The sequence below is a fragment of the Eumetopias jubatus genome, unplaced genomic scaffold, assembly GCF_037043125.1.
Source record: "Eumetopias jubatus isolate StellerSeaLion01/CBP00866 unplaced genomic scaffold, mEumJub1_p1.0 scaffold_17, whole genome shotgun sequence".
Classification (NCBI taxonomy): domain Eukaryota; kingdom Metazoa; phylum Chordata; class Mammalia; order Carnivora; family Otariidae; genus Eumetopias; species Eumetopias jubatus.
The window spans coordinates 11,043,524-11,187,702 of NW_028274823.1; positions in this window are offsets into that span (position 1 = coordinate 11,043,524).

Here is a 144,179-nt window from a genome sequence, read left to right on the forward strand (position 1 = left end):
TCCATTTTGAAGGCTGTCTCTTCCAGGAGGAACCCTTGTGTCATAATGGCTTGCTTCTCGAGCTACTTTAAGATAGTACCATTCCTCCAGTCGAACGCCATTCTTCCAGTTGAACATTTTTGGCAAAGTGCTTCAAGAAAGACACCAGCAAATTCAAATCTGTGACCTGCAGAGTTGAATGTTGCACATCAGTCATCAGTTGTGAAAACCTCTTACCCTCGGTTCAGATGGAGAACTGGAAAGGTCTTTAAAACATTCACTACCTCTTCTTTTTTCCTGGAATATAGTAGGATTCGTACTTCCCTACCACCTCTGAGGCCGAGCATGACCTTGTGACTTGATGTGGCCGATGAAATGTTCGGGGCAGAGCAAGGAGCCAGAGGGTAATTTGCCACGTTCTCTTTCCCTCTGCCGTAGCAACAAGCAATGTTGCGTCAGTTGGAGATGCCTGATCATCTGTGATGGGCACATCCTGCGTAGTATAAGTACTCTACGGGGGGGGGGGGGGGGGGGGCGGGTGGAGAGGTGTCCATCTGTGGGGAATTCCTTGGCTGGATGAGAGTTGCTTTCTGAGGTTCCTTTCTATTCTAAATTCCCAAGTGCTGTGAAATTTTAAGTTGGAAGTTAACTTTGGTGTTTCACTGCATGGTGTCCCTGTAGACTGTTTTCTGACTCATTTTCAAAGCAGATGCGGAGTTGGTTACTGCCTCTCATGAGCTATTATTAGCCAAATATTAAACTTTGTTAGCCACGTAGTAACCTTTCCAAACCTTAGCCAAATCATTTAATCTTCCTGAACCCCAGTTCTGAAAATCCAAAAGTGCAGTAGCCACCAACCCTGCCTATTGTACAACATCTTTGAGGAATCTTAAAGCCAAAGCAAGATGGTGTCTCAGAAGTGCAGTCCAGCCCTGTACAGGTGGAAAGCAGTATCATCATTCCATGCTACAAAGGTGCATCATGCCCACCAACTCCTGTTTGCTGGGATGGGTGGCCCCAGGGCTGGTGTTGGTGGTACATGTATCCTGATTGGGTCAGGGGCTCTGCTCCCTCACTGTATGGAATAGACTCTTTCTGAACTCAAGAACTGGAGCCCCCCCCCCCCCATCTCCTCAGACTGGTGCTACCTGCTGCGCTCTGTTTTACAAACACAAGTTAGGCATCTTGGCTCATGCATTTGCAAAGCACCCAAAATAGCTATCTCATTTGGTTGATGCTCTATAAAATGACATCTAAAGAAACGTAAGGCCAGAAGGGATGCACAAAAGGTCCTACGAGAGCCCTAGTCCTTTTTCCATCTCAGAGTGCTCAACATCCCCTTCAGTCATTGGTCCCAGTGTGTCCTGTGTGTGAAGATTCCAATCCCCAGAATCCATCCTTTTGGCCATTTCCTGATCAGTGGGAGGCAATGCATTTACCAACTTCTGAATACCTGTCTCTCCCAGCAGATAGATTCCTTTTCTTGGACATATGCCCACTAATTTTTATGAAATCAGTCTCTTGCTGTGGAGTAAGTCCTGAGCTTTGACTAATTTTTTAACCCTAAGTAAATGTTTGGACATTTTAAGACCACCCCACCCCCCCACCCCCCCACCCCGCCGACAATGGCCTTTTAATTTTGACATGTCTTTTCAGTGTAACATTGTTTCTATTTTCATGCACTTGGCATCTCGCAAAGACTCAGAATAACTCAATTCTTTCCTTCTTCCCTTTTTTCTCCCTGCCTCCCTCGCTTCCTGTCTTGTAGCTTTCTGACCAGCTCTCTGCTGATCCTGGCTTCTTTGGGGAAGCCATTCACTGGACATCTTCCAAAGCAGCCCCTAAGAAAGTGATGGTGGTAACCCCCATAGACTCATCCTTGGAACAAGCACCCTTAGGACAGGTTGCCTCCCCATTTGGGAGTGTGGTTACAGAGCTTGGCAGGGATGTCAGGCTGAAACTGATTCATTCATAAGTCCGGCCACAGTGCACAGAGAAAAGCCCTTTCCCTGCCCTGGACCCCCCGACCCCAGCCAAACAGCTTCAGCTTATCTCTAAGAAGATTAGAGGACCTCTGGCTCATCACTGGCTTTCTTTCGATGCCAAAAGGCCTGGCCGATCAAAGTTGACATTACTTCACATAGCTAGTGGCTTATCTCCTGCCTGTCCTGAGACTGCTGACCTCTCAATTAAGGTTTTAACAACAGTTTCTCTTTGGGGAGGAAATGCTCATAGCATGGAAGACAGTTTACACTACCGGACTGCCGGTCCTGACCCCACTGGCTGGGCGGCCTGTCGTGATTGCTTACCATGCAATTAGGGGCTATTTTGCAGTTCCCTTATAAAGAAAAAAAATGTTATTTCTACCAAAAATATCTCCAAGTGTCCTAGAGCATTCTATTTTTCATATCTAATGAGGTGACAGTGGAATTTGTTAGATGAAGATGACTTTATCAAGCTTTAATGCTAACATGCCTCTCAAATCCAGAGCCTTGTGGGCGCGTAGAAGGAGACATGGGTAATCCAAAGCATTGTGTGATGGATGCATTTTAGTGCATTCCTTTGCTTTCCCATGGAGAACAGCCCCTCACCCCCTGTATTGTTTCAGCCTCCTTGGAGTTTTGTCGGAAATATGGCCTGCTAGCTTGAAAGTTTTAAGTTGATCAAATTGAAATTGAAAGCCAAAGAAAAATATTTTGTACCTTGGCACTGAAAATTTTCCCAAAAGATGTGAGCTTGTCAGGTGAATGTTGTAAACTGGTGAATTATGGGGGAAATATAGATTTTTTTTTTACTAGAAGATAAATTCCTTTTATTTAGATGTTTGTGCCAGTTACCTTGGAAGATACCGTAGACTTGTATAACGAGTCTCTCCACTTGAGAAGCTTACACTTGTCACACAAAACATTTTAGGGAGATAGACTATTGCAACAGACCGGAGTTCAGGCTCTAGGGCAGACAGACCTGGGTTTGAATTTCAGCTTTGCTCTTTACAATCCCCCCCGCCAAAACCCCAGCCTCTCAGAAAGATTACTTACATCGCGAGGCTCTGTTCCTTGGTCTTTAAAATTGGACGAAGCCTCCTCCATGCTTCTAAGGGTTGTCGTAGAGATCAAATGTCGCCCAGTACATGGCATATGGTAAGCACTGGATGAATGGCAACGGCTAGTTGTTTCATTATGATTGTGTAAATTCTGAAAAGTTTGTTGTAAAAGAGGGAGTAGAATTTACCGGAAGGCAGGGAAACAGGAAGCCCTTCTGGGAACAGAAGCAGACAGGAGCACAAGCTGAGCATTACGGGGCCAGCTGGTAAACCCCCAGGAGCCACTTGCTGGCCAGTTGATTTTACGCCTGCCTTCCCAGTCTTTCATACCTTGTAGGCCTGCCCGGCTTGCCGAGAATTCCTAAAGAAGCCACAAAGTTAGTTTTCTGTATCTGTTACAGATGAGGGTCAGTTGTCATTTCCATCATAAAATCCATGCTTCATGGATCTAAAGCTTGGAATTTAAAATGACATGGGGCTTAAACTCTACTTAACACTTTTGATTTAAAACCTTCTCAGAGAACAAGAGTTCTTAGTCCACACGACCAATAATACCGCTGCAGGCTCTTTGAAAGTGAGTTCTATATCTGGCTTTGTGCAGCCTTTTCAGTGACAAATAGCTTTAAACAGAAAGTCATAAAAACCCAACACTCTTAAAAGGCAAATGACCGGCCACATTTGCATTCTCTGTGGAAGAACGACTGGTGACTTAATTGCTTTCATTTTCCTGCATTTTAAGGATGACTTTCCAAAGTGGTTGCTTTAGAAAAGGACAGTTTAAGCAGAGGAAGGAGAGACCTTTTAGAGGCCACTCTCTTAGCCCCTAGAGATATCTATTTAGTCCATCTATATTTTTATACAGAATTTTATTTTAAAGATAGAAATGTGTTATATACAATATCAGTAAATGTTTTGTCTTCTGGCTTATGCATCAAAGCCTTCCTACAGCTAATGATGCATCTGTTAGCAGATGGATCCAAAAACATTTTATTTAAAAATAACAAGATCAATATCCCACAGGAAGTATCTGAGGGCTAGGATCAGCGAGGAATTTTAATTTTTTGTTTAAAAAAAAATGATTGCTCTGATTTCAAATTTGGAGAGAAATGGAGATGTGAAAACACTCAGAGAAGTTTCCAAGAGAAGGTTGAGAGTTCGAAACACCTGCAGGAAGTGCTCATGACCTTGTTGAAAATTTAAAAGCTCCCTAGTGTTGAGTAGCACGAATAAACCCTTCTGTGTGGTGTCCAGGTGAAGGTGATGAAGGTGGGGAAGACGATGGGGCTGCATCTTCAGTTACCTGCAGTGTTGATTATGAGCAGGAGGACAGGCTATGGAAGGACTGGCCTGGGGAAGATTCCTCTTCCCCTTCTGGGAGACACAGCCATCTCCCAGAGCCTTTTCCTTTTCATTTTCCCGGGTCCAATGAAGATATCTTCTGACCTTGGGCTACCTTCATAATTGGACTAAGATTCTAAGAAAAGCTATCAAAAAATATATAGACAGGGTTGGAAAGGGAGTTTAGTTTCATGACTTGTGAATTGGCTTCCGTGGACTCGTGCTGGTAACAAGGGGCCCAAACTGCTCACAGACCTCAGCAGATTTCTATCTACTGGCAGAGATGTAAAAACTAAGGTATCCTTGCTATTTCTGGGACAGGCTGAAAAATAATGACGATATTGAGCAGCTCCCTCTAGACTCCAGAGGCAGAGTCTACTTCCCCACCCTTACAACCCAGCCCAGGCTGTGGCTTGCTTTGACCAATAAAATGTGGTAGAAGTTGTATAAGTTCTGGGGTCTAAGCCTCAAGAGGCCTTGCAGCTTCTGTCTTTTCCTTCTTGGAATCCAGCCACTGCAGAAGAAAACCCAGACGAGATTTTTGAATGTTGAGAGACCGTGCCGAAAGAAAGGCCAAGCTGAAGCCAGCACCAAGGCTCCGGGGCATGTGAGTGGGCTCTCCTTTGTCTCTCCAGGCCCAGCTAAGCCACTGGTTGACTGAAGTTGCCCACAGTGAAATGTGAGCCCAGGCAAGACTAGCAGAACTTCTCAGTCAACCCACAGAGTCATGAGAAACAATAAATTATGGTTCTAAGTTGGGGTCTGCAGGCCAAATCTGAGCAGGTACATGTAAAGTTTTATCGGAACACCACCACACTCATGCATTACATATTGTCTATGGCTGCTCTTGTGCTCAACAGCAGAGTGGAGCGGTTGCAACAGAGATCATAAGGCCCACAAAGCCTAAAGTAGGTACTGTCTTGCTCTTTGCAAAAGTCTGCCTACCTGTATTTTAAACCACTAAGTTCTGGGGGGATTTTGAAATGCAACAATAAAAAACATATAGATTTAGTGTATTAGTCAGTGTTGTCGAGAGAAACAGGACCAGTAGGAGTTGGCTTACATGATTACAGAGCCCGAGAAATACTAAGATGTACAGTCAGCAAGCTGGAGACCCAGGATTGCTGATGATGTAGTTCTAATCTGAGCCTGGTGGCTCAAGAACCAGCAGAGCCAATAGTGTAAGTTCTGGTCCCAAAATCAGCAGTCTCAAAATCCAAGAAGAGTGAGCCTATGTTTCAGTTCAAGTCTAAGGGCTGGAAAAGACTCATGTCCCAGCTCGCTGCCAGGCAGAAGGAATCCCCCTACTCTTGGGAGGGCCAGCCTTTTTGTTCTATCCAGGCCTTCAGTGATTGTATGAGGTCTACTTGAATAGAGAGGGCAACTTTTCCTCAGTCTATCAACCCAAATGTTAATCTCATCTAAAACACTCTCACAGACACCCCAGAATATGGTTGGCCAAAATATCTGGGCACCCCATGGCTCAGTCAAGTTTACCCATAAAATTAACCATCACAGTTGGTATCTAAAAGTGAGGTGCTATAGTAACAAAAACCTAAATTAATGACATTGGCTGTGGACGAGGAGGTGAGCAGAAGATGAGAAGGATGCCATCAGCTGGCACTGGAAAAAAGGGGTGGAAAGTTCTATTGGTAGCTGGAGAAAAGAGAAACCCAGGTTATATAATGGTGGAACAATAGTCCCAAATAGTCCTTACTGTCACCCAAGGTAACTTGGAAGATAGAAAAATACCTGTTGAATTCATAGATCTGGCCAAGGAAATCTCTAGACAGAATATTGAGAGTGACAACTGCCTTCTCCCAGCTGCATATGATAGTATACATGAAGGGAGAGATGAGCTAAAGAACCGCTAAGTTTAGCAGCAGAATATAGAGGAAATGTACAAGGCCCGGGACACGCTTGATTAGGAAACAAGACGGTCTCTCATTTCCAGCACACACTCCCCACCCCAGCCAATAAAACATTCTCCAAGTGAAACAAGGCACAGCGTCCAAATCCATCAAGGTTGTGGCCGTGAAGTCCCTTATTAGGACCTCAGAAAGTTTTAAGCTTATGCCTAAAGGAATCTCTCAGCCGGACAAAGGGCTCCTAAGAATCTTACGAGAGCATCCCACAACAGGTACACAGCCCAGAGGAGAGAGATATCTGTCTCAGAAAAGAATAATAGACATGGGGCACGTGGATGGCTCAGTTGGTTAAGCATCCGACTCCTGATTTTTGGCTCAAGTCATGATCTTAGGGTCATGAAATTGAGCCCTGAGTCAGGCTCTGCTCTGAGTGTGGAGCCTCCTTAAGATTTTCTCTCTTCCTCTCACTCTGCCCCCGCCCCCAACCTCTGATCATGCTCTCTCTCAAAAAAAAGAAGAAGAGGAGGAGGAAGAAGAAGAAGAGGAAAAAGAAAAAGAAGAAGAAGAAGAATAGATGTGCTTATGTGATTTCGAGGCCATAGATTCAACCCCAATCAGAATTAAGGGAAATTGACAAAGTTTTAAAGACTTGACATTGTATTGGTGAAAACACCCCCAACTTGCACCTAAGTGGGCAAACACAGTTGAAAATGAAAACAGCCTCTGGGTCCCCAACTTTCTAAAGGGAGGAAGCAGGCAGAGGAAAAGCTATTCAACTGCAAGCATGTGCCATTTCCTAAGGAGAAGGAAGGACAGCTCAGAAGGCAGAGCCAAGACCCAGGGAGAGGAGCCAAGAGCCCAAGAAGAAGAATAGCTTATGGAGCAGCTTTACTATGGACTGGATGTCTGGGTCCCTCCAAAATCCCTATCTGGAAGCCAGATTTCTGTCTCCCCAACTGACACTATTGGGGATTAATTACCCCAATGAGGCAGTGTTTGACTTTGGGAGGTAATTGGGTTTGTGTGAGGTCATGGTGATAGAGCCTCCACAATGAGACTGGGGACCTCGTAAGGGGATGAAAGACTAGAGCTCGCTCTCCTTCTCTCTCTGTCATGTGAGAATGTCATATACCAGAAGATAGACATCTGCAATCAGGAGCATGTTCTCACCAGACACAAAATCTGCGGGTGACTTGACCTTGGATTTCGAGCCTCCAGAACTGTGAGGCTATGAATCAATGTTTGCTGTTTAAGCACACCCCACCACCCCACCTACCGCAGTCTATGGTATTCTGTTACAGCCGCCCTCACTGACTGAGACCCACTCCAAGTGAGAAGTGGGCCCTAACGGAATACTGTTTGATTGCAAGTTGGAAGTGGGTGCCTGGCTGGATGTCAGAATGCCATCGATTCGCAACTGCCATGTGCCTCCCATTCTTCCACTTTTGAACGGAAATATCTACTATGGTGACACACTTTACCAAGTATGTTGCCAAGTTGGGGCAGATAGTAAGTCCCCTTAGTTGACAATTTTCTGATTCCAGAGGAGCTGCATCTGAAGAATGGCACCTGAGGAACTGCATCTGGGGCATCTCAGCTGTATTTGCATTGAGACAGTCAAGACCCTGGACTTTGACACAGAAACTGACACTATCATGAGGTAAGACCCCCAGGCAGGGGGTGAATGCATTTTTTGTGTGGGGCCAATGAAAATAGTTTTCTAATCATTCCTATATGGATTCTATCCCATCACCCCTTATACTTAGGCTGGCCTTGTGACTGCCTTTGGCCAATAGGTTATGCCAGAGGTGACATTAAGGGGTCTCTCAGGGACCTTACAGCATCCACCTTGGCCCTCTTGGCGCACTGCTGCTCCATGGTGGAAAGCCCCAGCTCAATACCAAGCGACAAGGGATCTCAAGAAGAGAGAGACACAGCCAACCACCAGCACCAAGGCCCCAGACACATGAGTCAGGCCATCCTAGTTAGGCTGACTACACAGTCAACCTACAGAGCCATGAGAAGCAATAAATTGTGGTTTTAAGCAACCATATTTGGGGTGGCTTGTTATGTGGCAAGGAATAACTGATACACTTTCCAACTAATTACTTTTGTGTTCACATTCAACTGAATGAAATTCAGGAAGGAGAGCTTGCCATTTATGGGGAAGTAATTACATACAAATTCCAACATAACGCCTTTCTTTCTGTTCAGACCTATCAGAATCATAGGCACTATACCAATGAAATAGAAATCCAAGACTGTGAAAACATATTTGGATCCAATAGCTAAACAGAACAGTTCTAAACCCACAGACCAAGTCACTTTATTTTCATTAAGAAATATCTACTTGGATATTTATTCTTTTAAAATTCTTTTAACATGACCCCAGGGACCTTACTTCCAAATCAGGAGCAAGAGTTTTCAGAGTGTCCCGGAACCTACCTGGGACAACCTAGAGAGACATATTTAGCTCAGAAAATCCTGGTTAGCTACCCAAAATGAGAAAGCATCTTAGTCAGCTGTAACAACATTGTCACCACAGTGACGGCGGGGAAAGAATTTGGGGTCATTGTTTTAAGTGTGGCTGCAGTACTTACTACCAGAGAATTAAAATAGAGCTTGACATTTGAACAAGTCTCCATGAGCGAATAGAGCTTTCTTCTTATTATTGGGGGGAAAAATGTATAAGCAGTGATGAATTTCCTTGTCACTACATTTTAGCAGAATGAGGGCACATTGAAGCCATAGGAATGTTCAGCCAGCAGCTGGGGGTTTTGCATGTTTACTGGCATCCTGCCCACCTCTGGAACTTCTGTGAGTCATTTTGGTTTGTGTCTCCATTTCTTTTTGTAAGGAGGGAGCTTCTGTCCCCACCCAGGGCTTGGCCCATTTCAGCCCCAGGCTGTTCTTAGCGTGCAGGAGCTGATAACTCTAGGATTAAATACCGTTTCAGAGATTCTCCTTGGGTTACTCATTCTTCCTTAGTAGGGTTGAAAATGCAGTTCTGCTATTGACTGTGGGACCTTGGGCAAGTTATAAAACCTCTCTGAGTCCCAGCGTCTCATCTATGGAGAAAAAGAATCCCTGCCCCTTATAGGATAGGTGTGAATATTACAGACGATATGGGTACAACACCTTGATGGTGCCTGGCATGTAAGGATACTTCTCTTACAGGGTTTTTATGTGAACCTAATAAGTCAATACTTGTAAAGCTCTCAAAACATTGACTCGCACATGGTAAGAGTTTGTTAAATAAGATGAAAATCTTCTAGATGCTGTTGTAATCAGTAGATGCTGGACCTCTAGGAGTTTGCCTTCAACTGTGTCCATGAAGCCCAGAGTCAGAAACCCGATCGTTTATGACCGAGAGACCAGGGTCGAAATGCAACTGTGGCCTGGTTTCTGTACAATCCCCGAGCAGTGGATGCCTGCTGTTTGCGCCTCGCTAAGCATCCTGGGAAGCGCAAGGGAGGGCATAAGCATCTTAGGAGGAGAGCTTAGTCAACCATTACCTGGGTGTTCCAAGACAGTCTAGGCCCACTCAGCATTAGTTTGTTTGGGCTGCTCTAACAAAATACCACAGACTGGGTGGCTTATAAACAACAGGCATGTATTTCTCACAGTTCTGGAGTCTGGGAAGTCCCAGACCAAGGCGCCGGCAGCTTCAGAGTCTGGTGAGGGCCCGCCTTCTGGTTCATAGATGGCCATCCTCTTGCTGTGCCCTCACTTGGTGGAAGGGACAAGGGAGTGCTCTGGGGTCTCTTTCAAAGGACACCAATCCCATTCATGAGGACTCCACCCTCATGACCTAATCACCTCCCAAAGGCCCCACCTCCAGATACCATCCCATAGTGGGGCGGTTAGAATTTCAACATATGAATTCCAGTGAGACACACACAGTCCATAACAACATCCATCCTCTTTTCTTCTACCTGTCCCAAGGGATATGGTGTTGGTAGGACTGTCCATCAAAGCGTCTTCCCTTCTCTGACCAAGAGGTGGCCTCCGATCCATCTAGAGCAACCAGAAGCTCTCTTTCCCTGGGATCAGAATCTTTGTCCCAGTGATACTGAGTCCCCACCCAACACTCTGGTTCTGACCACTCTCTGAAATCATATCAAACCTCTGGTGAAACCCCTGGAAATATGTACATTGATCATCTATCACGGGCCTTGACTATTCTTCAGCTAGGAGTTGGAAGACTGGTTTCTGGGGACCACTGGTCCACGGCCAGACTGAAAGGTTCCCATGACAATTAGACCATAAACCACTGTTTTTCAAATTGGCAGCTGGTTAATGAAATAGATGACTGGTGGTAACCAGCACTTTTAAAGATGAACTAGAGTATAAGAGGGGAACGGGAGTGGAGTGAAATGGAAAGGAAACAGTATAGTGCAGATAAGGTAAGTGTAGTGTTTCAGGAACATTTCAGTTGTTTATACGAGTGTGGGCTGACTTGCAACGTAAAATGTAAAAAATTAATGTATTTTGGACCGTGGGCCTTGGCAAAAAAAACAAAGTGTGAACCCATGCCCTGAGGTATATTTCTCAAGCCCCTGGAACCCCTGGTCATGCTCATCATCACCGAGCGTGGGGGTAGGGGTGGAGGCGGGGCAGGGGGGCTGCCCCAAACACACCTAGCTCTGCCTCTGACACATAAGAAGCTGACAGAGAAGGCTAAATCCTCAAGGAAAACTGGTCGTCAGAGTGGGAAGGCTGTACAATGTGGACCTAGTAGAAACGACAGGGCAGAGGACTGAGGAATGGGGAGGTCATGAACCAGGACGATGACCTGGCAGGTGCATGCTTCTGCCCCTTCTTAAGACCAGTGCTCATTCCCTCTTTCAACTCACATCTCTGAGACGACCAAAGGACCCTCGCAGGCTGGCTCCTTTCATTCCTGCAAGTTCTGTGAGTACAAGCACGTGAGCCCAACCTCTGACATCACAGTGGAGGAGGCAGAGGTGGACCTCGAACCCCATCTATTTGATCTTTCACTCGGCCCTGGGGTTCTCCCTGTCCCCTGAGATGCTGGCACTTTCCAGCAGACTTCCACTGCTCTGTCTCCTCAGCTGGCTGGCTGTGTCCTTTTGACCTTTCCAGGCCGCTCTCATTCTCTAGGGTGACAGGAGATCCCCTATGATGGCAGAGACAGCGGAGGCCCCGTCCTGGTGTCTCTTACCTGGGAGGAGATTAGCTCTGGCCTGGTGTGCAAAGCTGCTGGGAAGAAACTTGATTCTTCGTCTCGTCCACATTCCCCAAACCCACAGTGGCACGTATCAAAAAGGAGACTCAATGCCTCCCCTTTGGGACACGGCTGTTCCTCATCATGAGATAAAAATGGCACAGCCCAGAAACCTCTGCCTGGTCTTCTCTCCTGCAGGAGAAACCTTTGTCTGCGTTGACTGAGGCTTGAGTGGTGAGCAGCTGGGTCTGATCCTTGCTCTGCATCCCGTCCAGAGGATCCAGCTGCCCTTTTAGGGGGATCTTAGGAGGAGAGAGAGAACTGTGGGAGAGTGCCCTGGCTCAGGGTTTGTTCCCTGGGACCTGAAAGAAAGGTGTGCGCTTCACTGTGGAAAGAGCCACAGACCAGAGCCATCAGCGAGACGCCCTTTGGACCCAGCAGCAAAGGCTCAGGGCCGAGCTCACCCTCTCTAGAAAATGACCCTTGTTCCCTCTTTCCATCTGTCTGTCTATCTGAAGCCTTTACATGGGAATTTGTATGTGCTAGCTGAGTGGAAAAATGAAGAGTATGTTTGCGGGAGATGTTCATTTAATTTTAAAAAATTTAATTTAATGTTAAAAAATGTTAAACCACTAATATGCACAGAGTGGGTACGAGAGAGAGAGAGAGATTGTTCTAGAGAAGTGGCATGAAGAGGCAGAAAGAGCTGTGATCTGAGATTCATATTCATAAGATACAGGCGTGACTCCTGGCTATACCACTTCAATCTACTTCTGACTTCTACCTCTGAACCTCAGTTTTATTCTTCTCTGACATGGAGGAAATGACAAAAGCCATCTTGGGTTTGGGAATGCTTCACATGTGGGAGCTTCTCACGCACAGGAACGAACGTACACCACGCGATCCAGTTGGGTGGAGGTCATGTCCATGGTGCAAGCGCAGGTATGCAGAGTTAGTTTCAGGGATTTTTGTGGGGCAGCCCACTGGACCTTCTGAATGTACATCTCTGCTGTACCATGGTTGCCCCAGGCTTATAGTAACTGTGAAGACAAGGCTGTACACCATTCATTCATTCATTCATTCATTCAATATTGGTTGAGTGCCTACAATATGCCAACCCCTATTCCAAGGTGGGTATCTGTGGGTAAATAAGACAGATAAGGACCCTGCTCTTGTCAAACTCCTTCCTCTTCTAGAGAAAAGAGGTTATAAACAAGCAATAGGCGTAAGGTAAGAATACGTGCTGAGAATAATATAAACAGGCAATAGGATGGAGTGAGTTCAAGGACCATTACTTAGAAGGGACCTGGCCTTCTTCAGAACAATAGTGTGTGAAAACACAGGCTGGATCCCACTGACTTTAAGGAACAAATGTGCTCTTCCAAGTGCCCCAAGGCCTTGGATGCCAAGTGCCCTGTGACTCTGGAAACTTATCTTTATACCATTCCAAGCTGTTTGCTGCTAATCCTAGGTATTTTTGTTCGCTGTGATAGAGGTATGTCTTAATCTTCAAAAGAAGATCAGATAATGAGATTAAGAGAGGCCAAGAGAAAGAACAAAATACATGGTTTTATGCCAATTTGAATCCAATTTAGAAAGAAACATAAAGCATCATCTCAATAAACCGTGATTTTTTTCTAAAATGAATAGCCCGTGTGTGTGTGTGTGTGTGTGTGTGTGCGTGCGCGTGCGCGTGTGTGTGCAAATACATAATGTTTCTTCCCATTAACAGAAGTTATTCTGTGGCCACAACTCATCGATGAGCTTTGGCTGTCACCCCTTCCCCATCACACCATGCCTGTTGTCCCTGGGACTCAGAATCACTCGGGAACTGAGGACCAAGGACACCAGGGTCTGGGTGTGTGGGGGGGGACTCAGCTGCAGAGCAGATTCACCCCCTTCCCAGCTCCACACCAAGGCCATGAGGCCCCATCTCTGCCATTACACAGGAGTAGAGGAGAGCTCGTGGGTACGTGCCCAGCTCAGGTCCTGTCTTGCATCATCTTCGGCTCTTATGAACCATTTTCCGGCTGTCTTGGTGTCCCTGGCAAATCCCAAAGAGGAGTGCAGGCCGCACAGTCCTTCCCCTCACTCAGCAGTTCCCATTGTTCTGTCCCCTGCCGATGGTGCAGAGAGGGTTTCCAAGCTGCACGGGACCTGAGAAACCACGTTGCTCAGCAGTTTGATTTAACGGATTTATGCATTTAACTATTTAATTACTTAATGGGTTTTTGACCACCAAGCCCTCTGTGGAAACAAAATTTCATGCAGAGTTCTAAAAATGAGAAACAGGTACACATCGGGTTGGTCAGAGACCCAGGATCCCTGCTGCTCCACCTCCCGTCTCCCTTTGGCAGCCTCTAGGGAGGCCCTCAAAAGGCCAGAGCTCTTCTCAGAAGCCCAGTTTGGAAAACCCCCATCTCGTCCAAACCCCTTTCTGTTCTAGAAAGGCCGCGAGGAGCAAAGGGTGCTGTTTGTGTGGGGAATTGGTAGAAAATAGGTGAATGAGTCAGTGCAAGACACCAGAAAGCAGCCCAGTGGTGGCACTAGGAAGGCTGCTCTGGGGGTAGGAGGGGTCACGGTGGGAGCCAGGGATTGGCCTGGGCAGCGGGGTCCCCACTGCCAAAGAGCTCCACGTGCATCGCCCACAAGCCCCGAGACTCGTGAGCAGTGGTACCCCTGGGTAATACATTTCTCCCCGGGTGTTCTTACGCATGTTATGAGTTTTGATATTTTTCTTTAACTGGAAGCAGTCGATCTGGTGTTTGTGAGGCACGGAGGATGGGTCCCCTTCCCACCACTAATGCTCCTGGCCTCGGAGTATTGCAGGCAGGGTGTGGATGTCACGCTCAGGCTCATTCCGAGACGCTTTGGGCTTCATCTGACCTCAACAGCCACCTGGAAAGGGTTTGGTCCCAAGTATCACTGCGAGTGAGACAAACTGGGGGAAAGTGCCCTGGGTTGGGAGGCTGTGTGGCCCCGGGTAAGTTTCCCAACCTCTCTGGGCCTTAGTTTTCTCCTTTGTAAAATGAGGTCGACAATAGCAGGGTCTACCTTGCAGGGTCAGTGTGATGAATACATGAGGCAAACCCTAGGCGGTGCTTCGAACAGTGGCCAGCATACACTCAGGATGTCCCCAGGATACGCTGGCCCTTGTCACTGCTGCTACCTCGGACCTGGTAAGGCCTCTCGTCCTACTTCCCACCGAAGGAGGCCAAACTGTGTCGCACACAACTCCCCAGAAGGCTGTCTTCTAAAGACCCTTAGGAAGAATTTATAGGAGAAACTTCTACTGCTTGCTAATAAGAAAGGTGCTCTTGGCTGAGCACTTAATCATTTATTTTTAAGATTTATTTATTTATTTGAGAGAGAGAGAGAGAGGGAAGCGGGGCAGGGGCAGAGGGAGAGAGGGTCTCAAGCGGAATCCCCAATGAGCACAGAGCCCAACTCGAGGCTCGATCTCGTGACCCTGAGATCATGACCTGCGCCAAAACCAAGAGTTAGATGCTTAAACGACTGCGCCACCCAGGTGTCCCTGCATTTTGTCATTTAAATCTCATGCCATACCATTGAGACGGGACTGTTGAAGCTCGGTTTGGGGGATGAGAAAGCCAACTCTTGGGGGCATTCCAGGAACTGGCCCAAAGCCACACCGTAAACAGGGGAGCCAGGATGAAAACCTGGGGATTTGATTCCTCTGAGTCTGTTTGCTTGTTGTTTTGTAGATTTTATTTTGATTTTGTAGATTCAGGAGACACGGGCACCTGGGAAAACAAAATAATGACGGTGCTCAAGGATGAGATGCCAAAACTCCGGTGGGGGCAACAGGGCCCTACAGACAGGTGTGCGGCTCAGGCGGGCAGAGCAGCCTGACTCCCCCTTCGGGGGGGGTCCCAGGAACCCCACCAGTGGGTGGGCGTCCTGGTGGCAGCTGGGGGAGGAGAGGCACCGTGACCACGAGCGGAGCTGAGGCGCGTCTTTCTTCCATCCAGTTTAGCACATTCCGCCCTCCTGCCAGTGCTGGAACGGAGACCCTGCTCCATTGCGAACCTGCCCTGTGGCCTTCGGCAGACCTCATTCCCTCGCTGCAATTTCCTCACCTCCTTCACAAAACGGGAGCATAACTGCTGGCGTCGAGTACTATGCCATGCAGTTTTATGTAATTACATGCTGGAGGCACGCCCTGTGTTCTTGTAAGGCAGATGGATCCTAGGTCCCGTGTGCCATGCAGGACTAGGGGACCACAAGCTCAGACCTAGGAAAATGCCAGATCTCTGCACTGTTCCAACCAGAGGAATTCTTGCCCTGTGGGCTAGACAGACTACAATGTCACCATAGAAACTCCTGACATGTAAAACTCTCATTTTCTTTTTAGTAGAAATCCTCTGATTGTGCTGCACGCTGATCCACAACCACTCTGTGGACAGAAGAGAAAGGAAGCTTGCTTGGAAGGGCAGAGGGCAGATTCGAACCTGGGTCTGTCTGAGGAGCCCCTGATGGTTCTCCTACACCATGTGATCCCCTGGGGGCATGGGACATGGGCACAGAGGAATAGTGAAGGGGACGGGATGGCTTGCTGCTTGCCCATCTTCCTCCTCCTTGCATCCTGCCTTAACACTCTGATTGGCACATGTAGTCTCTTGGGATCCTTGTGGAACTGTAGTGTAGAAAGAAACGGCCAGCATTGTTCCTGGCTTCTCCCATCTCTGCCGGGTGAGTGGTTGCTGGTCTCCCCAAGGGGGCAGTTGCCAGGCTCTCTCTGCCTACCTGAACTGCACACCCATCTAGAGCTGCCAAGATGACAGTTCCCCGGGAATCCTCATGCTTAGAGCAGCCCAGTCTTTGTAAAGTATAGAAAAGCATCTCTCCCCAGCTCAGCCTGTGCAGATGGGCTCATTTTTCAGTGCTCTCTGCCAACAGGCCAACTCTATGGTTGATTAGGGTAATGAGGCTTAATGCAGGCTTCCTCTGTCCCTCCCCATCTCCTTGGCTCAGAAAGTTAGCCCACTGTCTATCAATACTGTCTGGCACCAGAAGAAAGCCCCTCTCCCTTCCTGTACCCAGCATCTGGTTGCCTGGAAACCAGGACAGAAGCCTAGAGCATCTTGGGTTTCTTTTTAATTTCCCTGCCAGGTCCTGAAAGCAAGGAGTGTTTGTTTTAAACAGAACCTTTGCACTGTGGAGACTTGCCTTAACCTTGGCCAGAATGATTTCATCAACCTGCATAAACGTCATGTGGAGAGACAGGGACAGCCACTCTAGGCTCTGTGTCATTTGGTTATTGGGGCACAGAGTCATAATTAACAGTGAAGGCTGGAGATGAATTGTTTCAGAGGGAGCCAGGACTAGAATCCGCTTGTGTGTGTGTGTGTGTGTGTGTGTGTGTGTGCGCGCGCGCGCGCGCACGCGCGCACACGTGCGCGCCCATGCACATGTGTTGAAATTGGCAGATTTGTGACTTGCAGCTTTGCTGTAGCCACATGCAAGAGGAAGAGAGATTTTTCTTCTCGCAAAAGAACAAAAGCCCATCTTGAAAATGAATGTCCTGCAAAAGCCACACAATTCCACACAAAGGATCCAAGACTTTGCTTGGCTCACCCCCACCCCACTGTTGCCCCCCCCCCCGCCCCCACCCTGCTCTACCTCAACTGGAATGTGAATCATCTTCAGATAGAGTCAGAGGAGAGGCGAGGATTTAGAAAAGTCACAAATGGGAAGAGAATCTCCCCACCCCCAATCCTTTGGCTGAACACTGAGAGGGCCTGCCAGAGTTTGAGACTAAACCTGGCACCCATCCCCTCGAGTGCGTTCTGGCTCGTGCCACCTGGACGCTGTGTGTTCCCAGGGCTGGGAGGCATTTCATTTGTGGTGGGGTATGATTGGATTTTATATCTCGTCCAGGCTGTCCTGTATACCCCAAATGCAAAATCTTCCAGGAACTGGCAAACCAGGCTCCACTGACGAGGACACTTCCTGGGGATTCTGAGCCAAACATCTTGCCTTTCAGTGCACCTTGCCACCATAAGTGTTCTTTCGTTTTACAGATAAAAATGGAGAGGCCCAGAGTGGCCAAGCATCTTGCCTGAGGTTACACAGCTAGTGAGCAATAGCGTCAGAACTACATAGCTTACTCAGAAATCATTATAAGGGCTACTTTATCTGACTTCCTCAATCTAAAGATCTTAAAAAAAAAAAAAAGATCTTTCAAGGAGATACTGGTCTTTGAGCCCACGGTCTTTTAGAAAATTCTTAATCACTCAGTGAATAAATTGAAATTGAGCGAATAATAGACAGGTACCTAAGGTATCTAAAAAGATCCATTTGCTGTGTCTTCTTGCTAGAGTTTTTAAGGAAGTGCTTTGATGCACTTTTTATGGAGAGGTGGAAGTATAGAATATGTTTACTATATAACTAAATCCATGTTTCCTCAATCCATGACTTTCCTAGACTTCCTTTGTCTGTGTTTTGGTGGGTCTATGTGGTTAGTGGTATTTTCTTAACAGCAGTCTTTCTCTTTGCTCGAAGAGTATTTTAAAGACAAAACAATGTTGAGGACAGGGCCTCATATGTTTTCTTATAAACAGGCAAAGGGGTTGAGCAGCAAATCACCAGGATGCTCTGGGTTCATATCCTGGGTCTGCCAGTTTCTTGCCCCGTGGGATGTGGGGTACATCGATAACCCATCCAAGCCTCAGTCTGTAATCTGTAAAATTGATGGTAATGGTTCTGAGTTATTGTAAAGTATAGGAGAATTAACATGGGAAGTGATCAGAATGGTGCGTGACAAACAAGGACTCAGTAAGAGGTAGCCACTATTAATTTATCAAAATACTAAGGGATTAGAGACTGCAGGGCAGACTAAGGCTGTGGTATAACTCAGGACTAGAAATCAGAAATTCTTAAACCTCAGAGAGGTGCTCACAAGAGGCTTTTCCTGATACGAAGACGGTTTTGTCACTGAATGCTGTTTCATGACTCCTATATTTTTTTAATTTTTAAAATCTTTAAAATAGGATGGGCTTATAGGCAAATGTCTCCACAGCACAGGGATCTTTTATACACATAAGATAATTCCTGCTTGAAAGCACAGCACTCTAAATTTCGGTAAAAGAATTTGAAATTATGGCCTTAAAGAACAAAAAGAATTCAACCCCAGGCCTCTTGAAGAGAAATGTCCCTTCTGCTCTTTCCTACTCGTGCAAAGACAGTAAGAGTGATTTTGTTGAGAGCAGGATGCTGTAAATGCCAAGGAATGAATTCTTCTCATTTCCGTACACAAAACACATCATTTTCATCTTTGTAGCTTTTGTCCCCTGTGCAAACGTTACCTGGACCCCAACGTGTAGATGGCAGGACGTTGAGTGTTAAGGGACAGAACACACATAAGAAACAGACCTTCCTTTCTGAGGGTTAGTTTCTGGGTGCAACTGCCTTCGTGTGCATCCCCCAGGACTCCACTAAGCCTTGCCACTCAGCCCAGCTCGCCTCGATCCCTGAGTCTCACACGGCAGGGACAGGGACAGCCCCCACTCCACCTGTTACACACATAGCCCATGCTGACTGCGAGGCTCCATAGAAAGAGAACTAGCTTCCTATGGAAAGATAATGCTTCCTCTCTCTGTCCTTTCAAATTTTCCCTTGTCTGCCTCACCCCAACCTCCCCCAAATAAACCCAGCTCAGCAATTTGCTAAAGAGGATAACTTAATATGTTTCCCTTTGAAGGGAACTGATTTGCATTTTAATGCAGGTTTCCTGGAGCCTCCAAGACCATTAGAGACACCTAAAAGATTGCGTCTAATGGTGTGAACCTTAGGCGCCAAGGCCTAACATCTGGGTTCATAATTTCAAACATATGGTTTATTTCAAATCATGCCATCCACCAGCCGGCTGCTCTGTTCCCACAAGCCTTTACCTCAGCCAAATACTTAGCTCCTTTCCTGCATCAACTTAACCATTCTTCAGTCTAAAAGTAGTTGTCCTCACTGCCGAGTCGGGGGGAGCTTTGGGGTGGCTAGGAACGGCTGTGGGGTATGGCCACGAGGGCTCCGCCCTCCCCTTGCAGCTGATCTTCACAGCAAGCCTGGGAACGGTGGTGTCCCTGCTCCCACTTTATAGACAAGAACAACGAGAGCTCAGAAAGGGTAAGTACCTCGTCCGAAGTCACAAAACTAGAAGCCAGAATTCGGACTCTGGTTCACATGGTTGTATCCATCACACGATACCCCTGTCCTGGGCAGAGGAGACCCCTGAGATCTATTTCCAGCTACCAGCAACCATGAGAAGAATGGAAACCGACAACATCCCCGACAGTTACTAGGAACCAGGCAGTGGGCTTTGCCTGCATTTGCCTTTGTCCTGAGAACCTACCGTGGAAGGCACTAACCTCACACTCGTGGTTTGATGGGGAAACTGAGAACTTTAGTGACTTGCCAAAGCCAAGGGCAACGCAGACATGCGGTGTCCTTAGCCACCACCTTCTCTCACTTCACAGTTGACTCCCCATGTGACTTTTGGCAAGTCCCTTCACCTCTGGAGGGGAGGGGCCGTTTCTCATCTGACAAATGAAGTCATTGGCCTGGAAAATGGTTGGGGTGCCTCCCAGGGCGTCCACACGGACTCCCCCGTGATGAGATCAGGAAGCGGGGCCAGCCTGGCCAGCCTCCCATCTGTGCTCCCCGGGTTTATTTATGCTCTGTGCCTCTGGCGACAACTGCTAGACCATATGGGCCAGGCTGGCAGAGGCCGGCCTCAGTGACAGCCCTGGGAGCCGAGGTGCTGGTGGCCCCGAAGGAGGGAATTGGGTCCTCTGTGTTGCTGGTCTGTCGGAGGGCCTCGATCCCTGCTTGCACCCCAAGCGGGGGCCCTCAGGCCACCGTCCTCACACCGACAGCCCCGCGGGGCAGAATCCTTGCTCTGTTGCTCTTCCTGCTTCATTATCTCTGCAATCTGTTATTTCTTCATTGCCTCCTTAGTGCGCGTACCCAGAGCTCACGAATCATAGACGCCCTTCTCTTCTTTGTCCCCAGTTTCACCGACAGCACTGCTCTCTTGCACCGAGGTGGAGTGTTGGGAAGATTTTGTAAATTCTAATGCATGGTGCTCACATCCATTGCCTCGTTCCCTTTGGTCCTTGTTGCGGATTTTGGGAGAACATGCCCCCCTGGCCACCCAGAAACTGAAGGCTCACAGCATTAATCGTCAAGCCCCTGTTGTGGGACTTGACAGATTGTTTGTAGACCATGGGGTGGCTCTCCCGGATCTGCATCTGGGGGGAAGAGGCCGTCCCCACCGTACCGCACAGAGATGGAGCTCACTTTGGTGCCTGCAGCAGGTGCTGAGAGCAAGTGTGACATCCGTACGGAGTGAGCAAGCCTGGTTGTTTTCCTGAACTAGACGAAAGGGCTATTTCTTCTGGTCCAAATCCCCTGGCCATCCCTGGAAAAACTACTGGAAATTTGTTTCAAAGACGTGGGATTACACCAATACCTCTGTTTTTAGAAGGCTGAAAAGAGCAGGAGGGTTGCTTTTCTTTCGCAACGCAGGGGCGGAGTTCCACCCGGGAATAACAGTATCAAAAAGAAAGACAAGAAAGGAAGAAAAGGGAAAAGAAAGAAAACCCTTTGAAGGGCATCTGGTCTGCAGAGGTGTGCTCAAACAGGACATTGCATGGGCCCTGTCTTTCTTTCGGGCTGCGGGTGGCTTTTCTTCTCTCCCAGGGTTTGTGGCTCATCTCGAGAGGCGTGGAGCAGGGCACCTGGGGCTCCTTCTGGACTGTGTCAAGTACAAGGGGCAAAGTATGTAAACAGCACCTGTAACTGCAACTGCCCGTTCTTATCCCTAGTGAACCTGATCTTGTGGCAACCTGATCGCTGGGACCTCCCTCACACAAGCCAGAAACTCGGCCTCCCACCCTCCGAGTTGCCTCCGTAATGGGCTAGGTTTGATGACGATGATGGGATTAGTGCTGTTTGCTTAGTTTAATTTCGGATTTGTGCTAGCTCACATAAGATCATTACTGCTGGATGGTTGCAAGGCTTTTTCCAACAATGGTTCTTGGAAATCACTTGAAATGGCTGCCTCTAAAGTTGTGTGTGGCTGGGCTCCGGAGGGCAGCCGGGAGGAGGAGAGGGAGGAGGAGGAAGGGAGGAAAAGGGGGGAGCGGATCAGGCAGCATCAGCCCAGCAGCCGAGCCCGCACCGGTGGAAGACTCACACCTGGATTCAAGTGGATGAATGAGCTGGCTGCCCCCCATCCCCAGGAAGACTGCCGGGGCTGGAGCAGGGCCACGGAGCGGGATAAAACTTATTGGGAGGCCGAGGTGTACATGAGGACTAGCAGGTGAGACAGATCAGGTCTTCGAGTCTGGAATGATGATGGCCCAGGGAATGTAGATATCAGCCCATAAATGTGTGAAGGGGTAGGTGTGGCCATGTTCACACGCCAGGAATCTGTATCAGGAAGAAGGGACAGCCCCTGAAACTGGAAAGAGGTAAACTGTGAGAGTTAACTGGCGCAGCTAGCTGCCTTTGGAGGTCCTCAGTGGCAGGAGGTCCTGGGCGCACGATGACACGGTAAGGTCCTCCATGAGTGGAGAAGCCCATGAGCAACATTCTTCCTTCTTCTGGCGTTATGGAGGTTCCCTCTCGGCCAGGCTCTGTGGTCTGCACTGGGAGCAAAGGGCTACATACAGCGCCTACCATCAAGGAGCTAACACACAATCAAAACCCGTGACAGTCATTGCTACAGTGGGGTTTTGTGTAAGACCCAGTGTCAGGAGGATGAGGGCCAGGAGATCAGAGAGAGCAGCGTGGGGAAGGTTTGCCAGACGCACAAGTGAGGTGGGCTTCGTACATAAAGGCAGTAACTACCCTTGTTCTGTGCACAGGGTCAGGCACCGCGCTAGCCAGAGAGTATGACAGCACAGTGTGCTATGTGGAATGCGGGCTCGGGCAGAGTGCGGCACGCCGTATAGTGTAGTGCGGTTCCGCGCGGTGCAGTGTAACATAATACTTGGTGGGAGCCGACATATGACCCAGGACTGATCTGTCCCCAGAGCCGGCCCTTTGACCACAGTATTATATGCCTTCCCTCTATATAGCATTAGTCCCCAGGAGGGTAACAGGAATTGAGCAAGAGACAGGCATTAACAATAGTTTGGGGACATCTGAGCATTCTCCTCAGCCTCTGAGGTTGGCATCTTAAACAGCAAGTGGGGCCGCCAGCCAGTTACCCTCTCTGCCACTGGGTGAGACAGCCTATGTCTGGGTAAGACAGCCAGCCCGGCCACGCAGGCGGACCCAGGCACAAGCCACCCAGGCGGACCTCACACTGCAAGTGTTAAGAAACCTCCACAGGCAGCTAGGCTCCTGCAAAGCCCTTTCTCACCCATGATCAGCTTTGCTGAAAGCCGCCATCTGGGGCTCTGGTAGCTTAAACTCCATCCTCTTTGGAGAGAGGGTCAACTGTCTGCATTGTCATCCTTACCCCCCAAGTAGTAGGTGGTGGGGAGGGGTCTGCCCCCAGGCCTTGTCCTCCTCCAACACTGAAACTCTGGACACTGGAACGTTCTTGCTACTGGATCGTCCTGGGATTGAGAAACCGGAGAAGACAGGGCTGCTAGAAAATGAAAAATGATGCGCGGAAGCAATTTCGCTCATGGGCTCTGGCCCCAGAAGGACTGTCAGTCCTTGCTGTGGTTGCAGATCCTTGTCTGTTCTGTTCTTAATTTATCCTCGCTGATCTGCCCAACTGCTGTAGTTAAAGTTAATGGAAAAGAGGAGAGCGGAGAGGCAGATAGAGCAGGAGGTGTTCACAGTGGGCTCCTGAACTGCCCATGCTGGAGGTAATGGTGCTACATAGAGCATTCTATTAGAGAGAAGCTTGCCTGTGCTACGGGGCCCTTCACAGGGATCTCCAGGGTATTGAGCCTGACCCTCCTGCCCAGGCCCCTGGGAGAGTCCTGTCTGTGACCTCCCTCTCACTGGCTTTATCATTATTCAAAATGTGCAGGGGACTTTTGGAAATGGTGCCTGCAGTGGAAAGGGGAGAGTGGCCGTGTTGATCTGTGTTGATCGTCTCTCAGGTTATATCCATATTGGAACAGATTTGGGTTTTCCCTAACAGCCCAGTTTCTTATGGCTTGAGAGTCAGATGAATAACAAGAGTGATTAGAGAGGATAGAGCATGAACTCTGGGAGGCCTACCCCAGTACCTTTGCATCTCTCACATGAACTCTTTAGTGCATCCTGGCCCCCACTTGCCTCTGTTTGCGCTCCCCCAGATCCACTTTCTGTAGGAGGTCACCAGTGAGAGTGCTCAAAGTGCTCGTGTGGCCATGTGGCTCAAAACCCTTCCATGCTCCCCAGCTACCGGACTGAGTCCAAGATCTTAAATGTGGTGCGTTAGGCCCCTCAAGAGCTGGCCTCACCTGGCATCCAGTCAAGCCTCTCTGGCACCTCCGGGCCCCCGTGTGCTCCCTCTGACGAAGCACAACTACTGGAACGTCCTGCCTCTGCCGCCAACTTTGCCTCTGGCTTCAGCCATGCTGCCCCCGCCCTCCCCGGAGACCTTCTCCTGGCCAAGCCTTATTCCTCCTTCAGCACTTGGCTTCAGATGACTTGTTCCCTAGGAAGCCATCTCCCTCCTCCACTCTCCACTGAGTGGGTGCTCCTTTCTCTGTGCTCCAGCAACGTCCTCCATACACCTTAATTCCCACTCAGCGCAGGGCACTGACCTCTCTTGATTTCCTGCCCAAACTGGTGCTCAGCAAATATTTACAGGAGGAATGAGGGAGGAGGGGAAGGAGGTAGAGAAGTAAGGAGAAAGGAAGAAGAGAAGGGAGGGAAGGAAGAGGGAGAAGGAGAGGTCCTTCCGCCCTCTACTATGACCTTTATTAAGACATGGTTGTTGTCATTCATTCCCATATATTTTCCCACAATGGCCAGAGCAGTCGTAATAGAATGTAAGTCAGACCGTGTCACTCATCAGTTAAAACCCACCGATGACTCGCTGGCTCCCCTTGGAATAAAAGGTGCAGATGATGACCGACAAGGCCCTGCCTGAGCTGGGCCTGCCCCTCACCTCCCGGACATTCTCCCTCCCTCTTCTCCAGACCCACTGGACTTGCTGAGCCTACATCCTGCGTTCTCTACAGGGATGATGCCACCCTCCCCACCACCAAGGCCACAAAAATTAGTTCTTGCTAGCAAAAAGATTTACTGTTTTTATTTATAAAGTGTACATATACATGCAGTACTTAAACAGATATATATATGTATATATATTTTATATAATTTAAAAACCACGGGTATGTATATACCTGTGGTTTTAAAATTTCACTAGGGGAGCAATTTTTTTTAAAGTCTAAAAAGGCTCCTTAGGAAGGTGATAATTAAAAAAAAAAAAGTCGAGAAACACTGCCTAAATCATACCAGCAACAAACCACCCCAGGGCCTTTGCACTTGCTGTTTCCATACTTGGAATTCTGTTTCTCCAGATTCTTTCCGGGCTCACTCCCTCATCTCTTGCACTTCTCTACACAAATACCGTCTTGGTGGGGACTTCCCCCACTGCCTATCTAAATCGTAATATCTCATGTTTCCTGTTCCTATTGGCTACTTCTTTTTTCTTAGCCCTAGCCTACCTGGCACACTATATTTTACTTATTTTTCTTGATTATTACCTGGAAGGTAAGCTCTGCTTTGTTCACAGCTCTATCTTCGATGCCTAGAATAAGCTCAGGTGCAGAGGGGTCACTCAACGTGTGCTCGCTCCACGAACACCAGGATGGAGCAGGCGTGTGATGGGTACTTAGAGTGCCAGTGACCAGAAAGGCCCGTTCCTACAGTTGTTTCAAATTTCTTCCCAGCCGTGACATGGGGAAATGCTTGTAGGCAGCCCAGGCGACCCAAGGTCAGAGAGAGGAAGACAGTCGGAGATTTTGGAAACACAAGCAGCCCTGGACAATTGAGAATTAACCAAGTGTGTCCCATCCCCTAAGGTGTGTGATGGATGTGGAGCACCATGTTCTCCATGCCTGCAGGCCCTCTGTGCCGTGGCGGGGCTCGGAGTGGACAGTAATGTCTGCTGGACAGGGTGTGGAAGACTCTCCCTGCCCTGGCAGGTCCCTCCACCCGTGTCCCCACCCCGAGAGCCCCAGCAACAGTGCAGACCTGGGGGACAACAGGGGGGACGTCGCCACTGCCCCTGCTGACAGACCACACTGGCCAACTTTCCCCCAAGAAACGCGTGCCTTTAAGGTTCCCCCCTCACTGGCCAGTACCTGTCATCAGGAACTGCATGTCTTTCTCTGTAAGTGGACCCCAGAGCGCGAGCTCTGACTGGAGTGAAAACTTCCCGCTTCTCAACTTTGTCATCACTTTTGTCATGAGCAGGAGGCCCCGAGCAGGGCCCTTGTGAGCTAATCAGCTCATGGGAAACTTGAGGCCGGGCTCTGATGGATTAATGAGCATTCAGTAAAATTACACAAATTTCTTTTTACAGTATGATGAATTATTTATAATCCCTCACACAACCTACAAAGTCAAGGTTGGTTATGAAGTGCGTCTTAGAGAGAAAGGGAGCCACACTCTCCCCAAAGACATTTGGGGCCTGAAGTAGTCAATGTGTGTTGGCCAACAGCTTCTTAGATAATTACTCAGACCTTCTAAATCTTCGTTTTGTTTCCTTTTCTTCTCTTGTACAAGAATTGTTTTTAACCCTTCAGGAAACTTGCTCTTCTTTCTCTTCCTTTCTTGTAGTTTCTTCTGGGAGACTCGAGCCTCCTCCTTCTTCCCACCCCATGCCGTTCTTCTCCCTCTGCCCTGCCCGTCTGTTATAGTTACTATTATTAGTATAAAATTTTAAAACTGTAAACGGGTGGAAGCTCGTTGTAAGAAATTTGGGGAAAAAGGCAAAAATCCAATCCCTTGGTGACAAAACGATAAATGCGTGTATTCTGAAAAACATTTCAATGGATAGACTTCTCATTCCCTCCCTCCCTTTCTTTTTCTTTTCATTTTTTAAACATGAGATTGACATCCTACCTTTTTTTTCCCCCCACTTAATGTTTTGTGGCCTTTCCTTTTTCCCCACTTAATGTTTTGTGGCCATCTGTAAAGTTCCCACATGGTTGGCTATTTTTCCGCAACATGTTTGGAATGGATGTTTCGTGTTGCCTTGCAGGGCTGAGCTATAATTTACTAAACCAATCCTGTATTGTTGAACCTGAAGGTAATCCTCCTCACTCTTTTTATGGCTATAAATAATGCTGCAAGGGACGTCCTCAAACAAAATAAATCTTTGTGCAAACTTTGGCATTTTCTTAGAAGAAATTTCTAGAGGAGGGGTTGCAGGTCATAAAGTATGAGTGCTTTGCACTCTTTTTCTTAGATCTGTGAGTTCTAGGGAGTGAGATGCCTCCCACACCTGCCATGGCTGGGGGAAGCCTATTGAGTAGAGTGAGCTGTCAATGGTCCCTGTACCTTTCCTTCACACTTGTTACTGACTTTGGCCTTGGAGATCCCCTTCCCTTCTTCTCTGGGGAAGCCAAGCCAGGAGGCAGCTGTATACCTGTAAATCCACATTCCCGTTCACGCTGACCTAGGGTTAGCAGTCTTCAAAATCTGCTGGAAAAATCCTAGCAATGCCAAGTCCAGGCTAGAGTTGCCATGGTGACAGACAATGACAACAACCCTTTCTCTACCTTCCACCTTAAATCTTTAGAAGCTCTCCAGAGTCAGTAGACACTAGGGAAATGTCTGCTTTCTTGGTGGGGCAGTTTCATCCTCTCCCTTCCAGCTGGGGGTCCTGTAAGGGCAAAACTTAATGGCCAACAAGATTTCTCATGGATCCTATAAAAATACCACAAGTTTTTTTTTTTTCTTTTTTCTTGCCTCGCCCCTGCTTTCAGTATATCCTAAATAATCCTAGATTTCCAAAAGTCAATCCACACATATGCCTTAGGGTCCTGATGAAGAAGGGGCATTAAAACATGAGAACACAGACCAAATGAAAAAGTCCCTCTGGAGACCATCAGGGTGTATGTTAAATCAGTTTCATATCAAAGAAACTTAATAAGAACAAGGTAATGTGCTTTATAGTCCTTATTTCTAACAAAGCATTGAAATGACCATGAGAAAGAAGCATCAGAGCTTTTATATTTATTCTGTGACTTAGCATTTTCTTTTGAATTTTGTGTGGAATTGTATTGTACCACCATCGTGTAAGGGCCCTGGTCCCAATGTCCCAGTCCCCAGACGACTGGGGAGACCTCCCCCCACCCACCCCGGCCAAGGTGACCCCTGACCTCTCCTCCAAGGTGGGGCCTACACACATCAACTCTTGGGGGTTGTTGGCCTCAGTGTCCTGTATACCTTCTGTAATTTAACACTCAAAAGTGCATTATTCACACAGAAAAGACTTTCTACTGCAGTTTGCACACAAGGACCTGAGAAAGTCAACCCTCTTCCTTCAGCTCGACTTTGTTCTTGGTTGCCAGGCATTCTATTGCTTGGGAGTATAATATTTACTTTTATTTATTGTATTTGCCCTTGTATTTGAAGAGTCTGGGCAGCACCCAGGATGCCGGGGCGGGGGATTTTCTGGGGGATAAAATGTTCATGAAGCAATGTGTCCGTGCCTGCGTCTCAGTGCACAGTTCTTCCCACACAAGGTCCAGGCCCTGGATGGGTGCTCGGGTCTTTGCTTGAAGCACCAAGTGAGGGGTTCCCACAGAAGACCTGGGGTCGAGGGGATTACAAAAGCTGTGCAGAAGTGTTGGCCAATACACCACCCCTCCTCAATTATTCCCACTGAGGGTTCTTTTTGCAAAATAAATGTTTTAAAATAAATAGTTATTATTAAAGACTCAAATAATGATACAGAAATAAAATGCAGAAGTCCTGCTTACCACCCTTCCCCCATTCCTTCCCATCGTAACCATCAGGTACAAGATGGTGTGATTCCTGATTTTGTAAAGGCCACAGCTCCTCAGAACTAATTCTAAGGATCTATTGGGGGTGGGGGTGGGGGTGGGGTACAGATCCAAGACAGACAAGCCCTGGTTCCTACACTTAAAGAAAGTCATGAGGCTTGGGGTGGAGAAGACCTCTAAGAGGTCTCTAAGGACCCCTTTGAAGGATGGGTTCGATTCCCCAACCATTGGGAGAAGTGAAGGGAAACCTCACCACACTTCTGACATCAAACGTGTTGGGCTCTTTCCCACATGAGCCAATTCTCCAGCTCTGCAGATACCAGCTGGCTGTCCTACAGTTCAGTTCTGACACTACCTGCCCAGAGTCAGTACAGACCCCGCACGTTAAGGACTCAGTCCCACGAGACTGCCCCCACTTCGGATGCCAGCCCCAACCCCCAAGCTGTCACCTGGGCTTTTGATTGGCTATAAAGCAGGGTTCCCACGACCTCTTCCTCAGGTTCGGTAATTTACTGTAACAACTCAGAACTTAGGGAACACACATTTACCAGTTCATTAGAAAGGATATAATAAAGGAAATAGATGAACAGCCAGATAAAGCGATATATAGAGCAAGGTCTGGAAGTTTCCAAGCATGGGAGCTTCTGTCCCCCTGGAGTTGGTGTGCGCCATCTTCCCAGCATGTGGATGTGTTCCCCAATGTGGAAACTCTATGAAGCCCATAGCTCAGGGATTTTTATGGAGGCATGATCAATTATTAACTCAATCTCCAGCCCCTGTCCTCTCCCTGGAGGCCCACTGGTGAGTGGGCTGAGAATTTCAAGCATCTAAATATGACTTAGTCATTCCGGTGATCAACTCCCATCCTGAAGATACCTAGAGCCCACCAAGAATCATCACATTAGAGCAAAAGATGCTCCTATCAGGAAATCCTAAGGGATTTAGGACCTCTGTGTCAGGAACTAGCATCAAAGACCAAATATTAGAACAACAGATGCTCCTAACACTCTTATCCCTCAGGAGGTTACAAAGGTTTAAAGAGCTCTATGTTGGGAACTGGGAGCAGAGGCCAAATATGTATTTCTTATTATGTCACAAGAAGGAGACAGTTTGTAAGGACAGGAGAAATCAGATGGTACTGCAGGTGACATTTGAGCAATACTCCAAAGGATGGGGAAAATTTAGATCATGGAGAAGGAAGACTGGTCTGGTACAGGGAGGAGGAGGGGAGCAGAACCTGAGCCTTACATATGTCCATAGGCATGGGGATTACATCCTATAGGAATCTTTTGGATGCAAATGGTGGAAAATCTAACCCAAATTGGCTTAAGCCAAAAGAATTTATCTATTCATGTAATTTAAAAGTTCGGGGGATAAATTGAGTTTAGGCATGGCTTCATCCAGGAACTTATAAAATGTCAAACAATATCTTTATCCCTCAGCTCTATTCTCCTTTCTTCATATGGACTTTATTCTTGGACTACATGTGGTGGATCAAGATGGCAGCCAGCAACTCCAGGGCCCAAAGTTCTTCCAGGTAAAGGCTGTGGAGAAAAAGAATACATCTCATCCTGTTAGCTTCTAAATAAGTAGCTGATTTATTTTGATAGGACAAACTCAGGATATGAGCCAGTCCCTGAAGCAATCACTGTCGCCAGAGACTGAAATTATGCTAACTGACTAGTCTGAGTCACATGCTCAGAGAGAAGGAGATTAGTTGTTATTCAAAGGAGATTTGAGGTTCTGATCAGAAGAGGGGTATATTGGTGCTCAGAGAAAACTGAAAAAAAAATGGCCTCCATGGAGACTCTATAAACACAAGGAGATCTTTGCTTGTCCTACTTGCAGGAGCCTGTTCAGGAACAAGTCTACAATAAAGAGATTAAGCTGAGCAAAGAATCATCACTTGACTTCAGGGAGTCCCTTGTGCTCTGAGAGCTCTGGGCGGGGCGGGGGGGGGGTGATTTAGGGCGGACACACCTACTTCAGTCAGGGGTTCCCAGAGGCTTCTGAGGAGAAGCTGGTTGCTTCATGCACAAATCCAAGCCTGGGGGCTTAAGGTGACTGAATTGTTCAGGCTTCAGGAGACAATTAGTCATCCAAAGAATCAGGATACAGGAAACCCAGGGACGTGTATTCAGAGGTTCTTGCTGGATGGCTGGGTGGGCTGAGTAGTGAATTGGGCGTTCCTGCCATTGGCCATGGCTGAGACAGCCACACTCTGAGCACAAAGGACACAGAGAAAGAGTGACATGGCCCAGAAGCCCCAGAGGCCGAGTAAAGAGGCAGCCCCTCCGGGTGCCACTCTGGAGCATACCCTCAGGAGTGGCCTGAGGACAGGGTCCTACTTACATGTAGTCGAGCAGGCTCCCAGCCACCCCCATGGGGACTTCTTTAGTCCAACAGGAACACAGAGGGGGTTCATCCCTGCAGCTTCAAACAAATGCCCTGCAACCCTGTGAAGACCTTTTGATCCTTTTTCTGCTCTTCTGTAAGGACCAGGTGATGTCTTCCACTGGAACTGAAAAATATGGGAATAAGACGATAGTGTAGGGAGACCCATAGAAATGAGGAAAGGAAGATGAACTAGAGTTTAGAAGGAAACCAGGAGTAGGCTTGAGATGTAAGCTTTTGCTTAGAAAGATTATAGAATGAAGATGTTGCTTTCAACTGACAACTGAGAGTAAGCAGGGAGAGGCACCTTGAAGCTCAGGTGGGATGCGAGTCAGGCAGAGGAATTGGGGCTTGTGGGGGAATGGGTCAGGCAGAGGAATTAGCCTTATGAGCAATTATACTTTGCACTTTACCTAAACCATTTTGGACAGAAACATTTCAGAGTATTCTATATAGTGCTGTGCCTCCTAAAACATGGGATATAACAGAATGATTTTCTTTTTGTCTTTGAGTTGTCGTTATGAGCATCAAATACAACCACACCTTTTGGAGTGTACAGGATGTTTGACAATATTAGAAGTTCACACAACTCTGAGGTGAGTATGATGATTTTGTTTTTTTAAGGAAATAAACTGAAGAACACTCAAAAGCTAGGAATAAAGGGAACTTCCTAAGCCTGATAAAGGGCATCTATAAAAAAGCCCACATCTATCATAATGGTGAAGACTGAATGTTTTCCTCCTAAGATCAGGTACGAGACAAAGATATTTGTTCTTGCCACTTATATTCAACTTTGCACTGGAGTGCAAAGTTTATCCAGGAAAATTAGCCAGGAACAATAAATAAAAGGCACCCTGATTGCAAAGAAAGACATAAAACTACCTTTATTTGCAGATGATATGATTTTATGTATAGAAAATTCCAAGAAATCCATGTTTTAAAAACTATTAAAACTAATAAATAAGTTCAGCAAAGTTGCAGAATATAAGAGCAATATACAAAATGAATTGTATTTCTATACACTAGCAATGAACAATCCAAAAATGAATTAAGAAAACAGTTCCATTTATAGGGGTGCCTGGGTGGCTCAGTTGGTTAACTGTCTGCCTTCAGCTCAGGTCATGATCCCAGGATCCTGGGATCGAGCCCCATGTGGGGCTCCCTGCTCAGTGGGAAGCCTCCTTCTCCCTCTCCCTCTATACCTCCCCTCCCTGCTCATGCTCTCTCTCTCAAATAAATAAATAAAATATTTTTTAAAAGAAAACCATTCTGATAAGAGTATGAAAAAGAAAAAAAAATGCTTAGAAATAAATTTAACCAAAGTAGTAGAAGATTTACATGACAGCTATAAAACATGGTTAAAAGAATTAAAGAAAATTTAAATGAACAAAAAGTCATCTTTGTTCATGGATTGGAAGACAATATTGTTAAAATGACAATATTGCCTACAGTGATCTTTGGATTACATGCAGTCTTTATCAAAGCTCCAACTGCCTTTCTCTCCCCAAAGTGACAAGCTGATTCCAAAATTTATATGGAAATGCAAGGGACCCAGAGTAATCAAAACAATCTTGAAAACGGAGAATAAAGTTGGAGGACTCAAACTTCCTGATTTTAAAACTTACTACAAATTTATAGTAATGAAGACAGTGTGGTACCAGCATAGAGAGAGACAGATCAATGGAACAAAATTGAGAGTTCAAACATAGAAGCATGCCAAGACCACTCAACGGGGAAAGAACAGTCTTTTCAACAAATGGTGCTGAAAGAACTATATATCAAGTGCAAGCAAATGAAGTTAGACCCCTACCTCACACCATACATAAAAATTAACTTAAAATGGATCACAGGCCAAAATAGAAGAGCTAAAACTATAAAACTCTTAGAAGGAAACATGACTAAATCGTCATGACCTTAGGTTAAGCAATGACTTGTTAATTATGACACCTAAAGCACAAGCAAAAACAACAGCAAAATAGACAAATTGGACTTCATCAAAATGAAAAATGTTGTGCTTCTAAGGACACTAAGAAAGCGAAAAATAAAAAAGCAAAACCCATACAATGGGAGTAAATGTTTGCAAATTATAAATCTGATAAGGAATTTACATCCAGAACATATAAGGAACTCATACAACTCAACAACAAACAACCCAATTTAAAAATGAGCAAAAGATTTGAGTAGATATTTCTCCAAAGAAGATACACAAATAAGCACATGAAAGGATGTTCAGGATCATGCCTCATTAGGGAAATGCAAGTCAAAACCACAATGAGATACCACAATACACCCATTAGGATGGCTCTAATCAAAAAGACAACCAAAGAACAAATGATCCAATCAAGAAATGGGCAGAAGACATGAACAGACATTTTTCCAAAGAAGATATCCAAATGGCCAACACACACATGAAAAAGTGCTCAACATCACTCGGCATCAGGGAAATCCAAATCAAAACCTCAATGAGATACCACCTCACACCAGTCAGAATGGCTAAAATTAATAAGTCAGGAAACGACAGATGTTGGCGGGGATGTGGAGAAAGGGGAACCCTCCTACACTGTTGGTGGGAATGCGAGCTGGTGCAGCCACTCTGGAAAACAGTATGGAGGTTCCTCAAAAAGTTGAAAACAGAGCTACCATATGATCCAGCAATTGCACTACTGGGTATTTACCCCAAAGATACAAATGTAGGGATCTGAAGGGGTACGTGCACCCCGATGTTTATGGCAGCAATGTCCACAATAGCCAAACTGTGGAAAGAGCCAAGATGTCCATTGACAGATGAATGGCTAAAGAAGATGTGTTATATATACACAATGGAATATTATGCAGCCATCAAAAGGAATGAAATCTTGCCATTTGCAACGACGTGGATGGAACTGGAGGGTATTATGCTGAGCGAAATAAGTCAATCAGAAAAAGACATGTATCATATGATCTCACTGATATGAGGAATTCTTAATCTCAGGAAACAAACTGAGGGTTGCTGGAGTGGTGGGGGTGGGAGGGATGGAGTGGCTGGGTGATAGACACTGGGGAAGGTAGGTGCTATGGTGAGCGCTGTGAATTGTGTAAGACTGTCGAATCACAGACCTGTACCTCTGAAACAAATAATACATTATATGTTAAAAAAAAAAAAAAGATAGCAGGAAGGGAAAAACGAAGGGGGGGATTTGGAGGGGGAGACGAACCATGAGAGACTCTGGACTCTAAGAAACAAACTGACGGTTCTAGAGGGGAGGGGGGTGGGGGGATGGCTTAGCCTCGTGATGAGTATTAAAGAGGGCACGTTCTGCATGGAGAACTGGGTGTTATACGCAAGCAATGAATCATGGAACACTACATCAAAAACTAATGATGTAATGTATGGTGATTAACATAACATAAGAAAAAAAAGAGTAATAAAAAAAGACAATAACAAGTACCGATGAGGATGTGGAGGAACTGGAACCCTCGTCCACTGCTGGTGAGAAGATAAGATGGTGTGACAACTTTGTAAAACAGCTTGACAGTTCCTCAAAAAGCTAAACATGAAATTACCATGTGACCCAGCAATTCCATCCCTAGATATGGACCCAAGAGAATGGAAAACATAAGTCCATACAAAAACTTGTATGTGACTGTTCATATCAGCATTATTGATAATAGCCAAAAAGTAGAAACAACACAAATGTCTGTCAATTGATGAAGGAATAAATAAAACAAGGTGTATTCATAGAATGGAATATTATTTGGCCATGAAAAGGAAACGAGCTCCTGAGACTGGTAAATGCGGAGGCACATTGAAAGCATCATGTTAAGTGAAGGAAGACAGATGCAAAGGCCACATGTTAGGATTCCATTTAGATGAAATGCCTAGTACAGGGAAATCTATAGGAATGGAAAGTAGCTTAGAGGGTGCCTAGGGCTGGAGGTTGAGGAAGGGGGTTAGGGATGGGGAGTGACTGCTAATGGATACAAGCTTTCTTTTTAAGGTGACGAAAATGTTCTAGAATTAGATAGGGAGGACGGTCGCACAATTTTGTCAATATACTACAAACTGCTACAGCCCACGTTAATAAAGTGAATGATACGGTATGTGAATTATATCTCAATCAACCTGTTAAAGAAAAAGGCAGGAAAAAAGTAACCAAGGAAGTAGAAAATTTGGGCCACTGAGAGATCTGGAAGCCAAAGAGCTTTTCTGTTGCCCCTTTATTCTCTGTACCAAGTGATTATATTTTAAAAACTGATTTATACATCTTCTAGATCATGCCATACTGGTTTCAGCCCTCTGTTTTTTGTAGAGGATCCGTCTCTGCGTGTGCCATGAATTACTTTTTCACATATCTGCCCAGCACTGGGCTCCCCTGGCCCCTCCCAACATTTTTGGAAGCAGACACGGAACCTGGTTTACGAATGGCTGTCTGAGTCGAAGGGGAGATGTTTTCACGCCTCCCATGAGCTTTCTCAGGGAAGAAGTTGTAGGTGGTGGTATTTGTGTCCTGCTGATGCTATAACAAATTACCACACACTTTAGTACCACGGCTCAACACAGGCCATCTTGCCGCTCTGGAGTCAGAAATCCAATGTCAGTCTCACTGGGCTCAAGGCCAGGTGTTGGCAGAGTTGGGTCCTTCAGGGGGTTCTAGGAGACCATGTCCTCTTTGCCTTTTTCAGCCTCTAGTGGTCACGTGTATACCTTGGCTCTTGGCTCCTGGCTCCGTATCTTCAAAGCCAGCAGCCCAGTGTGTCCTGACCCCCCTCTGTCCCTCTCCCTGCTCCTGTTAGCGTATCATCCTTTCCTACTCTAGAGATGAACCTCTCTCTAAGATTTATGTGTCCCTTATAAGTGTCTTATAAGGACCTCTGTGATTACATTGAGGGTCCACCCAGGTAATCCACGATAATCTCCCCGTCTCAAAATCCTTAACCCAATCACATCAGCAAAGCCCCTTTTGCCATAAAAATAACCGGCACAGGTTTCAGGGATTAGAGCCCAGGTATCTTTGGGGGCCATTATTCAGGCTACCAGAGTGGTGATGACATCCGATTGTAAGTCCCTGCTGGAGGCACAGAGAATGGGCAGGCCTCTGTCTTTGGCCTTTAGCTGTAATGTTAATCAGGCAGCTGGCATTGCTTCTGGACAAAAATTTCTCCCAGGAGCTTTGTACACATTTTTGTTCTGCTTGTTGCAAGCATGTGAAATTTATCTTTGTGAGGCAGGTGCATGCAGACCTTGCTAGATCTGTTTGAAAAGGCTGGTGGTGGACAGCCAGAATCCATTTGCATTTGTTTCCCAAGAGAAAGGCCTGAGTTGTCAGCTGTACAGTGAATATTTCAGGGCTCTCGGCCTAGAAAGGGTCTCCTAGAACCCAGGCTTCCTGGATCAGGGACAGGCCTGCTGCTTCCCCACGGAATGGCTCCAGGCTTCTGTCCTTTGATTTCTGATGTCTGCTCTGGGCTGATTCTCTCTTGCTGTCCACACCCCTTGCTGAGACTGCTGCACTTACATCTCTAAGGTCTCTGGGCTGTCGGGATGGGGAAGCAGATGAGGTAGCTTTGGGTAAAGCACAGACAGGTAAGCTTGGCCAGGGGGTTAGAGAAAAGCCTATACCCTACTGCGTCTTGTAAGTTAACTCTGATATTACTCTTTTCACTGCTGAGCTAGCTCTTTTGGGAACTTCTAAATTTTCTAAAACATTCCAGATACAAGGAGTTGCTACAAAGCTGGGTTCTGCATAATTGAAGCATTAGAGAATCAATCATCCCCCAAATTAACCCAATTCCCCTGAGGCCGACACATATTTTTAGACTGTTCTGACTCTTGAGTTAACTATTCTATTCTTTCTTCTTCATTATGAAGATCACTTTGAGCAAGTGAAATAGATGCAAGAAAGGACAGGAAGACTTCTGTAGAATTTGATCTCAACTTTCCTTGAGCTCTGCTCTGAACAAAACGAAAGCAGACTTTCAGCCATCTTTGACATTGGTTGTGGGATGACACTTCCCAGAAGTCCATGTGACATTTTATGTGTTTCCTCTTGAGTTCCCTCTCCCACTTTTCATGAAGGTCTCTCTATGGTACCACCAGTACTGTGTAACAGCACTGGCTTCAGCAACCACCACCCAAACTGGTGGGTCCATTGGGCCCTCTGAGATGGTATTGTCAGAACCCACTGTGGAACCTTGCAACCCTCCTCATAGAAACAATGGTCACAGAGATGACCGTGTATCGAGTGCCCAGCGCTGTGCTCAGGACTTAACATTTACTGTTGCTTTGAACTCTAGAAACAACTCCGTGAGGAAGTTAGTAGTGTTTCCTTTTTACAGATCAAGACGTGGAAACTCAGAGGAGTTCACTCACCAAGAATCCCTGTGATGAGGTGGCCAAATTGGGATTTGAGTACAACCCACTTTGGTTTCGATGCTTGTGATTTTAACCACTATCTCAATGCCCGAAGCTGTGACCCTGCTTCTCTCTGCACCTGGTGAGCCTTGCCATCCTGAATCTAGAGTCTGTGGTTGCCTTTGCTGAATTTTTCCTGGGGCACACAGTCAGAGAGGTACCTGCCTTCTCCTGTGATCTCTTTGCCAACCACTCTATGAATCAAGTCCTGGCTAGAGTAAGGGCAGCAGGTTGCTTCATTCCTTGTGAGTGTTGGAGACTCATTCGGAGAGGGTGCTTCCCTTTGGGAAGTCTCCCAGTACAAGCCTTGAGGTTTCTATCCAAACAGCTTCCTGGATCATCCCCTTAAAAAGGTGTTATCTGTGGGGGTAGGAAGGGTACAAAGGTGTTAAAATGTTCCTCTTAAGTTCCCCAAAACATGGAGCTCCTGCACTGACTTTTTGGCTTTGTTTCTTCTTTTTTAATGAAGCATTTACATCCAGCAAAATCCCAAGCCTGAAGTGTGCCGTGTGATGACTATTGACAGATGCCTATACCAATGTAATCCACACCCCCGGTCAAAGTACAGAGTATTTCCGTCACCCCAGAGGGTTTCATCTGGTCTCTTTTCCCGTAATCCGCTTCTCTCCCCCTTCTCCACCCCCAGTGTTTCTTATGACACCATGTAATCAGATCTGATGTGGTTGATCCCTGAATCTTTACTGGGTTTATCCCCCACCCTCAGGAGTTCATGTGTCTGACCAGAGCCTCCAAAATCCACTTCTTGCTTATCTGGTTTGACTAACATGATGTCATTGATGTACCCGACGAATATGATGTTCTGTGCAACGGCTAGACAGCCCAGATCCCTTCAGAGCACCTTCTGACCAAGGATGGCAGGGCTAAGATAACATTAGGTCAAGATCATAAACATATATGATGGTTTATCTCATGGGAATACTGGCTGCGTCTGGTTCTCCTTCCCGATAGGATGGAAGAGAGCACATTCTCCTGATCCATGGCTCCATTCCCTGTGCGTGAGGCCACATGATCTGCTCCATGAAAACACCACATCTAGCATCACAGCCAGATCGGGGCTACTGCTTGTTGGGTTCACATTAATCCTCCAGGATCTGTCTGGGTTTTGCAGGGGCCAGCGTGGTGAGTTACATGAAAATAGGATGGGACCACCATCGCCTGAATTCTTTTTTCTGGTTCTCCACAATTTCCCCTGAGAGGAACCATTTGTTTGGGTTTACTGTCTTGGCCGGTTGGGATGGGGGCCATGGGGAGGTGAGATTCCAGAGGCTTCCACTTGGCCTTCCTTACTATGATAACCTGAACCCCAGAGGCCAAGGAACCAATGTGTGTATGTGGTGGATATAGGGGGTAGTTGCCAATTGCCAATTCCAATGATATATTCAGAGACTGGGCAAATAACTACAAGGTAGATCTAGAGACCCAGTGAACCCAGTGTGAATTGGGCCTTAGCTGGGACCTAAGTTATTATCTGGGCCTTCTAATGGGAAGCACAATAATGTTTCAGGTCCTCAGATAGCAATGTCAGCAACAACCTATGTCCAGCAATCCTCAGAATATTTGAGCGGAATCTGGAAAGCCAAGTAGATGGCTGTAGGTCCCTCGGGGGAAGGACTGGAGAACCAGCCTCATCTCCAGTGAGTCTGTTCCAAGTGTGAGAAAGCGGACAAAGACTGGTACCTATATTGGAACAGCTGCCCTCAGCTTCCTGAGTATCCATCCTTGATTTATTTCGGCTGTACAGATTGTACAAATACCCTTGTTGGCTGCCTGTCTATCTTTACTGTCAGGCTGCAAACTTAACCATTTCCATGGCTCTCTGTGGGTCACATCCCCCCACCTCGGTGCTCATCACGATAATTACACTTTCCTTGCACCTCATGCCAAGTGCTCCTTCCTGGCCTCTATCACCGTCATTGCTGCCAGGGAGCCCTGTTCTGTGTCAGGGTGTCCCCCAGCAACCTTGACCTTCAGGAGAGAGCTTACAACTGAGCTTCTTCATGCCCTCTCACCAGCGCATTCTTTTGCTTTGGCAAACACAGTGTTATTCTAGGCCTTCCTGTGGAACATAACAGCTGGTGGGTTCTCTGGCTTTACATCGTACATCCACTCTAGCTTGCCCACTGTTCCAAGCCTTTGGATCCCTTCCTCCACCATCTGCCTCGAGAGATCAGGAAATCTTGACTTCATTTAGCCAACCTCGTGGGGCACCAGCTCCATCTCCTGGGTCCCTTGCCAGGATGTTAAATGCTGTATCAAAGAAGAGTGCTTCCCTAGTGATACACTTCCCCTATCCAATTTCACATTTCATCTCCTTATGCCCTGCACCATCACTGTCCCCTCCCACACACAACCCATGGCTCCTGTGGGGACACGTTGGCTGGGTCCCACAGCTCCTTAGGGCCATATTCCCCTTCCTCCACCAGCAGAATCACACTTTCCCTGGCCCGATTATGTTGTGACTGGACCATAGTTATTGATCTGGTGGCAGGAGGGGAGCTGGGAGATTTGTAGGGGCCCGAGGGAGGTAGGGGAGAGAGTGGCCAAGGAGTGTCTTGCAAAGCAGACCTCATCTTCATCTTCAGGCAAAGGCTGACAACCTGTAAAGAGAAGAGCAGGATAGTCTTTCAGGCCTGGAGAATTCCAGGCGATCTGGGCTTTACAGTGTTTTCATATGTCAGCCCAGTTTTCCTCTTTCCGCTCTTTCCCCACAAGGGCCTGACCTCGGCGGCACCGACCTGCCAGCACTGAGACTTCCCTGCTCCTCTGGGTGCCTCTACCCCCCAAACTCAGTCTGGCAGCTGCTTCTGAGCCGTCTCTGCCCTCCAGTTGCAAAAGATGAAGTTCTCCTCTTACGCTGCCAAAGAGGCTCTCTGCTTTTCATACTCTGCTTTATATTGATGTTTAATCACCACTGGCCCATTATTGCCCTTCTCCAATGCACTGAAAATTTCCAGCAGTGACCTCCGATTCTATAGTGTTTCTAATGACTGTTTTCCTGAAATTCTAAACACCTAAGCATTCCATCAGGACCCTCTCCTCCCAGGTACGGAGTCCCAGCTCACCACCAGTGAAAGTTTCTGCAAGCATGCCACTATGGCAAGCACCTCCCCCAGGGGACGAGGTCCTCACTGCAGCCTCTGGCAGGTGACCCAGCTTCGGCATCCTCCCGGGCCCAATTCCATAGGTCAGTTTCCCCAGCACACAGACTATGTGCCACGCTTTCCTGGGAGTGGTCTCTGGACTGACACCTGCAAGAGGTAGGGGAGGCCAGGAGCAGGCCGAGAGAGAAGCAAAACTGTGGTCCGGTTGCAACAAAAGCCTTAGCCAGTCCAACCAGGAGCTCTGGAGCTGGACTGTCTCCAACTGAGGCACGGGGGCTAGACCTCTAGGATGGAGCTTGCCCCCAGGAAAGGGACTTAATCTTGAGTGAGGCTGCTTTCCAGGGCCAAGGGCAATTCTACAAAGAAATTCAGCAAGAAGCTGGTAGCCAGCTCTTGCAGAAATGGGGGAATGAGTGTCTGCGTGTGGAAGGCACATCTGGGCAGCACATCTCCTTGCTTTTCAAAGACATGGAGAGAGAGATTAGCCTATTTGTTCTTTAAAAAAAAAAAAAATGATTGGACAAAGACTATAATTTGCATCCTTAATATAATATACAATGAATTAATGTCACACCACTTCAAGTGTGAGGTTTTAAGAGTAGGTTCACATTTATGTCCCCCATCTTTTGTGCTGTGATGTCCTATGTTTTACTTCTATCTATGTCATAAACCCCACAGCACATTGCTATTATCTTGGTTTTTAGCAATCACCCTTTAAATAACTTTTGATTAAAAATAGTCTTTCATATTTCCTCACTTATACTTTCAGGTGATCTTCATTTCTTTTCATAGACCCAACTTTCTGATCCTGCCAGTATTTGAACTGAGAAGGGGTTAAGCTGGGATTCCAGAGGCTGGTGGTTCCTTGTGGGTTAAACTCTGTCTAGGCTTCTGAACCCAGGCACCACGGGGCCTGTTTTCCAGCTCCTCTCCCACTGCCCCCTCCTCAGTTGGGGTAGTATGGGAGGGAGTATGATTGGCTGCGTGATTTGTTTGGGGCGCTTCCAGATTCCATCTTCCCGCCAGCCCCACGGTCCTATCAGACTCAGCTGCGCTCTCTTTGTCCCTGCAGTCTCCCCACTCGTGGGGGACCCTCCTCCATCTTCTCATCTAGGATCCGCTCCCTCCCCCAGGGAGCAAGCTGCTCACCCATGAAGGGCTCGCTGCTCTCTGGAATTCAGTTCATCGGGCATTGCTTACATCCCACTGCTTTTAAGGAGCCTGATAAAAAAAATCCTACTTTTATGTTTGCCAAGTTTCTCTGGCTGTTACCCCAAGAACAAAGGTCTTTCTCATTCTCCAACATTCTAACTGGAAGCAGAAATCCTCTGCTTGGTGGCTTCACTTCTCTTTTCTCCTTTATCAGCAGGTGGTTATGAGGTGCTAAGGAGGAACATGTGATATGATGAGGCCAGGGTGATCACAGAGCTCCGGTTGACCCAGGCCAGTGCCCGGGGTATGTGATGTGTGGCGTGAGCACTACACTTCCCTCCATCTGAGGGGAAACACTGGGCAGTGAGGGCACCCATACGTGCTGCCGCCAGACCCCTGTGAGGTCTCGGGCTTGTCATCACCTCTCTGGGCTTCCCTTTCTCGCTTGCAAAGTGAGGAGTTCCTGTCATACCACCTCAGTGGGGAATTAAGTGGTGGCACTTTAAGATTCTAGCTCTGTTTTGCCTGAGAAAAAAAAAAAAATGAAGAGAGCATTTTGTGGTATCCTAGTTCTGGTAACGTGAGAGGCTCCAGTCATGCTACCTCCCTCATTAACTTGTGATGATAATGTACACACAAGGCACTAATTCTTTATTTTTAAAAAACAAGATGGTGGCTAATTTGATTTGAATGCTCCGGTCTGAGAGTATGCTTCATGATTTTTAATCCAATTAGTGTTGGAGATACTTCTGATTCTAAAGGTATCTGGTTTCTGCTTATGGTATAAGTTCTAGGCCCCAGTGACTCATGTTTCGAAAAGGGAGAAATTGGGGCCTATAGCCGATAAAAAGGGTCTGTTTATATGGCTGCTTTGTGTTTTGTTATTAAACCCAAGCGGCAGGGAGCAGAGCCTTGCTTTTAGCTCAGATTTCTAGAAGCAGCCAAAAACCCACTGAGAATTTCAACTTGAAACTTTCCATACAAATCAGCATTACTTCTCAATAGGGCCTCAAAACATCCTACTCGAAGGTAAACAAAAGCCTCCACCATGACTGCCACACTGAAGGATGTTCTAGAAGTCTCAGCCCGGAAGTCAGGGGTCAATAAGCTGGTGGGTCAGTTCCCCACTTGAGCTGAATGACATGGGCGGCCAACCTTCAGGGCTGGCTTCGCCTGGTCCCTGCAGGCTTTCTCTTTGCATTCAACCTCAAAGTGAGTCAGAACCACTCTCCCAATAAGTAGACTTTTCACTAGGGAAAGAGTGCCCTGAATTAAATCCTTAATTTTGTTCTGTGGGCACAACATCAGGAACACTTAGAAATGTCGGACGAGAATACATGGGTGTAGTAAAACTGGGCTGCAGTTTACACACTTACATTTCCTTTAACCAGTAAAACTCTGCATCACTCTCAAGGTAATTTCCTAATGAGAAACTTTCTTCTGTCCATGGCCGTTGTTGAGAAAAGTCGAGTGAAACCAGGTAGAGGAGACACAGATGTGCCCTGTTGCCCTGGGGATAAATCAGCCGATTTACTTATTTACCCAATTTTTAGGGGCCAGGACAGTGAGAAGAAAACCAAGGAAAGTGAAAATGATAAGACAGGAAAACACTTGGTAGATCCCATCTGCTTGAGAACATGTGCTTTAAGCTGTGATCCTGCTCATAGGATCAGGGAATAAAGTCTGTGACAAAGCACAAGTCTTGAGCATTGTTGAGAGGGGAATGTCTCTAAAGAGTCTTTGGTGTTATTTCCCAAGACGGGATGTAGTATCTTTGTCACTGCTGTAGTTCTCTGGTGACTAGAAAAGAATGGGAACAAGAATCTTACATTTTTTTTCAGCAGGAAAACAGTTCCGGAGACGTAACTACCCACAATGCCCTCTACAACTAATCTGGGTCTGTGTGTTCAATTAATTATAAAAACATAGATGAGACCAACCAAAATACTGTACAGAAATTAAAAACAAACACTGTCCCATCAGTAAAGTGTTGCGGAGAGTATGAAAAACATACCTCTGTCAAGAATGTGGAAAACAGGGAGTGGCCTTGAAATAACATTTCTTTTTTTTTTGAAGACTCCAGGAAAATCAAAAGCATATTGAGCTTTGGATCAGGGCTCATGGCAAAGGGGGCAGTTGACAAGATTATTTCTTCTTGGCACTCCGAGGAGAGGGATTAGTTAATTGAATCTGTGGTTTTTAGATTTAGTTGGTGCTTCTGGCATGGCTGCTGGATGGGCAAGATTCTTGGGTCCATTTTCCTGCTGGGTCCTATGCCCAATTCTCTAGTATGAGAAGGAAGGATTCTGTGGTCCATCAGCGCCCCAGCCTGTTGAGACAGCTCAATGCGAAATGAGACACACTATTTATTTATTGGAGCAGCAGGAAACCTAGATGTCACTGGGTACCAGGAAAAAAAGGTTCTTTTTCTGTAGATGGCAATCCCGTATAAATATCTCAAATCTAAAAGTGAGGGTGGGGAAAACGGCAGGGGTGGTTGGGAAAGTTGGAATAAAACTTCCCCGGTGTATGAAAGAAAAATACTAAAATATTTAAATATGTGAGACAGAGGGTGGTGGAAAACTCACTGATTTCCCTTTTACCCCTAATCTTAAATGTAACACTTTTATAAAATGATTAAGCAGAACCAGAACCTTCTAGAAAGGTTAAAAGAAAAGGAGACTAACTTCATATTATCTAAGACTGTAAGTTTAGGGAAGTTTTTGGTATTTCTCTTCCTCTCAATAATTAAAAATCTTTAGAGACAATTATCATTTAAAGTTAATTGTTGAACTAGTTTAATTATGAAAGGAACATGGCCTCTTAAAATGGCCTCTCACAAGATCCCCAAATCTAAGGGGTGTCATTGAAGTCATAAGAGTGATATCCAAAAGGGATTGCCTATGAATTTTGTTTCCATTGCCTTACTCTGTCCATCAGCACGACTGGTTATTAATCTTTATACTAAGTATAAAAAAGGTGGGCTTTCTTTTTTTTTTTTTTTTTTAATGTAGACTCCACACCCAGCATGGAGCCCAACCTGGGGCTTGAACTCATGACCCTCAGAATGAGACCTGAGCTGAGATTAAGAGTCAGGTGCTTAACTGACTAAGCTATCCAGCTGCCCCAAAAGGTGGGCTATTCTTACCCTTAGCTTATAATCAGAGCATGTATGACCCAAATAACTTCTTTCCTTAAGTAAGATTACTGTGCCCAGTCTATTTCTCTAAGAAACCCGAAGCAAACAGATCTTGACAGTTCCCTGGAGAACATGGAGTCCTCAAACTTTATGGTGACAAGTTACTCTGATTCTTACTCCCCACCCTCCACCCACCACATGTCCCAAGTGTAAAGTTAGAAGTCTGTGGTCAGGGTCAGTGCTAATGATTGGCAGAGCATGCAACACCAACACACACATTTCAGTTGAACAACTGTCCCGTCTCTAAATGGCTGAATGACAGCATAAAAGTCAGGTGACCTGGACTAGGTCTTAATTTCCTCATTAATAAAGTAATAGAGCTGGAACAAGATCATCTGAAAAATGTCATCTTCCCCTTCCTCCAGATCTGCTAGTCCACGAGCTGATAAAAATTCTTTTTCTTTTTTCCTTAGGAGGTTAAGGCTCATGTTTTTAAAGTTGCCTAGTGTTTTAGCACATTTGTATTTATGAATTATATACTCTAATTGCTTTTTACAAGGCTAAATCAAAACTCACGATCCTGGAAAAAAATGTGTATAATGGTTTAAAAATATGAATAGCCAATGAGCATCCTGGCTGTATCCAAATTCTTGGGTAAGTTTGAAAGATGAGAAATATTCCTATTATATTTATATATTGCTAGTTTATAATTCTCACCAGCAGCATTTTCTTTTTGTAGGTGCGAGTGATTTTCTTGCCTAAGCTGTCCAACTTTCTAAATGTCCAAAAAAACCCCAAGCAACCAAATACAAAAGAAAATAATAGTAAGTAAACAAGAAAGCAAAACAAAGAAAAAACAACATCCAAATTCTTCCCTCTTACATCATACTAAGACAAGATTATGCTTTCAGATGTTTCCTTTTAGAATTCAGACATTCATTTCAAGTGTTTTGTATATGATCACTCCAGACACTGGCCACTGGGGAGAAAGAAGAACAGGAAAAATGGTTTCTCTCCAACCTTCCTCTCCCAAGGGGGCGGGGGGTTCCAGCAGCGGGCACTTGGTAGAGTTTCAGCAAGAAGCAGGCTTTACTTGATTCTTTCCCCTTTTCTTCCTTCCCCACATTCTCTGTTTTACTCCAAAAAATGCAGAGTGCAGCATGGCATCTTTTTGAGCTGGCCATGTAGAAAATTTAGAGAAAATTCTAAGTAAGACCTTGATCTGATTCCAATGTAGCCATTCATTAGTCATGTGATTTGGGGCAAAGTTTCCCCATCTGTGAACAGAAAGGTAAAAATACCTGAATGGTCTCCAACGTCTCATTCAGTTCCCCCGTTGTATGGCTCTGACTCATTGTCTTTAAGTGTTTGGTAAGTTTCTTGGAGCTGTATCCTACTTGTTTTGCCGAACCAGAACCTTCTAGAAAGGTTAAAAGGAAAGGAGACTAACTTCATGTTATCCAAGACTGTAAGTTTAGGGAATTTTTTGGTATTTCTCTTCCTCTCAATAATTAAAAATCTTTAGAGACAATTATCATTTAAAGTTAATTGTTGAACTAGTTTAGAGTTAATTATGAAAGAAACATATTGTCACTAACTACTTGCTCATTCTAAGATGACTAAGGTTTTAAATATTTAACTTGTATTGTGATTCAGACAAACATAACTCTTTGAACAAGGAAATTGAGGAGATTAGAATCCAGGAACACCATGCTGCCTTTGGGTCATTTTATAGATTGTACAACCTCGTGAGCACAAATTCATTGTTTGGGGCAAGAGATTATAACTAAGGATACACAGCTTTGAGTCATGGTAACCTGTTTCCTCAGATCGTGCTCCACTATTTTCTCCTTCCTTTCCTCATTTAAAGTCAGGACTGGGTGGCTCAGTCAGTTAAGCATCCGACTCTTGATTTCAGCTTGGGTCATGTTCTTAAGGTTGTGAGACTGAGCCCCACGTTGGGCTCCTCGCTGAGTGTGGAGCCTGCTTAACATTCTGTCTCTCCCTCTCCCTCTGCCCGTCCCCACCCTGTTCTCTCTCTCTCTCTCTAAAAATAAAATTAAAATAAAATAAAATGCTTTAAAATTCTGTATCTCTCTTTGGACAGGCTACCTCAAATACCAACAAATTTTTCAGTTCTGCATTTAACTGGGTATGGAGCACTGGTATAATTACTTCAGCTACCTGAATATGGCAAAAATCTCAGGTCAAGTGCAACTGTGAGTCATCCTGTGCCCATTACCCATTTATTGCTTCTCAACTCCAAATTCACCCTTAATTGCCTGCTCTGGGGTAATGTAAGAGCCCTTTAAAACTTTTCATTTGCCAGCTAGCATAACATCAAGCTCTGTCAATAGAGGGTGCTGGAGAGACATTGCAGGAGAAAGAAGGCTTTTTTTTTTTTTTCCCCCTTCTGGTTCTGGCTCCTGCGCCCCATGTGACTTTTCAAACAGCAGGTTCCTGTGGCTCCCATGGCTTCTTGGGTGCAGTGCACCTGCAGGGTATATGGCCAACAGCACCCAGTCGCCGGAGCCCAGGAGCCCGAGTTCCTCTGCTCAGTAGCGAGAGCAATTTTGTAATGGAATACCTCCAGTGTGAAATACATTTGCTGTTGCCCCAAAAGGCAGATTACTGGCAAGTTCCTCACCCGTGGCACCACGACAGCTTGCCTGCCATCCAGTGAGCCTTGACGGTGCTCTCTCCACCAAAATGGATCTCAGCCCTGATGGTGGGCTAGGTGGGCAGGGGCTCTTCCTTGGGCTCTCAACTCCAGCCCCGGGGGCAGTAGCTGCTCCTTATACCTGCTGTTCCTATATTCCTTAGGGTTCTTTTGATCCATTAGCAGCCACCCCCCCATGATTCCAATACTGTCTTGTAGTTAATAACTCTTTCTATTAAAGTTTTCTGTTTAAATTACTGTGATTTCTTCTCTTGATTGGACCTTAAGTGATACATATGCCAGGGTAAAATGTACATATATTTATGGAAAGAGAGAGAGAGAAACAGGAGACAGGGAAGGAAGGAGAGGGGGAGAGAGGTGTGTTAACCCGAAGCAAATAAGGTTACATTTGTTGTTCAGTTATTAATGTTGGGTGGGCAATTTTGGTGTAAGTTCGCTTCCATCTGGTATCACTGCATATTCATTTGCTAGGGCTGCCATAATAGAACACTACAGACAGGGGGTTTAAATAACAGAAGTTTCTGTCTCACAGTTCTGGAGACTGGAAGGACAAGATCAAGGTGTCAGCAGGGTTGGTTTCTCCTGAAACCCCTCCTCTGGGCTTGCAGATGGCAGCCTTCTTGCCGTGTCCTCCCATGGCCCTTTCCCTGTGCGAGCGCGTTCCTGGAGTCTCTGTATATGTCCACATCTCTTCTCCTTATGAGAGCACCTGTGAGATTGGATTGGCGCCCACCCTAACAGCCTCATCTTCACCTAATCACCTCTTCAAAGGCCCTATCTTCAAATCCAGTCCCATTCTGAGGCCCTGGGGAGTAAGGCTTTTGAATTTTATGAACTTTGAGGGGCACACAGGTCAGCCCACAACATTACTAGTTCTTATCTTCCAACGTCTGTATTCAATATGGCGCAGAAGTAACTCTGTGGCAGCGAGAAGATCATCAGACTTGGCTTTGGCAGACATGATATGGGGCCCAGGTTCTGCTATTTACCAGCTGCTAAGTTGTTTAGCCTCTTGAATCTCAGTAATTCATCAGTTAAACGGGCTTAAAGGGCCATAATGGGGCTTCAGTGAGATCACGTGAACAGAAGTGCTCAAGATTGTACAAAAGACTAGAAAAAGTGAGGTATTCCTTGGTGAGTGTATGGACTCACACATTTTTAAAAGCTCTCCATTACATTTCATACTTTATACTTATTAAAAGGCAGTTGCCAACGTATTAAACTGGTGTTAAGTATAAATGATTTGTGTAGCCAGAAAGTCTCTTTGGCTTATTTATTAGACATGAGAAAAATTTCTCTAGCTCCACAACCGTCTCTAACACCCATGCCAGGTGGTGTTAATTAAACCAAAATTTTGAATTAATTATTATATCCTCTATTTTTTTTCATGTTCTGCAGAATAAGCAATATGTTTAAAGCTTCATGAACTTATTTGACTTGCCCTTCATTTTTGAAAAACATAGAAATTATATGGCCTTTAGAATGACAGCCAGCAAATTTTTTGGCAGTTACAATATTCACTAATAGAGGGATAGGAAAGAAACTATGGCCTGGTTCTCATTTCACCCAATGTCACATTTCTCCCCATACCACAGTAACTCTGTGCTTGCGGTCATCTTCATAGTGGGAAACTGAGGCACCAGGCATCATCATTTTGTTCAAGTCCTGAAGAGAAAGAAAACTCTCATTTATTGAGAAGCTTTACATACAAAAGGCACATTGTACAAATTTCATCTAATCCTCACAACATTTCCAGAAAGTAAATATTATTCATGCCATCTTACCCATAGGGGAACTGAGGCTCATAGAGTGTTAGTAGCTTCTCCAGAGTCCTGTGGCTCATAGTAGATCAGAGATAAGAACTGAGACCTTCCTGATCAGTCACGGTGTATCTTACCACCTCGTTTGTTAGTTGAAATTTATTTACAGTGGGCTCAATTTATATTGCTGTTAGCAATGTAACTGTCATGGAGTGAAAAGCAATTAGCAGTTGACTCTAATAGAGCTTCAGTTAATAAGATTCTCCAGTGATTAGTTAGTTCAGAGTTCTCAAGCTACATTACGAGTAATAAGAGTTAAGTGCTGGGTCCAAAAAAAGATTTTTTTTTTTTTGGCAAATATTCAACCATGTGCTGTAATAGCACCAATTGGCCAGTTGCCCCTTGTGCATATATAATCATTATCTACAGTGATATGTATTCTGTTGCCTTTTTGGTTTTCTCTTTGCCATCTGTGTATGCATTGACTCAATCTGTAGAGCAAGTTATGTTCACATATTTATCTGGTAAAAGAAAGTGCACTATGATAACTATTTGTTTTCCTTTTTAATTTTTACGTTGGATTTAGCAACTGAAAAATAGCATACTTTTGTTTATTTTTAATTTAGACTTTCTCGTGTTTGCACTAGATTTTTAAGAGGCTTAAAGCTTAGCCCTCTGTAAGCTTCACTTTGAAATCTTGTTGAAATCTGGAAGACAGATCTCATTTCAAAAGGAAAACAGAAAAAAAGATCAAATCAAACTTTACTGAAATTGAAAAGACAAGTCATGAGCCTCAAAGGAGGAATGAATGAATGAGAGGGCTGCTTTAATAGCGGGGGGTGGGAATGACATCAGTTAAATGGGACCATTCATGGGGAACCCCCTCCTTTGAGGTGTCTCTCTTGGCATTCTTCCTTACGGGGCTCTGTGGTGCAATTATTTCAGTATTAGATTTCACCCCCTACTGGATAGGTTCCTGGAGATCAGGAATTGCTTTAACCAGCTTTATCTCTTGTTCAACATGTCTCTGCTGCATTATGGACCATTCCCTTCTCTAACTGGACTAATACAGTGCCTCTTGAAGAGCTCACTGTCTCCAGTCTTCGCAGCATCACCTCCTAGCCATAAAGCAATGTGATCCCATTCTGATGCCAGGTTGCTCCCTGGATACCATCCAAATGCCTTTGCAGACTTGGAAGGCCTTGGAAACTTGGCCCAAACCAAATACTTGGTCAGCCATGTTTCCCACCACCTCTACTCTTTCCCTGACCCTACCCCCTGAAACACTATGAAGGAAATAAACAGGATGATTAGATACCTGAAGACCATGTGGTGGGGTGGCCAGGACTCCTTTAGACTGAATGACCAGAGAGAGGCCTCTTTGAGGAAGTGACGTTGTGTTAGAACGTACTGGAGTTGACCATGTGGAAAAGTGGGAAAGAAGATATGGAGGCCCAAATACGAAGACCTTGTGGGAAGGCAGAGTTGACCTTTTTTTTTAAAGATTTATTTATTTGAGGTGGGGGGGGCAGATGGAGAGGGAGAGAATCTCAAGCAGACTCCCCGCTGAGTGTGGAGCCCATCATGGGGCTCCATCCCAAGACGCTGAGACCATGACCTGAGCTGAAACCAAGAGTTGGACACTTACCTGACTGAGCCACCCAAGCGCCCCCAGAGTTGACCTTTTAAAAGGACATAATGGAGACCAGTGTGCCTGGAGCATAGTGAGGACAGGGGCGATGCAGGGAACAGAGCTCCAGGTTAGGCAGGAGGTAGGTTTTGGAGGAGCTTTTCTGCCTAGTGAAAAGGGCAAAGGTAAGCCCTTGAAAGTATCTATAGTATCTATGATTTCAGAAAGATCCTCCTGCCTACGAGGTAGAGTGAGATGGAGTGGGCTCCAGTTCCAAACTGTTTTGCAAATTCGCCTCTCTGAACACAACCTGTGTGCAGATGAGGGATTATTTATGTCTCAATAATTTGTTAGAAGGACCACAATATCTTTGTTTGGGTCCACATTTTAAAGTCTCCATGGAATAGGCTAGCATCGCTCCTGGTGGCCCATATTTTGAGTTCTGGTGGTGCACCATTTGAGACTCTTAATCACCCTTGTATTTTAACACTTGACGATATTTGACATTGTATTATTCACATTAGCTTATAATCCACTGTGACCATCAGGTGATATTTTTGCCGCAGAGTCACACAATTTTCTATATTTCCCCATTTAATTTACATAGTTGTTTTTTCCTTTCTCATTTTTGGCTTCAAGGGCTCATTCTCTTTGATTCTGATGATATTTCCCAGGGTATTTATAAATGTGTGTATTGACTGCAAACAGCTCAGGGGTCACTTCGGAGAAGTCTTTTGCCATGTCATGAAAGACGGTGCTGATTACATCGCTCCAGGAGTGGGGTTGACTTTGGGGTTTCCCCAGTAGTTTGATAGGTTTCCTCTCAGTTTGGGCAGAACCTGTAGTTAGACAGTCATCAACTTTAGTCTGTTTCTTTAAAGTGGGACTATACTTGGGTTTGGGGACAGACCCCAGATTTGCAAGGACTTTGGAAATTCTGAGGCATGTGCCCCACAGTTATAAAATTATATCTTAGAAACAAGTAGCCCATTTTTGAGGAGAACACAACCACATTTGTTGTATTTGGATCCAGCAGGGAAAGTGAAAATCTTGTGTTTGTCAGCAGTGAGGCCACGATGCCTATGCCCCAAATTTAAATACCCAGGAATCATCCAGTGGTTTGCTTTTATTGTTCATAAAGTCAGCAGAGACAAACCACCTGAGTAGTTCCAGATGTTGAATCAATAAGGCTGTACTTCACAGACCTACATGTAGAAAGTGAATTTATAGACCCAAGAAAAGGCCGGGAGGATTGTGCTGTTTTAGGATAGAAAGTTACCTTCATTTGTAAAACAGATTAAATCACAGGACATCCAGCCTTGCAGATAGCAGGTCTAGGTGAGTTTTACCTTTGTTAGGCCACTTGAGGCTTCATGTGGCAATCCACTCCCCTCTGCTCTCTTTGTAAAGTAGAAATCCCAGCAATGGGCTGGTCAACTCCAGAGGACTGGACTGTTTTAAGATAGCAAGTTCCTATTAAATTTTAACTGAATAATTTGAGAGCACCATGGCAAAGAAAAATTTCTCCACATTGCCTCAAATACTAGAGAACATAAAGACTTAAATGCGGCTTATGGTTATTAAAGTTGGCTCCATCTCATTGGTATTTTGGCAGCGAAGCCTACCGTTGTCCTAGGCACCTTGCCTTGGCCACACAAGGTAACATTATATGGTGGTGAGGAACATGACTTGCCTGGGCCTGGGGCCAGGAGGTTGGAATTTGTTGCCATAAATCTTGAAACTGTTGAAGGTGTCTTATGTTCAAGTTTATCTGGCACAGCCCAAAAAGTGAAAGTTCTGATAGCCAGAATGCCTACATGACCATAATACATAACCTTACTGAGTGGTGAAGAATTTTTATGGCTACTGGCAAGTCTCCAAACAAAGATTCAGCTATCTCGCCATAAGATATTTCAGTGGAGTGACCCAAGTTATCCAAGGAAGATTCTCCCTCATAAATCCCAGGTTGGAATAATAACATTACTCTGTGTCCTAAATATTACATTATAATGGCCAGAAGATGGAGGCATCCATTTTTTTTACGCACAGTGTCACTCCATTGTCAATCCATGAGTCATCATGGTGATCATCCAGTCCCTTGCATTTTGTGCAGTAGCTAAAATCTAACATTTATTGAGATTATGTGTCAAGTGTGGTGGTAAGTGGTCTCAAACATTATCTTGTTTAAGCCTCCCCAGTATTATGAAGGAGGTGCTCTTGACAGATGAGAACCTAAAACACAGAGCAGCTGAGAAGTTAAGCAAATTGCCCAGGGTCACAGGTGGTGAAGCCCCATTCAGACCAGCCCCAGGGTCTCCTCTAGCACACCGTATACCATATTCCACCCTTAACGCCTCTTTTGACAATGATAGAAAGCTTTCTTAAAAAATTCGTGACCCTTTTAAGATATTAAAAACACGTAATAATGTATCAAGAATAATGACGGGGGTGTGCCTGGGTGGGTCAGTCGGTTTAGTGTCCTGATTCTCAGTTTTGGTTCAGGTCCTGATCTCAGGGTCCTAGGATCGAGCCCTACGTCGGGCTCTGGGCTCAGCAGGGAGTCTTCTTGAGATTCTCTCTCTCCCTCTCCCTCTGCCCCACCCCCAGCCTCTGCTCTCTCTCTCTAAAATAAAAAAATAAAATAAAATAAATCTTTTAAGAAAAAGAAGAATGACAGAAATACTCATGCAGCCACCCTCCAAGCTTAAGAAGTAAATATTGCCAGGACCGTTAGACGCCACTGCCCACCCTGCCCCCACCACCCCCAGGGGTACCCCCTACCCCGGACTGGACACTACTCATTCCCATGCACTTGCTTTATACTTTCACTCCATCAGTGTGTGTCCTGAAGCAACGTATATGGTATAGTTTGGCATATCGGCATGATTGGTGTATCGGGCCTTCTGTGTTCTTTTGCAGCTTCTTTCACTTGGTACTGCATTTGTGGGATTCATCGGTGTTGATGTGCGTGGCCGTAGCTTTATTCACTCTCACTGTATGAGCACGCACAATTTATTTTTCTTCCTATAAGGGACAGCTTCACATCGAGCATGCTGGTGACCTCGACAACCACCTTCTATGTTTAGCAGACTGGTACCGATATTTTCATTTTACCGATAAGGAATCTGAAGATCAGTTCAGTGCTTTCCCGAAGACCACTGTCTTAGTCTGGGCTGCTATAACAATACCACACACCGGGTGGCTACTAAACAGCTGACAGTGTTTTCTCGCAGTTCTGGAGGCTGCGATTCTGAGATCAGGGTTTCAGCCTGGTTGGTGTCCAGTGAGAGTCCTCTTCTGGTGTGTGGAGGCCTGCCTTCTCCCTGTTGTCCTCACGTGACAGAGACAGAAAGAGAGCTCCCTGGGGTCTCTTCTATGAGGGCACGAAACCCATTCATGAGGACTCCACCCTCACGACCTCGTCAACTCCAGAAAGCCCCGCCTCCTAATGCCATCACATCGAGGGGGGATGGTGGGTAGGTGAACATGAATCTGGAGGAGGAGGACACACATGTCTTTCAAGGCGACTGCACAGCCAGAAAGTGGCAGAGCCAACACTCGAACTCAGTTCTTCTGACTCATGGTCTGGGGCTTTCTCTCCCACTGGATGTTGGCCTTCTCAGATAGCGTTCTAAAAGCCTAAGCCAGAGCCCTGTCTGCTAGGGCCTTTTCTGGCCATCTTTTGGTCTTTTATGTTTTCATTTTGTGACTAAAACAATGGAACAGCCTCTTCTCTGAAGGCCTGTAAGGAAGCTGAGTGAAGGAAGCTGAGAGTGAAGGCAAGCTTGAGTGCTCTGTTCCTCACTTACTGCATCTGAAGCTTATGGTAGCAGGAAAGCGATAGAGGTAAAGACAGTGCCTTCCCTCAAATAGGTCTGGGGCAGAGTTCACCTCTTTTCTTTTTATTTGTAAAAGATTCTTCAAAATTGTGTGTGTGGTGTGTGTGTTTGTGTATGTGTGGTGTGTGTGTGGTGTGGTATGTGTGTGTACGTGTGTGTGTACATGTGGGGTGGGGGTGTATGTGGTGTGTGTGGGGTGTGTGTGTGTGTGTGTGTGTGCATGTGCTATGTGTACATGTGGTATGTGTGGTGTGTATGTGGTGTGTGTGGTGTGTGTGTGCATGTGCTGTGTGTACATGTGGTCTGTGTGGTGTGTATGTGGTGTGTGTGGTGTGTATGTGGTGTGTGTAGTGTGTGTGTGGTGTGGTGTGTGCATGGTGTGATGTGTGTGTGGTGTGGTGTGTACGTGGTGTGTGATGTGTGTGTGTGGTGTGGTGTGTGTGTGGTGTGGTGTGTGCATGGTGTGATGTGTGTGTGTGGTGTGGTGTGTGTGCGTGTGCTGTGTGTACATGTGGTATGTGTGGTGTGTGTGTGGTGTGTGTATGTGCGTGTGGTGTGTGTGTGTGTGCATGAGCTGTGTGTACATGTGGTCTGTGTGGTGTGTATGTGGTGTGTGTGGTGTGTGTGTGGTGTGGTGTGTGCATGGTGTGATGTGTGTGTGGTGTGGTGTGTACGTGGTGTGTGATGTGTGTGTGTGGTGTGGTGTGTGTGTGGTGCGGTGTGTGTGTGCATGGGTGTGGTGTGTGTGTGGTGTGTGATGTGTGTGTGCGTGTGCTGTGTATACATGTGGTATGTGTGGTGTGTGTGGTGTGTGTGTGGTGTGGTGTGCGTGTGGTGTGTGTGGTATGTGTGTGTGCGTGAGCTGTGTGTACATGTGGTCTGTGTGGTGTGGGTGTGTGGTGTAGTGTGTGGTGTGTGTGGTGTGTGTGTGGGTGTGGTGTATATGTGCGTGGGTGTGGTGTGTGTGTGTGTGTGTTTGGTGTGTGTGGTGTGGGGGGGTGTGGTGTGTGTGTAGGTGTGGTGTGTGTATGGTGTATTTGTGTGGTGTGTGTGTGGTGTGTGTGTGTTTGTGGTGTGGTGTATGTGAGTGGTGTGTTTGTGTGGTGTGTGTGTGTTTGTGGTGTGTATGTGAGTGGTGTGTTTGTGTGGTGTGTGTGTGGTGTGGTGTGGTGTGTGTGTGTGTGTGTGTGTGTGTGTGTGTGTGTGTGTGGTGCATGTGGTGTCTTGGCAGGAAAGCCCTGGCAAGTACTTCCTGGCGGCTACAGCACTCACACCTTGCCAGGGGCGCGGGACTGAGAAAGTAGCCACATTTTGCCATGAGGTTTAATCCTTGAATCTGGGGAGACTTGCAAGCTGACAAATTGAAAAACAGCAGGAAGGGACTGAAAGCCAGCAGGGATCATTCGGGCCTTAGTTTTGAAGAGGGTGGAGGTTGGTTAATAAAACTAAAAGCTGGTTATCTTTACCCATAACCTCCTTTCCTGGATCCTTGGCGATGAGCATCATTTAGAAGCAGAATGATCATTGATGTTTTGCCTTCCATAGAAAGCATTTCTAGAGGAATAAAGTTGATTATTTGGGGGAGAGAGGGATATATTTTTAAATGTTTTATTATTTGAAACTTGAGTAAACTGGTAAAATCCAAGATAGTTCATCAATAAATAGTACTGTACCAATGTCAGTTTTCTGCTTTTGATATTGTGTTATCGTGACGCAAGATGTCATTGGGGGAAGCTGGGTGAAGGGCACTCCCCAATATTTTAGAAACATCTATGTGAGCTTAAATTTATTTCAAAATCAAAAGTTAAAACAAAACAAGCTGGAGCAGTTCTTTTTGCTCTTGGGCTTTTGAGCCAGGCAAGCCTCCTCAGTGGGCATTTTATGGCAATGTGCTTATGATAAGCAAGGAATGGGAATTTTGCAACAATATCTAGCAGCCAGTTAATTTGCTGGAAGTTCAGGTTAGTGCTTACAAAGCGTCTTAAGAAGTTTATGATCGGGGCGCCTGGGTGGCTCAGTCGTTAAGTGTCTGCCTTCGGCTCAGGTCATGATCCCAGAGCCCTGGGATCGAGCCACACATCGGGCTCCCTGCTCCGTGGGAAGCCTGCTTCTCCCTCTTCCACTCCCCTTGCTGTGTTCCCTCTCTCACTTGTGTCTCTCTCTCTGTCAAATAAATAAATAAAATCTTTAAAAAAAAAAAAAGTTTATGATCACCCAACCCTGTTAGTACATACTAGTGATGCAGTTCACCTCCCGGGTGTTCAACGCTCCCAAGGTTCTTAGCTGTGGCACCGCTGGCCTTCTGGAATGGATAGTCCTTTCCTCGAGGGGGCTGTCCTGTGCATGACAGGACGTTTAGTGACATCATGATTTCTACCCTAGATGCCAGCAGCACCCTGAACCACCCCCCCCAAGCTGTGACAACTAAAAATATCTCAGATACTGTTAATTGTCCCCAGAGGAAGCAAAATTGCCCCTGCTTGAGACTCTGCTATGCTTAGAAAGCAAATCTTTTGTTTCTACTTTTTTTTTAAGATTTATTTATTTATCTTAGAGAGAGAGAGAGAGAGAGAGTGTGCACACACAGCGGGGAGGGAGGGGCAGAGGCAGAGGGAGAGAGAGCCCAAAGCAGACTCCGCACCGAGCATGGAGCCCAACATGGGGCCCGACCCCACAACTCTGAAATCATGACCCGGGCCGAAACCAAGTGTCCAACGCTCAGCCGACTGCGCCACCCAGGTGCCCCTGTTTCTACTTAAAAAAAAAAAAAAAATTTCCTGATAGGTTACAGTGACATTCCCACTCATTCCCATTCATCCTTCCCACTCGTCCTTCCATTGGCCTATAAAGCACAAATTCCTTGAGTAAGGACCTGGATTTTTAAAAAATGTACCATTTCACCCATTCTTTGGCATCTTGGACATATGCAGCAGTATCAAAATAGAAATGTTTTTGACTCTTAAAAGACCTTCTGAAACAGATCCTTGAGAAGGAGAAATGAACATGCGGCCCCTGAAGAGCAGAGTGTACTCAGTGCTGAGTATCATCCAGAGTAATAATTTCACAGGCAAAGGTAATGCATGACATGAAAACATTCACAGGCTTTAGTTTATTTTAGCCTCTGGGACGAACACAGCACATTTCTAAATATTATGGGTTTTGTAAAGGTGCGTGATGGACAAGCAGAGCGCCAGGGCCCTGGAAAAGTGGTAAAAGCCAGCGCTGAGCTTACTCACGGCTTTCTTTGGAGTGTCTGCTTATGGGGTGACGGCAGCATGGTATCCCGCGGATGGCTTACAGGTCACGTTCTGTGTGCATCTGCACGGGGTTTAGAAACTCTCCAAGTCTTGCTAGAGAAACATGGCCCAGCCAAAGCCGAGCATGGCTGCCCCTTCCCAGTGTATGGTGTCCTCCCGTGCAGGAACCGAACAAAGAAATCCATCTTTAAATGAACTCCAAACCACAGTAGCTCCGTCTTTTGCCACATGAGTGATGGGAGTGACGGAGGCTGGCTCCGGTGTCAAGCCGTGTCTGTTGCCTTAATGTATTTATTTAACCCGGGACTGCCGCAGAGAAGGCAACCCCACCTCAGTACCCGAAGGTCCTCGACAAAGAGAACATTCAGACCAGATCCAGGGCAACAAACACATCAGGAACCCTGGGAAGGGAGAGCTGTTGCAAGTACAGCACAATGCTGGGCTTTATTCCCCATGTGGAGGCAGGCTGGAGCCAGCCAAACTGTAAACTGTTGCTCTCTGAGCCACCTCAGCAGGAGGGCAGACCTGCAGGGAGAGGGGGCTCCAGCTGGGCCGCGCAGAGCCCCCCCGATGGTGGCAGGTCCAGGCCATCGGCAGCCTTGTGTTTCCTTTTAGGGGCCCCGTATTGGCTGGGTGCTGCTCAGGGGCTGCTGCAGAGGAAGAATCTAAAAGCCGGTCGTGCACACCTTGGCCCACAAACTCACGCGGCAGTCCGGCCCAGCCCACCGAGTCCTGGGCCCAGGCAAACCTCACGCACATCTGGAAAGGGGAGACTGATGCCCATTGAACCCTGACTTCTTCATGTACCAAGTCCTCTAATTACAGTGACTACAGACGATGTACTCACCGGGCCTGTCACAGATGGGGCTAATCCACGCTAAAGTATTCAGTTTGTTTTTACTTGGTAGATTTGACAATTGGGAGGCGGGTCAATGGCTTTGGATGAAGCTAGAGGCTCTCCCACCAAGGGCCTTGCCTTTCCACCCATCCAACTGAGACACCACTCACAGAAGTCACTCTGCGTGAGGCCAAATGACAGAAGCGCAAAGCGAACAAACTTCAACCAAAATTAACTATCACACATCTACGTGCCAGGCACCATTCTAGACATTTCCTGTATTAATGTACTCAATCTTCACAACGACTCAGTGAGGAGAGACTGTCATGATCCCCATTGGAGAGATAAAGAAACTGAGGCACGAAGAAATGAAGCCACTTGCCTCGGAGTCACAGAGTCCTTCAGTGATCAAGCTGGTCTTGAAACCCAGGCGACTGGCTCCTGGTTCCGTGGTCTGGAGCACTATCTGCTGCAGCAAATGGGCAAACGGATTGGCTTGGGGGAGCTGGTGAGGATCCTGGAGTCGGAGCTCTTTCTTTCTGCACGTGGCTTACCACTCTTGTCCCTGCTTCTCTCTGAACGCTGGTCTCTTCCCTTCCTCTGTAAGCAGTGGGAGCGAGGCTCCAAGCCTCAGCCGCGCACCCCAGGGGAGACGGGAGCTTCTTCCTCCCAGGATGTATGTATCAATACCTTGCTGGGCTCGGTGGGGACCATGTGGGTTTGCCCATCATCGGGCCAAGCCTAGGTCGCCGCCTCCTGTGGCAGATCATAGCATTGTAATGGCCCCAATTCTACTCCCTTCTCTGTCTTGAGGCCCTTTTCCACGTGACTTTGCAACTCTGTCCACAAGGAATCTACTCCTCCATCACTCAGTTTGGAGTTCGGCCGCGTGACTCCTTTGGCCAATGGGATGACACATGCAGACGTTTGAGAAAGCAGTTGTCACTTTGGCCTCCACTCCTGGGGCTCTGCTCTGCCACGGGAACACGCTGGGCTGGCATGCTGAGGGCCGAGAGACCTGTGGAGTGGAGCCCAGATGCCCTCGTGGCCCCCAGGCTTGTGAGAGAATCAGCCAAGACTGGAAGTCCTGCTTGGCTGAGCCCCGTCTAAATCATCGACCTGCAGACCATGAGCTAAAGCAAGGCTCTTAGGCTTCTGCATTTCTGCCTCGGTTTGGTGCATGGGAGTGTTCACAGGGGAAGAGATGAGGCATGCTCGCTAATGCCCCCCAGAACCATGGGGGGTCAGAGAAAAGGCAGTGCTCTTACCTGACAAAGGGCCTGAGGAAAGCATTCTGGGCTAACAGGGTAGTAGCTCTGTAATCCCCCAAATTTACTTTTTCTTTTGTTTTAGGGATCTTGTTGAGGACATTATCTGTTATGTTACCTGGAGTCTCTTTGTGATAAACCATGTGAATTTCTCTCTTAGATTTAAAACCCAAAGCCTTTGATTTTCTCAAGTACTATTTTTCCTTATGAATAATGTAACATTTGTTAACTGAATACATTTTCCTTTTTGCCTTGACCTCCAGGAGGCTCAGAGCCAAAACTGTGGGCCAACGTTAGTAAATGTTTGGACCTGAAGATAGGCATTTTGTTACACAAAACCTCTCTCCTTTTTCATCTTATCATTTACCTCTTTTCCTTTCTCTTGATTAAAAACAACAACAACAACAACAACCACAACAACTCTCCCTCTCTCTCACTGTGTATGTTTTTTATGAAACTGCCTCAAATTCATTTGGGGGTGAGCAGTGATACAAACATATAATTGATGAAAGTTGACCAGCAGTTGAGGATGAAAGCATTTGTGTGGCTGTAGTACCTTTGGCGTCATGAGAATTATGGTTTAACATTGAACTGGGTTTTGAAGGGTTGCTGGAGGGGACGGGGGTGGGCGGATGGGGTAACTGGGTGATGGGCTTTAAGGAGGGCACGTGATGGAATGAGCACTGGGTGTTATATGCAAGTGATGAATCACTAAATTCTACCCCTGAAACTAGTAATACACTATATGTTAATTAAATTGAATTTAAACAAAAAAAAATTCAACTGGGCTTTTAAAAAATAAAGAAGATCTCATAATAAGAGAATTACAATAAGATTCGCACAGATCGAAATTTTGATGACCCATCTTGACAGTGGGAGTGCAAATTGGCACAACTTGCAAGGAGAGCAGCAGTTCAACAATGTTTTCCTCAAAATGCCTGTGTAGTCTGGCCCAGCCCTTCTCGGAATTTATTTCAATTAATTGTATTTATTAAAAATAATGCATTTCACATTGAAATTTAAAAACTGAAATAAGTGTATTTAAGTGTCACATTTAAGAATTTATCTTTCTAGATGTGTAAAATGTATAAGGATAGTCACTGTGGCTTTGTTAGTAACAAAAGAAATGTTTGGAAACAGCCTAAATGTGCCTTAAGGAGGGACTGTTTAAAATATGGTACAATCCATGTAACAACAATAACCAACCACTTAAAAATGAGAACATTATCTATGTGATCATGTGAAAAGGTCTTTCGGATTTAACGTTAAATAAACAAAGCAAAGCGTAGAACGCTGTGTATAATACACTACCCTGGGTGGGGGGAGGGGTGCAGGTGGGTGTGGGTATACATCTAAGCCCTCAGGTATATGCTTGTGAATGCACAGACTATCTCGGGATGGACACTCAAGAAAACTGGGGACAGCTGCTCATTCTAGGGATGACAGCTAGGGCCAACTTTTAATTTTATACCTTTTGTGATTTTAAAATTTTTGCCATATTTTATGTAACCTAGTTAAAAAGATAATGAGGAAAAAAATGAGTTCTCACTGGCTCATGGCATAAAGAATGACCACAATTGCTTCTTAATGTGAGGGAAGAAAATGAATCGAACCCCTCCAGCAGTTCTCTATAGTAAAGCAATGGTGCCATTTTTTAAATGATAGTTCAAAGATCAGAAAGAATGAATTAATACTCATGCCCCCAGAAGCATGGCTGTAGCCCCTGGAACAGAGATTTTTACATAGCACCATTGTTATACTAGACACCATATCAATTCAACCAAATTTGCTGAGGGCCCCTCATCAACCAGGTCTTTTGTCAGGAGCTGGAAACAAAAATACTCACAAGACTCTGTTTTCGTTCTTAAGAGAGTCACATAGATGACTAATACACTGTGAGGAATTCTAGGATGCTGGAAGGCAGGACCCTTTGGGGCTGTCTTTGTAGCATCTAGCATATAGTAGATACTTCAAGAATGTCTGTGGAATGAATGAACGAACGAATGAATGAATGAATGAAGTGCTGCCTTGGGTATGGACAAAGGAGACAACTCTAGGCAGGGAGGCAACTTAGGAAGTGATCAACTGGGTCATGAAGGATTGCCCAAACCCACAGCCTCGTTACCCGGCACTAAGACTATCACAAAAGGTATTCATGCAACGCGTTATTCATTTTTTTAAAAGATTTATTTATTTATTTGAGAGCGAAGGAGAGAGAGAGAGTGTGTGAGTGGAGTGATGGGCAGAGGGAGAGGGAGAGAGAGAATGCGCAAGCAGACTCCCCACTGAGTGCAGAGCTCAACGTGGGGCTCGATCCCACCACCTCTGAGATCACGATCTGAGCTGAAACCGAGAATTGGCCACTTAACCAACTGAGCCACCCAGGTTCCCCAAAGAGTTACTCATTATTGACATGAACTAAATTTAGTGGGTCGGCAGGTAGACAACTCCTGGTTTTCTGGAAGAACATGTACTCTGGGGCCAGAAAGACTTGTGTTAGAAACCAAAGTTCACCATTTATTGCCTGAAAGACCATGGGCGACTCAACGTTTCTGAGCCTTAGTCTGCTCGTTTATAAATTGGAAATAATCTTACCTAACTTACAGGTTAATTGTGAAAGTTCAGGATCATTAATTCATTCACTCATTCACTGAAGAAACACGGAGCGATGAGTGGGTGCCTGGCACTGTGTTTGCGTGTACAAAGTTGAGCACAGCAGTTAAACCCAGTAGGTATAAATGCAGGGGACCTCTTGGGCTCTCCATATTGTTTAGTAGCAGGTCACTCCTTCCACACTGTGATCAGGAGGAATCAGGAAAGGGCAAGTGGGCACTTCTGCTAGTGTGAAATGAATGGAAGGGAGCTTCATAAAGAAAGCGAAGGTCAGGTGCACCTAGGTGGCTCAGTTGGTTAAGTGTCTGCCTTCAGCTTAGGTCATGATCCTGGGGTCCTGGGAGGGAGCCCTGCATTGGGAGCTCCCTGCTGAGGGAGCCTGCTTCTCCTTCTCCCTCTGCCTGCCGCTCCCCCTGCTTGTGCTCTCTCTCTCTCTCTCTCAGATAAATAAATAAAATCTTTTTTTAAAAAAAAGGAAAACGAAGGTGAGTAGAAGGATAAGTCCCATTTGTGGCTCATTAAGTTCAGATTATTCAAAGAGAGAGGATTCAGACTCTCCTTCATAGAGACAACAGGGCCTTTGGGCAGGAATCTCCTGTTCCTGGTGTAATATGTGTGACTTTTTTTTTTCCACACATAGTGGGGATAACCAAAGGCACAATGAGGAGAAGTGGAGCCAGGAGTAGATGATCATCCTCAGTAGCCTGTACCCAGCTTTTAGACACTAAGCTCCCCACTCCCTTCACTTGGCTGAGGAGAGTGGGGATTTTACTCACCACTGAGCCAAGGAGGCTATGAGGATCAACAGGTCAAGCAACTTGCTGACCTTTAGTAGGGGTTGGGGAGTGGGGTAGAGAGTGGCTAGAATAACAAAGGAAGTGGGGACACGGCTGGAGAAGAATTTAAGGACAGATGTCTGGAGGAGAGAGAGGACAGCTGTCTAAGGGGCATTCCCTTACCAGCCACGGGAGGGCCTCCAAGAGGACATCTTGAAGCCCTGGTTGGTGAGACCTTCCTCTGTGAATGGAGGCAAGATAGGTAGACCAGGGGGCTCGATGTCTGATTTATTCTAAGCCCCTATACCCCACCAATAGTATAGGTTTGGATGAATTACTAGAGACATTGAATGATGACCTGTTTGAAACTTCTGTGTGTGTGTGTGTGTGTGTGTGTGTGTGTGTGTGTGCGCACGCACATGTGTGCACATGCTTTGGGAAATGTGAAAGAGCTGGTAATAACCAACATTGAGGGGGAATAATGTGCCCATAAGCATAGCTCCAGATGGACCACATGGCTGCAAGGTGACCCATGCACAGATGCCCATCGGTGCTGAGATGCTCCCATGCGCCATAGATGAGGGATGTATCACAGGGGCAGTGATGACAGAGCCAGCATTGGGACCTGGCCTCCGCCTCCTTTCCCAGTCTTATCTCCTCCCTCTGGCCCCTTAACATGCTGTGCTGTGGTCCCAGCATGCATTTCCCTTCTCACTCCTGCACCTTCGTACAGGATGCTCCTTCTGTCTTAGACATTTTTGCTAATTCTGCATTCTTCAAAGTTCAGATTGGGGTGACCTCCTCCAGGAAGCCAAGTTTGGTCATCACTTCTTTCACTGCCCATGCCCACCACCCCATGCTGGTTCCCTGCCATCCTAAGCAGTATACATTTTACCCCAGGGTCCTCAAGTTCCTTCCTTCTCTGACTCCTCTGCTAGAGTGTGGACTTGAATATAGGTAAAGGGTCTTCTTATTATTTTTTTTTGAAAGAGAGAGAGAGAGAGAGCAAGAGGGTGGGGGAGGGGCAGAGGGAGAAAGAGAGAGAGAATCTTAAGCAGGCTCCACGATCAGCATGGAGCCCAATGCCGGGCTCGATCTCACAACCCTGAGATCATGAGCTGAGCCGAAATCAAGAGCTGGACGCTTAACCGTCTGAGCCGCTCAGGCGCCTCTAGATAATGGGTCTTATATCTTCATATCCCCAGAACCTACGGCAGTATTTGCCATATCGTAGGGACTCAAAAAGTTGTTAGTTTGAGTGAAACAGTTACTGAATGCATTTGGAAAATTTGATCACCGTGGGAAAATTATCATTTTCAATCAGGGTTTTTTTTTTAAGGAGTTTAAAGGATTCCATTGAGGTGATAGACCAGAGTCCACACTTCACCTCTTGCAGGATGGAAATGAGGGAGCAAAAGAACCTTTCCTCAGCTGCTGAAGGCGCAGGGGTGTGAGAAAGTGCCCAGTGTATGAAGGGACAGAGCCAAAAAGAGTCCACAAAGTAATGTGGATTTATGAGTGTTTCCCTGGAGGCAACATTTTCAAATGCCAATTCCAAATCCTGAGAACAGCCCCTTTGGAATGGTTCTTGAAAAGCATCTTTTCAGTGAGAGCGAAGTTAACAAAGCTAGAAACACAGGACTTTGCTGACAGGAAGTGGTTCCTTTTCTTTTCTTTTTCTCTGTAGTTGAAGAATGGAAACCCCAACTCCATGCCTCTTGAAGATTTACAAACAGATGTAGCTCTCACAGCACATCCACATCTGCTGTCTCAGAGCCAGCCGCTGCGTGGCTTATAAGGAGCAGCTTGTCTAACGGGAACCCACCGCCATCCCCTCCAAGGGCAGAAACCCAACCAGTTTCCTGCATGAGGTCACCACTTCACAATGGGGTTTAAAGCTATTTGTTTTTTTAACAGCTGGTTCCAACCTTGTGCTTGCATCAAAATGTAAAATTGCAAAGCGATTATTAGCATTTCACATGGGGTAAGTGCACACAATGGGGTCAAGGCACAGGCCTGTCTTGTTCTGGCCATCAGCACGCTGAGCCTGAAGAGGCCAAAGGTGGGGCAGAAATCTTCTGATGGAGGGAGGGGGAGATTTCGTTCCTATGTGGTTTTGCCAAGACCCCAGGGCAAGGACGCCCCCCTAACACACACACCCATGGAAAGTTCTGGAAGGCTGCTATGGCATGGTTATGCATTGAGAAGACTGGGCTCCCTCAGACAACCAGTCACCTCAAGGATTAGGCTTGTAACACAACCGAGGCTGCTAGATGCAGAAAACAGAGATAAAAATGGAATCAGGCTAAATTTGCCAAAATCAATTTGAAGGAAATACATTGGTGTTGGCTACTGATAATGAGGGAAGAAACACAGTATTTAGCATTGGCAGGTTTCATTTCAAAACTCCAGTTTCATCAATAGAGAGATGACTTTGGGCAAGTTACAAGCAAGACGGAGCTTTAGTTTCCTCCCGTTTACAATGGTAGTTATGGAACCTACTACAGAATCATCGAGAGGATTCGAGGTAGTATACAGAACACACTCAGCCCAGTGACCAGCACAGCAAAGACAGGGTATGAACTGTGACATTCGTAATGGTAAAGCAGTATTTTGCTTTGAAAAACTCTTTTCAAGTAACCGGGCAACTCACCATGAATCCAGGAAACAGAGAAAGGCAGCAGGCAAGATAAAAGTGATGACAGGGCCAAGGTCAAGAGATCCCTTTTTATTAAGGAAATGACAAGGTGCATATGGCCTGGTCTAGTACCTTCTTCTTTATGGGCTCCTGCCATGTGTTCATGTGTTGACTAAGGTGGGGCTAAAGGTCTTTCCATATTCATAGTCCAAGAAAACTGGATTATTTCACTGTCAGATGGAAGCACAGCCTGCTCAGAAGGGAGGTTTATTTGATCCATACTCCCTGAGGCCCCAACTTCCCAAGGGAATTCCACTCCATTCCTTTCTTTCCCGAGCAGGGAGCTTGGTCCACACAATCAGTCTATCTTTTGGCACCTGAGAGATGCCTGAGAAGCAGGTGTATCTGCTTAATATCCAACCTGTTTTTATTGCCAATCCCAATGACACAAGTGGGTTCGACTGACCATGATTTTAGAGGAGTCAGAGTTTGTCATTGTTCCAAGAATACAGTTTCATAACAGCCATAAAAATGAGGACTCTGTTTAGCTCAAGGATATTGAACTGGGGTGAGGAGCTCCAGCTGTGAAGCTAAGGATGATAAACTTTTCAGCAAATTGGCAAGAGTATTGTTATACCAGTCTTTTGTCTTCTTGGAGAGGTCATGAAAGACATCCAAGACACTGTGTTTGAGTTACAATAAAATGAAGATTCCCCTATCCCCTGATCCCTGACTCGGGGGTGCCTTCTCTATGACTCCCAGTGATGCTCAGACAAATAATAGTCTTGGACTGTGTAGAAAGGGTATTTAATGAAATCCTTTCAACGTGAAAGGCTGAAAACACAAACCGAAGGATATTAGCAATAAGCCTGTGGTCCAGTGTCCTGAGAACCAGCCGCCGACCACCTGCCTCAGTCTTGGTTCAGGACAAACCAATACGGCCATCTCTGCTGTGGACATAAAAACAATGACCCCAAAAACTATACCCCAAGAAGGGCAGGGACATTAAAGAGATGCACCTGAAACAGCTGGCTGAGTTGTAGAGACACCTCCTTTCAAAGACAAAGAGCATCTTTTGTTTACTGCCACCCAGTATTCCCCATTAGAGAATCACCCCTTCACTTGCTGTCAGTCCCTACGGTTCTGTAGATGTGGACTGCATACTTCCTTCAGGAGGTTGAATGATCCAAGCCTAATCCAATCAGCACTTATTTTCCCCAGCCACTGATTGGTTGAGAGATGAGCATGTGACTCACACAGAGCCAATAAGTTTTTCAGAGAGAATTCTGCGGAACTCTCATTGGCTGTGAAATGAGAGGGACGCGAGAACCATGTGAGGGCTGGGGCTACTGCAGGGGGAAGCCGTGGCCCGGGAAGAGCCAAGTTCTGAAGTGGGGTCTGAGGGTCCTCATCTGAGCCCTGCCCAGGCCAACCCTGCAGTGGACTCTCCGATTCTGTGAGTCAACAACTTCCCTTTTCTGCGGCAGCCACTTAAGGTGGGGAATTTTGCCACTTATGGCCCCAATGTCTCTACTCTTGCTTATCACTTCCTCTTTGTACTTCTTTTCTCATTTTAAAAGCAATATGTACTGATTGTAGACAGTTCCATAAACACAAAAAAGAAGAGAAAGCAACTTTCCCAAGACCACATAGGTCTCAGGTGGCTGAGCCGTGATTCTGACCGGGGCTAGCTGCTGTCCAAGGCTGTGTTCCGAACGCTACAACCTGCTTTTGGCCTCTCACAAATTTTCTAGGCCTTTTAGGTAAAGCCTTCAGTCTCGTCCTCCCTTTGGAGTAGTTTTTCCTCATGAGCATATGTAATTATTCTTTTGCAAAATTGGGATAATATTATACATGATAGTTGATATACTTTTTAAACTTAGTAATATATTACGGACATTTCCCCAAGTCATTAAGTATTTTACAGGAACATTATTTTTAATGGCTGCATAATATTTCATTTGAATTGAATATATCATAATTTATTTAAACATTCTTGTACTGTTGGACTTTCAGGTGATCTGTATTCTTTTTAAAAAAGCAAATAGGTGGAGCAAGTAGATTTTTAGGCAGGTGAAATTGGGAGAGGGGGGCACGTCATGCATTTGTCAAAGCCCATAGACTATACCACGAAATGAGTGAACCCTAATGTAAACTATGTACTTTAATAATAATGTCTTAATAGTGTGTCATCAGTTGTAACAAATATACCACACCAATGCAAGATATTAATGATCAGAGAAACTGGAGGAGAGAATTATCTTGGAATACTCTACTTTCTGCTCAATTTTTCTGTAAACCTAAAACTTTTTCATAAACTCCTCTATTCATTAAAATTAATTAATTGATCAAGTCTAAACAAACAAACAAAAAGCAATGTAAATATAAATTTCTCACCAGTTCTGATTCTTTTCTTTTTTTAAAAAAAAAGATTTTATTTATTTGACAGAGAGAGAGCGCATACACAAGCAGGCAGAGGGAGAGGGAGAAGCAGGCTCCCCGCTGAGCAGGGAGCCCAATGTGCGGCTCAACCCCAGGACCCTAGGATCATGACCTGAGTCCAAGGCAGATGCTTAACCACTGAGCCACCCAGGCGCCCCATATGTTCTTATGTTGAATTCGTAGGAGTAGAATTACTGAAACAATGGTTAAGATATTGTGGACATATTATGATAATTTCTTTCCAGGAAAAAAAAAATGTACTTTACATACTCACCACCAAAGTGTTAGAGTGTCTAGTTCATTCAATTCTTGTTAACACTAAAAGGTCTTGAGTTTTTAAATCTTTGCAAATTTAATGAGAAATTCATAATGCCTACTTCTTTCTGATTTGCCTATCTTCATTAACTATAAAAATCAAAACAATATGTTAGAGGTTAATGGTACAGAGTAAGTATTTCAGAAAAAGTTACTAAAAAAGGTAGCATCACAAACCATTGGGCAAAAAGGATAATTTCTCAGGACAAAGTGAGACCCACATCTCATACTTCCTCCTGTGGTCCTTAAGCATGGGTGTACATCCAAATCCCCTGGAGGATTTCTTCAAATACAGATTGATAGATGCCAGCCCATTTCTAATTCAGTAGGCCAAGGGTAAGGCTCAATATCTTCATTTCTACCGAGGTCTCAGATGATGCTGATGCTGCTGGTCCAAGGATCACACTTTGAGAAACAATCTCTCCTAGGAGAAACTCTAGAAAAATAATAAGCGTGAATGTAAAAAAGAATCAAGTATCTCTCAGTCCTTGACACATCAAGAATGTTAAATTCATGGAGATAGATTATCTTAATAGTATAATTAATATATGTGCTTATGTACATATAGAAATTTATGTGTTACATAATTATATTACAGAATGTATGTCTTATCGAGTATTTATGAAATAATTACAGATCTTAATTGTATACCAGGCATAAAGTCCACATTACCATAAAGGGAACCTCAACATATATTTGGAGGAGGGAGGAGGGGCAGAGGGAGAGGGGGAGCGAGGATCTTAAGCAGGCTCCACGCCCAGCATGGAGCCTGATGCCGGGCTCGATCTCATGACCCTGAGATCATGACCTGAGCCGAAATCAAGAGTCAGACACTTAACCAACTGAACCACCCAGGTGCCCCTCAACATATTTTTAATAGTAGAAAGAGGATAGATCACATTTTCTGACCAAAATGCAATAAATCTAGAAATAAATGAATGGAAACCAAACGATGATAGCATCCCAGCCACTTGGGAAATATACCACTCTGTCTCTCTCTCAATACATATTTGCTAAAACAACAATAATGAGACTGCTGCATACCAAAATGTATTAAAGCTACAGTGTTCTCAGGGGAAAATATCAAACCTAGAGCAGAAGGAATTAAACATAAAAAGCACGAAGCTGAATTGAAACTAAAAAACCTAAAAGCAGTAGAAATGATTATCTCAAGAGATAGAAAGACGAAAAAAGGCGAGTCATAATCTACCTGAATCAAAGAAGCAGAAAGAGTAGGGAAATGCAAATATCCAAAATTAAACAAAAGAGAAGGCTGGTAGCTATAGATGCAGGGGAAAGCGCTCAAAGTATTAGAAGATACTTTGTAAAACTGTGGAAATAAACTTACAAACTGACATGGACAATTATTCTAGGATTAAAACATTTCCTCCATGAGGAAGAAACAGAAAAGCTAAAATAAGCTACGAGATGACTATGAAGGAGCCTCTCCCTAAAGAGGCCGGGCCCATAGAGCCTACATGGCTCCAGCCATCAAAAACAGAGAATACAGGAATTATTTAAATTGTTGCAGAACTCGGAGAAAGAAGGAGTGTTTCTCAATGCTCTATTGTTTTTACAAAGCCAGAAAACCACTGTAACAAAACCTATCAAAGATACACCAAAAAGAAAGCCATAGACCTAATTTCACCTACAAATCCTAAACAAAGTATTAGCAAGTAGAATCCATCAGTACCAGCGGGTCATTGTCATCACTGATCCGTAACATCTGTCCAAGCCGGCCCAATAAACCAAAACAAAAGGAGTAAGTATTAGAGAGTAGCAAGCAAAACTGTCATTACTTGAAGAAAAAATGATGACATACCAGAGAAAACGCAAGAGAATAAACAGAAAACTATTAAAAACAATGATAATAGGACTCTAGTTCCAAAACAAATAGAAAAAAGTAATAACTTTCGTACTAACCAGTTAGAAAGTATAATGAATAAACAATTCTATTCATAATAGCAATATATATATACACACACACACACACATAATAGATCAATTCCTCAAAAGACACAATCTGTCATGACTCACAATTTAACAACCTATACTATATATATATATTTTTCTCTATAGAGAAATATATATAAATATTCTCTATAGAGGATCTCTATAAATATTTCAACAACAAAACTCTCTAGATGGACAATAAAGGAGACCGGAGAGGCGGACCTGGCAGATACACTATCTTTGTAAAGTCAGGAAAAAGCAGTTGTTAGTTCTTGAGCTAAGACTTGACTATAGAATTTCTCCTGGCAAAGAAGAGTGTTTTTGTTAAGCCAACACCTTTGGAAAGGTAGTACCTGTACCTTGCTGTGAAAGACAAGAATCAAGATGGTGAGAGGGGGTTGGAAGAGAGTAAACCAGGAAGGGAAGAGATCAAAGGGGCCCAAGTGGAACTTAACAAGAAAATGAGGACCTTCTTCCTGTAAGAGGACAGGTCAAGGCTTTTAAGAGTAAACACGTAAGGAGCACCTGGGTGGTTCAGTTGGTTAAGTGTCTGCCTTTGGCTCAGGTCATGATCTCAGGGTCCTGGGCTCAAGCCCCACATCAGGCTCCATCCTCGGGGGGAGCCTGCTTCTCCCTCTGCCCCTCCTCTCGCTGGCTCTCTCTCTCAAATAAATAAAGTCTTTTAAAAAAAGAATAAACATGTAAATATGTCCAATATTTAGTTTAAAGTCATGTGTTCTGTTTCATTATCATGTGAGCTATTTGTGTAGCCTCTAAATCTTCGATGATGAAAGTAGTGGTGGTGGTTGGGGTGGTGATGATAATGGCCCATGTTTATTGAGCACCTACTTTCTAGGCAATGCGCTAAGCGTTTACACTGTTCATATCATTTAATTATCAGAAAAATCTATTTCCCATCACAGATGAGGAACTCAGGCAGAGAGAAGTTAAGTAACTTGACCAAGTACACAGCTTGCCAGTGGAGTCGAGCTGTTGACCCAGACATTTCGACTTGAGGACTCAGACTGTAACACTACCCTGAAGCCATCTATTTAGTGGGCCCGTGGCCTTGAATTAGTGCCAGCGAAAAGATCAGATGGTCTCCAGTGGGGTGTTGGGGACTGGAGTAGGGACAAGCGTGCACGGGTCAGAGCCAGAGCAGAGATCAAAAATTCCGTGGAAGCAGAAAAGTGGAACCGGCTCAGGGAAAAATAAATACCAAACCCCTCCACTGCCCTGAAACTCCAGAGAGACTGAGAAGCATGTTGGGACTTCTATCAGGTGTGAGATAGGATGTTGAGACAATTTTATTACATCTTAAAGTAAACAATTACTTCAGCTGGCTGCATAACATAAATTCATCCACGAGGCTGAAATATGACTTAAAATTATTAAAATGCCAGTGTTCGCTAAACAAACCTGTAAAATTAAATTCAAGCATTCCCAGATTCTAATGGGATTCTTTAACTTGCCCAAATTATTAAACATGTATTGAATAGAATAAACTTATACAGATGGCCAAGACAGAGCTAAAAAGAAGCATTAAATTGTTTGGGTTTTTTGCTATTGAGTTGTAGGAGTGCTTTATATATTTGGGGTATTAACCCCTTATCAGAGATATAATTTGCAAATATTTCCTCCCATCCCCTAGGTTGCTTTTTCATTTTGTTGGTTTCCTTTACTGTGCAGAAGCTTTTTAGTTTGATATAGTCCTACTTGTCTATTTTTTTTTTCTTTTATTGCCTTTGCTTTTGGAGTCAGATTTTAAAAATCATCACCAGGACCAAGAGCTTCTCACCTATATTTTCTTCTAGGAGTTTTCTGGTTTCAGGTCTTAAAATCAAGTCTTTAATCCATTTTGAGTTAATTTTTGTGTATGGTGGAAGCTATGGTCCAGCTTCATTCTTTTGTGTGTGACTGCCCAGTTTTCCCAGCACCATTTATTAAAGAGAGTGTCCTTTCCCCACTGTATATTCTTGGCTCCTTTGTTGTAAATTAATTGACCATACATACATGGGTTTATTTCTAGGATCTCTATTCTGATTTATTGATCTCTGGGTTTGTTCTTATGCCAACACCACACTGTTTTGCTTACCATAGCTTCGCACTATAGTTTGAAATCAGGGAGCATGATGCCTTCAGCTTTGCTCTTCTTTCTCAAGATTGTCTTGTCTATTTGAGGTCTTTCGTGATTCCATACAAATTTTAGGATTGTTTGTTCTATTCCTGTGAAAAATGCCATTGGAATTTGATAGGGATTGCATTGAATCTGTAGATTACTGGGGGTAGTATGGACATTTTAACAATATTTTTTCAGTCCATGAGTACAGCATATCTTTCCATTTATTTGTGTCTTTCTCAATTTCTTTCATCGATGTTTTATAGTTTTTAGCATATAGGTCTTTCCCCTGCTTGATTAAATTTTTTTCTAGTTATCTTATTATTTCTGATGCAATTGTAAATGGCATTGTTAATTTCTCTTTCTGGTCATTATTCATATGTAGAAACACAATGGATTTTTGGATATTGATTTTGTATCCTGCAACTTTACTGAATTTGTTTATTAGTTCTAATAGTGTTTTGGTGAAGTCTTTAGGGCTTTCTACAATATCATGTAATCTGCAAATACTGACAGTTTTACTCTTTTCTTTCTAATTTTGATATCTTTGCTCTTTTTCTTGCCCAACGGCTCTGGTTAGGACTTCCAGTACTATGTTAAATAAAAGTGGCGAGAGTGGGCATCCCTGTCTTGTTCCTGAGCTTAGAGGAAAAGTGTCCACTTTTTCATCACTGAGTATGATGTTAGTTGTGGGCTTGTCATATATGGCCTTTATTATGTTGAGGTACTTTCCCTCTATACCCATTTTGTTGAGAATTTTTATCATAAATGAATGTTGAATTTTAACAACTGTTTTTTCTGCATCTGCTGAAATTATCATATGATTTTTATCCTTCATTTTGTGAATGTAGTGTATCACATTGATTTGCAAATGTTGAAGCTTTCTTGCATCCCTGGAATAAATCCCACTTGATCATGGCATATGATCCTTTTAATGTATTGGTGAATTGGGTTTGCCAATATTTTGTTGAGGATTTCTGCATATATGTTCATCATGGATATTGACCTATAATTTTTTTGTTTTTATGGTGTCTGCCTGGTTTTTGTATCAGAGTAATACTGGCCTTGTAAAATAAGTTTGAAAGTATTTCCTTTTCTTCTATTTTTTGGGAGATTTTGAGAGGATTGGTATTAATTCTTTGAATGTTTGGCAAAATTCACCAGTGAAGCCATTTGCTCCTGGACTTCTGTTTGTTGGGAGGTTTTTGATTACTGATTTAGTCTTCTTACTATTAATCAGTCTCTTCAGATTTTCTGTTTTTTCATGATTGAGGTTGGGAGGTTGTTTATTTCTAGGAATTTGTCCATTTCCTCCACATTGTCCAATTTATTGGTTAATTTTAAAATGGCCCGAAGATCTGCATAGACTCTTTTTTTAAGAGAAGACATACAGATGGCTAACAGGTACATGAAAAGATGCTCAACAACTCATCATCAGGGAAATGCAGATCAAAACCATAATGAGATATCACCTCACACCTGTTAAAATGACTAATATCAAAAGACAAGAAATAACAAGTATTGGCAAGAATGTGGAGAAAGGGGAACCCTTCTGCACTATAGGTGGGAATGCAAACTGGTGCAACCACTGTGGAAAACAGTACAGAAGTTCCTCAAAAAATTAAAAATAAAACTACCCTGTGATCCAGCAATCCCACTTCTGGGTATTTATCCAAAGAAAATGAAAACACTAATGCAAAAAGATATACGAATCCCCATGTTCATTACAGCATTATTTACAATAGCCATGATATGGAAACAACCTAAGTGTCCATCCATGGATGAACGGATAAAGAAGAGATGGTATATATATATATACACAATGGAATATTATTCAACTATAAAAAGGAATGAAATCTTGCCATTTGTGGCAACATGGATGGACCTTGGGGGCATTATGCAAAGTGAAATAAGTCTGAGAAAGACATATACCATATGATTTCACTTACATGTGAATTTTTTAAATGAAAAAAAATAACAAGCTTATGGGTACAGAGAACAGATTGGTGGTTGCTGAAGGCAGAGGTTGGAGGATGGGCAAAATAGGTGATGGTGTCGAAAGGTACAAACTTCCGGTTAGGAAATAAATAAGTCCTGGGCATGTCGTGTACAACACGGCAGCTATAATTAATTAACTGTAGTGCGTATTTGAAAGTTGCCAAGAGAGTAGGTCTTTTAAAGTCCTCATCACAATAAAAGAGGAATAATTGGGCTGGCTCCTGTGGGGGAGGGGGAAGCCTGGAAGCCACGTGCTCTACACCCCAAGACTCCTGAAAGGCAGCATCAGATGCCTCCGGAGTAGGAATGAAGGTCATGCAAAGACCAAACCAAACCAAAAGGAATGGGTGTTTGAGAAGTGGGTTCCCCGGACCTGGCTGCCACCATCACGAGCACCCGGGCAGAAATGCAGAGCCCCAGTCAGAGGGAGGGGAAACACCGGGGATCGCTGAGGACAGGGATGCCATTCGGGGCAGGGGGCAGTGAACATTCACCTGATGGAATGCCCCATTGTACAGTGGCGGGAAGAACTATAGAACTACAGATGGAGGGCCTTTCTCTAGAGAATGTGACTGGTCCAAGAGGAAAGACCTGACCATCCTGCCAGAAGCCTGCAGTTTTCAGACTTCACCCTCAGGCTCAGAGCTTCCAGTCAGCATATTCTTCCTATCCCCAGGGCAGTGAGCTGTTGCACCGCCCTCGGGTCCCCCATTGGCCCCCTGCTTTGGAGTCACGGAGGCTGGCCTGGTGTGCCTGGCCTGTGGACCTGGGAGCTGGCTTCCTCACTGGCCAGGAGCCTCCCTGCCGCCTCCACACACCCACCTCCAGTGGGACAACAGCAACTGTAGGATTTCCCTGCTGGTTTCCACCCTGGCCTCTCCTCTCTTGGGGGCTGGGGATGCCCAGCCTGCTGGGGGCACTGCTCCAGGGGGAGGGCTCTGCTGCTTCCCACTTGGCTGCCCAGCATCTCTGCAAACCTCACATGCAACCAAGGCACCTGTCACACTTGAAGAATGCCAACACCATGCAAGAGAGACCACAGACTCAACAACAAAAAGGCTAAAATCCAAGTAAATAGAGTTAAGAGCATAGAAAAAGACTTACTAAAAACGTATAATCGTCAGAGGCTTAAGAGTGGGCCTCACATCTCTACAGCAAGAACACGCTGGTATAATTAAACAGTGAGGGATCTTGGAAGTTAAACTGTGATAATCACAATTAAAAGGACCAAGTGACATGCGCACCCTAAGGTTAAACGAGTTTGAGCTCGAGGATCAAATGAAAGGTTTTCTTTTCTCCAGAACGCAGTTCCAAAGGACACAGAGGTGGAAGGTATGAAAGGAAAGAGTCTTAGAGGACAGACTCTAACATCTCAACCTTTCCTGTTAAGAGATTCACAGAAAGAAAAGCAAAGAAACCAAAGAGGAGAAAAATAATCAGAGTTAATATTTCGAATTTTCCAGAGCTTGAGGAGACACAAGTCTTCAGATTGAAAGGACCCATAGAATCATATTCTGTGACTTCTCTTAAGGTTTATAAGACTTAAAAAAAAAGTGCTTGGACTCTTCTAAAGAATTGGCTTTGTGCTTATTCTATTTTTCCATGCATTTAAGCTATAATAAGTTCTAACAGTTTTTACAAGTCCCCCTGCACGTTTTCTATCACTTGGTGGTCTTATCATCCCTTGTCTTGGTGTCTGAGTTCCTGTATCAAATCTCTGACTTGCTACAATTTGCCCCTCTCTGTGGCTCTGCTATTCTAGTTCCCAAGGCAGATTGACGCAGTCACTGTTTCATCTGTTAGGATTTTAGTCTCCAGGAGGCAGGCCTATATGAGTTCAAGGGGAGTGATATCACCAACAGGGTGCTTTATTTAACTGTGAGCCTTTGCACTGGAATGTTCTGCTGGTGTTTTAGAATAACCATTCTATGGATCGTTTCTGCCAGACTCCAATGTGCCTCACAAGAAATTATCACTGCCCATCTCATAACTGTTGAGTTTGGTGCATATCAGGTAAGAGTCCGTAGGAGCACACATGAATCTGTGCAAAGCAGATAGTGTGGGCTGCATCTAGGTCCCCATTTCCAAATTCAAGCCACATATTGAACATCTAAAGCATAGGTCAAATCACACATCTTGCAGGACAAATTTGTTCTGTAGACAGGTCATAGAAATACTTTGGCCCATATGGTATTTTTTGTAAATATTTTAATTGGTTGCTGGAAAATCAGTCTCAAGTGCCTGCAATATTAGTGAATGTCCCCTTTGACCAGAGCATGTGCTCACTCAAACCACCATGCACCAACATAAATGGGAGCAAAGCAACTCGAACTACATTATCTTTGTTAAGCATAGCCGAGACTCACTCCACACTCATCCATTCAAGATCCGTACTAAGCACCTGCTATATGTCAAAGAGGATGCAAAGATGGATAAGACCATAGGATAGCTGAGCAGAAAGGACCTTAGAGATCATCTTCATCAATTTCCAGATAGAGAAATAAAAACTCGGTGATGTCAAAAGCTTTGCCCAAGTTCAAACCCTGGTTGGTGGCATAGCCAGAAGAAAAATCTAGGCTCTTAGCATACTCAAACATTGTTATATGTGGTTGATGTCATTGCACTTCTTCTAATCTGTCTTTAAAAAGCACAGTGGAATAAAAGGTAATCTGATACTAAAAAGAAAACAATTCAGTTAGTAAAAAAAGGTAGGGGCCATTTTTAATAAATAGTACTTTGTATGACCTCAGTTCCTCGTAAAATGTCTTGTGGAGGTTATTGTTCTGCTGTTGAAAAGGATATTCTATGTACATAGAGACTTGAATATTTATTTTTTTCAAATCTTAACATTTTTTTAAGGATAGGTGAAACTTTACAAACATCAAGGAATTCAATATGAGGAAGGAATTTGGAGTGTTTATGGCTTTTCTCACCACTTGGAAATGGTATACTCCTGCAGGGTCTGAGGATCACTGGCTTGGAGGCGCTATTGTATGGAATTCCTAAGAGAATTTCTGATCATTACCTTCCTGTATTTTTATGTTGAATGTTATGGGGTGTTGGGAGGTTGAGAGTGGTCCATTATTCGCAGATGAAAGCCATTCTGCTCTGAATTGGATCTAGCACCACGTTGGAAGGAACCAGAGAAGGCCTTTGCTGGGATAGGCACACTTGTTTTTAATTGCACAGTAGAAAAGCAACACAAGGCACTCCTGAGTCACATTCTAAGAGACAAGTAGATGACATAAATTGCATGGATCGATCTATCAATCAGTTGATATCGTATCTATCTAAAGAGTTTGGGTTTCTCATGGGCTTCTCTCTTGAATTACTCCTCCTGCTGCTTTGCCTCTCTCCCTGCTCTGGCCCGAACTGCACGCCCAGCTCTGGGCCTCTTCCATTAGGTCATGCAGTTATTGCAGTCCTACCCTGTCTTCCCCAAAGCTTTCCAGTCTTTGATTCGAAGCTTTGGTTTGTGTTTCCTAGAAACCTGGGATCTCTGCTAAAGTCCTCGATATCTAAGCCCTGTCATAAACTACGAAGGAGGAAGGGCTTGGTGGAGGTAAAGGCTCACTTGCAAGGCCAGAAAGTAAGGCTTCAGGTGGTCATGGTTGAGTCCAGTGTACCAACTGGGTGTCTCTGTTACACAGGATAAACTGTCAATGCCAGTCTTCCTTGTTTGTTTAACCTTAGCCTTTCTTCCAGCCAGGTCACTGTGCTTCTGTCCTCCACAGACATCTGGTACATCCTCACCTTCACCCACAGGCTTATTTCTCTGCTTCCCATATTCCAGCCTCATGGCAGTACTCCGTTTCCTAAACCCACCGTGGACAAACATGCATTTGATCCTTTGTGCATGCTGTTCCCTCAGTCTGGAACATCCAGATCCTCTTTGCTTGGTGTGGTTTCACTGGCCGTCATTACCCACCGGGAGACTTGGTCACCCTTGCTTTGTGTTTCCACAGTATGAGCTTCTAGATCACTAACAGTCTAGCCTACGTAGACCACTGCATCTGGTCAGTGTCTGCTTGCCTTTGACCATGACTCCCTCTGGAGCAGGCCCTTCTTGAAGACAGGGATGTCATCAATTTCATCAATTCTTTCATCAGTCCTTTTGTATCTCTGGTACTGCTGTGGAGAAGGTCTCATTTTAAAATGAATAAGAGCATGATTGTCAAGAAGCGCCAGGGTGGTCTCAGACCTGTTCATAAGGGTTTCCTTTTCCATTGAGTTGTTTTCTGAAGACTTTTCTGATTTTTAAGGGTCTGTCTTTAACAAATTCAATAGATATTTCTTACTCCAATCATTGTCAATTGCCCACAATTTCACTAATTTCCCATCATCAGAGCAAAGGGAGGGACTTCTAATTTTACCATCAAGCATCTGCCTTTCAGTGGATTTTCAGAGGAATAACTTCCTCTACTTTATGTAACCATAATTACAGTAGGTTAACCAGGTACAAATAGAAGTATACATAAAGGTTCTCATTTGTCCTGTGAGAAAGAATGGCCATATAATTTCATTATTGATATAGGGGCGAGGTTTTCTTTGCAATATGGGCTACAAGAAACTCATAAGGTAAGAAAAGAAACTCCTAAAACTCAAATATTGCTCCGTTGAACCAGTTGGCTCAGGTGCCATGCATAGTACATTCAGGTGGAGTCATCCATTTGTACTGAGCACAAAATCCAACCATAACAGGAATATAATTTGGAGTGCAAAAAACCTCAAACCCAAAGTCATGAAGATGAAAAGAGAGTCTCCAGATTTTCCTTCCCTACCACCTCCTCTCTGCCCACCCAAGATAATGCCAAAATTGCCATCCTGGTCGGTGCAGGCATGATATGGAGAAAGGTTTGGGAGACCAGTGGAGAGCAAGATGCTCCAGACACCTGGTAGGGTGGACGTGGGGGCTGGTGAGGGACATGCCACTAGATAATGTTGCTGTAGACTCTAAATTTGGATCCTCTTCATAGTTTTGAGAAGCCTGGATAAGGTTTGGAATTCTTTTTTAAATTACTTTCTTGGCTGAGAGACTATGGTTCTTTAAACGAGACGCTGCCCACGTGGGGCCCGGGATTTAGAAGGGTTACAGAAACAGTGGTGCTCCCCGCTGGGTTGGCTTGCAGAGCTTATCTGCTGAAACATGCCTACTGTATGCTGTGCAGACATTCTCTTAAAGGAAGATAATTACTATGAGAACGAAAAGGAAAGTAGGAAATGACACGTAATCTATAAAATAGTTTCTGAGAAGAAATCTATTCCTGCTTGGCACAAATAAAAGGATCGTTTTTTGTTGCCAGAAGAAAGTCAAGGCTAGTTTTCAAGACTATGAAAACCTCAAAGTTTTGCCTGGAGGAATTTCCTTCTACAGGAGAATTCTGAAAATCTTGACTTTGATCTGCCGTGTTTGATCCATGGAAAAGCAATATCGTCAATATCTCAGGGTTTGGCGGAGTACCCCATTAACCTGACATCACAGTGAGGTGATTACTTCTGCTTAAGCAGAGGCATATTTAAAACGAGACAGAAGCCCTCCACCAAAGGCATCTCATGCGTCCTAAACAGTCCCATGTGGTGGACACAAGACCATTCTCAATAAATCGAATAATCCAGCTGGTCTTCAGAAGTGCCTGCTGACAACAGCATAGGCTGGGGTTTTATACCGTGGTTGGCAGAGGTTGCTGCAGGGGGCCGGCTCTAGGCCACCTCAGTCCCCCTCCATCTCAACCACACTTGTTGATTGTAAAATCTGTTTTATATCCGGGGCTGGCATGTAAGATGTTATTTGAACAAAGGTGGCTGTAGCTGAAAAAAAAAAAAAGTGTTTGAAAATCACGAGAAGCCCAGCCATCACTGCAAATGGAGCCTGTTTTCAAACACTGTCTGTTACTTGGAACTCAGAACACATGTCCCCTCTCCCAGAAATAATATTAAAGATTGCGGGTGGGACCCCAAAGTGGTCCATAGTTGCCTGTCTCTCTGTGTCCTGGAAAAGCCAGGATAGATAGAGGAATGGCCACCACGAATGGGTATTCCAGAAGCGGGAGGCTCCCTATAGCTCTCGGAAGGGACAGAAGATATTAGTAATGATAAGTAATATTATTTATTGACCAGACTGTATATACCAGCCTCTCTTCTGGGTGGTTTCTATGCGTCATCTTGTGTGTTATTAATTAGAGGTGACCCTACCGAGCTTTCTGTGTGCCAGCACTTTCCACAGGCTTTTCTCATTTAGGCTTCTTAATAACCTATTTTATAGACAGAAAAACTAAGTCAGAGAAGTTGATTCATTTGCTTTCATTTGTTTGTGTTTCAGTCGTGGTTTTTAACTGCTAGCAGAGGGGCTGCTTTCAAGCCCTATGCCCCAGCCGGGCCCCATACCTCCAGAGTGGCACTTCGGGCCACGACAGGACGGGGGACAAGCCGGAGGGTGACACCAGCTGGCGGTCATTGGGACTGGGGAGAGCCGGCGGCTTATATCCTGAGTCTCCACTTACCCGCTGTGGGAGCCCAGTGAGTGGGTAGCTTCTCTGAGCCATTGTCCTCATCTGTTTACCAGGGATAACAGTAGGATCCATCTCATGGGGCTTCAGGGAGGATTAAGTGGGAAGGCACCAAATGTGTTAGCATAGTTCCAGGTGCCTGGTATCTCAGATCTGTCCTCTGTTTCTCTGAGTCACTGAATTAAGACCCATAAGCCTTACCTTGGCCACGAGGGACTCCTGACCCACAGAAGACTTAGGCCACTTCTGGTGATTTCTGTAGAGGCCTAATTATATCATCTAACATCACAGTGGGAAAAGTCTGTGATGTGCAGGATATAAAAATGGTGGATAGCGTGCTGCCTCCCTCAGGTTCAGCTCCATGATGGTGTACTTGAGCCCTGGCACATCAAACCCCCTCTGTCTTTTCTAGATTGTCTAGAAACTCCTAAAGAAGTAAGCAGGGCCTTGAAGCAAACACAGCAGAAGAATGGCCACGTCATCTTTCCCGATGAGAGTCTGTAACAAGACATGCTGGGTCACAGACCAGCATGTCTCAGGGTCAGGGACAAGGGTCACTTTGAAAGGCCTGTGTCTAGGGCGTTGAGGTTTGCTCGTCCCAAAAGCCTTGTGGGATGGGGCTTCTCCAGAAGGTCTTATTTATACCTTTCTCTTGTTTCTTTTCTTTTCAAATGTTGTGAGGGGAGAGAGAGCTTGCTTTTAAAATGAAAACTTGTTTTGTGAATCCATGAAAGGAAAGATTGGAAAGGGATTGAGAACTGCCTGGTGGAGAAGTATGTCTTTGAGTAAGATAAATGGATGGAGGGGCGCCTAGGTGGCTCAGTCAGTTAAGTGTCTCCCTTTGGCTCAGGTCATGATCCCAGGGTCCTGGGATCAAACCCCACATCGGGCTCCTTGCTCAGCAGGAAGTCTGCTTCTCCCTCTGCCCCTCCCCTTGCTCCTGCTCTCTCTCCCTCTCAAATAAATAAATAAATATTTTAAAAAAGATAAATGGTGGAACTCTCCAAATACAGTAGGCTACAGGCTGAAGGCAACCCAGCTCTCCAAGAAAAGTGTGCACGTGTATGTACATAAGTTTATTATGAATCGAACTGATAGAAAGGATTACAGCACACAATTTACAAAAAATAAAATATTCAATAATCTTAATGGTATATTACTTATACCTTAAACTTCAAGGTGACCTATTTATTGCAAAATCCAGTCCTTATAATGTATTACTCGAGAGCATCACAAAATCAGACTGTGAATAAACACTTGAATACAGTTTGAATCAGCAAAGTCCGTCACATCACTAACGAGTGTAATTCTAGTGACTGTCAGACTAACGCATGCCGGTTGCTATTTTCCATACGACAAATGTGACACCGTGAAAACGGGTAGTGGAACTTCACTCATTCGTCAGTGATGTGACCAACTTCCTTCCTCAATCAAATAATAGTTTTCTAATACTGTGAGAGTATTTTCTTGATTCATTTGTCCTGTTCACAGTGTAAGTGCTGTATACAGCAAGCTTACGTTTAACTGTATCGTTAACATTTTCTCAGTCACTCTCGTGAATTGAGACAATAAGCCGAACTACTGTTCCCGCTCTGATTCCTGTGGTGTAAATACTCCCATCCTGCCGTGTCAGGCTACTCAGGTGGCATCACTGAAAGGTGCCCAGGACTGCCGTTGCACTGTATCTCCACCCCACAGATAGAACAGATGGAAATACAAATACTAAGTAATAAATTTATAAATAAGAAAAGTAAATATATAATAGATGAACTGCAAAATAGCTGGGAAGTAATGAGTTTTGAGTATTTATTACCTTTGACTGTGAGAATAGAATACATTTTTTGTAGACCTTAATTTTTCCTATGACTGTCTTTAGCCAGCTCACCAAATCCTTGAAAACCTGGGATCGGCTAGTGGTCCCGGACCAGGGGGCCTCCAATGCACCCTGGCTGAGGGGGCGGGAAGGCAGGCGGGAGGTCTGAGTGAAAAGGCCAGGCTGGGCCACTGCTCCTGGAGGCAAAGCTGAGACACAGCTGGGGAGCAGGTGCAGAGAACGAGCTAAGCCGTGGGGCTGGACCATGGCTTGGGGAAAAGCCATCTTGACCAAAACCAGGAAAACCAAATGCAGCGAGCACCAGTTTGCCCTCGGGCGTTTTGGCGGGAGGAATTGCATCCTTCTTCCATCGCTAACTCCTGCCTCGAAGCTTCTCACCTCTAAGGTCCCAACTTGAAACCCACGCCTTCATGCCCCTCCGCCTTGGCATCACTCTTGCCTGCGCAAGTTCATCTCTGACCTCTGGGTTCCCAGGAGACCACAAGCCTCCCGAGGGCAAGCACTGTCTGGTTTCCTGCCTCATCCTTGGGCAGAAAAGGATGTCCCTATTTGAGACATCAAGTTAAATGGCTAATTCCAGTCTGGTAATGATGCCAGGCATTGCCTTCCTCAACTTTATCTCGGGCCCCAGCTTCCTGTGTGGGTTCAGGTTGCAGATTAAAAGTGCAGGTGAGTTGCTTGGCCTTATCAACTGGGCAAACTTAGCAGGGTCACTTTTCAGATTAAAGAAACGAGGGGAGGGGATGTTTGGCATGAGTCATAGAGGGAACCTCTTGGGCTGGTTTCCTTAATCTCAAAGCAGTTTTGTTCTCTAGTTTATTCATTCATTCATTCATTCATTCATTCATTCATGTGTTCTTCCATCACTTAACAGCTTCTCACACCGACTCTGTGCCTGGCCCTGCACAAAAGTCTCTATCTGGCACCTGATGCCTGCTCAGTCACTGACAGAGCAGTATTTGTAAATAAGTCTTCTGGAATCAGCCAGACATAGCTTCAAATTCTGGGTCTTTCCTGATAGCTATGAAAACTTGGGCATGTTTTTAACCTCCCTGAGCCTCGGTGTCCCTCCTTGGCGCAAAGGGCTAATCAGGTTGATCTTGCGGGGCTGCTGTGGTGTCCACAGGTGATGAAATATTTAAAACAACCAGCTCCAAGTTGGGGCTCCATACATGTTGGTTGTGAGCCCACTCCACACGCCTGCCCACCTCCAACACATCTCTTAAGTGGTTTGTGCAGCTCTTTTTCCAAAGCATTTTCTCTTGTCGAGTGTTAAACCATTTGGAGAACTTGCCAATCCTTCCGTGTCCTTCGGAATTTCTCAAGGTGCAGTGCCCAGACCACCAGCATCTGTCACCTGGGGAGCCTGTTAACATGCAAATTCCGGGGCTCTGGTGTAGTTTTCTAGAATCGCAACCTCAGGAGGCTCAGCAGATGGCATTGCAAATACGTTCCTGAGGCAGGAACACCTGCACTGGATACTCCCAGCCTCCGAGAAGCCCCTTGGCAGCAACGATGGATGCCAGCCATGGAGATTTGGCTTGCAGAGAATGCAGCATCTGAAAGCCTGTGTGCTTAGCAAGGAGCCTGGAGGGGAAGGAGCGAAGCTCTGCGATGCTGTGGGCTTGGCTGAGCTGCGGTGAGATGGTGCAGAAGGAGGTGCCAGAGAGCAGTGTTCTGGCTGGGCAGGAACAAGCAGACACCCCCTGAACCTGCGGCTGGAAACCCGCCCCGCCAGGGAGGGGGCAGCACGACTCAGGGGCCAAGGCCTCCAGGAGTCACAGGGGAGGGTCGGGACCTGCACCAAGTCCCGGCAGTGTAGTTCTCCGGGTCCGCCCCGGCTTCCACCACCTTGTCCCTTTCCCAGACTGTGCCCTGGGGACATGAGGAGCTGCTACTGCTGAGGGAGCACTTCCGGTCAGACAGCAAGCACCCCTACCCCCCGCTTAGAAAAGAGGGGAGGTGCTAGGGTGAAAATCGCATTCAAGCCCTGACTCTGGTCCCGGAAAAGTCCTGTGCATCTGTTTGCTTATCTGTAAAATGGGGGGGGGGGGGGGATGACAAAGTCCACCCCTCAGGGTTGTGGCGAGGAATCAAAGGCATCTTCAAAGCCTGCCGTGAAGACAGGCGCAGGGTAGGCACTCGGTGAATGTTCCTTGCTCCCCACCCACCATTCCAGAAAGGAGCCCAAGCAGCAGCCGGCCCCTCACCCAGTCCAGGTCTCTGCAGGCAGCTCTGGCAGCCCCACCGTCCCAGAGCCACCCACAGAGACGACTTTGTGTCTGGTGTTACATTCCGACTGACCGGCCTACGCTAAACACAGAAGGTCTGCATTTGTGATGGAATGGGAGGGAGAGACAGGAAGAGGTGAGGCGTTGGGAGGCCTCCGATCCGGAGCCGGTGGCCCACAGGCGAGCCTGGGACGTTCCAGCGGAGTTGCAGGTGCCAGTGGCCCATGAAGGACAAGGAGAATTCGTTGTTGAAGACGCAGCTCCTTGGCCTTTCACTTGGAACAAGTAGACGTGGCCGTGGAGGCCCAAGCCTGGCATCAGCGAAGCAGTGACATGTGGTTCCCCACGATTCGGGCTCAGAGCAGGGGTAGCTGCTCACAGAGGGGGTTGCACTACGAATCCAGAAAGGGGCTGGCCTGACGACCGTGGGCTCTTCTCTGAGTGGGTTCCCCTTCTCCCTCAGTCCCCTTCCACTCCTTTCCCTGGATTGTCATCACACTTGGGGCCTTGGGGACAGGGCCAGGGCCCAGTGTGACACCAGGCGCAGCAGGGAGCAGCAGAGGGAGGACAGGAGGCCTCCCACCCCCGACCTGGTTGGAAGCGACGAGGAGCTTCACTGCCCCCTTCGGGGGGGGGGGCTTGCAGGGACTTCTGTGGCTTCACAGCAGCGGGAGGCGTGGGCTCTGCGGCAGCAGAAGCAGAACCACAAAAGGGGGAATTAAGCGGGCCCCCCAGAGGCAAGAAGGGCATCTGGCAAGCCGTCCTTCACCTCCCCTTCTGCTTTGGGATTTCAGAAAGGCCCGGGAGAAACCCATGAATTTGGAAGCAAGTTGCAACCCCACAGGGGCAGGGTGAAACTCGGTGGTGAGAATCTGCGTCGCCGCTGCTTTTTAGAATTACAGGAGCTTAGAGCACATGCCTTCCTGTCCCAACTGTGCACCTCCACGTTGGTCCCCCCAGCCCCCTGCCCCTCTGGCACGGCCCAGCCAACGAGCAGGATCCCGTGCTGTGACTTCTGCAGCCCCTCCCCACCACCCACAAACAGATGCTTCTGTGTGGGAACCTACAGTCTAGAAGATTCTCCCACCTTGTCTCACGGGCCATGGCCACTCTCCAAGAACGCCCTGGTTCAGGGGCTCCGTGACCTAAGAGCTCGTCTCTGCGCCTCTGAACCTCCCCTGTTCTGCGGCCAGTTCCACCTCACAGCACCTGACCTTTCCATGCGATTCTCATCTCCCCAGTGCCACACCGGTTTCAGGCCCAGACCTTTCTTGGAAGTGTCTTGTCCTCCGCATCCTCTGGTGGTGCGTCTGGGGACACACGCAGGGTCAGTGCAGCAGCTCTGCCCTCAGGGAGCTGAGCTGCAGCAGTGCCCCCCAGAGCTGGAGAAGCCAAGACCCTCTCCCCCTTGAGGCTTCCCAACCTCCCAGACCTCACCTCTGCCTTTCTCACCAGAACACTTGCTGTTTTTCCAGAGCTGTGTCTGTGGTAGAAGCAAACGGGCCAGGCTTGGGGTGGGACACCTCTGGGACCCTGGCCAGCTGAGGCTCGCCCACAGTCCTAGGTGCCCAGGGGAGGGGATGGGTGGGACCCCCCCCCCCAAGGGGTTAAGCCTTAAGACTCCTACGTGGCCCTGAGGACTGAGGCTTCCTTTCATCTGCCTCGTGGTGAAGCTGCTCTTGTTCTTTTCCGGTCTTCAAGTCCAGATGGCCGGGCTCCCTCTCCACAGAAATCCCAGCAAAGACAAAACAGCACCCCATGTGGGGCTAAGCGGGTCTGAGCACGCCTGTGGCTACACCACCTGACGCCCAGCATGGCAGCCCACGGCGCCCCTCACCCCCTCAGCCCTGCGTCCTCGGCTAGGGGAGTAGGCGCTCCCTCGCTGCCTGGCGCTCAGAGGGTGTAGGCAACGCTGTCTCAGGTCCCCTTCTCGTCCCAGTACTCTCCCTGCCTAGATGGCACTCACGGCCAACCTTTGTCCCATCTCCCCGGCGACACCGGGTGCAGGAACACAGTAGGTCCTTAGAATTGTCCAACTGCCTTGCTGCTCAAGCCCACAGAGCATCCAGCACGAATCTGGCTTCTGGCCAGTAGTTTCCAAGCTTCCCATGGACCAGCTTTGCTCCCAAGCTCATCATTCAGGTAAAAGAGCTTGTCTCCTCGTCTTCAGACCCAGCTCCCATTTCCTCTGCTCTGGTCATGTTCCACACCTTCTCAGGTCCCCAAGTGAAACTGTAGGGACAGCCATGAATTCTGATTCAGGAGCTTTCCTTTTTTGAGTACCCTTTGCTTCTGTCACTTGGCGGGGGGAGGGGGGTGGCTTTGGTCTAATCACATGTTCTTTTTAAGGAGACATACATTGCTCCCTGACTCAGACCAGACACAGGCTTGGGGCAGGCACCATGCGATTCTCACATTCACCAGCCCTGAGGGTCAGCACCATTATTTTCCCAGTTTTACCCATGCGATCTTTAGGAGTGACTTGCCTGTGGTCTCATGACTCGGAAGGGCAGCACTGGGGCGTGGGCTCGGCCTGCCCGGTCCCAGGAGAGTGTGCTTGCTTGGGGACCACCTGCCACAGCCTCTCCTGGAGGACTGGGCACCCAAATGGGAGGCAGCCGAGCCCCCCCCCCAGAGCATCACCCACAGCAGGCCGGGCGCCCCCCTCCCCTGAGAGGGGAGACGCTGGGGTGGAAACCAGCAGGAAATTCTCTAGCTGCGGCTGCTAGGCTGGAGGTGGGCATGTGGAGGAGGCAGGGAGGCTCCTGGCCAGTGAGGAAGTGGGCTCTGGGCCCCCAAGTCAGGTTCACCGGGCCAGCCTCCATGACTCCAAAGCAGGGGGCCAATGGGGGACCCAAGGGCAGCATTCGGTGCTGGAGAGGAGGGCAGCGCGACCGCTCGCTGCTCTGGGGGAAGCTCCGAGAACACGGGCTGGGTGGCCCGTCCGAGGTGGCAGAGCTAGGGCCGGACTCACCCCCAGCTCCTGGCCCTTAAACATGAGCTGTTCTCACTGCGCCCTGGGGCCCCCAGAGCGGCAGCCAGCTCCTCGGCACACTGGCTCTAGGAGCTGTGCGTACCACCCAGAATACCAGCTACCCCGTGTTTAGCCCTTTGTGTGTGCCAGGCACTTGCTAAATGCTTTGTACATACCCATCATTTTACACCGTTGCCCCAGGAACCCTTGAGGGGGATGCCATGATTATCCGTGTTACGGTCGAAGAAGCACAGCTGGGGCATGAGGCTTTGGGGGCTGCCTTGCAGACACAGTCATTTACATTTGCTCAGCCAGCTTTCATGCGGGTAGCACGGAGGCTAGAAGGGGACTACAGATCTCTCTCTGACACACACACAACAGTCTCCGATGAACACATTGCTCCACAGAGCCGTGGGTACGGGAGAGATTTGGGTTGCACCGGGAAGTGAGGTCCAGGGAAGAATGGTCTCCTTGAGGGGGAGAAGGCCAACCCCTCCCTCATCCGCCCTGCCTACAATGCCTTCAACTCCCTCTTTTTGGTCGACCTCCTATTCTGCTCAGAACTCGCCTCCTTCAGGAAGCCTCCCCTGATTGCTACCCCCCCCCCCCGCTCCCGCCAAGGCTGGGTTGGGCATTGCTTTCTCAAAGCACCAGCGCCCTGCCATCTGGTCCTTAGTGCAATGTGTTGTATTGGTCTGTATAGGGTCCAGCCTCCTCCCCCGGACTGTGGGTTCACCGATTCTCTCTCACCTCTACATCTCCATTGCCCAGCCTGGGTTAAAAATACCACAAGTGTTGGGGCGCCTGGGTGGCTCAGTCGTTAAGCGTCTGCCTTCGGCTCAGGTCATGATCTCAGGGTCCTGGGATCGAGCCCCGCATCGGGCTCCCTGCTCTGTGGGAAGCCTGCTTCTCCCTCTCCCACTCCCCCTGCTTGTGTTCCCTCTCTCACTGTGTCTCTCTCTATCAAATAAATGAATGAAATCTTTTTAAAAAAAAAAAAAGATCACAAGTGTTTAGGGAACATTTATTGAGCTGCATGGAGGGGAAGGGGTGAACAGAGCTGCAAAGGAGGGAGAAGGCCAGGCTTATAGGTGGTGACGGTGCCTGCTTTTCTTGGAGCTAAGAGTCCCTGTAGGAACAAGGTGGCAGGTAGCCCTGGAGAAGTGGGTTGGCCCCGTCTTGGTGCTCTCAGCCACGGATGCTATACTTGCAGAAACTCTGGGGAAAGTGCCATGGCTTCTCCCTCATTTCTTCAAATCAAATCTGGGCCCGAATGCCCCAGGCAGCTCTTCTGTGCAGAATCATGCGTGTTTATTTTGCCACCTTGGGCTGATAACTCCAAGGGCTCAGGGTATAGCCCGGTAGGCCCTGGGGTGAGCAAGGTAAGGAGGCAAGGAACGAAGACAATCCGTAGTGTGGTCAGGGCTGAGCTATTGGCTTTAATTCCACGTTTCTTGATTCTGAGGCTTTGAAAAAGAAAATACGCTCTGATTTGGCCTGGAGGACAGAAGCTTCAGTCTCATCATGAGGAAACCTCCTCCTCGGTTGTGAACTCTTGGCTTGTTGATGAATCCTGGAGCTGTCACCGAGCCCTCTAAGCTTGGACGGCAGCAGCATCTATGTGGGGATGGAGGGAGGGCCTCCTTTCTGCAGTGGCCCATCACTGCCCAGCAAGGCGGAAGAGATGCTGGCATGTTCTATCCTGCCTTCTGCTTCTTGTTCCGTCCATCGTCTCTCCCCTAGCCTATCAAACCCCTTAGGGACAAGAATGGATCTCTCGCATCTTCACTGAGCATATGCATAAGTCCTTGAGAAATACCGGTGGAAAGGGGAACTTAGGTGGCCCACAGAAAGAGGCAGGGATGTTGAGACATCTTAGACCTTTGGCAAATAATCCCAATGGATAACTTTTTAGAGCACTTGACAGTTTTCTAATCACGTACAAATGTGCGAGCACATTGTGAGGTCTCTGGTAGCCAATGTCACCAAATCTTTAAATCCATCTGCTGACATTTACCAAGCGCTTGGACCTTAACACAAACCCTAGGTGGTAGGGAAAATGCCAAAGGTTTCCCTACAGCTCAGCTAAAGAGAAGCAAAAATGAATTAGGGAAATAATAATAAAGCCAACTGTAGTTTCCACAGGGCTCAGCGGGTGGAACAGCTACACAGGAGTTACCCTGGTAACTCCGCCCCTCCAGGTCATCTCCCTCGTAACTCCGCCCCTCCAGGTCATCTCCCTCGTAACTCCGCCCCTCCAGGTCATCTCCCTCGTAACTCCGCCCCTCCAGGTCATCTCCCTCGTAACTCCGCCCCTCCAGGTCATCTCCCTCGTAACTCCGCCCCTCCAGGTCATCTCCCTCGTAACTCCGCCCCTCCAGGTCATCTCCCTCGTAACTCCGCCCCTCCAGGTCATCTCCCTCGTAACTCCGCCCCTCCAGGTCATCTCCCTCGTAACTCCGCCCCTCCAGGTCATCTCCCTCGTAACTCCGCCCCTCCAGGTCATCTCCCTCGTAACTCCGCCCCTCCAGGTCATCTCCCTCGTAACTCCGCCCCTCCAGGTCATCTCCCTGCTGTTAGAGATGACGGAAGTGTCCCTAAGATGAGGTGACTGCTCAAGGGCAGCAGTGGGTCCCTGTGGCCAGGAAATAGCAGAGCTGGGCTCAGAGCTGCAGTCTGATTCTAGAGCCTAGGCTTTTCTCACACTCTCAATGGAAGGATGCTTCCGGTGTTTTGTCCCAAGGTGATGGATCCCACTCTAATTTGGGCTTAAGGAATTTTCTCTCCCATTCCCACATCAATGCCACTTGCTCACTAGTGTTCACATTCCGTGTGCTTGGGCTGAGACGAGTCTACACTGCTTGTTATGGGCTGGATTATGTCCCCCTCTAATTCCTAGTTGAAGTCTTAACTCTCAGTGCTTTAGAATGTAATGGTCTTAAAAGAGGTCGTTATATTAAAATTAGGTATTTAGGGTGGGCCTTAATCCAATATGATGGTATCCTGCAAAGAAGAAATTTAGACACACGGAAGATACCAGAAATGTGCACGTGCGGAGAGTTGCTTGTGCGAAGATAGTGAGAAGGTGGCCATTTCCAAGCCAAGGAGAAAGACCTCAGAAGAAATCAAACCTCCTAACACCCTGATTTCAGACTTCCAGCCTCCAGAACAGTGAGAAAAAAACCCTGCTGTTTAAACCACGCAGTTTGACATATTTCATTATGGCAGCCCGAGCAAACTGATACAGAGTTATAAGGCCATATGCACCTATTAGAATGGCTAGGAACAGGGGCGCCTGGGTGGCTCTGGCGGTTAAGAATCTGACTCTTAATTTAGGCTCAGGTCATGATCTCAGGGTCGTGAGATCAAGCCCTCCATCGGGCTCCATGCTGGGTGTGGAGCCTGCTTAAGGTTCTTTCTCTCTCCCTCTGCCCCTCCCTTCTCTCTCTCTCAAAAAAAAAAAAAAAAAAAAGGAAAAGGAGGGAGGGAGGGAGGGAGGGAGAGGACATTACCAAGTGTTGAGAAGGGTCCCTAGAATTCTCACACATTGTCGGTCCAGTGAGGGAAACACACAAAGTTATCAGCCCAAGGTGGCAAAATAAACACGCATGATTCTGCACAGAAGAGCTGCCTGGGGCATTCGGGCCCAGATTTGATTTGAAGAAATGAGGGAGAAGCCATGGCACTTTCCCCAAAACACACAATGACACAACCACTTTGGACAGTTTCTTATAAAGTTAATACACCTGTGTGACCCATCAATTCTACCTCCAGGTGTTTACCCAAGTTAAAGAAATTTATGCTCACACAAAACCCCAAACATACATGTTTATAGCAGCTTGATTCATCATCCTCTCGCACTGGAAATAACCCAAACATCCTTCACCTGGTGCAAATCTTGTGTGGTACGTCCATGCAGTAGAAGACCGCACAGCAGTAAAAGGGAACAGCCTGTTGATGCGCAACCACTTGGGTCATCTCAAATGCATAACACTAAGGGTAAGAAGCCAGCCTCCAGAGGCTACATATACTATGTGATTCCATTTATATTTCATTTGCATCACCTATAGTCATACTATATGATTCTACTTGTGTAACATGGAGGAAAAAGCAAAATTATAGGAACAGAACACAGATCAGTGGTTGCCAGTGGTTGGGAGTGGGGAGAGGGCTTGAGACAGAGGAGAAGGAGAAGAGTATCTTTCGGGATGGAGCAACTGTTTTGTGTCTTGATTGTGACGGTGGTGACATGACTACACCCCTTGAAATGTACACTCAAAAGTGTATGTAACCATATGGAAATGCATACTTTTTTTTAAGTGAATAAAAATGGGGCTACAGTTAAAAAAATCCAAACCAAACCTGCAGGGCCAGGCGTGAGCAGCTAGAGTATAAGGTGGATAGCAGCCCCTTCCTGTCCCGTGCTCGTGGGTTAGAAAGGCCTTTCCTGTGCATTCTCTCTTTGATCCTCTATCATCCCTTCAGGCAGGGCACCGAGTAGAGTTGCCTCATTTTATAGATGTAGCAACCAAATAGAGGTTCGGGAACCATCCTCAGGATTGGCGGCTTGGCAATCCGAAGTGCCCACTCAGGCCATTCTCATTCATACTCAGTCGAGACATGACAGCTCCCTGGAGCCCAAGAGAGACATGGGAAACATGGGGGTTGATGCTGCTGTCTGGGGTCCCTTTGATTGGGGGTCCCTTTGATTGGCGGTCCCCTGAGGGAGGAACTGAGCCAGGTGTGCTGGGCTCCAAGCAGTGCTTGGTGCTCATCAGCTGGGTGCAGAATTGAAAAGTGCTCATGGGTTTTGGCCTTTGTGGACCCGGGCAGAAAACCAGCTCACAGCCCCCTGGGAGTGCTTGGTTTTGCAGGGAGCGGTCCCTGCCTGCAGACCCCAGGCCCTGGGTGATTAGGTCAGGGGAAGGTGGGCTGGAGTGTGGAGCTCAATAAAGCAGCTGGTTGGGCACATGGACTTTGAAATTTGCATATGAAAAACGTCCCCAGGGACCAGTTGTTTGCAAACTCTTAAGAGCTGGCTAGTCCTGGGAGGGGCAGTCTCTCCAGGGTCCTCAACGCCGGCAATCAATGTGTCAAACCATGAAACATACAGAATAAAAGGCCTGTTAACAACAGCAAGCCCCCAGATACTCAGCCGGGTGCTAGGGCTCTCTGGGCCTTACAGGACACCCCACAGATAGGTTTTCCCGTTGCCCCTTTCTCACTCCTGACTTGGCCACACAGGAGTTTGAGAGAGCCCTACCTGGAGGGACCAGGGTTTTCTCTAAGGAGTTTGTGAGGTTGTCCCATCCTTGTGGGGTTTTGCTGTGAGAGAGAAACCTCATGAAAACGTCCATCAAAATGGAAAGTATTTTCACAGATAACAGCTGGCAGAGTCTCACAATCGATTCGTGAGGTGATATTATCATCCCCATTTCACAGATGAGAAACTGAGACTCAGAGATATGAAGAGACTGACCCGAGTTCATAGCTAACCGGCAAGCCACCCGCGGGGGCGCTGGGCTGTGGGTGAGGCACAGGTGGCCGCAGACAAGAAGCCTCCAGAAGCTTAGAAGCTCGCAGCTTTCTTGGGAAAATCGGCCACGAGCATGTGAAAAGGCAAATGTGGAGAATACAAGGAATGAATGGAAGCTAGAAAGTGGGAAGGTTCTGAATGGCTGAGGTGGGGTCGGGTGGACTGAGGGAGGCTGGTGGGCATTGCGGGTGGGAGAACGCTGACTCCCAAGAGAAGGGCTGGGACACTAAGTAGCTGGTGTCCGTGGACGGGGCTGCAGGTTAGGGGTGAAGCGAGCAGGAGGCAGATACTGCCATGAAGAGGATGGGCTGAGGACAGCTTCAGACACCCACAGAAGGAACGAGAGCTATGTTCTGGCGTACGGAGGAGCCACTGGAGGTATTTGAAGAGGTTTTTGAACCAATTAGACGGAGGTTTTAATCCCCTGCTCTATCACTTCCTAGCTGTTCTCCCTTCAGCAAGTTCCTTAGCCTCTCTGGTCCTCAGTAGCCCCATTTACAAATTAGGGATTAACACTTGGAATTAATACTGTCAGAATTCTTGTTATCATATGAAATATCATGTAAGCTATTCACATTATCCAGCACACGGCAGGTCCTCAAAAGAGTAAATACTCCTTGCTCATCAGAAAAGAAACGAAATCTCTCTGAGCTTCCGATGCCTCACCTCTACAACGGGAACAACGGGAAAAATAATGCCAGCTCTCGAATTTCTCAAAACAAACACCAGGCGAGTTTGTTAGCACACCACCTTGACAATCTTAGTAGTGTCTCCGAAGGGGAGAAGTCGGGGGAGTATAGTGACAGGGTTTGAGGTCCAGGGTGATTTTAAGGCAGTTCTGGAAAGACTGGAAAAACTGGGCAGAATTTATGACAATACTTCTTGATTGGTGAGCACAATGAGGCAAGGGTCTTGAAGGAAGTATCCATGAGCAAGCATGTGGTCTGGATAAGAAAATCAGTCTGGGGGTGCCTGGGTGGCTCAGTCGGTTAAGTGTCTGCCTTGGGCTCAGGTCATGATCCTAGGGTCCCGGGATCGAGCCCCATATGGGCTCCCTGCTCAGTGGGGAATCTGCTTCTTTCCCTCTGCCCCTCCCCCCTGCTCATGCTCGCTCTCTCTCAAATAAATAAATAAAATCAAGAAAGAAGAAAACAAAGAAAGAAGAAAGAAAGAAAAGAAAAAGAAAGAAAAAGAAGAAAGAGAAAGAAAAAAGAAAGGAAAGAGAAAAAGAAAGAAAGAGAGAAAGAAAGAAAAGAAAGAAAGAAAGAAAGAAAAAGAAAAAGAAAAGAAAAAAGAAAAAGAAAGAAAGAAGGAAAAGAAAATCAGTCTGTAGGCTACTGCCAGCAGCAAGTATTTCCCGGAGCATGCAGCTAAATTCTTTTGCATAGTCCAGTTTTATCTTAGCACAAAACCCAGAAAGTACGTTTTGTCCCAGTATATCGTTTAAGACAGGAACGGTAAAGTATGTTGGTGTCAATAATTGTAATACTTATCTCATAGGATCATTGGAGAAATCAAGGGAAATTGTGTAGAACGTGTGCTTAGCCCAACCTCTGCTCGATAACTTACTTGTTAATTAGGGGGAGGAGGGCAGTAGCCAGAGCGGAATATGATAGGGCAGTTTTGTTAGGGTGACATATCCCGTTTGTCCAAGGCTGAGGGGGTTTCCAGGATGTGAAATTTCAGTTTCAAAACCAAAACAACTCCCCCCAGCCCATCCCCTGGCAATCATCCTTCTACTTTCTGTCTATATGAATTTGACGGCTATTGGCACCTCATATGAGTGGAATTATACAGCGTTTGTCTTTTTTGTGACGTAGCATAATGCTTTCAAGTTTCATCCATGTGTCATCTGCATGTGTCAGAACTTTGTTCCTTTTTAAGGCTGAATAATACCCCACTGTAGGGATATACCACATGTACATCCATTCATCTGTCAGTGGACACGTGGTTTTCTTGGCTAAGAGGACTAATGCTGCCATCAACATGCATCAGCATGGGTGTACTTTTTTTTTAAAGCATTTGAAGTGTTAAATAATGTTTGTTTGCAAGTCACAGAGTACAAGGAAGGCCCTTAGTGAACAGAGAGTAGGGTTTCCTGAGTAGCAAAGGTTCTATCCCTCAGCAAGCCTTTGCTAGATTCCAGCTTTGGGGCCTTTGCTGAGGATGCTAAGACAACCCTTTGGAAGCACCCCAGTGCTCCTGGAGATGCTGCAATGGAAAGAAATAAGCCCTTGGAGGGTCATGCTGAGGGGAGAGCCTGAGATCCTAAACCAACCAGAGACACCCTTGGCATAACAGGTGGAGCTCCACCTCCTTTGTTTCTCTCTTCTGTTCAAAGGAAAAACTGAATCTGAGTGAAGAAATGCCCAGAATTGGGGTTAAAAATAAAGCAACTGGCTTCTTTTCCAAAGAAGACGTACAGATGGCCAACAGACTCATGAAAAGATGTTTGACATCAGTAATCATCAGGGAAATGCAAATCAAACCACAATGAGAAAATTACCACACACCTGTTAGAATGGCTAGTATCAAAAAGGCCAGAAATAACAAGTGTAGGCAAGGATGTGGAGAAAAGGGGGCCCTTTTGCCCAGTTGGTGGGAATGCAAACTGGTGCAGCCACCATGGAAAACAGTAGGAAGTTTCCTCAAAACATGAAAAATAGAAATACCATACGACCCAGCAATTCTGCTTCTGGGTATTTACCTACAGAAAATGAAAACACTAATTCGAAAAGATATATGCACCCCTATGCTTATTGCAACATTATTTACAATAGCTAAGATATATATGAAACAACCTAAGTGTCCATTGATGGGTTAATGGATAAAGAAGGTCACACACACACACATACACACACACACACACACACACACACACCATTCAGCCATAAAAAAGAATGAAATTTTGCCATTTGCAAAGACATGGATGGACCTTGAGGGCATTATGCTAACTGAAATAAGATAAAGAGATAAAGAGTATGATCTCATTGTATGTGGAATCTAAAAAAGAAAAGTTAAAAAAAAAAACAAGCTCAAAGATAAAGAGAATAGATTGGTTTCCAGAGATTGGGGTGAAGGGGGTCAAATGGTACAAACTTCCAGTCATAAAATAAATAAGTCACAAGGATGTGATGTACAGTATGGTGACCATAGTTAATAATACAGTATTGCATATCTGGAAGCTGCTAATGGAGTAAATCTTTAAAAGTTCTCATCACGAGAAAAAACAATTCTGTGTGTGTGGTGGCCGGTGTTAACTAGACTTATTGTGATCATTTCACAATATATACAAATACCAAATCATTATGTTGTATCCCGAAACTAATGTAATATTGTATGTCAATTACACCGCAAAACAAAACAAAACAAAAACAAAAAACAGTAGGCGCCAAGGTTAGACATTTCCCCCATCCCTCTTTCCCCAGATGGAGACCAACACCGCTTACTGGCTCACTGAATTTCTCTGCTAAAGGCCTGGCTGGCACTGGCCCGTGTAATTCTCACCACTGCCCTGTGAGGAGCTGAGTATATTACTACCTCCACATTATAGACCAGGAAATTAAGGTTGGGAGGGGTTAAGGGACTAGCTGAAGGTCACACAGCAGAAGGGACAGGGGAGCTGGGGTTCCAGTGTGGGTTCACAGGGAGAGAACCACGGGCCTTTCTTCTCAGCCTCCTAAGTGTGAGCCATCAACTGCTGGGTGATCAGGTCTCCCAAGATTAATGAGTCATCAGGATTCTCAAGGCACTACCTGAAGGTAAACAAGTCAGTATCACCTCCCGCTTAGGGTTTGTGAGTGACTTTTCCTCCTTTGGGAGAGAAAGGTGGAAATCTATACCTAATTGAGCCCAAGGCAGGGGCTCAGGTTTCTCTTGGGGCCAACTGGCTTCCAACCCCCTGGGGGTCCTGGCTGGGTGCTATTCTCAGAAGCGTCCCCCCTCAGCAAGGAAACCAGAGCAGATTGACGGGAACTCCAGATGGAGGGAGAGCCCTGGGGGCACTTGGCTTAAGCCAGATCTGAACTGTTTCCCTCAGTCTTGCTCCCCAGGCGGGAGGCCCCCTGCAAGGTCCTAACTACACTGATCTTATCTCCTCCTGGGGAATTTTCCCACAGGGAGGTGGGAAAGGTCAGCTGTGTGTCCTGGGGGCCTTGGGGCAGGCTCAGCCCCTTCTGCTACAGAGGGGCTATGGCAGAGGTCCCAGAGCCTCCACGTGTCTACTCACGTGGGCCCCTGTGTCCTTCTAAGGCACACCAGGGAGCTCTGAGTGGGGGATAGCAACGTGGTACCGGCCTGCAAGACAGCTGAAAATCATCATCAGGTTTTATTAAGCTCTCATTTGACAAGGTTTAAAATTGGCTCAAACTTGAACATGGGTGCAGGATGAGAAACTCCATCACTCTCAAGGAGTAGGTCTGAAATGCCACCTCTTCATAATTCATACATTATATTCACTATTTTTGCCACATCTGCATTCCACCAGGGCTGTTGTTTCAATTTTTAATTAAGTCTATTATTTTATTCCTTAATAATTTTTTAAAAGTATCAACAGAGGCCAATGGAAAACCAGTACCAGTATCCACATATTATATAGAGAGAGTCACCATAAAAATAAATACGATGAATACTCGTCAGCAACGCCAATGAACAATCTGCATAGACACACAACAGCACAGACGAATCTCACAAAGCAAGCTTCAGGAAAGGAGCTGGGCCCAGGTGATTCCAGTTGTATGAATGATGTGAAAAACAGGCAGATGTAACCCAGGCTCCTAAGAGTCAGGACAGTGGTCACCCTTTGAGAAGGGAGATAGCGACCCAGAAGGGACCGGGGAGGGGCACTTCCAGGAGCCCAGAAAATGTTGTTTTCTGAATTCAGAATTATCTGACTGCTGGTTTCACAGATCGTTCAGTTTGTGATAAGTCACCCAGTTGAACACCACTTACAGTGCTAAACTTCAATATTTAAAAAAGTTAAAAATCAGTGGAAACACAGTGAACCAGCAAGGTGCTTATTAAAGTCTAGGGGGAGACCGTGCTGGGCTGAGGGCTCTGAGCCTGAGCACCGCTCCCTGTTGTTGAGAAGAGGGGTCAAAGTCCTGCTGCTCCTCCTCCTCAGAAGGTTCCGAGGAGAGCTAGAAAGGATGTGGCTTTTTCACCGCAGAGATTTCAAGTCCCAGCACTTGGGAAAATACGGAAGGAGGCAGCCTACCCTCTGCTCCAGGTAACTAGTTGCACCGCGGTCCGGGAGGACAGTGGGGACACTGAGTGCGTGCAAGGGAGGCAGGCTGGCCGGTGGTGGGTGGGGGGTGGGGGACCAGCAGAAGTGGGAGCTGAAGCCGCAGTGCTGGAGGCTAGCAGGGTGGGGGCGGGGGAGGTGCCCCAGGCCCCGCGGGGTTGCTGGCTTTGAGGCCTCCCGGGTGTCTGGAGCGGCCAGACCAGCGTGAGTGGCTTTGGGCTGCTTACGCACCCGTATCTCAGGTCTGGCTTAAAAAGTGGGCTAATGACTCCACCCTCCCAGGGCTAGGCCAGCCGGCAGAAAGGATCCAGTTACCCAGGTCGGTGCCACCTCCGTGCCCCCCATTCGCCCTAGATTCTCAGGCGCTTGGAACCTAAAGGACGCATCTGCCCCCCCCTGGGCGTCGGCGGGACGCCCCACAGACACTGCCTCCGTGGGAGCCCTGGCGCCGTGGGAACTCCCGAGGGCCCCCACCCCCAAGCGCTGAGCCAGAGCCTCCAGGGCGCCCTCCGCCCCCACTTGGGCGGGCCCCCTGGGGCTGCTTTAGTATTAAGCGTTAATGATTAAATCCGGGGTTCTCCATTAACCCGGCCGCCAGCCTTGGTCCCAGGCCGCCTAGGAGCCTCCTCCTTTGAAATGTCACATAAAAATGATAGATGCTCTCTTCCTCCCCTTCCCCCCCCCCCCGCCCCCCGCCCCCCGCCCCGGGATCAGCAGGCCCTCTTTCCCTTTAAAGTTTAAGTCGGGCGCGCCCAGCCAAAGCACAGAGGCACACGAGGCGACCTGGGCCCCGGAGCAGCTGCGAGCGAGCGAGGTGGCTGCTGGGACTGGACCTCGAGGAGCAGGAGCGGCTGCGGGAACCAGGGCAGCCCGCTCCGGACCGAACGCGCCGGGCTTAGGGCCGGCCCTGCCTCTCAGCCAAGGATCACGTTGTTGGCGATAATAGTAACATCAACCACAGGGGAAGAAAGCTTGACCTGTCCACACGGCAAAGCGCCGGAATGAGCATTGAATGAGAAAGGATGTAGACACGGCTGGGTTGGTGAATTCCGAATTCTGCACCACCACCGCTCAGAGCGGGGTCCAGGGACCAGCCGCGCTGACATCACCTGCGAGCTTGTTAGAAATGCCGGCTCTCCGGTGCTCGGAATGAGAATCGTTGCTTTCGTTAGATTCCCAAGCGACTCATGTGCGCACTAGGGTGGGAGAAGGCTGGTAGAGTCTACCTACACACAACCAGTGGTTCTGGTCAGAAGAGTAACAATGTGGGCTAACACGGATTGAGTGCTCATCAGGAGCCAGCATCGTTCTAAGCACTTTGTGTAATTATTCTGTTTAATCCTTGCAACATGCCAGATACACCATTTTGTGGACGCCAAGGTTGATTTGGTGTCTTGCCAGAAGTCACATGCGGAGGGATTAGAAGCCCCGGCTGGGACAGGCTCGCATACAAGCAGCCACACAGAAATCCCTTCGAGTTAGCTTCTGTGTGTGTGCCACATCAAGTTGGGGGCTGTCCTTTGGAATAACCAGAGGCCAACTCCTGGCGGCTGCCGGTGCACCCAGTTGAGATGCATCAGTCGAAAGCACACTCTTGGCCACAGAAAGACCTGCTCCTCGAGGTACCGACCTGGTGGGTGGCTGCACCCACCCATCTGTCTGGCTGCAGACAGATGACACCTTTCACCTCCATACTCCAGCTTTTCGGCAGAAATACCAGCACTGGGTGTAAGCAACCCCCACCCCCCTGCACACGTACCTCCCAGGTCCACTCTGGTGCCACAAAAGGGTTAAATTCGGACTTAGCCACTACATAAATCTGTGTTTATCTGCTGCAAAGTAAGCTATTTAGGTTTCTGATTTACAATCCTGCGTTTTCATAAAAGTCAGTCATTCCCAGTAAAAGAATGTAGGTTAGATTTATAGGATCTGCGTTAGTCTTTAAAGCCCAAAGCTGGTCTATGACTCACTCTCTTTAATGTTTTTGCTCTAGTCCGGAGACATTCATGTGCAAAGAGAAAGATTCAGATCTCTGCCCTAAAAAATAAGACTTTTGGGGGGAACTAATTATAATGGCGTCAATTGTACTATGCTTGTAAACTTGCCCTCAGCAGGCCCCCCTGGAGCCTGTTTTCCAAGGGTTTTATTCCACAATAAAATGTGCTCTGGTTTGCAGCTTGGCATATAAGACCTCCAATGGTATGAGCGCATGTTTTTTCCTACCAAATTATTAGAAATAAACAGCCCACCAGTGGAAAGGCAGAAAAATTATAAGCAAGGAAAATAAATCTTGGAATGTTTGCATTTGGTGACTTTAATAAAATCGGTCACTTAGCCCAACGGCCCAACGGGCGAAATGGAGCCAGCCTGGTATTTTTATTTTAACTTGAGTTTGTATTTTGCCGGTGTGAAATGGGGTCAAGGCAAGGCACCATGGAAAAAGGCTTTGATGTCTCCTTGAAAAATATTTTGCACTGTGACTTTATGGTATTTCATGCCCTTCTCCCCCTCCCCACCCCCCAGCCCCCAGCTTGATGAACTGCATGTCTAACTCATGACCATCACACATAATAAAATATAGCCGTCACCAACGGTCCGCTTCCCAGCCCTCTCCCCTCCCCCAATGAAGTCAGAATTCAAGGCAGAATGCTTAAAACAAAATAAAAATGCTGATCAAAATAATCAAATATAATTAAAGGGGGCGGAGGAAACTAGCCTTTTAAATTTTTTCCAAAGCCAAACCAAGGTGAGGGGCCCAAGTGCACGAGGTGGGGAGGGAAGGAAGGTCTCAAGGACTGGGCTGTCGGCCAGGTCTGTTTGAACTGGGTTAGGAGGGAAGGTTTGCCGGTGTGTGGAGAAGCAGAGAAGGGTGGACTAAAAGCATGACAGAGAGCAGTATGCCCAGAAAAAAAGCAAGCTCTCCTTCACCATATGGGTGAGAGGGAAAGGTGTGCTTGTATGTACAAGACTTGAATTCTGTCTCAACAGAGGCACAGTAGAGATAAAGCAGGGTAAAGTGACAGACTTGGAAGTATCTGCTCTTAGTTGTGGGCAGGAAAGTTTTATTGTGGGCCTGCAAAGTGCAGGCTGAGGCCCCCCCGGAAACACGGATGCCTGTGACTTGCCCTTGACTTTTTCCCAGACTAGCGCTGGAGCAGACGAGTTGGCAGAGGGTTTCAGTATGAGCAAGCAGCGCCCACAGAACAGTCCAGATCTTCCCTATGTGGCCCAGTCATGTTTCAGTGGGGCTGCAACAAAAATCCTGTTGGGCTTCTTCCTTAATTTGTCTTCACCTTCACCTTAGTGCAGGGAATTCTGGTAGGTAGGTCCTCTGGAGCTCTCAGAAATGAACAAAACATGATCCTGGCCTGAGTTCACTAGCACCAAGAAGTATCCAGAGCTCTCCAGTAGACCACAAAGAAGCAGATAAGGGCAGTAAAGAGAGAGAGAGAATATGTGCAAATCCAGAAACCGGGGAAGGCTTCAGGGAGCAGGTGGTGTTTCTATGGCTCTTGAGGACTCAACAGTGGCTTACCATGGAGAGGGGAGGAGCAAGGATAATCCAGGGAGAGAGAAAAATGAAAAACAAGGCTTAGAAGTAGGAAGGTTGGCCGGTTTGGAAGGAGGCAGGAGCTCTTTACAGGTGCTTCCTGGAACATGCGAGGAGTCCAGAGGTTAGGAAAGTGAGCCCAGGCCAGGGATGGACAGTCTTGCACACTCGCTGTCCTGTGAGTGCTGGGGCCTTCCCTGACCCACCGAGTCTGGGGCTGTGTCCTTTTTTGTGGCCCCAGCGAACCGACTCCCTCCCTCCCTTTTACAGACTCTTCACCCTATAGTACAGCCCCCTGTTTGCCTCTCCTATGGGATCGTGAGCCCCCAGAGCCTTGTTTGCTGTTCCAGTCCTAGCTCCTAACACGATGCCCAGCACATAATAGATATTTAAGAAGTATCAGATGCAGAATGAATGCAATGGATTTTTCAGGCTGATCAACTGAAGGCTGACAGCAGGGACAGACAGCTTAGAGCCCTTGGACTTTGGGCTTAGGGTGGACTGGAGCCGGGGAACCAGGATGCAGGGATCTGTTGGCGTTGACTGGCAGCTGGGGAGTATAGTCATTGGAGGTAGGAAATAGAAGGGATGGGGAAGTCAGGATGCAGAGAAGTTTGGAAGTGAGGAAGATGGGCAAAGCACAGTGAATGAATGAATGAATTCAGTTAGGAATATGCTTCATTTGAAGTGTGCTATGCCTCTGAATAGAGGCTTTGCAGCAGTCAGGTAGAAATTTAGCGTAGAAACATCTGCACAGTGAGCTCCAAGAGAGACAATGCAAAGAAAAAGCCAAGACTAGAGCCCAGGAGGTTGCCTATTTTGGGGAGATGGAACATCAGACACTAAATCTGAAATTCCTTTTTCTGTGAAGCCCCTCTCCTCTACCTATTTTAGTTGAAATCAGTTTGGATTCACAGTGGGTCGGCCAATTTCCCTCTGATGTTGTTTTGATCTTAAACCCCCATAAATTGGAGGTCTCTCTAGGCATTTGAAGTGCACCCCCCTCCAGCATATTGGGAAGTAGCCCAGCTGGCAGAAACCTTGAACTCTGTGTCACATTGTGATAAACAGCCCTGGACAATGAACAGGCCTCCACTCTGTAGGCTCTGTGCATTGGCTCTTTTGCAGGACACAAGCATTATCTACTGTGAGAAGGATCTAGAAGCAGGTGTTTTCTGCTCCCATGATGGAGCTGGTTGAGAGGATCCATGGGTAATGAACAGAGGGGTTGACCCTCTTAGACAGGGAGCAAAGAAATAGAAATACAGTTGACTAAAGGTCAGAAATGACAGGGAGCAAAATGGGGGCCAGAATGGAGTGAACAGCAGGAGGTGAATATTATAAATCCAGGAAAGATTGGCCTAACCTGAGCCCGGGAGGAGAGAGTATTTCTGGAGATTCTGAGTAAGTGAGTCAGGAAGGAGAGGTGACAGAGAAGACACTGCCCAAGGAGCACGTCAGGCTAGAGCCAGGGCCTCCACCTGAATAACCAGCCAGGAAGGGCCTGGTATCCTTGGGGGTAGTGGGGGAGAGAGTGAGGGAAGGCTTGCTTCCCTGGCCAAGGAATCCCACACGACTTAGGAGACAAGAGCTTTCCGTTAAGTTGGCCTCTGGAACCTTCTGCCCAGGCCTCATCTCTAGCAAAATAGTCTTTCCTCTCGGCAGACTGTCTGGGGGTAGCGTGAGATCACTTGGTTACTCACCCCTGACCCCGAAGGAGAATACAGAACAGACTCTCCTCATCTCCGCAGCGGAGATGTCAGAAGTGCCCAGGGTGACCTCAAGTATGTTCCCAATATTACTCAAGAAGTTTCTGGAATCTGTGCCTCAAACCAGCTGCTCTGCTCTCCATGCCATGCTCTGGTCAACAAAGGCTGCTGAGATGAACTGACCCTCTTCTGCAGAGGATTGAATTGTTTACATTTCCAGGAGAAGACATTCTTTTACAGGAAGGATCCTCCCAGAAGTAAACAGCAGTGGCTCCCATCATGGGTTGGACCAGCTGAGGTAGAGGGTCCAGCTGTAGAAGTGATGTCACCTTGGTGGGATCTCCAGAGTCCGGGGGCTTCGTCATGGCAGGAGTCATATAGCACATTTAAAATAATTTTAAAAAGAATTTTTGTACACATACCATAAAACTACCATATAAACCATTTTAAACTGTATGATTCATTGGTATTTAGTACGTTCACAACGTTGTGCAACAATTACCACTATCTAGTTCCAGAACATTTTCATCCCCCCCAAAAGGAAACCATGTATGTATTAAGCAATCCCTCCCATTCTATTTCCCCACAGTCCCTGAAAAATCACTCATCTGCTTCCTGTCTCTATGGATTTGCCTATTCTGGGACATTCCATATAGGTGCAATCATATACTAATATATGACCACGCCTGTCTGGCTCCTTCTACTTAGCACCCCTTCCCAGGGCTCATCTATGTTGTAGCATCTATCAGGACTTCGTGCCTTTGAACTGCCCAATAATATTGCACTGTATAGTTAGCATGCATTTTTTTCATCCATTCATCCATTGGTGTACATTTGAATTGCTTCTACCTTTTGGCTATTGTGAATAATGCTAGTGGTGAACATTCCTACTAGTTTTTATTTGAACGCTTATCTTTAGTTCTTTGGGGTATATACCTAGGAATACAATTGCTGGTCACATGGCAAATCTATGTTTAACTTGTTGAGGAGCTACTAGACTGTTCTCCACGGTGGCTCTTCCATTGGACATTCCCAGTAGCAAGGTATGAGGGTTCCACTTTCTCTACACCCTCACCCATACTTGATTTTTTTCTTTTGTTTCCATGATAGCCAGCCGAGTGTGTGTGAAGTGGTACCTCACTGTGTTTTGATTTGCATCTCCCTACTGATAAGGATAAGTAAACATCTTTTCATGTGCCTGCTGGCTGGCCATATTTTCTTTGGAGAAATGCCTACTCAGATCCTCTGCCCCATTTATTAATTGGGCTCTTTGTCTTTTTATTATTGAGTTATAACAGTTCTTTATATATTCTGGATATTAGACTCTTCTCAGATATCTGATTTGCAAATGCTTTCTCCTGCTCTGTTGGTTGTCTTTTCACTTTCCTGCTAGTGTTCTTTGATGGGCCAAAGTTTTTCATTTTGATGAAATCCAGTTTATCTATTTTTTTTCTTTTGTTGATTGTGCTTTTTTTTTGGTCATCTAAGAATATTGATAAATCCAAAGTCATGAAGACTTACCCATGTGTTCTAAGAGTTTTATAGTTTTAGCAGTTGTATTTATGTCTGACAGGAACTTTTGCAAGAGGTGTGTGCAGAGTTAAAGGAAACCAACAAGGAATGGTGCAGGACCTTGGGGCAAGGCAGGCAGGGGCGCTGTTACCATCCCTAAGCCTGGGGACAGAAGAGAGAGAGGAACAGTGGACCTGAGTCTGCAGCTGTGTAGAGGGGGAAGGGCCTGACTGCCAGGTGCTGTGTGCTTTGGGAGAGGGATGCACCCATCCACAGCCCGCCACGGAGAGGAACTGGGGGATCTTCTCTATTTTCTGATCTTTGCTGATGCTTCCGTTGGTTGAGTCCCACCAGAAACGAGAGAACAAGGGAGCCACTAGATGCAATTGCTACAGGTCGGTCTCCAGGGGCACTGAGCAGCTTGGAGGAGGTGAGGAGTGTAAATCTGGGGGCGTGGCCAGCAGGATAATAGCCCCCAAAGATCCACTGGTCCTAATCCTCAGAACCTGTGAATGCAATGCAGCTGTGGTTAAGGATCTTGAGATGGACTGATTGTTCCAGTTTATAGGGGTTGGCATAATATAATTACAAGAGTCCTTGTAAGGGAAGGCAAGAAAGTCATTGTGAGAGTTTGAAGATGCTACTGCTTTGAAGATGGAGAAAAATGTCATGAGCCAAAGAGTGTGGGTGGCCTCTAGAAGCTAAAAAAGGCAAGGAAACAGATTCTTTCCTAGAGCCTCCAGAAGGAATGTGGCCCTGAGGACTCCATAATTTTAACCCAATGAGACCCACTTTGAACTTATGACCTCTAGAACTGTAGGATAATAAATATGTGTTGATTTAAGCCATGAAGTCTGTAGTAATTTCTTACAGCAGTAATAACAAACTAATACAGGAGGGGCAGGTGGTGTTTCTCTCTGCCTCCCTCTGCCTGGGGAGACCTGGGGTTACCAGTCCTGGAAGAACTCCAGGTGACCACATTTACTTTCTCTGGGAAGACCACATTTCATGAGTCTTGGTTGCTGTTTTCTCTAGAGGGGGAGGCTCCATAACTACCCTTGGTGATCGAATTACCCAGGATTCACTCAGAAGAGTAGATTCACTCTGAGGGATAGAGAATCAAGGATTTATTATAGGAATTGGGTTTTATGCAATACTGGAATCCGGTGGAAAATTCTGTGCAAGGCTGTTTTTGCCTCTGGTGTTGAGCCTGAAGTGGATTAGGTCAGCCAGACCAGCAGTGAGGAAAGAAAGCTGATGCTCTCCTAAGCAGGAGAGCAAGGATCAGCTGCAATGCACCAGGGGCGCTGGAACCCAAACCTGTCTCCCATGCAACTTTGATGACATGGGTGACCTGTCAGAGGAAGTGGGCACTGAGCCACGGAAATCATAGGTACCTGGTCCAGGACTTAAAGACGTTGAAGAAGGAGACCCAGAGGGCACTGACAAAGCTGCCCCAGGCCAACAAAGCGCCCTATACCAACCTTCAAGAGTATAAAATGGCCACTGCACCATTGTGTCTCCCAAATTTCCCATAGATGTCTCCTGTGGTCAGTCCAAAGCCGGAGCCATATAGGAAAAGGAATTATGGGAATCATGGTTGAGCCTAGGTAGGTTAATATGTTTCAAATCAATGGTGTGAAAGGGTAAGCATTTGTTAAGTGCTTACTATGTACCGTGGACCCCAGCTCCATTACCTCATTCAATCACCTTGCAATTATGTCAGTTTCACAGGCAAGAAAACTAAAGCTTCAGGATGACATACCTTCCCAAATCATGTGCTACTCCAAAGAAGATACACAAGTGGCCAATAGGTGCATGAGAAGATACTCAATGTCATTATCCATTAGAGATGTGCAAATCAAAACCACAGTGAGAGGCCTCTTCACACCCACTAGGATGGTTATAATAATAATAATTTGTTAAAAAGATGGGCAAACCATGTATTGGGAAGGCTGTAGAGAAATTGCAACCTTCATGCACAGCTGGTGGGAAAGTAAAGTGGGGCTGCCACTTTGGAAAACAATCTGGCAGTTCCTCAAAATGGTATATGCATCGAGTTACCACACGACTCAGCAATTGCACTCCCAGGCACAAGAGAAATGTAAGCATGCATCCGTGCAAAATATGGCACACAAGTGTCTTCAGCAGTCTTATTCATAATAGCCAAAAAAGGGAAACAACCCAAGTGTCCATCAACAAATAACTGGATAAATGTAAGGTGGTATATCCACGCATTGGAATATTAGCCATAAAAAAGAATGAAGTAGTGACACACAACAACATAGATGAACCTTGAAAACATTATGCTAAATGAAAGAACCCAGATGCAAATAGCCACCTATTGTCTGATTCCGTTGATACGAAATATCTAGCACAGGCAAATTCATAGAGACAGAAGGCAGATTAGTGGATGCTTAGGGCTGAGGGGTTAAGGGTAAATGGAGAGTGACTGCTCATGGGCACAGGTTTTTTCACTTGGGGTAGTAAAAATGTTCTAAAATTGATTGTATGGATGATGGCACAACTCTGTGAATATACTAGAAACCAATGAACAAAGTATATGTGTGGATTGCATGGTATATATATCTCAATAAAGCTGTTTTAAAAAATCATGCCCCTAGTAAAGAGCAAAGCACAGAATCCAGCCGGGGTTTTTCCGACTTCAAAACCATGCTGCTCCCCCTCAGTAAAAGTGGATCCCTAACTGGGTGGAAGGGTCACTCCGTGAGCTTGTGAAATGCACAAGATTCCCTGGCCCACTTCCCAGAGTCCAGCTGAGTTGAGGTAGTGAGGTTGGGGGATCTTCATGCCTAACAAATCCAGGTGAGTGGAGTGTAGGCAGTCTGTGGCCACCCCCAGAAAACCACTGTCCCTGGTTCTGCAGCTCACAGCTAATCATGGACATTCGTCAGTGAAATCTGAGCACGTGGGTGAGTAGAGGGAAAGGAAAGAAGGAGTGAGAGCTCGTGGACTGGAACATGTATTGGAGGGAGGTGCAGTGGAGGCCTGGGTCAGAGATCCATTCAAGGGAAGGCACATCAAAGAGAAAAGGAACGTCAAAGGTGTGTGGAAATTTCTCCAGAGGGGAGAGAGAGCAAATACATACTGGTCAAGTTTGCCACCTGTCTGGGGCTTCCGGAATGACTTGCCTCACACTCAAGTGTAATTCTTGAGAGGAAGAGAATTTCAGTGAACTCGAAGTAACCAGTTCTCTGGGGCTTCTTTTTGAAGAACTAATGTGAACAAGCTTGGAAAGCACCCAGCAGTGGTTAAATTTCAATCTTTTTGTGCTGTTACATCTTTGTTCCCTTTACCTTCTCCTTGAAGTGGAAGTGATTGATGCTTAAGTAACTTTGGCTATTGAGTAATGTTTATTCAGAGTGCAGGGGAACAAGATAGGGCTTAAGAACGAGGTGGGCATGTTTCCTTTGAATGGCACAAGTTGAGCCTTTGAAAGTCAAGTGTATTCCCAGTTGCGCAGTATAATAAAGAGTGAGGGGCCAGCGAGTAAAAGGTCTCCTGCAGATGATCAATGTGCAGAAGTTAAGTGGAGCTCAAACAGTCTCATGAAGCCACGTGAGCCGAAGTCCCAGGTTATAAATATTGACTGGGGCCTGGAACGTTCTGAGGATATCTTAGGTCTTGCGGTGAGCACTTTCGACCTAGGAACTGGAGGGCTTTGTAAATAAGCTTCGAAAGCTCTGAGGAAAGAGGCAGGTCCTGTTCCCATATTTCAGACCTTCTGCAGATAATGGCGGTCCCAGCCCCACCTGCCACCTCAGGGGTCAGCAGAGACTAGCGAGAAAAAGAAACCTCCCGCCTGACACCAGTGATGGTGGTGATCGCCTCCAGAGGAGCCCGAACTCCTCCATGTGTGGGCTCCTTCCTGTCCATTGGCTCCTGCTGGGCTGTGGTAGCAGCCGACAGGGCTCAGGCTCATCCAAAACACACCCAAGGATTTGGCTTGGCATGCTATTATTTGATCTTAAAATCTAAAAATATGCAAGCAAAAGAGTAATTGTCTTCATTTTGCTAGTAGTCTAGCACTTGAAATTGGTCATCTTTGAACCTATGGATTGAAGATGGGGCGAGGGACCTACACTCTCTGGGGAAGCAAAGGGAAGTTAGAGTTTTCTTAACCAACTGAGCCACCCAGGTGCCCAGGGAAGTTAGAGTTTTCTGAGCTCTTGGTGAGGACTCCATTGACAAGTGTTGGTGGTGCTCAAAATGGCGCTCTCCTTCTGGGGGCGGGGGGTGTGGAAGGAAGAGCTGAGGGCCTCTACAAATTTTCTCCGAGAGCTTCCAGAAGGAACGCCACCTGTCACCGCCTTGAGTTTAGCCTGGTATGCCTGTGTTGGCCTTCTAACCCACAAAGATGTAAGATAGGCTTGTGTTGTTGCAAGTCAGGACATTTGCGATAATTTGTTACCTCCTCAATAGAAAACTAATACACGGGTTAAGACCATGGATGTACGAGCTCTTTGACAGGTGCTACCGAGATGGAAATCAGAAAAGTCCCTGTTGCTCAGAGGCCAGGAGGGCTGGGGACGTCTGCTGAATCGATACCCATTCCTGCAGATGAATGTGTCAGACCTGCCCTCCCTCTTCATTTTGGGCCCTCTACAGGTGGATGAAACTCACAAAGACCTCAATGCTCAACATCACCCTTCCTGCACCCACTGAGGCAGGGACCTTTGCCCCCAGCAGAGGGGAGGGCCACAGGACAGAAAGGAGAAGCTTGTCCCCTTTTGTCCAGCTCTGGGGTCCTCGGCCTCAGCCAGTGGTTCTCAACCCTGGTGTCACATTAAAAGCACCCAGAGAGCTTTGGAACCCTGCCAGGGAGTGGGCCCCCCACCTGGGAAATTCAGATTGGCTTGGTCTGTAGGGCTGAGGGCCACCAGCATCTTGTAAACACTCCCACAGGAGCTGCCAGTACAGGGAGAGCTGGGGAGTGTTGGGGAGAGCTGGGGAGAGCTGGGGAGTGTTGGGGAGAGCTGGGAGAGCTGGGGAGTGTTGGGGAGAGCTGGGGAGAGCTGGGGAGTGTTGGGGAGAGCTGGGGAGTGTTGGGGAGAGCTGAGGAGAGCTGGGGAGTGTTGGGGAGAGCTGGGAAGAGCTAGGGAGAGCTGGGGAGTGTTGGGGAGAGCTGGGGAGTGTTGGGGAGAGCTGGGGAGTGTTGGGGAGAGCTAGGAGGCTGCTGGCCCAGAGAGGCCCCCTCATGGGCCGCTGTGGGAGAGCTGTCCCTCTCACCCCGGGGGACTCTGGTGTTCAGTTTCTCCCAGCCCCTGCAGCCTGCCTGGCGTCAGTTTGCCCACTACACCAGCTCCTCCCAGACCATAAATTTTAATTCAAAACTTTCCCTTTTTATTGTTTTCAAATGCTCAAGGCCCTAAATGTGGTGCGAAGCTCCTCTCTTGCTCTGACCTGCAGAAAAGCAACATTTCCCTTCCACAGGGGGCATCCTATTTCAGCAGCCCCACCCCTTACACACACACACACCCGCGCGCGCACACACACACACACACCTGCACACACACACACACACACCCGCGCGCGCACACACACAGCACCCCGTACACGCACGCACGCACGCACGCGCGCGCACACACCACCCCGTGCACACGCGCGCGCACACACACACCCGCGTGCGCACACACACACATTAAACTGGTTATTCTTTGCATCTGTGGATACAGTGCGAGCCAATTCGAGCCCAGTGACTTCACCCGGCTAAACTCTGTGTGGCAGCTCCTTCTCTGGGGCCAAAGGGAAAGCGAACCCAGACAGTCGCGGGTACTGCCAGCACGGACAGGACTCCGCCTGCACAGGCCGCTGCTCAGTGAAGCTCGCGGAACTTGTGGAGGCAGGGATGACCAATGCTCTGCGGCACCCTGGCTCACCTGCATTCCTGGGCTGTTGTGTGTCTCTCTTTTTTTTTTTAAGATTTTATTTATTTATTTATTTGAGAGAGCGAGAATGAGAAAGAGAGAGAGAGAGCACATGAGAGGGGGAAGGGTCAGAGGGAGAAGCAGACTATCTGCTGAACAGGGAGCCCGATGTGGGACTCCATCTGGGGACTCCAGGATCATGACCTGAGCCAAAGGCAGTCGCTTAACCGACTGAGCCACCCAGGCGCCCCCTGTTGTGTGTCTTGACTGTGCGCCTGATGAGGCCTGGGCCTGCCAGTAACCGAGCCCCTTTCGCCTGGCCTCCCACCTGGAATATGGGAAAAACTAAGCTGAAGGCTTGCTGTGCCCCTGGTTTGCACCCCCCCCCCGCCCCCCCCGTCCTCCGTGGCCTGAGCCTGGGCATGAGAGGGTCCATCCTTGAGGCCATATTGCCCCAGGCAGGGACCACCGTTGGCCCAGAAACCCTCGGGAAGTCCCAACACTCTGGTGAGCCAGAGAAATCAGATCCAGTGGGTCTGGGGCTGGGCCTGAGATTCTGCGTTCCTAACAAGCTCCCCGGGAGCCGCTGATGCTGTGGGCTCCGGGACCAACCACACCTGGGGCAGCAAGGCCTGGGGGCTTCTGGCTGGCTCTGGAGCTAGGTCCAAACCCAGCTCGAGCTTCCGTGGAAACATCTCTAGTGTATAGGCGGAAAGGTACAAGGGAGCCCTAGAGTGCCATGGAAGGATGCACAGCGGTGTGACCACTCGTGGTTGTGGCTCCCGGGTAGCGAAGATGTTGCCGAAAACAGGTCAGTGGAGGCAGCCTCCCTCCTGCCTCCCCTCCCCACCAGCCTCTACTGGGCAGCATGGAAACCAGAGCCTGTTCCCTTGTCGGCTCCGGCTCCGTGTGCGGCTCCCAGACACTGGGTGATCCCCTCCTGGTTGCTGGAGCAACACGCAGGGCCCCTCGGTCAGGTCGCAGTCCGCACACAGACACACAGACACACACACACAGCCTGAGCCCCTGGCCGGCCTCCCACCCTCTCTCAGGCCTGAGCCCAGGGCCACCCCGCCATTTCAGAGCCCCAGCCACAGACACCTCCTGCGTGCGGTCTCTCCAACTTTGGCTAGAATGATTCTCGTGCTCTCCAGGCCTCGAAACACTCCGTATCCCCGCCCGCTCTGGAGCTTTCCCGGTGGTGCTGTCATTGTCTCCCCTGCCAGCCTCCGAGCACCCCAAAAAGAGCACCCGCCAGGCATGTGGGTGGGCATCCAGGCAATGCGTGTTCAAGGTCTAAATCCTTACAAGGCAGGGAATTGTAGCCTGGTTCAGGGCTGGACGAGGCACAGTGCGTATTCTCAGTGCCCGAGAGCGGGCAGGGTGGAGAATTACTGCCCAGAGAGAAGAGGCCTTGGATGGGAAGCTCTCCCGCTCACTCCAACACTTCCCCTAGTCCTTCCTGAAGGAAGGAGCCCCCTGTCTGCCGCACAGGCCCCCGGAACCTGGCAGGTTTGTGGGGGAACCTGATGGGGTGAGCGCTGAGGGTCCCTTGACAAGGACGTGTATCCCCAACAGTGAGGTCAGACCCTCACCCAGAATGTCAAACAGGTTAAAATACGTCTCTGCTAATATTAGAACACATCTTTGTATGAATTCTGAAGTCAAGTGAGGGTCGATTCTAAATGCGTTCTGTTTTGTAGGCGTTGCATTCAACAGGTATTCCTTTCAGTTCTGTTTTTCACTCCCTCTCTTTGAAGGAGGGCTGTGGCTTAAGCCCTTCTGTGGGGTCTGGGTCCTAAGTAAGCCCAGTGCCTCTAGAGCCCCTGCAGACACCCCGAGGCTGGGGACCGAGGGTTGGGGGGGCCCTGGGGGGCTCCAGGGCAGGGAGGCAAGGCTTCTCAGACCGGCAGCAGTACTCAGCTAAGGGCTTCTCTTTTCTGCCTCCGAGCTAGATTCTTCCTCCAGCTCCCTCCTCTCCCAGAGGGGAGGGGAGTGAGTTCCCTTCAGGGTAGAGTAATTCAGCTCAAGCCAGAAACTCAGTGACAGCCACCAGGAAGTCATGAGGGCCAAGTAATCAAGTATGGTTTGTACTTTGAGAGGGGCCCTCCAGGTGGGATTGTACAGTTGATCCTCGGTGTTGTACAGCCCAAAGCCCCTTCCAGGGGCCTGGCTGGTGCTGCCCAGAGTGCTCACGCCTGGGGGCCATTCCTCCCCCACCCCCCCAAGTGTATGAGCCCCTCTAACCCCAGGTGTCTTCAATGCCTGGCCCCTGCCAGGCGCCCCAGGAAACACACCTGCAGCCTGCAGCCTCCTGACCTGGGCTGGGCCAGGCAGGTGCATGCTCCAGCAACCGCCCCACTCCACATTCCTCCGTGCCTCACCTCCGGGCTGGCTCAGACAAGCAGCTCCCCGCCCCCACCCCCGACCCCCAGCTCCGGATGCCCAAACAGAGGCCTCTCCCTCTCCTGGACTGGGCCTAATTGCAACCTGGATGTGAGTGTCAGGAGGGACCAGGAGGGAGAGAGTGTTAACAAGCCAGGAGGCTCCTGCTCCGAATGCTTTGGCAGTCAGGACTCCTGCACTGAGCGTAAGGCCGAGAAACAGAGATAGTGCAGGGACGGGAGCTAATTAAGCTGTAAACCATCCCCAGAGCCCCAGTGCATTTGTAATTATGCTCTCTGATCTCAGAAGCGCCTCCGGCGCTCTGGGAGAGCTGGGGCTGGGGCAGTGGGAAGGGGGAGCAGATGATTGAGAAGTTCATGGGGGCTTTGAGAATGGATTTTCATGAAACTGACATTTACCCCGTTCTTGGAGAATCTGCTCCCTGAAAAGAACCATACACCGTGCCTAATTCTGCCACGTGATCTGAGGAGCTCCAATCGGCCAGCCCCAGGGGGTACTGACTTGTTTTATGTAGGTCAGGGGACCCCTGTGTGGTATAATTTTGGAAGCCCCCCTCCCTCACTCCTGCCCACGGAAATACCCCAGCTCAGCGCATTGGTGCTGAAAATCGTGTAGCCGTTTAATTCTGGTGCTTTTAACATCGCCCACATCCAAACATTGTGCTTGCCTTCACCGATGCTGCACCTCAGTGGGAAGGAGAATAACCCAGTCTCAAGGATGGGACCTCATTGTTATATTCCCAACCTGTCTTTTTTGTTTTTTAAACAGTCAACAAATCAAAACATGACCTAATATTTAGGTCTAATTTTTCAAGTGGGTAAACTGAGGGCCAGAAAGAGCTGGGGACTTCATTCGAGATCACACAGGCGGAAAGGTAGCAGAGCGGGACTTGCAGCCTAGTCTGGCTTCAAATCTAGCAGACTCCGCAGTTTATAAGAAGTTGAGTAAAAAAGAAAAAACTGGAAAGCTGAGGACTTGTCAAGCATCGTCCTGCAGAGGCTGGTACTGGGGAAGGGTGCCATGCACAAAGGGCTGGAGCCTGAAGTCGTCTCCCGTTACCACCTTTGGCCATATTTTTGATTTGTTGACTGTTCGAAAAAATCCAGGTTGGGGATATAGCCTTGCTCCAAAGGATAAGTTACAAGCAGAAACTCTCACGCCGATGCACGTGCATCCTCGTGCAGTGATGGGCCCTGCTGACAACTGACTCAGGTCTGGGCTGAGCACACGGTCCCCAGAAACCCCTTCCCCCAGACAGTCCCACATAACTAAATAGCAGCAGCTCATCTGTGCTCAGCCTTTGAAGAAAACCAGATAATACTGGGCTCAACCCAGTTTAGACAGTGGCTATTTCTTTTAAAAACAAAGAAGGAGACAGAATTCCTGCCTGAATCCGTTCACCCTGCCCCTGCGGCCAAACCCCAGGAATTCTGCCCTGGCGGGGAAGACTCAGACCTCAGCACTTTTCTGAGAAACGGGCATTTGGGCCAGAATCTCCTCCCATGATTCTGGTTCCCAGAGCAGCAGCAAGGCCCATCAGCGGGAGCCGGCCCTCCAGAGCCTTCCAAATCTGTGGAGCGAAGCTCGGGAATCTTGAGATTTTTTTCTACTTTTACTACAAATCATAAAATAGAAACAACTAATTTTTCATCAAGCTTTAATACAAATTGAAGAGTAGAGGAACATGGCCCAGTGCCTGGCATCGAGTAAGCAACCCCCAAACTGTCATTATCAAAGAATACATTTCTAGCTATAAAGGTAGATCTTGCATTGTAAAAAACTTATAAAACCCCAAGAAGTACAAAGAATGTAATTAAATTCATCTATAATCTAAACTCCCAGATATGGCAACTTGTGGATCTATATCCTTCCAGATTTTTTTCTACCCATACATTCAATGTATCTGTCATATAAACTGGGTATGTCGATATCATACACCATAAATGGAATAAATCTATTCACAAAAACGGGATTGCAGCATAGGTGTTGTTTGACTATAGTTTCGCTGTTCATCATTTCATGAACTTCTCTTCGTAGTAACAAGTATTCACCTAATCCATTATTTTTCACAAGTGCAGGGCATTCTGTTTTAACAGCTCTCCGATGAGCATCCCTGCACATTGACGCACATCCTTGCACAGCTTTCACTCCCTTGCCTGATGATTTTCTCTGGATACTTCCCAGAAGTTGGGCTGTCATAGTTAAAGATTTTAGGGATGCAGGGCCCAACTGCCCTCCAGAAGGAGCACACCAGTTTCCTGCCCGACATCTTTTCGGGTATCGACAACACCTTGACATGCGTCGACCCTCACTATTCATGGATCTCATGTTTGCAGATTCATAAGAATTGGTCCAGAAAGTCTCTATAGAAAAGAGGATCCAAATTTTTTATCTTTTCACTTGTGATACCCCTAGTATGTAGTAAACACTCAATAAATGCTGTGCGTGGGCGCCTGGGTGGCTCAGTTGGTTAAGCGACTGCCTTCGGCTCAGGTCATGATCCTGGAGTCCCGGGATCGAGTCCCACGTCAGGCTCCCTGCTCAGCAGGGAGTCTGCTTCTCCCTCTGACCCTCTCCCCTCTCATGCTCTCTCTCTCTCTCTCTCAAATAAATAAATAAAATCTTTAAACAAATAAAATAAAATAAATGCAGTGCGTGTTGAATGAATGGGAAGAAAGTCAGAGGTGGTTATACAATTTGGACCCCAGGTCAGGATCCTGGATTTTCTGTTTCTTCTTTCTTATAACCAGTATCTTTCCCTGTCCTGCTAAAGGCTGGTTCTCACAGGCATCCCTCTGGAGGGATGGAGGCACAAGCATCCCTCACAGAAGAGCAAACTCCAGATGTCACCCTTGATCTTTTACCACTCATTAAATCGGAAGGCCACCAACGGCATTGATGTAGCATGGTTAATCATATTTTCCCAACTAAAAAGTAGGAAACAAGGATGTTATCTGATTTATAAATCTATTTATGTGGAAGAAGAAAAATATTTGCAGAAGAATAATATTTTGTGACACGTGAAGATTATGCAGAGTTCAAATTTCAGTGTCCATAAAAAATGTTGTTGGAACGTAGCCACGCCCATTTGTCACCGATCGGCTATGGCGGATTCTGCTGTATTACCGGGGAGCGGAGTGATTCCTACGGAGAAGGGTCAGCCCCCAAAACCTAAAATATTAACTCCCTGGCCCTTATAGGAAAATTTGCCAACTTCTTGCCTGGAGGTAGGATAGGATTCTTGGTCACAACATACTTTAAGTGTAGGTGTGTGCACATACAGACACGAGTAGCGCAAAAATTCTTTTGTTGAGAATAGTGGTCCTCCAACTACCTGGCCTCAGAACGCTTTTCCATCTTGAAAACCACTGAAGACCTAAGAGAACTTTTGCTGAATGTGGGTTGTATCTATTGAAATGTGCCATATTTGAAATTAATTCTATGAAACGCTTAAAAAGTTATTAATTCACTGAAAATAACACAATAATCCCTTTACATATTAATGTATGTACCACATTTTTATGAAAAAAACAAAACAAAACAACAACTATATTTTCCAGAACAAAAATGTCAGCTGAGAAGAGTGGCATAATTTTATGTACTTGCCCATCTCTTCAAAATCTGGGTGAATGGAAGACAGGGAAATTCTCATCATCACGTCTGTGGTCACTCCATTGCAACATGACACCTGACGCAGCCTCTGGAAAACTCTACCATGAAGGCAAAAAAGACAAATAACATCTTGGTAGTATTATAAAAATGGTTTTGACATAGTGGATCCTGTGAAAGTGTCTTGGGGGAACCCCAGGGGGTCCCCGGGCCACACTTTGAGAACTGCCGGTTTAGAAACACAAGGGCATATATAGGACGATGTTCGCAGGGTGAAGCCTCTGCGAGAGGGCTGACTGAGCTGGAGCCAAGAGCACACTTCTTTTTTGCCCCTGCTTCCAACAAGGTAACCAGAGTCTCAGGGATGGAGAAAAATTAGGACAACCCGGGCCATCTCCTCACTTGTCCCGCAAACCGGGGCCCTCATAATCCTCTTTTCTCTCGCACAGAACATGAGAGTCAGGCTATGCCCCTGCTTGCTTTTGCTTTTTCTCATTTTTAAATTGTCGTTGCTACTCTGCGGAGACATCACAGTCTGTATGCGGAGACTGAGCACAGAAGTAAAGTGTTCTGAGCACGAAGGGGAGGTCTACTATGGGCTTGAGGCATGACCCTCGGCTTCCAGCACGGCGGGATTCTGATGAGAGGTTGAGTCCGCAGGTACTGTCCACTCACTAAGTACCAAGCACTGTGTCAAGCCTTTGAGACCCTTGAGACCGCAAACTGTACACCTTGACATCTGCTTTTCCCCTTTCCTTTCTTTCTAGAAGCCACAGTTTTAAGTGAGGCATGCGGCTTCCCAGTACAGAGACAACATCTGCAAGCCTCCCTTGCATCCAGGCGTGGCCACAGGACTAAGTTTTGGTCAATGAGATGCACAGATGAGCCCTGTGCCTCTGTTTCTCTCTCTCGTTCCTTCCTGCTAGCCGCAGTGAGGCTCTGATGACTGAGGCTCAGTGACCATCTGGGGCCATGCGGTGGAAGCCACTGGCTGAAGAAGGTAAGCAACAGGTGAGAAGGAGCCTGGGCCCCTGACACTGGGCAACATAGCAGCCTGGACGGCCTGGCTGTGGTCTTTTGAAGGAAATAACTATCTTTCTTTTGTTTTAAGCCACTGTCTTCTGTTATGGCTAAATATAATCGCAATACACACCTTTAAGAGTCATTTCTTTGGATCCTTATAACAACAGTATGACATCAGCACTTTCCAGGCGAGGTGGGTCGAGATTATATAACGAACCCAAGGCCATATCCTCAATGAGGGCTGAAACAAAGATTCTAGCCCAGGCAGTCAGAATTCCAATCCTGTGCTTTTAACAACTATATTTGCTCCCCACTATTGCAATAAATGACTGGCCTTCTCCCCCTTTGAAGTTGGTTTTCTGGCTTCTTTCATTTCTTGTTTATAAAAACCTACTACTTGATAGTAGTTTCTCGAGTAGGAGCCGCTGGGTTGCCAACTACAAAATGGGGCAATAATACCCTTATTTGTCATATTCTCAACTCCTGTGAACTTACAGGTGTATAGGCACACGCACACGCGCACACACACACACACACACACATATGCAAACGCTGATGGTACATTTCCATCTCAGATGAAATGCCGGGTGTCCTCCTAGCTCCTCTGCCGTTGGCTTTTAGACTCTCTACACACTGATCATGATCCTAAACCCACAAATATATCCTATAATTTGGGATTATACTCTCTGGAATGTAGAACCTCCATGATTACCATGGAAAGGGAAGGGAACACTTGGATATCCCACCCCCTCTGTTTTATGCTTCAACACAGAAGTAACAGGTCACTTCCTCTCACAACCCATTGGGCAGAACTAGTCACATGACCCCACCTTTCCACAAGGGGTCTGCTGGAGGACACATGATAGGTATATGGTGAGCTGGAAGTGTTTCTGCCATCTCATGTAAGCATCAACATCCTACAATCATGAGTCCTACTAAAAAATATTCTGAGTTCTTTCCTTAGTCTTTGGTGGGCACAGGTGGACACTTCTAAGCTCCAGCTAATGGGAAAGCACAGATGCATAAGGACTTCCGTGGGCCTCTCTTGTCCTAGTGACAGAATGGGTTAGGATTTTAATAGCTGATGGTTGAGGAGCAGTTAGTCAAGTGGTACCTGAGAGTCAAAAGAGAATACTTAGTGGGGCCTGAGGAGAAATAAGTCCATTGGTCCATCTGGTTCTGCCTTCCAGCCACAAGGAAACCTTCAGCAGCACCTGTGGTACCCATTCACTCTTCTACCCACTCGGGTCCTCCCATAAGGTTGACAGGAAATACAGGCCCAGATCTCGAACTTTGGACTTGGGAAAGAGAAGAACTCAAGAATATGTATCAAGAGAAATGTACACTATCATTTATATCCTGAGTCCTCCAGTCTAAACACATTAAATTTTATTTAGAGGTTTGAAGAGGAACGCTCAGCTTCTCTTTGTTATGGTTGGCCAATTCCAGTTAGTACCTAAGGATCGAGTTGAACCAGGGGCTGACTTGTTTTTGCTCTGGATGGCAAATCAGCCACTCAGATATTTACTTTGTCCCTACCATGTGCCTGGTACAATGCTAATGAATACTTTGATGTTTGCAAAAGAACGGTACAATGCGCTACAAGGCAATGAAACAAGTTTTGTAGTAAAATACAACACTTTGGTAATATTTACAAATAGCTCAGAAAAACTCGCCCTTCAAAGTAGTCTTTTTAGAAGTCTGCAAGCTTCTTTCTTTCTTTTTTTTTTTAAGATTTTATTTATTTCCTTTAGAGAGTGGGGGAGCAGGAGCCAATGCTGGGGGGAGGGGCAGAGGGAGATGGAAAGAGAGAGAATTTTAAGCTGGGCATGGAGCCCGATGTGGGGCTCAATCTCATGACCCTGAGATCATGGCCTGAACAGATGTGCAACCGACTGAGTCACCCAGGCGGCCCTGCTTGCTTATTTCTGAGATGTAGCTGAGAAGGGTCTTGGTATCCTCTTTTGGAAATATCTTCAGGCCCCGGGTAAAGATGCATCTGAAAGTTGACCCCATTACTGCTGTTAACATCTCTTTTTCTATATACTATTGTTATCCAGCAGAGTTATCTACTAGTTTACTACAGTTGGCTTTCAATACCTTTTGTGTATTCTCAGAAATCAAATACATCCTCATCAGAGGAAGAGTAACCATGCCTACGGGATATCTAGAAAAATGTGCTGTAGCCTCTGAAGGCAAATCCCTAATTACATTTCAAAACTCGATGACATATTATATTTTCCAAAAGCCTTATCTCTCATCCTATTTCTCATCCTATATACTTTCCAAGAAACTTGACACTCGCCCATCAAGAGGTGGAGTCTAATCCCCTTCCCCTTGCAACTGGGTGAGTTTCTGACTCACTGTAATCAACAGAAGGCAGGGAAGTGGTTCTGTCAGACTTCAGTGTGGGGTCATAAAAGGTAATTCAGTCCTGCCATGTGAGTCACTCTCACCAGAGTCCCGAATCACCATGTAAGCACTCTGATTATTGCCGTGGTGTAAATACTCCCAACAGTGGCCAATGTGGTGAACATAGAGTTGGAAAGAGACGCACACAAGGGGGATGCTGGCCCCAGCCCACCCCCTACCCAGAACTGCAGGAGACCCTGAAACAGGTCAGCTCTGCAGGGCCAACAGGTGCTCCTGAATGTGTTTCAAAGTTCCTTCCTGTTTATGGGATGGAGCCCAGAGCCAGGAAGCACTGAAATTTGTGGAGCTTACCTGTGCTTGCCTCTGGCCAAGACAGAGAATGAGACCCTTCTGGCTTCACGGTGGACAAACAGAACTGAAACCTCTAAGCCACCCAAAAGGACCCCTAATTGGGCAGTATCTTTCTGTGATACAGAAAAATGTAGTGGAGAGTGCCCTCACCTCCTGAGGGGTAGATACACTGTGGGCAGCTTAGGCCATCAGCTCTCTAGGGTTTGGAAGGCCCTACCTCCCTAACAAGGCTGGGAAAACCTGCCCTGAGGGATTTGGCTAGCATGGAACAAACTGGTGGGCAAGGAGTTGTGGGAGGGCTGGGTCTGCTTTGTGAGAGCATGGCCCTGTTTCTAGTGAGAGAACGTGCCGGTGCCCCACCACCCGGGAAAATACCCACCCCCACCAACCAACACCCGAGTCAGCATGAGGGGCTCAGAGAGAGAACACCATGCTCTTTGCAATGACATGGTTTCTATCTTAAATTAATATCTTGTATTTTGGATAAAGAAGGCACATAAAAGGAGAAAATAAAAATTGTACTTGATCCCCTGCTCTTCCTACTGAAAATTCGGGCTTGTTTACAGTCTTTGAGAGTATACAGTATACACAGGTTTTACACCCAAAGTCTTTCCCTTAGCATTAATTATATCATGGTCATTTCCCCATATCCTTAAATCTTTTTTTTTTTTTTTTAAGATTTTATTTATTTATTTGAGAGAGAGAATGAGAGACAGAGAGAGAGCGCATGAGAGGGGGGGAGGGTCAGAGGGAGAAGCAGACTCCCTGCCGAGCAGGGAGCCCGATGCGGGACTCGATCCCGGGACTCCAGGATCATGACCTGAGCCGAAGGCAGTCGCTTAACCGACTGAGCCACCCAGGTGCCCCCCATATCCTTAAATCTTAAAAAGTAATAATGGGTGTGGGGTGCCAGGGTGGTGCAGTCGGTTGAGCAACTGACTCTTGGTTTCGGCTCAGGTCGTGATCTCAGGGTTGTGGACTGAGCCCCGTGTTGGGCTCCACGCTCAGTGCGGAGTCTGCTTGTCCATCTCCCTTTGTTCCTGCCCCCCCAAATAAATAAATAAAACATTTAAAAATAATAATGGGTGCATAATATTTCATCATTTGGAAGAAAACAACTCTAATTACTGGCGATATAGGCTAACTTTGCTTTTCCATGATGGCAAAACTTTTAAGTCCGTCTTTGTGCTCTTTCCTGACTCTAGCGCGTTTGTAGCAACAGGAAAACATCGTGGAATGACAGGGTCATTGTTAAGGCCCTTGATGAACATCACTGTTTCACAGAAAGCTGCTCTCAGTGTGAGCTCCCACCGGGAAAGCAGACCAGCTCGGGTCCTACAGCGGTGAAAGGGGCAACAAGAATTTGCATGATTGGCTTGATCTCCATTTTTGATGAAGACATGGAAACATTGTACATGTTTGCTGACCATGGGTATTTTTGCAGTTGACTCATGTTCTTTGTCCCTTTTCTTACAGACATCTCAGCACTTTTGTGAGGTTTTGCAATAGCCTTTCCACATCAAAATAAAATTCTTTGTGATATTTAGCACAAACATCTTCCCAGCATTACTGAGAGCTACACTGAGTTCCAGTTTCTGCGATCAGATGCAATCATCTCTTACTTTTTAACTTACGTCCAAGCTTTTATATCTACAAAGTCCTTCTCTCAAGATCTGAAGTTTACGTACGTCTTCTATGCTTATGTTATTTTTGCATATAACTGTTAAATGCCTGTGGACTTAATTTTGATATATGGGGAGAACTAGGAATTATCTTTAATCTTTTCCACATGGTTGGTCCTGACATCATTTGTTGACTAACCTTCCTTTCCTCACAGATCTTAACCACGGACTAATTTTTTTATCTATAGTATTTCTATTAGGGCCTGTGTTTGAGACTCTGTTATCCCCATCCATCTGCTGATGGTTTGATTTGGCTATTGAAATTTTATAATATCTTTGTTTTTCTTCTTTTCCCTCAACGGCATGATACTTTTACTACAGTTCCTTCTCAAAATATTCTGGATGAAGCTACCAAAATTTTCTACTTCAGGCCTCATCCAAATACAACCCTTGTTGATCAGAGTAAATTGACAACTTTCCCCCAAGAAACCACTCTTAATTTTTCCCTGCTCATCCTGGCCTTGGGCTTTGGGATGGAGAAGCAAACAAGAGTGGGTGAAGACAGAGCTTGGGCCTCACAAGGCCACCTTGACAGGAAATTAATTTGTGTCGTTCCCTTCTTCTTATTAAGGGTCATGTGTTCGTTGTAGCTAGAAAGCAACAGCTTGCATTTAGCCATGTCTCCAATGCGCCCTGGCAGAGAGACACCCAAAAATGAGACTAGTAGCTGCTCATTAAAGAACACTCAGCAAAGGGTCTGGGCTCTACTTGCAACTTTATCACTAAATTATCTCGGGTACACTGTTGTCGCACTCTGGAATTCTGCCACACCATCTGTAAAATGAGGCTTCCAGACTGGACTCCCTTCCAGCTCTAACGTGGTGCAACTGGTTGTAGGCAGCCCCATCCAAATCTCGCCTTTGTTTCCCTGAAGCCAGCACCCATCAGAACTTTTCAATGGCTCTGAGTTCGGACATCTTCACATTTTCCGGAGCCTTCTTGCTTTGTGAACGGTCCTTTCAAGATCCAAGGAATAAAAGCACCCCCAAAGTACGAAGCAGATAAAAAGGAACATCTATCCAAGAGAAGAAGAAAGTTGTATGTATGTTTCTCTCTCTCTCTCTCATTAGTGTGACTTCTGACCGACTCAAACATTCGTTACACTTTTTCTGGATACTTAAAAGTTTAATTTGGAACATAGTCATGGAGAGAAAATTCTGCTGAGTGTATAATATAAAAATATGGTTGCTAATGAGTGGCACTGATTTAACAGGAAATAAGGAAGAAAAATATAAATTTTGGAAGAAAATAAGCAATTTCAAAATGTTCCATTTGCTCCAAATCCAACTTCATTGCTTCAAGGGGTAGCTTGGAAATTCTTCTCATGAAAGCGCAGTAAATATTACTGTAGACTGTTTTCTGGCCTGGAGGACATGGGTAGAAATGACAGATTTCCTAGAACAACTTTTGGGAAATTTGTGTTGATGGTACCTCTGATTTTAAAATCTTTATTCTTTCTTCCAGCAAAAACACACCAAATTGTTGCAACAACACAGAACAGAGTTGCAAATTCCTGCTTCTTCAGTGAAAAAAAAAAATCTTTTTGGTCATTGTGTCCATATTGTGTGTGTGTGTGTGTGTGTGTGTGTGTGTGTGTGTTTATTGTGAGTATCTGAGTGTGTGTGTGTATGTTAGATATGTTTTGAGATTGTTTTGGGACACATCACAAAAGTATCTTCTTCCTCCCTATTAGAAATTCTCATTTTACACCATTAATTGGCATTTTCAAAACACTAAGCGCCAGGTTTGAAGTCTACAAATAAAATACAAACCCAGATGCCGTGTTTACGCTTGCATGCATTAACAGTTCATAAGCAGTTCATTAAACTGATAACACTTTAAACAGTAACATTGGCTCTTTCAGACTCTCTCAGCCTGTAATTGTCCTGAGGCACCAAATGAACCCTTTCTAGGCTGGGAACCACAGGAATTTACATTCTTGACGTGTGTCTCTTAATTATGGACACCCCGGGCCCTGGCTGACTCAGGGAAAGCTGGGCTCAAGCCTGCATGCCCCACCGACTGCAGGCAGGGGCACAGGCCGGGAGGGAGCTCTGTGCTGGGGACACCGCCTGGGAGAACGGGCCTCAGAACGGGGCCAGGGCAGCCACAGGAGCAAGGCCGCCCCACGGCTTTCCTGAAACACCTCAGCTGGGTTTGTGCTGAGCCTCTGACCAGAAACCAGTTTTCCACGGTCTTGGGAATGAACGCTCGCCACCTTCTCGAGTTTCCTTTCTAAGAGCAGCAACCCCCATCTAGAAATGGGAGAGCCGGGTACAGTGTGCACCCCATCTCCCTGGCATGAACTTCTAGGGCCTGGGGGGCTGTATTATCAGAGAGGAAGAGGAATGTCTGGGTGTCTGCCTCCTGCGCCCAGTCCTCTTTCAGGAACATCAGGGTTAACTCTCCCATTGCCACCGTGTAAGCTTTTCATGCATTTCACTGAATTCCACAACCATCCAGGAGGCTCTCCCCGTTTGGGATGATGACATCGAGGCCTCCCTGGCCACAAAGGGTGATGATTTCAGTTCCCCCAGTGCACTTGAGCACAGGGCGCTGGGCCGAGTAAGCCTTTTCTAGCATCATCTCCATCCTGCCAACTAATCCGGACCTTTGTTATCCTCACTTTGCAAAAGAGGAAAGGGAAGCAAAGGCGGAGATGGAATTGGAATTCAAGTCCACCCTGCGCCCGCGGCAGGGCTGCAGCCTCTACGCGATGGCCCCCTCTGAGGGCACAGGGCGTGCACGGCGAGTTAGAGGCTCTCAAAGCCCGGCTTCTGGGGTTTCAGCCCCAGAGCACTGAGAACCCGGCCCTTCTCGCCCCCTCCTGCCCGGCCAGGGCCCGCGGTCCCTCGAGTTCCCACGCCTTGGGCCCTGGGGCTGATCTCCAGCCCCACGGAACTGATGGTAACTGGTCGGTAACTGATGAGTAACTGATGGGTAACTGACCGGCTGCTGATTAACCTCAGCGAGGTTTCGGCGAGTACTCTTCCCAGACCCCGGAGTCCCACGGCCGCTTGGAGGCAGGAACCGAACGGGGAGTATCTGGCGTAGAGTCCCGGCCAGGAGTCCGCAGCAGCCGCGCTGCGGGCCTGGACACGCGGATGCGCCGCGGCCGAGCGCACAGCGCCATCGCGTGGCCGGAGCGGGCAGCGCAGCTGGAACCGCCGGCTCCAACCTTCTCCAGAACCAGGGTGAGTTAGTTAGGTGGGTGATGCCCGGTTGGGGAAGGACCAAATCGTCCTTTTGGGAACATCCCCTGATCTCCAGCTCTGGGTTCAGGAGGCCCGTGTGGCTGTAACAGCATAGGGAATGGTCCGGTAGGGTCCTGCTCAGCGGGGACACTTTGGTCAGTCCACCAAATGGGGAAACAAGGGTCCCCACCTCTCCAGGTGGGACAATGGATTTCTTTCTCCTGAAGAAAGGAGCACAGGTGGCAAATGGTCCCAAGAGCCTTCTGCTTCTTCGGAGATACATGGGTCTCTGAACCCAGGCAAGGTCATATTTAGCTCCCATCACTATTCATTCATTGGTTTTATGGTTCATTCAGTAAGTCAGCCCCCCCAAAATGTAATGAGCACCTCCCATGCGCCAGGACCCCCGGGGCGTGCTGATGATACAAAAGTGGACCAAAGGGATGGCTTACAGTGTGTTAGGCCCTTTAGCGGTCCGGGGAAGCCCCTGGGCTCCTTCTCAAAACATTTGAGAACACATAAAATAAGGTACACGGAGTTACAAAGCAACCAATTATACTAAAACACAGCCCCCAAAATATTTTTTAAATTGTGCAATAGTCATGTTCTTTGTTAATATATAGTGTAGCAAGATCTACAGACCAGTATGCTAACTATTGTTATTTCATGTCGCGACGGGCACAAATGATATTTCGGGACAAGTGCCCCAACTGCAATGTGATATGCAAATAGCTATGATTTCTGTTAGTGACAAAGTCACAGGCACTGCTGACACGCTGTGACAAATCGCCTGTACTCATAATTGAAGAAAACGTTAAATTTCTGTTAGAGGTTGGCGAAAGGAATGATGTAACTGCTTCCTCATCCAAGTGTACGGAGCCCCTGGATTTCATCCACGGGCGACTTGGTTAAGAAGCTGGTGGGTGAGCAGCTTGGTTAACAGGCAAATAAATAGGGCGCGTGTGGATGGTGCTGAATGCTCTGCAGGAAATCAGTAGGGGGGGGATCCTGACCATAAAAGCCGAGGGCGATGGAACGGGAAGGCCTGGACGAGAAGAGGCCTGATGTTAAGAGACTCTTGCAGTGGCAGGTGATGGCCACCAGGGGTTCCAGAACCTGCACAGTCTGCAAATTGGCCTCCCACCTGCTGGCCCTGTCTCCAGCCTTTGACCCCAGTGCCCCGAATTCCCAAGGCCTGATCGGACTCACTCACACGCCTGCCTGGGCCCTGAAGGCACTTGATTTTGCCGCTTTCCCACTGGGGCAACCCGGCCATGGCAACCATGATCCGCCCTATGGAATTGAACCTGTCAGAGTTTAACCTGAAGCTCAGGAGCTCTGAGTTTTATTTGGGAACCAGGCTCCTTAAGGTTTGGAGAGCCACCTGAGCCCTCCAGGTTTGTGATTCCTCAGCGCCCCCCTAAGCTGGCGGGAGACCTCTGGTCTCCTCGGGGGTCCAGTCCAGGCAGCGTTTTGGGGGGTGGTTGGTGAGCTTAGGGCCGGGTCAGAGGCAGCCTTTGTAGTTGGATACAAACCAGTGTGGCAAGCTTGTGGGGTGATGTCAGGGGCTGGCACCGGCAAAGAACAACTTTGTCGACAAGAAGATTAATTAGACAAATGTAGCGCCCATCGGTTACTGCCCCCACCTCCTCTGGGGTCAGCTCTAGTCAAGCCCTTGCTGGAGGTTCTTTTTTATTTTTTCTTTCTTCTTCATCTTTTTAAAAGAAAGCTGAATCTCCTAACAAGGCAGCCAAAAAACAATTCAAGGCATGCCAGGGGAGCAAGTACGTACAAGCAGGTTCTGAAGGGAAGGTTCCTGCCAGGCCTTGGGCTGGCCCAGCCTGGGAGCCGACTGGGGCCCCTTCCTTCTACCTGTACAGACCCGACCCCAGGAAGCGTGTTGAGCCCTGAATCCTTCCTCGTGAGGGGGGACGCCCTGTCTGTGAGCTCCCTTGGTCTCTTTTTCTCTCTGCCTTTCACGAGCGCGTGTCCCCAGAGAGAGGCTGGCGGCCCGCCATGCTGGGCCTTCAAGACGTGAGGCTTCCGCCACCTACACCTTTCCTCATTTCAAATGCCTTCTTTGTCCCGTGTCCCATTGTCTCGTTCTGGGAAGCGACAGGGATCCACGGAGTCGTGGTGGCCCCATTCATCATTCAACAGATATTCACTGAGCCTGTTAAATGCCAGCAACACTGAGGAGGGAGGCGTGATCTTGACACATCAGGCCCTTGCCTGGGGCGGTGGAGGGGGGCTTACATTCCGGGGAGGGAGATACAGCAATGAGTAAAATAAATACACCAACAAGCTAGCTGGTGCCTGTAGTAAAGGCCAAGAAGGAGCTAGAGGAAGGGATGCGGTGGAGAGGGCCTAGAGGTGGCAGCCATTTCGGAAGGAGCGCCCCTGAGGAGGGGAAGTTGCAGGTGAGACTCTCGGAGGGAGGGAATCTGCCTGGGGACAGCTGGCCGTTTGTCAGCCGCGGGAGACAGGAGTCTGGTGGTGTCAAGGGAGGGAACACTTGGTAAATGCCAGTTGACTGGATGAATAGAAAAATATTTCCAAGTTGTGCTTCTCACACTTCAGCATACGTCTGAATCTTCTGGGGCACTTGTTAAAATGTAGAGTCCCAGCCGCACTGACTCAGAGGGGGCGGTGTGGGGCCCAGAAAGCTGCATTTCAGCCCTGGCCTGGAGCGCACTCCTCTCCTGGGGCTGGAGAAGGAGCTGCTGTGGGTGCCGGCCCGTGGCCACTGCGCAGCCCCCGCCTTCGGGCCGAGCTGTGGCCCCCTCTCCACGCGGCCTGCTCAGTCCTGGGTTCTGCACCCGTCTGTCCCACCGGGCTCCCCGAGACTCGAGAAAGCCCTGGCATGGCTGTGGGTGCCCCAAACAGGCCTGTCCTGGCAGCTTTTCGTAATCCAGGCCCTCCGCCTCCTACCCTGCCCGCAGCACCAAGGCCCGGCCTGGGGTGGGGCCCGCGTCCGCCTCAGCACGGCCAAGACACTGAGCACACCCAAGACTCATAGCCCCGGAGACCGCCTTGGAAGTGGCGAAGGGATCTGGCCTTCTCTCTAAAGGGGGGAGGTCTCTGGAAGCCCCCTGGGGCTGGGGGCGGAGCTGCACGGCCACTGAATTGCCCTGTCTGACCAGCCCCCCTCCTGAGCCTCCCTCAAGTCCCATGGGTCCTCAGAGCCTCCTGGAGTAGGCTCCCAAGTCCGTTTTCTCTCAGAACTGAGAAGCCCACCTGTGGGAATTAGGGTAGCAGTTGGGAGCCCAGGGTCTGAGGAGGACAGGCCCACACGGAGGGAACCCAGTGTGTGCAGGGGAGACGTCGACGCTTCGGGGGGTGAAGCACAGTGATGGGCACTGAGCACAGGGTATTCAAAGCTGGAGAGCCGGCAGTGCTAACCCCGAGGCAGGCTTGGCCAGAGACCCCGGCGGGTCGGGGAGGACCTGCTCCCTCCACCCTGCCTGCAGGGTGAGACCTCCCAGGACCAGGACGTGCCCACCAGCCCTTCACCCTGACCTTTCAGAGTTCGTCTTGGGTACCTGGGCCTGTGTGGGCCTCTGTCCGTGGGGGAGCAGCACAGCTGGGTGTGTGTGTGGGGGGGCAAGACTTGGACGTGTGGGGCTGCAGGTACACGCGCATGAGCACTCACACATGTTCATGTGGCCCAACAGAGTGCTGGGCGCGGACCTCAAAGGGGGCAGGCCGAAGCCCAGCTCTCAGCCCTGCATGTTCTGATAGGCAACTCTTGAGACTTCTAAATTCAAACCTGACCTTCCAGATGATGAGGAAGATGTATTTATCAAGGTAGAAAAATAATCCATGTCTTATCTGACAGCTTGTTGTTTTGATTAATAACTTTGTAGTAATAGGTGCAGGCATGGGGCCTCCACTTTTGCTCTTGTTCTGAGTGTCCCAAACATCAGGACACTCAGAGAGAGTTGGAGGAAGTTATCAGAACCAAGGAATGCTCCTCTTGGAGGGTGGGTGATTCTGAGGACAGAGACAGGAGATTTCCAGAGTTGGCCAGGCCTCTGGTCTTCTCTGCACCCAGGCTGAACCTCCATGCACTGATTCTCCAGGTGTGGCTGGGGAAGACCAGCCTGAGTCTCGTGGGAGCCTGTGTGACACGCAGATCCCAGGGCCACCCCCAGACCTGATGAGTGGGGTCAGGTGACTCAGAGTCACTGGGGAGTGGGCCCACACCAACAGGTCCATACTTGGAAAAGGAGCACGGGGTGCTCTGTTTGAAGACCTGCTGGAGGGGGGCCAGACCAAGATTATCGGCTGTCTCTGATTAGATGTTTGGGAATCCTGGGGCAAATATTTGTAGGGAACTCTCTTTTCTGGCTGCACATGGAGGGGGCTTTAAACTCATGGGGCTCAAATCAAACCACTCACATCCTTCCCATACGCATGGCCCCTGGGCCTCTTCCAGAGGGCCCCCCCCCCCAGAGCCCCATGGCAGAAAGCTAGACTTCAAGGCCACCTGGCCTGATTCTCTTCTAGGAGCGGATGTAAGACTCACAATGGGACGGAGTGATAGGCCTATGTGTTATCCTGAGCCTGCTGCAATGTGTGGCCATGGGCCCTTTCTCCCTCTCCAGGCCTCAGTTTCCCTGTGTGCAGGACTATAAAAGTGGTTTAGTATCACCTGACTCTACTAAATAAGCTTCCATGTAAAGCATCAATTTATTGCTCCTAGTCACAAAAGAGAGCACAAATGAAATAGGACATTTTGTTGTTGTTGTTCCTTCGGCTAATGGCTTTTGGAGTGCTGAGCTGCCGGACAGACCATCCAACAGAAGACACTGGAGTGGCTCCCAGAGTTCAGAGGGGTTGAGCTGTCCAAGCAACTCCGTTTCCCAATCTCTGCTGCCCTCTGTTGTCCAGTGCTGGCTAGGACATGCTGACCGGGCAGCCCCAGTGCAGGGGATTCCCAGAAGGGGCAGTGATTTTCTTCAGGCCACAGAGCACGGTGGGCAGGGCTGCAGCTCCCCCCCTCCCCCCGCCCCACATCAGCCGGGCAGAGTCCTCTGGCTCATGGATGCTTCACGGGCGGTGCTGGGACCAGCAGCATCAGCATCACCTGGGAAGGGACTAGAAAGGCAGCTTTTCAGGCCTCCTGCCGAGACCTTCTGAATCGAAACTCTGGGTGGGGCTCAGGGTTCAGCATTTTAGTAAGCCCTCCAGGTGATGCTGATGCACGTGCTACAGGAGAACCTTTGCTCTCTCTTTGGAAACAGAAGTCCGGAGGGGAAATGGTATATATATATTTTGACCGTATTGTGCAACTTCAAAATTAAAATAAGATGAAAAAACGTAGGAGTTTATTTTCATCTCATATTTGGGAATGCCACTGCTCTGAGAACATCAGGGTCCCCACATCACACAGGTGGGCTCAGAGCTTTTGCAGAGAGCAAGACTCCTCAGGGACAAACACGTAAGAAGTTTTTCTCTGATCTGGGTGATGGGAGTGCTAATGCAGTGAGGGACAAAGAGCCTCCGCTGTCCAGCAGGATTTCTGCATTTCAACAAGATGCATCTGATGGCTGACATCATCAGGCACAGGGATTTGAACTTTCAGAGACAGTCCTAATTTGAATGCATTCATGCACTCGCTTAGTGACTGTTTATCGAGCACTCACCATGTATTCTAAAGACTGAGCTAGCCATGGGTCATTTGATTCCTCCTACCCTTGTAGATGCAGCCCAATGGGGAAGACAGATGGTAGACCACAAATTGCACCTAAAAATGAATTAGCGGACATGAATTGGTCCCAGCTAAAATCAGCACTGTGATGAGGATATTCTGCGGGTGCTGATAGGCAGGAGGGCCCCGCCTAGTAAGAGGGAGGCTTATCAGGCCCTGTGATGCCACAGTCTCTGAGGGAGGTGGTCCCGGGGCTATGGGGGAGCCTGGGACACGGCGACTCACCCTCCCCTGTGGGCTGCAGGGGGAGCCCCGAGGAAGGACATCGCACAGGTTGGGGATTGGTAGGCTGAGTCTTTTTGTCATCAGAATCAAACAGTACAGTATCACTTATTATGAGACAATTTTATTGTTAAAAAATTTAGAATATATAGATAATACCGATAAGGTGAACATTTTAAACCATCTATAATCCCACCATGTAGACATAACGACCAGCAAGAGTTTGTTGTAGAGATTTGACTTTTTTCATGTCTATATATATGTAATATTACATTACATTATATTAATTATACAAATGGGAGGGGGCAGAGGGAGAGAGACAATCCTCAGGACTCGACTCCTCAGGCTCAACCTCAAAACCCCGAGATCATGACCTGAGCCATTAATCAAGATACAGATAACCAACTGAGCCACCAAGGTGCCCCAGTAATTCGCTTTTTATTTTTTTATTTTTTTAAGTTTAATTCAATAATTAACATATAGTGTGTTATTGGTTTCAGAGGTACAGGCCTGTGATTCATCAGTCTTATATAATACCCAGTGCTCATGACGTCACGTGCCCTCCTTAATGTCCATCACCCAGTCATTTTTAAATGAACAGCATGACCTGGCCTTCTTTCTTCTGCCCTCTGTTCACCTGTGGATACCACTCTGTAGCACCTGGCCGTGCCACGTGCCTCCGACGTCGCTCCGTTCTGACACCTGCCAGGTTGTCCTCCTACCGCTCCCAAGTGGACCCTGGACTGGAGGGATCTTTCTTTCTTTTCTTTCTTTCTTCTTTCTTTCTTTTCTTTCTTTCTTTCTTCCTTCCTTCCTTCCTTCCTTCCTTCCTTCCTTCCTTTCTTTCTTTCTTTCTTTCTTTCTTTTTCTTTCTCTTTCTTTCTTTCTTTCTTTTCTTTCTTTCTTCTTTCTTTCTCTTTTCTTTCTTTCTTTCTTCTTTCTTTCTTTTTTTCCTTCCTTCCTTCTTTCCCTTCTTTTTCTTTGACAGAGAGAGAGCATGAGCAGGGGAAGCCACAGAGGGAGAGGGAGAAGCAGGCTTCCTCCTGAGCAGGGAGCCCAATGTGGGGCTCGATCCCAGGACCCCGAGATGCTGGCCCCAATGTGGGGCTCAGATCCCAGGACCTGAGCTGAAGGCAGATGCTCAACCAACTGAGCCACCCAGGCGCCCCTTCACGGGATTTTTCTTATTGAAAGTATGGTCACTTTGGGGCGCCTGGGTGGCTCAGTCATGGTTCAGCGTCTGCCTTTGGCTCAGGTCACGATCCTGGAGTCCCAGGATTGAAGGATGGAGCCCTGTGGAGGGCTCCCTGCTCAGCGGGGAGTCTGCTTCTCCCTCTGCCCCTCCCCCTGCTCGCGCTCTCTCTCTCGCGCTCTCTCTCTCTCAAATAAACAAAATCTCTTTAAAAAAAGAAGAAAATATAGTCACTTTAAGAAGACAGTGGCAGTGTCCTGGGGCTTTTGTATGAAAATGACCGCACACTCTCAGAGATAACAATGCCCCGAGGGCCAGGAGAGCATAGAATTGGGATCTAAGAGGTCCAGACAGGAGGAGGGCAGAGACTGGGGGAGGAGGGACAGGGAGATGGGGTCACACTGGGAGAGCCAGGGCTGGCTGGAGCCTGGGAGGGGAGCAGAGAGGTGGGGGCTAGGCGTTCACTGACCACTGACCTCTCTGAGGGGCATTCAAGGGGTCGACATTGGTAACAAGGACCAAAGCCTCCTCCCCACAGGCTGTGCCAGTCATCAGTGAAGCCACGTGCCAGCCGTGTGCCCTGGACCAGACGTGGCCTTCCGCCAAGGCTCTGGTGACAACGGGGCAGGCATGAGGAGAGCGGAGATCGCCCCCGGGGCAAGGACCTGCTTGAAGCAGCGTGGGAGCGTTTGCCTGGGAGCTGAGGGCAGGGCCAAGCTAGGACACATAGAACTGTCTGGGGATGAGAGAACACTCAGAAAGCCAGCGTCGGGGTATGCACTGCCCTCCAGCTTCCTAGCTGCTTGCAGACATTTTCCATTTTATCAGCATTAGCTTCACCAAAATGTTGAAAGTGGGGAACTTCAGATGGCAGAGCAAAATGCCCGATTCAGCCAACAAGGGACAGGAAGGACGCCGCTCTGAATCTCCCGATGCCCCACATCCCATGCTCTTGCCCCATCCCTGTGATGAGTCTGGGGAATGGGCCCACGAGTCTGTGGCGAGGCCAATGCACCCCTATGCTGGGAAGATGGCCCTTTCTAAGTCATCGGGGCCTCTGAGGAATGGAGTGGCTGTCCTGGGCACATCAGCTCTCGGCCACCGTCACTCCGACAGGACTGGAGAGGGATAAGCCAAGTACACTCAACCCTGACTGCACATTAAAATAGTCTGGGGCACTGTGCGGACCTCTGATGCTCAGACCCCACCCCTCGGTCCTCCACCAGAACGAGGCCGTGGGGTCATGCATGTTGTTAAATTTGCACCTACAATTCAGGTGACCAGGAACGAGGCAGAAACACCTGGGACACACGCTAGAACCCAAGCGTGCCAGGGGCGAGGGGAGGGGGGACGGGGTGGGGGGCGTAGGTAGCGCAGTAAGACCAAGGTGCTCCCAAGAGTTGAGCATCTTCTGGCTCTTTGCTTATGAACATAGTGAAGCTACAAAATAAAGCGTGGTGCTGGTGCTTTCTTGGTTTCATGATTATGAGAGTCACAAACTGTCGGCACGAAAGCCAATTTTGGCCCAGAGGTGTATTTTGTTTGGCTTGTACAGGATTTTTTTTTTTTAATCAAGCCAACATTTAAAAATCTGGATATTCTGTGAAGTTATTTGGACTTTCAGCTTCTTTTGAAAGATCAGATCTGACACTCAGGGCCTTAGTCTCCTGTGCCAATAGGCAGCGGGTGCTGGGTGGTGGCTCCCGCTCTTCCTTCCTGAGCCTGGGGCCCCGGACCCCCTCACACAGGGTGGGCGGGAGCACTGCACCCTGCCTGTCTCACTCACACTTATGACTGCTCCCCGCCTTGGCAATGTCTGCCTTTCTGATTTGTTCTAGAGCCTGTGGGTCCCTGTTATCTGTAAAATAAAAAGTTTTGGTGCACCTGAACTTAAACTATATTAAAATCAAGCAACACAAATCAAGTTGCTCATGGGCTCTTTGTGCAACACTAGAAATGTGTGTACATTTCATTATACCCCTGAGCCAGTGACACTGTATGTTTTCATCTTCAAATATGATAACCACAAATCTAGGGAAAAAAAAACAACTGTGGACCTTGACACTATTGGCCATTTGCTCAGGAATGGAAGGTGAGCATGGTGGGAAATGGTGGCAGGGCAGATCACGACATGCCTTCTTCACTGAATGGGGAGGAAGGTACCTTATCTGGCAGTTACCACCGAGCCAGCTATGGCCTGTGACCTGCTCAGCAGAGGCACCAGGGATACTGGAGACTTACCTACCGCCTTCTTCAAGAAGTGTCCAAAATGGTTTTTTTCTGTGTTTAAAAGAGGTTACGGAAGAAGGGGGGCAATCGGAGGGAGAGATGAACCATGAGAGACTATGGACTCTGAGAAACAAACTGAGGGTTCTAGAGGGGAGGGGGGTGGGGGGATAGTTTAGCCTGGCGATGGGTATTAAAGAGGGCACATATTGAATGGAGCACTGGGTGTTATATGCAAACAATGAATCATGGAACACTACATGAAAGAAAGGAAAGAAGAAAGAAAGAAGAAAAGAAAGAAGAAAGAAAGAAAGAAAAAGAAAGAAGAAAGAAGGAGAGAAAGAAAGAGAGAAAGAAAGAAAAGAAAGAAAGAAAAAGAAAGAAAGAAAGAAAGAAAGAAAGAAAGAAAGAAAGAAAGAAAGAAAGAAACAAAGAAAAAGAAAGAAAGAAAGAAAGAAAGAAAGAAGAAAGAAAGAAAGAAAGAAAGAAAGAAAGAAAGAAAGAAAGAAAGAAAGAAAGAAAGAAAGAAAGAAAGAAAGAGAGAAAAAGAAAGGTGATGGAGAGGTTGTGAACCTAAGTGGACCTTGCAGTGGACAGAGTGGGGTTAGGGGCCCTGAAAGGCTCCCTACGCTCTAAAAATAAGAGTCAACTAGAAATAGACCAGCCCTCCCAAGCCTCAAAGCCCGTTTGGGATCATCTCCGTTCCCAACTGGATCAAGGTAACCTGGGATTGCTAGGGCATCTCCCTTTGGCTGCCTGCAAAAGGCAAAAGGAAACCTCTGGAGGAAGACAGCCCCCTTCAAATTCTATCAAAGTTTTTTATATAGAATGTCCAAGAATCAAAGATTAACAGGCATATTCAAAGGAGCATCAGTAAGACTGACAACTGGCTTCTCCATAGAAACAGTGGCTGTGGGAAGATGATGGAGTGTCTTCAGAAAGAAAATAATTACCAGGCTAGGGTTGCCTGGGTGGCTCAGTCAGTTAAGAGTCCACCTTCAGCTCAGGTCATGATCCCAGGGTCCCGGGATCGAGTCCCGCATCAGGCTCCTTGCTCAGCCTTCTTCTCCCTCTGCCTCTGCCTGCCACTCCCCCTGCTTGTGCTTGCTCTCTGTCTCTCTCCCTCTCTGACAAATAAATAAATAAAACCTTTTTTTTAAAAAAAGAAAAAAATAGAAACTAATTACCAGGCTAGACTATGCAGTGAAAATATCCTTAAAATAATGGAGCTGAGAGATGATTGTTTAAGCTGGGTTATGGGTACATAGAGGTTCATTACATTACTTTCTCTACTTTTGTATGCTTGGAATGTCCCACAAGAGAAATGAAAGCAAAACAAAAACAGCGAAGACAGATGGAAGCTGAGAGAATTCATTACCAGGAGACACAGAATAAAGCCCCCACTGGAAGGTGTTCTTCAGGCAGAGGGAGAAGGGTCCCAGGTGGCAGTTGGGTAAGACAGGAAGGACCCATCCCGGCAGAGGCAAGTCTAAATGGATACTGACCACGTAAAACAGTAATTATGTCTTGAGGAGGTTTGAAATATACATAGAATTAAAATACATGATAACAATAGCTCCTGAGCCAGAAGAGGGGTAAACGGAATTAGCATGTTCTAAGGTCCTTTTCACTGTCCGGAAAGTGGTAAAAGTACTAATTTATGTTAGACTTTAATAATGAGTCAGGATGAGTGTTGTAATCCCCCAGATAATTGTGAAATGAATAGAACAGAATGTATAAGTAACAAGATCATAGTGGGGAAATGCAGTATTAAAAAATACTCATCTGAAAGACCAGGGAGTGGGGGGAAAGGATATTAAATGAACAGGGAAAACTGAAAACAGTTAGTAAAGATTGCAGATTTCCACCGCATCGCATGGAGTCACTACGTTGTGTGTAAGTGGTCTAGCACTCTAACTGAAAGAGTAAATAAAAAACAAAAAAACCAAGTCCATGGTGCTTAGAAGGGATACCCCTTAAACATAAAATACTCCAGGCTCAAGGGACACGACAAACAAGGTGGTTGTGCTCATCGCAAGCACAGCGGACCCATAAGGCAAGAAGCAAAGGGCCCCAAAACCAGTGGGATACGGACCCAACAGCCTGTCGTGGCAGGAACCTTGCCCTCTAGTAACACATGGCCTGTGGATGCCCCAGACCCTGACCCATCATGAAGCAGCAGGTGTATAGACACCTGTGGAAAATGCTAGAGATGCCGCCTGGGTGAGACCCGCCCTGCCTTCCTGGGGCCTCCAGCCCAGTGGAGGAAACAGACTGAGGAATGGGGCATTATGGAATTGAGCAGGAGGTCTTGCGCTGAGCTCAGAGGCATGAGACGTGGCGGGGGGCAGGGGAGGCAGGGGAGGCGTGGGAGACAGCAAGAGCAACGCCATGATGACACTGCATGGTCAAAAACCACCAGTGTGTCACACGGCACAAATGGCAGGTGCTGAGTGGGAGAGGTGGGCCGGCCCTGGTTTACCGAGGACCTTCTATGTCATTTGAAAGTGAATGGTCTGCGGGGAGACTTGGCCAAGGGTTCCGGGCTGGAAATCGGCATTGTCCACTGATTTATGGGGGCAGACTAGAGGGATAGGGTGTTTTTTTTGCACTTGGAAGAGAAAGCCTTGGCAGGAAAGAAGGAAGGGAGGGAAGTGCCAAAGAGCACAACCAGCCAGGAGCACGCAGAGCACGGTAAGGACCGTGGCCACATAGGTTTAGGAATTCCAAATTCCATAATCCATTGCTTGGAGGCACACAACGTGTATCTGGCATATTAAAGGCCTTGGGAAGGTCTGCAATAAAAAACTTATTTAACTCTATTTATTTTGGCATTTCCCAAACTAATTTGGTGATGATGCTTTTAAAAATGTTTGTTAATATTTTGCAGGACATTATGGTTCCAAGGAACACAGGTTGGGATATACTGGAAAAAAAAAAAAAAAATCTTGGCCTTAGAAGCCTGGAAAGCTAAAACCACAGAGTCCCTCCCACCTGTGGAATCTTCCCCGAGCCACAATCACGGGTCTGGATGGTTTCAACGGCCAAGCAGACTTTCCTGGGCTGTGGGCTTAGGAATTTGTTGCTGCCTGTAGTTGGTCCGATCAGCAGCAAGCAGCAGAAAGATGTGCCCGCAGTGCGTGGTGAGAGCGGCTGAGACCAAGGCGCTGAACACCGAAGGCGGAGAGCCCGGCTCGGGAAAGCTGGTTGAAAATAAAATTTCCAGCTCCAGAGGTACAACTGGAAGCCTTTCTTTTCCTTCTGGAAAGCAGACTCTGAGAGAAACAAAAGCAAGCTAGAGGCCCTCCGCCGGGAGAGTGGAGTTGGAATTCCTACTATTCTGGGAGGAGGGGGTGTGGGCCCTGTGACGGGGAGTCCCTGAGGGATTCTGGGTCCTCGGTTTTGGTCAGTGGCAGCATGTTCGAGTCCTAGGACCACCGTAACAGACCACCACACACTTGGTGGCTGAAAGCAGTGGAAATGTATTCTCTCACAGTTCTGGAGGCTCCCTGGCTTCTAAAGGCTTCTGCCCCTCCTTGGTGTTCCTCGGCTGACGGCTGCATCTGTCCAATCTCTTCCCAGGGCCACCTTCTCTGTGTGTCCTCTCCTCTTCTTGTAAAGACACCAGACATGGATTGATGATCTAATCACCAAGGTCTGCGAAGACTCTATTTCCAAATGAGGGCACGTTCTGAGGTTCCAGGGGGACATGAATTTTGGGAGACACCATTCAGCCCCTACAGGAGAGCCAGCGGTCCCCCAGCGGGTTCTGTGCGTGGCTCGGGCATGGGAGGATGGCCATGGGCTTGCTCTCTGCCGGGATCACAGTCCGAAGGTCCGGGAGCCCAGGGGCTGGGCTGCCCAACGCAGCCCAGAGACTCTCCAAGCATGGCGACTACTTTGTAAAAAGCTACTGGCCACTCACCTCCCAGGCATGGCGCTTCCATTTCCCTCCACCACAACCACGGTATTAGAATCAAATTGCTGCAACCACTGATCAGTCTCAGGATCAGAGGGATAAAGCAGCATTTGCTCAGGCCAGATCCAGGCTCACAAAGGGTGATCTTCCCTGGGCCCCCATCTGGCCACTGGTTCTCCAAGGGCAGAAGTGAGCTGCTCCCGCCCTGTGTCTTCACATGGGAGCTGGGTCTTTATGGATGATCGGACTAGCCTTTACCCCTCTCCGGGAACGGGGCAGTGAGCTCCAGCCACTCTGCTTTAGTAGGGACTTGCTTCTCCGTTTAGTGTCCTAGTAGCCTCCAGTGGCCTCCTGAGGATCAATTTTCTCCCAGGAGGGCCAGCTGCCAAGTTGCTGGGGTTTGGGGACAGGAAAGGGGGAAGGGGATGGCATGGGGAGGGGTGGGCCTGGAGGCAAATGCAAGCGAAGGGAGCAGCCTCTCTGGACCTGTCTCTGCGGTCTCCCCCTCTCCTCCCCCTGCAAGAGCAGGCGGCATCCCCACCACTCATGACATCAGAAGCCCTGCCTGGTTTTAGTCTTTGTCCATAACGTGTGGGCCCATGAGGCTGTTGGGAGATTCGTCAACTGAATTTCATCCCACCAGGACTCCCACGTAGACGAAGCAGTGCAAGCCGGCCTGAACAGGAGAATCCCCGAGACCAGGACTCCAAGGACCAGCAGTCACAGGCCCTGCCCACGCGAGGACGGAGAGCAAGCACTGTTCTCTTCCCGCATCGTACTTGGGAACAAAGCCACCTCCTTGGTGGCGGGAGGAAGCCACGTCTGTCCCAAGGCCCGTGATGGAGGGATGAAGCAGGCGCTGCACACGGACATTTAGATTTTCAGCCCACAGGTGGGGTTTCAGTTCCCCCAAAGCACCTGCTATTCATTAAAAATAAGGACAGAAAACAAAGCAATAGCATTGTTCAGTAGTCTCCTTACGAAAGGAGAGTACTCCAAACCAAAATGGTATAACCTCTTCCAGTGCTGCAAATAAATCTACCTGGAGCATTCAAAAAGCATTTAAAAATTTACATTTTTTAAACAACGACAGAAAACATTTAAAATGTTTTGAAAAAGCATTCTTTCCAACAGCCGATGCTAAGACAGTTCTTTAAATCTTGCTCCTGCTGATTGCCAGGCCTTCTTCCTCTGCCTAGCTTACAGACTGAACCCAGCCTTGTCCCAGATGAGAGAGTCCTCGGGAGAGGGGGAAGCAGTGAGAGAGCCACCACCCTTCCATGTGGGGTTCAGGGTTACTAGATCTTAATGTGAGCAGGAAATGAGGACAGGTCCCCGGAGAGGCCACCATCCAAAAGGGAGGGTTGTTTGATTTAGGGACCTGGGCTTTGGGCAACAAATGAGAGGCCTCCACATTCCCGCTGACAATGGTCTTCTCCAAAACAGCACCAATAATGAGACCCAATATTCATCATGCCAAGCTCTGTCCCAAGAGCTTTAGGACTCCATGAGGGAAGCACTGTCATCAAGCTCACTGTACCGATGAGGAAACTGAGGCACGGGACTGCTAGATTAACATGTTAGGGTCTCACAACCAGCAAACGGCAGAGCTGGAGTTCAGAGCTAGGGTGGGCTGGGGCGGGACAGGCTCTGGTAGAACAGAGCGGCTGAGAGGGGGCAGGTGACAGAGCTCACCCCACCCTCCCCATCCCTTGCCCGTAGAAACTGAAATACTGGCTTTGCAGGACAGAGGTTGTCTCTTGGGAGAACAGAAAAGAAAATACAGATTTCAGAAAAGAAAATACAAAACAAGGACACGTCATTTTTCTTTCTCGAAAGTGCTTTTTTTCTGTATTCATTAACTACAATAGACGTCATCAGACTAAACACTCCACTTAGAAAAGTTTTCAGAGAATTGCCTTTAAGTAAAACACCCATGTGCATTTGCTAAAGGAAATGAAAAGTGATGAGAAGAACGCGTGTCAAGAGCTTAGTCCCACAGCATGTGTCAGGAAAGGTGGAAACTTTCCAATGTGATTGCTCAACGCCTGTTGGTAACCCTTCTAGAACACTCTGCAGAGTCAAGGGGGCCACCTGAGGACACAGGCAGGTGGGAAGGCTTCCTGTGCCGGAGGGCAGCTTTGACTTAAATCCAGCCCCCTCTCTGGCTTTTCCCAAAAAGCCAGTCACATGGAGCATACGGGGGCCCACCCTGCCCCAGGGGACGTGCTCCAGCACTCCCGAAAGAGGCAACCCACTGCTGGTGTTGGCTCCAGGCCCATTCTTATTTTTTTTTTTTTAAGATTTTATTTATTTATTTGAGAGGGAGAGAATGAGAGAGAGAGAGCATGAGAGGGAAGAGGGTCAGAGGGAGAAGCAGACTCCCCACCGAGCAGAGAGCCGGATGCGGGACTCGATCCCGGGACTCCAGGATCATGACCTGAGCCGAAGGCAGTCGCTTAACCAGCTGAGCCACCCAGGCGCCCCGGGCCCATTCTTATGACCACACCTTTTCCTGTGTTGTTTCATCTGCCTGGACACCCCAGGCTCATGCTTGCTGGCCCTATTCCGCCCACCTTACAGGGCTGATACCACCTCGTGTCAACCTGCTCCCCTTCATCTCTGCGGTGCGCCATCCCCGGTCTGTCTCCTGTTGTTGCGGAGTGTCCTTTTACGGTCACCCCCAGTGGATTCTGTTCAGCCCTTCTCTGGTCAGGGTGAACTTCCCCTTGTGCCCCGGGGTTGCTCTTCACCCCCTGCCCCCTCCAGCCCCAGTCCTACCTCTTTTCCCAGAAGTGCCTCGGTGGTGGCTCTAGAAGTACTTGGCGTGTGGTGGTTCTCCCAGGTAAGCGATGGGGCAGCAACGAAGATGGGGATGTAGGAAGGGGAATCTGAGTCTCAGGCAGGAGATGTGCTACATGGGGGAGATTTTCAGAAATGCTGGAAGCTGCTGGAGGTTTCCAGAGCTGCCTCAAGAGACAGACTGCAACCCACTGGGCTCCAGATGAAGTGCTTTCTGCTCCCAAGTTTTCCACAATGCCAGAGCGGGTGAGGTTCGAGAAGCGAAGAGTCCACCTTTCCTTCTTTGTGTCCAAATCCCAGCTCCGACCTGCAGTGCCAGGCAGCAGGGCTCTGGATCGTGAGCAAAAGCGACCACCCCATCCATCTCCAGCGAGTGGGGAGGTTAGACCACACCCGTTCTGGATCATGACTGGGGTTTGGAGCACCCTCTAGACTGACAAGCCCCTGCATCTGTCGTCCTTCTGTCCGCCACCTCGAGAGGTGGGCAACATTGCTACCTTCTTACAGGCGAGGCCAGGCAGCCTGACGGCAGGACACGCTGTCCCACGCTCCACTCTCCCCTTGACTCCACATTTCAGACGCTGGTGTTTGTTCACAAGCACCACTGAGTGGGTTCAGAGGCAAAAGGCAAAACCCAAGACTCAGTAGAATTATTCTGTTGGCCAGAGTATGGCTCCAGCAGACCCTCTGCAATGTGCATCGGCATTCCCCAAAGCACGAACTTAGATCAGATTCTTACCACCATTTGGATTGACCTGCCTTGGCGACTTGCTAGAACACTATCCTCTTGGGACAGCTTCCTAGCTGCTTGACAGGACACCCTGTCTTTTCGTTGGCAGACTCCTGGCAAAGATCAGCAATTTAAGACAAGCGAGGGCGTGTTGTTCAAATCCCCGATTGACATGCATTCTAGAAGACCACTAGGAAGCCAACAATCTGTAGAACTGAATGTTGTTGGACAGGTAGTTATCAAGAAAACTCTCGGTCATTTCCCACAGATCAGCCTGAGAAATCTTGTTTCTTGGGCCTCCGCCTTTCCTCACTCCCTTCCATGTGTCTGTGCAAGTTTAGCGGTTTGCCAGTTTCTTCCCGAGCTCTTCCATTTGATCGTATTGCAGACTCGTCCGTTCTTCACTTCCCGGGTCCTCCACATGGATTAGACGCAGCCTGAGCCATCAGTCACTGCAGTTCCCCCGACCCAGGATTCTCTCCCCAAGTGGGATGGTCAGAAATGTGTGCACCCTATGGATTTGCGATTCGCATCAGCAACGGCAGTGCCCGCCACTGGTTTAGGACAAAAGCGTTTTCCAGCTTCTACCCTGCCTGAAGTAGTAGGGCTTAAAGATGATGCGCAGATGTCAAAAGATTGGAATACAATGAGGGTTTTTTTTTTTTTTTTACAGCAGAACAGGTTAGGAGGTGTCTGCAGTAAAACAGATTAGCTTTAAAATGTTAATATGAAACAGCTCTTGGGCTTAAATTTTTCTACCATCTATTGATGCCCTTTACCTCAGAATTGTCAGGAATACAACTAAGGTCACCCCGGGTATGTAGTTTCCTAGACCCACCACCATGGGAACTTGGGCCTCTAAAGGAGCCAGATGGGATGAAGCTGAAACAACATCTTTCTGGAAAGAGGTTGGTTCTAGTGCACCCGGTCACAGGAAGATCGCAAAGGGCTTCACACTGATCTGCACCCAACAGGGCAGCTGGACACCTGAAATTTCATCACAAGCAAGCAGGTGGGATCTTGAGTAGGAGTGGGTAAACTTGCCTGTAAAGAGCCAGACATTTAAATATTTTAGGCTTTT